This window comes from Syngnathoides biaculeatus, chromosome 6 (genome assembly GCF_019802595.1).
Source record: "Syngnathoides biaculeatus isolate LvHL_M chromosome 6, ASM1980259v1, whole genome shotgun sequence".
Classification (NCBI taxonomy): Eukaryota; Metazoa; Chordata; class Actinopteri; order Syngnathiformes; family Syngnathidae; genus Syngnathoides; species Syngnathoides biaculeatus.
This window is the reverse complement of record NC_084645.1, coordinates 9,093,603-9,237,781: the sequence shown is the minus strand read 5'-3', so window position 1 is coordinate 9,237,781 and position 144,179 is coordinate 9,093,603. Positions and strand designations below refer to the sequence as shown.

Here is a 144,179-nt window from a genome sequence, read left to right as displayed (position 1 = left end):
AAAAAGTTAGCCTTGAGCCCTCTTTAATCTCCCACGCTTGTGCGGTTGATGCCCGCATTGCATCACATGACCTATAAATTCATAGCCCTGTGCAGAATCTCTGCGTAGCTTGCCATGTTCACTTTAAAAAGTTGCTGTGTGGAGAAAGCCACGGAGATCATTTCTCATGATTGGTTTGTTTTAGTCTAGAGATGAAAGTGGACTTTCGTGAAAATTCCTGAAAATACAAATCCCGAGCACTAGGGGGGTCCGGGGGCATGCTCCCCTAGGGAAATTTTTGAACAATGGATGGCTGTGTGCATTCTGGCGATATCTGTAAACAAAATTCAGACAAAAATTGAAAGTAGAATTTCAAAGTCCTGACACAAAAAAAAAATAGGCAAAGGTTCCCCAAGGGCCAAGCCCAGATTTTTTTGCCCCCCATCCCCCTATCACTGGATAGCACAAAATCAGATTTGTCATTAAAATATGCTTAAAATATGCCAGTTTATCTCAAGACAAATGAATGAAGTGAACTATTCAGTAAAAAGACATCTAAAATTGTCCTTTTTTCCCCACATTATACATATTATAGTATAGATATAGAATATACACCAAAATATATCCTAGAATTTCTACACCGTACAGCAAAACATGATAAAAAAGATGATCTGTAGTAATTGCTATTAACGTTTAAGTCTCAAACTTGTTACATCGCGTTGTACTGATACACTCGACCAGATTGCTCACTATCTTCGATATAGATCCAGTAATACTAATAGTATAATCAGTTGCCTTTAATATTTTGAGATATACATATATATATATATATATATATATATATATATATACACATATATACACAGTTACTCACATTTGAAAAATGTACAGGTGTGGTCCGTCATACTCGCAGATAAAGTTGCGGGTGTGATTAGGGATGGCCGTAAAATAATTTACTAGATTAATATAACATCAATGTAAATTAAAAATAAAATAAAGAAATACATAACTAAAATAGAAAACTAACATTTCAAACTCAGAAATTATCATTTCCAATTTCAACTGATATTAGTAGAAAATGATATAAAACAGTATTTAAAATTTTTCATCAATTAAAATTCTTTATCTGACTAACTTTATCTGAAGAAAAGTTAAATACACTGGCCTGTCAAGGAATAAACAGGAACGGTCTACAACCCCAACGTTTTGAAAATGCTCAAAGTTTAGTTCAACATAATCTGCGTTCTTGGAAACAAGCTAGCGATACATTGTCACAAAGATTCCTGTCGGCAATCATGACATATTGTTGTGAGCGGGGGGCACGCACCACGGGACTGCCGTAAAAAGTAGAACGCGCCTTTATGTGCATGCGCTCAACGTATTGGCCACACCTGAATTAAGCGACGAGGTGGATGATAGTCTAATGTTTTTTTTTTTGTTTTTTTTTACGCCGTCACACTGCCTTGCGATCGATGCAATGAGCACCCCTGGTGTAACTGAATTTCCTTTGACATGGCTCATGATGTTGATGACTTTCGACGTAAATGCACTCGCATTACGTGAAGCAGTTCTGAACATGCGCTTTCATACATGCTCCGTACATGTTCAGTATGGTTAACTTGCATTTCCTGTTTCCGGGTGAATACCGGTTGATTTAGAGCAGCCTTGTTTAGTTAATGATTTTATGATTTTATGAAATAAACACGGAAATTAATGTCAAGACCACACAAAATATGTGACGTCTTGAGAGAATGCCAGGGGAGGGGTGTTACTCTTACTAGTGTTAGTGCCTCAACATGGCTACGCTCATGAAAGCAAAACAATGAACTCAAACGCATGTTCGTTCAATGTTGTCAACTAATATCCTGATTAATTTTAGGCAATTTTCCCTCAATTTTCCAGAGCAATTTTCATGAAAATTTAAAAATCCCACATTCTGGGTAAATCAGGAGGAATTTCATCACTGTTAGTCACATGCTGTGATGAGGTACTCACCTCCACATACCACCTATGTCGCCACCTCTTTCATTGATTTTGCACTATAATTAAAGGTATCTGGTCATATAGGTCCATTAGTTCGAGCAGACACTGCTCCACAGTCGGTCGACATTGATGTTGCTTTGTTCCTTGTTACTGAAAGGAAAGTAAAAACGGCTACAGGAAATAACCAAAAACTTCTGAGGGAACTTCACTTTGAGACATCCTAGCCAATTCTGACTGTAGCAACACCTCTAACTTGGAGAAGAATTGCAGCACATTTTCAAAACTGGAGGTTACACTCGAGTAGAAAGGCAAATTCACGTGGGATATCTGCACTGATGTCAGCTCTTTCGGTGCAAGCGCAAGTATAAAGAGGCCTTTAAGGTTTTATAGCAGACAAAAACGATTAATAACTGAAGAATTGAAATCACTGTGTAGCCATGGCACACCTTTCCAACTGGGAGATCTGATCAGCCTTTTCTATTGTTAATGGTTGCATTCCTTTTTTCTAAGTATACTTTTCAACCCTATATTAAGTTTATTTAAGATTTGACAGAGCCATTCATTCATCCATTTTCAATCCAGTTTGTCCTCATTCGAAGCTATCACTGGTGACTTTGAACAAGAGACACAGTTAGTCATGAATTGGTGGAAAATCACCTGTAGTGGGAGATTTGTCACACAGTTTACTGTCAATTTACTGTCATTCTCTTATTTCTGTGTTTGAGTCGATTAAAGTAGAGCAGTGGGACACAGTAAATCCTGTTGACATTTTCATCCTGATAAGGCGCAATATCCATCCAGCCATTTTCTTAGCAGCTTATCCTCACAAGGGTCGGTGGGAGTGCTGGGGCCTATCCCAGCTGTCATCAGGCAGGAGGCAGGGTTCACTCTGAACTGGTATACAGCCAATCGCAGGGCACATAGAGACAAACAGGCGCACTCACAATCACACCGAAGGGCAATTCAGTGTGACCAATTAATGTTGCATGTCTTTGGGATGTGGGAGGAAACCGGAGTGCCCGGAGAAAACCCACACAGGCACGGGGAGAACATGCAATCTCCACACAGGTGGGTCTGGGATTGAACCCGGGACCTCAGAACTGTGATGCCAATGCTTTCCAGCTGAGCAGACGCAATATTATTAGAATGTTAGATAAAAAGGGAGGAATTCATATGAACCAACCACTACTACTGTTCTACTGTATAGAGCTCATGCATATGAGGTCGCCATACTGCCGGTCAAAAAGAGCAGGACATTGGACCGGAGCAGAATATTCACAATGCCCGAGACTTGTTGGGCTGTTGGTTGTTACAATAGACAAGACAGATATTCAGAGAGGTCATTCTATAGAATACCAGCTGAAAAGATAATTAAATTTAATTTAATTTTGGCAATTAAAAGTGATGGATGGTGCTTAACCAAATACACGACTGTGTAGCGATCACTTCATTTCAGGTAAGAATTATTCTTCTCAATCTCAAATTTCCAAGAAGTATTTATAATGCCAAATTGGCTCATTTGAGAACAATGCGTTTAAAAAATATATATATATACCTTTGAGTGGTCTCCAACGTACACGGAAGCATGTTGCGGTCACATGTTAAACTTTGGTAAACCTCTACCCGTTGTTTTTTTTTTTAAAAAGCATTGTTCTCAAATGAGCCAACTTGGTATTATAAATACTTATTGGGAAACTCAATGGAGGAGCTGACTCACCTTTCGTCTTTTTTATTCCAATCATAGTTAATGAATCCGAGTTTCTGTACAACCTGGGGTCATTTATTTAAATATTGGTTTTTATATTGAATACTAGCTGAAAAGATCGATAGATTTCGACAACAGTTAACGTGTAGCCGAACTCACTTCCCTGTTCATGAGCCGTCTCCCCCTTAAGAACAGATCCAGCAACAAAGTATTTGTATGCGTCCAGACTTTTCTACGCTTTCAAACTCTTGCGTGTAAATTTCGACGACTTACTCACCAGATACATGTGTAGATCCAGTTGTCCAATACAAGCGGAAGCAGGTTAACAGTCCAATTGTTTATCGGTGAAAACATCGACTCCGGCATTAAATATGCATCCTCTACGCCAAGTGTCTCATTTTTCCACGTACCTTCATTTATCATCACCTTGTAAATGTTTACCGGTATCGGACAAAACTATGGGCATCGTGCTATAAAACGTATTTTCGTGTCATCTCCAACCGACTTAGCATTGACCAATGCTCTGCTTGACTGGCAGTATGGCCAGGCACGTGACGTAGGTGACATAGGTGCGCGAGCTCTATAGCGATGACAAAATAAATGAAAACTAAATGGGAACAATACCCAAAGGATTTGAACTGTATTGTTTGGAATCAGGTGGCACGGTGGCACAGCTGTAGAGCATCGGTCCAGGGTTCGATCGCAGCCCCGCCTGTGTGGAGTTTCCATGTTGTCACCATGCCTACATGGGTTTTCTTTGGGCACTCCAGTTTTCTCCCACATCTCAAAAACATGCAACATTAATTGGACACTGTAAATTGCCCATGGATGTGATTGTGACATCGGCTGTTTGTCTCTATGTGCCCTGCGATTGGGTGGCAACCATGCTACACCATGCTGCCAGTTTGAAGGCAAGTTAGCTAAAATTTAGTTTTCTTAATTTCTTTTGTCTTTTTAGTTCTCCTGTCTCATTGTACAGCGGTGTAATGAAAATAAATAGCATTCATTCATTCTTTAGACAAAAGTCAATAATGTGTATATTATTTATTCACGCAGGTATATGATGTACGTAAACATGAAATCTAAACAGATGATGTCATCTTGAGTGGTCTTCTGTATTAAACAAAAGACACTAGATGTCAAAAGTCCCTACGGGTTTTTTGTTCCGGTCAGATTACACCATTTACCTGTACTAGGAGGAAGTGCTTTTACCTGTATTGACGAATGCGTTAGTAGGTTGCCTCATAATGTACCCCATTTGGGTAGCGAGTAAAACGCCATTACTTTTATTCTTAAAGCTCCCATATGTACACCCCTCAGCAGATAATTTTATGTCTAAACCCTTGAGGATCCAGTCTCAAGCTCTTATTGCTGGCTAGTCCGAAATTAGACGAAAGCCTTCCTCAGTGAGGCCATCCATTTTTTAAACATCCCCAACCTGCCTTTTGCCTTCAAGTCTTGAATGCTCCTCATTGCTAATTCATTTCACCTACATTGGTGAAGAACATCACAATGCCTGGCTCCTCGACAATCATTTGTCACATTGTTTGGGTAAGTGCTGCGGCAACTACATTTTGTCAAGCCTGTTTAGTCAATGCCAATTTTATTCCCTTGTGGGTATTCTTGGCACCGTTCTACTTTTTGTATCTTGTCTCCACATGACACTAAGCCTACGTTCTAGACAGCTGACCTGCCAACTCGAGACTTTGTACTGTCAGACTCACATCTGGCCATAACAGTTTGAACTTTTCATTATTATTTTTTATTTAACAATAGCAACACAAACAAGAATCACATGCATTGTGCCTGGTAATTACATCCTCAAGTCCACTCATATGTTCTCTAGCTGACCTATTAATGTGAAGGCATGCTGATTTAAACGTCATGTGCAATACATTTTATACATTTGATTTTACACATCTATTTTTGCTCATTAGTATTTGTATGTATTTATACCTTATATCTATGTAAGGACTGATACAGGGGAAGATCTCCTATCTCATTATAAAATGTATCTGCAATATCAATAAATGGCATTCTTTCATTCATTCATTCATGGATACAAGTAATACACAAGTTAGTGTTGCAATAATGTAGTTCTTGGTAAACTAGATATTGAAACAATACAATAAACATTCATCAAGAATTTGAGTTTGTTATACATTTTTCAGCCTTGGGTTCCATAGTGGGTAAGTATTGGTTAATCATCCTAAATGGTGAATGTAATAAAACCTAGCTTTAGAATAAATTAAATAGATCAGTTTAGTTTAATAAATGGGTATCGATTGCACCTGTCACGTCCCATCTGAACGAGAGGTAGGACCCAAATGCAGGAACTCGGAAGACGCAAGGTAGTTCAAGAAGAGACACGTTTAATGTATGCCGAGGTCGGGGATCGAGCAGGCAGTCCGGCGCAGCAGCGGTAGTTGTGACGTCGGACGAAGACAGCAGATGAGCGGACAGGCAGGAGTCGGTACATAGGTGAACAATCAACGCAGGCAGAAGGATCAAAGGAGTCAGGCTTACAAGGTTGGTCGGAGAACATGCGAAGGTCGGTACACACAGGTTCAATCAGGGATACCGGAGCACACGAACGGGACATGAAGATCAACCGAACTGGCGGAGGACCAGTCGTCACCGTGTCCTATATATACACAGGGGATGATCCGCCCACATGAGTCGCAGGTGTGCGCCTACCAATTAGCGCAGCCGCGCAGGCACCCGCACAGCTCGTGCTGAAGCGGCTGGATCATGACAGCACCAATCCTTTGCCTTATTTACCTTTTATTGTTTGCATATGGGTGGAACAGTGGATCAGCTGGAAAGCGTTGGCCTCACAGTTCTGAGGACTTGGGTTCAATCCCGGCCTGCCTGTGTGGAGTTTGCATGTTGTTCCTGTGCTTGTGTGGGTTTTCTCAGGGCACTTTGGTTTCATCCCACATCCCAAAAACATGCAACATTAATTGGAGACTCTAAATTGCCCCTAGGTGTGATTATGTGTGCAGCTGTTTGTCTGCATGTGCCCTGCAATTGGCTGCCAACCAGTTCTGCAGTGGACTGGTTGAACAGTTACATTTATTGGAGAGAATAAAAGTTTTACATTGTTTTTGCAGTACTCTTTTACTGTCTTGCCACCATAACAATATTTGTAGAATGTAGATGTTGTGCTCATTATGTTGTTGTTTTGTTTGACATTTAAAATTAATTTTAACTTTTTAATTTTACGACAAAATTGTTTGACTGATGGTACCACATGCAAATGTGTGAAAACCTCTAAGAGAAAAACACTACCATTACTTATTGACCAAGTGGAAACAGAACCTGATCTGGTATAGAATTATTTAAATGAACGCTCATATTTGTTTGGCAAAGTTTTAAGACAGATGCCCTGATGCAGGCTTGAGACTGGCCTACAGTTTGCACTTGCTTGTGCCCCACATAGAGCTGCTTTTGTTTGGGGTATTTAACTCAATGGTACATTCCCTTGCTTGGGTGTGTCACTTGTAATTTGTTTTGGCTTTTGTTAATTTGTTTTCTGAAATGTAAAAGGGTTTTGTTTGCATTTCCAGGCCACCGTATATATGATATGGGATAATGTTCATTTCACTTGGAACTGTCTTGAAGACTTCAAATTGAAATTTGACAACTTCTACATGCAATGATTCCAACATGAATTAATACTTTTGGAGGTGATGAGATTATCACCTGTGGCTTCTTTCAGTGCTGTCATGTAAGTGAAAATGTACATTCTTATTCGGCTTGAGAGAAGTAGCAAGTTTTTTGTATATGCCTACACTGTATGTGTGATGCACAAATCGGATCTTACATTGCAGTTTGAGTTTGAGTGTGCTCATTTTAGTAGTCACACCTATAGCAGAAAAATATCATTTTGCACTTACCTCTGAAATCCCTTCCTGATGAATTTTCCTCTCCTCTGTGATTTTTAGGTCTGCCGTAAGAAGATGTTTCGCTGCACATGTTTCCCATATATCACAACTCTCATCCAGAACCATGGAAAGATAGTCAAAGTTGAAAGTTCTGTTCTTCAGATGAATCTTAATATTTACAGTGCATCTGTCATGAACCTGTAATCATTCCTGTTCTCTTGTTTGTTTGTTTTTTTCCTTCAGTTGCTGTCATGGTTGGATGTCGTAACCTGGGCACACCTGGCCTGCATTCCCATCAACTTGTATAAGCATGGAACAAACAGGGCACAGTGGGAAAATAATCCCTACTCTTTACCATTGACTTGTGCTTGTGTATCATGCTTAGTGTAATTTTCTGGTGGTTTCTCAATCAACTGTGAGAACATTTCTGTTTCTTTGTCTTTTGTTTGTCAAACTTGTGAAGATATTCTTTTGCGGTTGCTTTCTCTTAGTCTGCACTTTTTTTCTATTCTTGTGTGGATTAGATCTGGTGCTTTTGTTTGTAGCTTTGATCTCTTTTTGTGGTAGTAATGTTAGTATCTCTTGTCCTCCTTTTGCTACTTATCATTTTGTTTTTTATGCAGCTAAGTCTTTTTGTTATTTCTTCATAGCACTTACATTTGTTTGTTTTGAACTTATTTTGTTCAGTGTGTGTTCCCTGTTGAACTTTGGCAATCCACTATGTGGATGTTATTTGTTGTTGTTTTGTTAGTGTTTTTTCTCTATTTTTTTTTTACAAAATTCTATTTGTGCAACACCTACTACTTCGTGAAGATAAGAGAGGGAAATCAGTGGAAGATGGTGTTTGGGAAATTTTGAATATTACATGATACCTTTGGACTCACTAATGCATCTGTTGTGTTCCAATGTGTTATCAATGATGTACTCAAGGACATGAGAAGCAAGCTCTATTTTCTATATCAAGGTGATCTTTTCAAAAGGCCCTGTGGAACACACCCAATACATTTGCATCATCCTACACCTGTTAGAAAGCAGGTTGTATGGTAGGCAAAAAACATTAAATTTAATACTACATTCGTACAATTCTTGGGGTTAATTGTGGAGGCAGATTCAGCCAAAATCCAGGTTGTGATCAAGTGACTGACTACTACTACAAGGAAGCACTTGTACAGGATTCTTACCTTTGCCAACTTTTAGAGGCAATTCAGATGGAATTACAGTAGTATGACAGAAACTCTAATGAGGATTTCATCCACTAAAGTGCCATTCAGTTGGTCCCCAGATACCAAATGAGCCTTTCTTGGTCAAACAGTTATTCATTAGGTTACCTATTTTGACACACCCTAATCCACCATTATCATAGAGGTCGATGCAGGAGATACAGGAGTGGGGGCCATCCTGTTCCAGTGAGCAACAATCACCCAGTGTCTTCTCTCCTGCGCAGCCGTCTGACCCCACCTTAATCCATCTAAATCTATGATTTTGGTAGTTGGGAGCTGCTATCCACCGTTATATCCATGCAGGAGCGGCAGTACTGGTTGGAGGGTGCTGCTAAGCCTTTCCAGGAGATTATGGACCACACAAACCTGTTGTACATTCTTTCAGAAAAGAGACTTAATTTTCACCAACCACATTGCGTCTTCTATCTAACCTGTTTCAACTTAAAGGTCAAGTATCATCCCTATAAATATTCTAGAATAGATATTGTAATGAAAAATACATATATCAGTATTCACTTCAATGTCTATACGGAAAACTAAATATGAGCGGAGAGCGCGTCATCCTTGTGCAAAGTTGCAGAAATGTCATTTGACGACATCCAAGTGGTCGCCATATTGGCTGCATCCTCTGTCCGTGACATCACCCGGACATTCGCCATTGAAAACATGTGGTGGATCCTACTCGGGGAGACGAACATGATCCTTCTGACACCGAAGCTCTTTTCGAAGAAGAGAACATCACACAACCGAGTGAAGTTACCGGGGCAATATTACCTGATTGTTTCGACCCATATTCAGATGATATGCGATCACGGCCAAACTGCCCCGCCGTCCAATCCACTTCCGTGGCGGAGATGAGCCATCGCAGCTCATCGCAGCTGGCCAGTGTGGCTCATTTTCGACACCGAGGTGGCTTAGCACGGAGCCGAGCCGGGCTGCTTTAGGGCGTTGTTCATAGCCGCTGCAGTACGTGATGGACAACACCATCGAGCTGGGGCGCATCGTCGGCAGCGTTCTCCAGAGCCGCCGCAAGCCCGACGCACACCCTTTACCAAAGCCGTGACCGGCGGACGTCGCGCCGGTTTGGCTCATTTTCGGCGCCGAGGTGGCTTATCACGGAGCCGAGCTGGGCTGCTTTAGGGAGTTGTTCATAGCCGCTGTCCACAATGAACAACACTAAAACATTAAAACTATCTGCAGAAGGCTTAAGTTCAGAGGATGGAGTCGATTTAGATAAAGACAAGACAAACTATTTTTCTCCAGTGAAAAGGAGGAGGACTTTATCATTCCCATCGCTCCATGTTGTTCCCAAGAACAATGTACTCATGCCCCCCAGTTTCTGCCAGTGCCCCACCAGATCCCTGACTCTGAGCCAGTCGGATTCAGTTTAAAGCCGCCGACTCTCAGTCATGGGCAAGTGCCCAGTTCAGGTGTGCCATGTCAGAAACCAAAAGAGCAACAACGCATCGTTCCGCGGCTTGTGGTTTTTCAGGTGCCATTCTCCAAATCCTATGCTCCTGTTCAGGCGGTGGCGACGATGACTCAAGGCCAATTCAAGTTCCTGTCTTGGCGACGGCGAACGGTGCTCGGGCGCTTCAAATTCCTGTCCCGGTGGCGACAAGTATGCGATCGCCTTACGTTACCGTCTCAACGGTGACCGGTCCCCGGCCACCTCAAGTTCCTGTCCCAGTGGTGGCGAAGGCTCATTGGCCGCCTCAAGTACCTGTCCCGGTGGGGGAAAAAGGCTCGTCGCCCGCCACAAGTTCCTGTTTTGGCGGTGGGAAAGGCTCGTCGGCCACCTCACATTCCTGTCCTGGCGGTGGCGACAGATCATCGGCCGCCTCATGTTCCTGACCCAGCAACGATGACATTACGGTCCCCTTTGTTCCGGTGCCAGTGACAGGTATTCGGCCATCTCACATTCCTATCTAGACAGTGTCCAGTCCGCGGCCACTCCCCACTCCGTCTCGACAGCAACAGGTATATGGCCGCCTCACGTCCCTGTCCCGATGCCTACCACCCTGCAGCCTCCCCTTGCCGCTGTCTTTACGGCTGCCGAATCCCTCTCTTGCTTCAATGGTGACCGGTCCGGAGCCGTCTGAGGACCACGCCACGGTGGCAACCCTTCCCCGGCCACCTCATGACCTAGCCTTGGTGACGACCAGTCCCTGACTGCCTCACGACCTAGCCTCGGTGGCAACCGATCCAGGGCCGCTTCACGACCACGTCCTGGGAGGTCTTCGTCTGGAGCAGTCGCATTCTCCCGTCTGGTTCCTGCTTCGCTGTTGGGTTCCTCCTCGAGGACGTCCGCCCGAATCACCCCCTGGGGTTCCTGGTGCTTGGCGTCTGGGCCAACCTCCTGACCTGCCTGGCCGGACGCCTTACATTTGGTGGCCTGGATGGCCACCAGACAGACTGGGGTTGGGGGAAGTGTGCTGTTTTATTTCATAGTCAGTTTGTCATGAATGATTCATTACCTTTGACTAGCATGAATGCAAATTTTGTATTATTGCGCGCCTGCGTCCCTTGTAACTTTTTCATGATTTGTTGATGAACAAGCTTTTACATGACCTCTATATCAGTGGTCCAGTGAGGGAAAATGAATAGAAGAAAAGTGCCTTGTTAGAGTTTGTTCTCATTTTTTGGGACAGTGAAAAAGTTTACTATTAATGTTTTCCATGTCAGATAAATGGTTATCATTTTTATTTTACAGATTGTTTAAGTAAAAGAAATCCATTCCACGGTTTGCATGACATGTTTTTGGACAGAGAACTATTTCAACTATTTCAACATGTTGCATGAGTGTACCTTACTTTGATTAACAAGACGGTTATAGTGCATCAATGACATGAAAGTGTGTGGACATTATTCAAAGAAGAAAAAAAAAGGTAAAAATTAATATCTCTGCAGTAATCCTCTGTACACTGGTTTCTTATTGCAACCGACACACAACCAATAGGGAACATAGTACAGCTTATTGTGTGGAGCTGAATCGAAGTGTATGGCTTCTTAATTATGCTGATTTTTTTAACTTTGGTTATATTAAACCAGGCAAAACAAAATCCTCTGTGATTTTGAGTGGATCTACAACTGTATGAAAATACGTTATGTTTCCATGCAGATAATTCATATGCACATGGTTACCCACATTCTTCTACTTGTCTATGATGGACATACTTTATTGGCGCGCCTTCATGCTGTATTTTCTATGAAGCATTATAACCAGTGATCGCCCTGTCTATGAGTAAGCATGCTCATGCATCGGTTCATGCCTAAGCAAGGCTGTAAAACCTCCCAATGACACCAATGATGGATTTCTACACAGTGGACCTGGAAATAACACACTTTGCTGTTTTGATGTATTTAGGTTTAAGTGGTACCGGAGATTTCAACTAGGTTTAATGAGAGACAACATACAGATTTCGTACCTTTCTTGTTATGTAAGAGCGGAGGACAAAAGAGGAGGCTGGATGCAGATGGAAGATGATGCACAGTTTATTGAAGGAAAGGTAATTGAGGTAATCCTGGATATGTAGGCAGGCAGCGGCGTGGATAGTTGGCAGGCAGCAAACGGAATTGGGCGATTGGCTTGATGGCAGGAATGAGGTGGGTCCGGAACACAGGGTAGAACAAAGAGCAATGTGACACAAAGTTTATCATGGGAATGAGGAGTTGCAAGAATTACTAGAAACGTGGCCTTGGTACTACTGTGAGGATCTGCAATACTTTGGGATCGAACATTGGAAATTGGATTAAATAATAGTGGTGATGGCTGATTGAGAACAGGGGCTGTAAAAGATAGGGAGGGGGGAGAGTGAGCACAAGCATACTGCAGGGCAGTACATGATATTTCTTAGCTCATCGTCACCCAAAAAAATGTGTTTTTACATGACATTGAGCCCTTCTCTTATTGGTTAAAATAATGTAAAGCAGGTGTTTATCACGTCCCATCGGAACGAGAGGTAGGACCCAAATGCAGGAACTCGGAAGACGCAAGGTAGTTCAAGAAGAGACACGTTTATTGTATGCAGAGTTCGGGGATTGAGCAGGCAGTCCGGTGCACGGGGAAACAATGCAGGCAGAAGTGTCAAAGAGTCAGGCTAACAAGGTTGATCGGAGAACGGACGAAGGTCGGTACACACAGGTTCGATCAGGGAAACAAGAGTGCTGGAACGGGACATGAAGGTCAACGAACTGGCGGCTGACCAGTTGTCACTGGGTCCTAAATATACGGGGGATGATCAGCCCGCATGAGGCACAGGTGTGTGCCTCCCAATTAGCGCACCCGCACAGCTTGTGCTGGAGCGGCAGGATCATGACAGTGTTATGCAGACTGTGCACGACAGTACAAATAGTGAGTGACTAAAGCAGCACAAAAACACAGAACAATTGAGCAAAACTGGTGTTTGTTGAAATCGTACTTCCTATTACTACCAGGATGTAGGGGTGTCAAACTTGAGTATGTTGTGAAAACTAAAAAAACTATAGTACTATAGTTATAGTTATAGTTTACTTCAGAGGGCCTTTATGACTCTGAAGTGGCTCTTGATATAATATATTTCAGGACCTTCTCCAAATTCACAGATTGAGATATGCAGATTCACCTATTTGTGAATTATTTTGGGGAGCTTATCCCCAGTTATTGGTGGAAACCCCTGCACATCCCCTATTTTTTTTCCCTGATCCATCACTTTTTTTAAAAAAAAATCTCTTAATCATTCACAATTATTTCCCAGGGTAAGTTTCTTTTTTTCCCCAAGGCAATTATAACGAGCATCAATTTGCAGATTTTCACGGTTCACCCTCAGACCCCATCCTGTCAAGGTCAGGGCTAGTAAAGGGCGAGGAAGGCAAGGCAAGGTGTGTAGGACTCAAGTGCAGGGCAGGAGGGATGCAAGGCAGGAGTCGAGGAATCTCAAAAAGTATTTGATTTTCAAAAACAACGTAAAGTAAGTCGCCATGGTAGCGCAACTGGTTAAAGCATTGGCCTCACAGTTCTGGGGACTGGGGTTCAATTCCAAGCTCCGCCTGTGTGAGGCTTGCATGTTCTGCCCGTGCCTGTATTGTTTTATTCCTGGCACTCCAGTTTCCTCCCACGTCCCAAAATCATGGATTAATCAGAGACTCTAAATTGCCCTTAGGTGTGATTGTGAGTGCGACTGTTGTTTGTCTCTATGTGCCCTGCGATTGGCTGGCAACCAGTTCAGAGTGTACCCTGCCTCATGCCCGTTGACAGCTGAGATAGGCTCCAGCACTCCCTGCGACCCTTGTGAGGATAAGCAGCTCAGAAAATTGAAGGATTGAACTTAAAGTAACAACCAAAACACTCAACGTAGAAAAGGACGATTTAAATAAAGCTAAACTAGAAACATGACAAACTTTAAAAAAACGCATTGAGCTACAAAGCAACAAGCAACCTGCAACATGGACATTGGACGAGCAAGAATTGAAAGAAAATAAGTAGATAAATGTACAGAGCTTGATGAGACAGGAAGAAACACCTGAACAAGACACGAGTGGCTTGAGGAAGCAGATTGGGCAAAACAAGGGAGGAGGGCAAACACTAACAGGTGCACACATGACATGGAAGATGGGAAAAACAAAGCCACCCATCCCAATCAAAACTGAAAACATGACACATCCTTATGCCCTGAAAATAGTGGGGCTCTACTGTACACAACATATTGATGGATTACTAGTTAGGGAAACAACAACAGTATCAACAATAAATGCTTGCAATATCTCAACTTTATTAAAGGTCATGTATTTTGGCTATTTAGACATCCACTTAGTGTCTCTCTAACATGGGCTAGGTATAAAAGTGTCAATTTGATTTAAAAAAAAAAAAAAGTTTTTTCATAAGGGTGTCAAGAAAGGGGCCTTTGATAGCTCCGTATCTTTTAATCACTTTAGCAACTGCATTGTCTTTATTTTTACATTGCATTTTACATTGTCTAAGACCGTCCCCTTTCCTCTGATTGGCTGCCTCCATGTCGAAGACCCACTTGTGAGAGAAGAGTGTTTGCTATGTTGACACCCCTGGCTTGGGGCAGAGAGGTAGGCAGAGATCTTCGCTAGCAACGTAGATATGCCCAAACACCAATTTTTTGAGACGCTTATTGTACTGTTCTTTCTATGTGTTAATGTGCTCAGTGTAAAACACAGAATTAACAGCCTGCCAAACTCTATTCAAGAGCCAGGAGACGAGCCTTCTATAGCTCCTTTATTGAACAATTGAAGCAGAGTGAAACTGTAAACAGTGACGAGAAATATACAGCACTTAGTGAGTTGTCCATTCAGCCTGTAATGGAGATCAATAAAATGTATGAAAATACTCACCTAAAGTAACAGTGTTAACCAATTGAAAATCCTATGAACAGATGTTACAATAGGTAGGTTAACATAAAAATCCACACTAATAGCTAAACAGCCAGCCTGACATCTGACTTACAATGGTCAAAGAGTTAGAGAGAGTTAGTTTGCTAGGCTATCCACGAAATCAAAGTGAACATATTTGCATTCCCATACAACACAGACCAACATAAATATCAAAAATTGGGCTAGTGCATCACAACAAACTTATAGCCAATGCTTTCTGAAGGCTACCATACACGAAATTATGGACAATGCGATGATGAACTTCACATACGTTCGGTTGTTGGTTGGTGACACAAAGGAAGTTTGATCTTCTCTGAGAATGTACTAGGCATGAATGAATGAGTGCTGCCACCCAGAGGTCAGATGCGGGATTACACTAAAGCATTAAATTAACAAGGCTGTGACAAACGAAACCAATTAACACATGAAAACGATAATAAAATATGCAAAACAGAAGAATACTTAATGACATCTTGCAGGGCCGAACACTCCCCACCTGACATTGTGCAAATATCACTTCTCTACTTGCATTGTCATTTTTTAATGATCCTCAGTTCTCTTTGGGAAGAAGTAGAATGACCTCAGACACAGGTCTGAGGAATGTCTTGACAATGTCCTGAGTGGTTGTCCTGACCTCTATCTTCCTAACCTTCCCATCACTACTTAGGAAGGTTGAGGTGACCAGTCCCATCAGCCATGCGTTACGAGAGAGCTAGTTCAGAAGCACAACATTTCCCGTTTGCACGTTTTGATGTGCTGTAAGCCATTAGCGCCTCAGTTGGTGAGTGCTGAGATATTCATCTCTTCAGCGGGCCCAAAACTCATTAGCGAGTGCTTGGACTTGTTTCCACTGAGACTTGAAGAGATCCTTTCCTGTGAAGTCACTTGGTGGAGCTGGTAGACCTGGCTTTTGAGTTAGCAGCATAGCAGGAGTGAGCAGGAATGGAGAAAATGGATCAGAAGAGATGGGAACAAGTGGTCTTGCATTGTCGATCGCCGGCACTTCCACCAACAAAGTACAAAGCACATCATGAGTCAAAGGAGGACCTCTGGTTTGCAGAAGCATTGAGTCTAGGATTCTTCAAGACACGCCTATCATGCGTATTCAGGAACCTCCCATGTGGGAGACGTGAGGGGGATTGAATTCCCAGGTGCAGCCCTTGTCGTGTAAAAACTTTCAAGACACTCGTCTGGTGTTTCTCGTCTCTCATGCCCAACTCTCCACTTGCTCTGATGAAGTTGGTTCCTCTGTCCGATCTCAGCTGTTTTGCCGGACCTCTCACAGCAAAGAACCTGCACAGGGCATGGATGCAGCTGTCAGTGTCCATTGAGACCATGACTTCAATATGGATAGCGCTGGTACTCATGCACGTGAAAAGTACGGTCCACCGCTTGCTCTATGGAGCACCTCCTTGGGTACGCCTGGTGGCCCCAGTCCAGGGACCGAAAACATCTAGTCCCACGAAGCTGAAGGGAGGAAAAGTGCTCAGCTGCTCATCTTTTGATTCTGACATTTTTGTTCCTCCATTTTCCCTCTCATCTTACGACATGTGACACAATGATGGAGTACAGATCTTATCACCTTCTTGCCACACACTATCCACATGCCAGCTGCCCTGATTGCGCCTTCCGAGAAGTGTCGTCCCTGGTGTTTCATCTCTGTATGGTAATGACGCACAACCAGAGTTGTGACATGATTCGTCTTCGGATGAATGAGGGAATGTTTGACTTCTGGTTTGAGAGGAGAATGTCTCAGACGCCCACCGACTGTCATGATCCCATCATCCATGGAAGGGTCAAGGTTCAGAAGTGTGGTGGTTTTGGGAATCACTCCTTCCTTTTCCAGTACACTGATCTCCTTTTAATAGACGTCCTTCTGAACGGCCCTGAAGATGACCTTCTTGGCTGCTTCTAGTTCATCTGGGGTGTGTGGTCTGTCACACTGATGCCATTCTTTGTATCTGTGAGCTGAGTCCATGGAGCCTGTCTTGTGAGACCGGGCTTGATGGATTAAGAAAACAATTCAGAAGAGAGGTCCAGGTAGAGAACCACTGGAACTGTTCTGAGTCTGAGGCAGATTGTTGTTCCCTTGTTTGAGTGTGCAGGGCGGTTACCTGTGGTCTGACCTCAGCATCCAGTTCAGGGTCCACTAGTTTGAATGCCTGTAGTTCTTCAGGGTGAGGAGGCTTTCGGTTGAAAGCAGGTGCGCTTAACCAGATGGTGCTGGCCAGCTTGGATTCCGGAACTGACCGTGTTGCTAGATCAACTGGGTTCTGATCTGTAGGCACATAACGCCACTGCTGAGGAGATCTCGTCTGACGAATACGTTGGACTTGGTTATGCACGTATAAGTAGAAGCGTTTGGACTCATTGAAGATGTATACGAGGACCACCTTGCTGTCGCAGTAGAACGTTACAGCATCTGGCTTGTGGTCCAATTCCTCAAGTATCAAATCTACCATCTCAACAATGAGGACAGCTCCGCACAGTTCAAGGCGTGGGATCGTGAGTTCAGGTTGAGGAGACAGTTTCGCCTTTCCAAAGACGAATCCGACCTGACATTCTCCTTCTCCGAAGACAACTCTCAGGTAAGCCACTGCTCCTACGGCCCAGTTGGAGGCGTCGGAGAACAGGCACACCTAAGTGTACTTGGCAGTGGAGAGGGACTGTTGTGAGTAGGAGCATGGGATGTAGAGACTGCTCAGGTCCTGAAGCGATTCTTTCCATGTCTCCCAACTCCTTTTCTTGTCTTCAGGAAGCTCTGAGTCTCAATCCTGGACATTAGAAGAGAGTTCTCTCAGCAGTACTCTTCCCTGGATTGTCACCGCCATCGCGAAACCCAAGTGGTCAAAGAGATTATTGACCGTGGAGAGCACACCTTGACGAGTGAAGGGCTTGTCACCTCCTGCAGGCTTGAACGTAAAGGTGTCACTGTTAATGTCCCAGCACAGACTAAGACTTCTTTGTGTTGGCAGCGCACCATCCTTGAGAGGTCTTATAAGTCTTTTGCAAGGTCATCTGGTGGGAAGGCTTGCATCACCGTAACACTGTTTGAGGTTATCTCATGCAGCATTAGGTTTGACTTGGCGAGGAAAGCTTGGGTGTGCTTGAGGAGGTTGATGGCCTCATACTCTTTGGGGATGGATGTGAGTCCATTGTCCACATAAAAGTGTCACTCCACAAAGTGCAATGTGTCTGACTCGTACTCCTTCTCACCTTCTCTGGCAGTTTGACGGAGACCATAAATGGCCGTAGCCATAGAAGGGGCTATTGCCGAACACATGCACTCGCATCCGGTTTTCTGTTACCTCTTTTGTCAGGTCGTTGTCCTTATGGCGGAGAAACTTTAAGTAGTTCCTGTGAACGTCTCTGACAGGAAGCAGAAGAACATTTGTAGGATATATAATGCTATCACCACAAGTTCTTTGCGAGACCTGATCAGCATTCCGAGCAAGGAATTGTTCAAGTTGGAGCCAGAGAGGAGGACGCTGTTGAGGGAAAGTCCACGGTGTTGCGCACTGGAGTCAAACACCACCCGTTTCTGACCCAGTTTCTGGGGATGGTAGACTCCAAAGATGGGCAGATACCACCACTCTTCGTTCTCCTGGAGTGGGGGTGCTACCTCTGCATGCTTGTTCTCAAAAACCTTCTCCATGTAGGCAACAAACTCTTCCTTCATTTCTGGCCTCTTGTTCAGGTTATGTCACAAGGAAGAGAAGCTTGAGAGGGCTTGCTCACGGTTATTTGGAAGTTGTAGTATGGTTGTCCTAAAGGGCAGAGGGTCAACCCAGCTGTTTTGTTCATATTTGTAGGATTCTTTCTACATGATTTTGAGAAAGACCTCACGCTCCAATGACATGGCTTACTTGTTGTCATTCTCTGTCCTTTCAAAAACAGTGTGACCAAGTTCATCCTCAGTTGGCATGGGGGAGTGTTTGGGCGTGTGAGGATGAACAGGAGACTCCCCGCTGTCACTTATCCTGTCTTGCAAGGGAATGCATTTGCGCACACAGGGAAGGATTTCACGTTCTGACTCCCTGCCATAGCTTGCTCTCTCTTTCATGTTGATGTGATTCTGGCAAGGAGTGAGGTTTGATGGACATCCGTTCTGAAGGACATTTGTCTTGTAGACATTGACTGTTGTTGGACTGTGGGCATTGTCAACGCATACTTCTCCAACAATTACCCACCCTAGATCTAGGCGCTGAGCAAAACGTGCCTTGTTAGGTCCATTGATCGTTTGTCTCACTTTATGACCTCTGATCATGTCTCTCCCCAGGAACAATAAGTTTTTAACATCAGGCTCAATCTTTGGGAGGAAGGTGCCACAGACGTTAAGTGCGTGCGCAGAAGGGCAACCTCTGGTGTTGCGATTTCTGACCTGTTTCTCATTTTCTCGTTACATTCAATGAGAGGAGGAATGTCTAAACACTCACCACCACTGACTGCTTCAATCTATAATCTGACTGATTTCCTCCCAGTCATATCTTTGATGGCAGCACAGGTTCTCATTAGGTAGGGTGACAAGCTGCCTTGGAGTCCAAGCAGCTGGAAGAACTCTGACCAGCGAGGGGTTGCTCTGGTCATCAAGGACGGTATACATTTTGACAGAGCGTTCCCTCTCTCCTTGAGGATAAACCGCACCAGAGAAATCTTGGAACAGGATCATGCTGGGAGACCTGGCCCATATACCTCTGTACATGTTGAGGTTACCTCTGGATTACTCCTTTGCTGCTCTGGGGTGGTTGACTCTGGCTCCTGTGTGGCATGTGTGAGAGATGAGCTGGTGTATGGAGGTAGGGCTGTGCAGTGTTGGTTACTCTCACACTCTCTGCACTTCAGAAGCACTTGACAGTCTCTCACTGTGCGTTGAAGAGCAGCACTTGTAACATCTCTTGTGTTCTTTCAGGAATGCTTTGCGGTCTGTCAGTGGCCTTGTCCTGGAGTATCTACATTTTGTTAGAGAATGGGGCTTCTTGTGGATGTGACAGAACTTGTCGGCTCTCCCTTCTCTCTATAGCTTGACTTCTCCTCAGTTGGTGAAGACACATCTGTCTTGTGGACTCTTACTCTGGTCTTTCCGGGATCCCGTCTTGATGTAAACCTTTCGTTGCGACCATAGCAACTGCTTGACAGAATGAAACTGGGATCATTTCTCATCATGTCTTCCCGGCAGATAAACCGAGTAAAAAAAGTAGAATGGTGGAAAGCTCACTCGGTGTTCTTCTTTGAATCACGAAGTAGCAGTAATCCATTTATCCTGGAGTCCAGTGGACAGCTTCTTGACTATGGGATTGAGTCCGCGAGTAGTATCAAGATAGGAGAGCCCTGGTAAGAAACGATCTTGCTTGGCTGCATTCAGTTCAATCAGGAGGTCTCATATTTCTCAGAGCTTGTAGTTTTCTCTTGAAGACAGTATTGGAAAGTTGTCTAGCCGTTGGAAGAGGGCATTCTCTATGACCTCTGGAGCAGCATAACACTCTCTGGGTCTAGTCCAAGTCATCAGTAGAGTAGCACGAGGGTTGGAGGAATAGACAGCCTGAACTCTTCAGGAGATGAGCGTTGTATAGCTCCTTCATTGAACAATTGAAGCAGAGTCAAACTGTAAACAGTGACGAGAAATATACAGCACTTGGTGAGTTGTCCATTCAGCCTGTACTGTACATCAATAAAATGTATGAAAATACCAACCTAAACTCACAGTTTTAACCAATTGAAAATCCTATCTGTTTATGAACAGATATATAGGTAGGTTAACATAAAAATCCACACTAATAGCTAAACAGCCAGCCTAACATCTGACATGACGTGAAAGAGTAGTTAGTTAGCTAGGCTATCCATGAAATCAAAGTAAACATGTTTGCATTCTCATATAACACACACCAACATAAACATCAAAGATTGGGGTAGTGCATCACAACAAACTTACAGCCAATGCTTTCTGAAGGCTAGCATACACGAAATGATGGACAACACGACGATGAACTTCACGTGCATTCGGTTGTTGCTTGCTGACACAAAGGAAGTTCGATCTTCTCTGTAAACTACTCGGCACGAATGAATGAGTGCTGCCAACCAGAGGTCGGATGCGGAATTACACTAAAGCATTAAATTAAGAAGGCTGCATACAAATGTAACCAATTAACACGTGAAAATGATAATAAAATGTGCAAAACAGAAGAATACCTAATGACATCTTGCAAGGGCAAACATTTATCCTCACGAGAGTCGCGGAAGTGCTGGAACCTATCCCAGGTTTCTTCGGGCAGGAGATGGGGTACACCCTGAACTGGTTGCCAGCAAATTGCAGGGCACATGGAGACAGACAACAGTCACACTCACAATCACACCTAGGGGCAATTTAGAGTCTCCAATAAATTCATGTTTTGGAATGTGTGTGGAAACCAGAGTGCCCAGCGAAAATCCATTCAGGCACATACAGAACATGCAAACTCAAGGCAGGCGGGGCTGGGATTTCAACCCCGGTCCTCAGAACTTTGAGGCCAGTGCTATACAGCTGTGCCACAGTGCTGGCCGTAATACTATATGTAGCTTGAGAAATTTCAATTACCTCCTTTCGGGCAACTGCAGAAAAACGTCTGGAACTCAAGAATCTGTGGATCATTAGAATACATATTTGTCATGTTTACAGAGGCACCATAGAGACAATATTACATCCCACATACTAGAAAAAGTTGGTTTGCCAAAATAAGGCCACAAAGCTCTCAATTTACCAATCGATATACATTCATATTCTCACCTTTGGCATGAGATGTGGGTCGTGACCAAAAGAACAAGATCCCGAGTACAATTGGCCGAAATGAGTTTCCTCCGCAGAGTGTCCAGGCTCGCCCGTAGATATAGAGTGAGAAGCTCGGTCATCCGTGAGGGGCTCAGTGTCGACCCACTGCTCCTCCGCATTGAGAGGAGCCAGATGAGGTGGCTAGGGCATCTGATCTGGAGGCCTCCTGGACGCCTCCCTGGTGAGGTGTTTCAGACATGTCCCACCAGAAGGAGACCCCGAGGACAACTCAGGACACACTGGAGAGACTATGTCTCTCGGCTGGCCTGGGATCGCCTCGGGATCCCTCCGGAGGGCCAGAAGAGGTGGCTGGGGAAAGGGAACTCTGAGTATCCCTGCTGAAGCTACTTCCCCTGTGACCGGCCCGGAGAAGAGAAGAGAAAATGGATGGATGGATGGATGGATGGATGGATGGATGGATGGATGGATGGATGGATGGATGGATGGATGGATGGATGGATGGATGGATGGAAGGATTGATGGATGGATGGATGGATGGATGGATGAATAACCCTTGGAAAGTGTAGTGTGGAAATGGTGATAACGTCCATCTGAGTTTTGTGGGTGGGTACCAAGCATGATCACCTCATGCTTCATGCAGGTGCTTGAAAAATGAGTTAACTTTTCATGTGTTCAAATAGAGTATATGAATATTAGAGCAAAACATATGAGTCATTTGTCATCCAACCAATTTTAAATACATTTTTAGAGTAAGTTTTCGACTATCGCTATTTCCCATTACAAATTTTATCAACGCCAGTATTAATTTGGGAAAAGCAAATAAAACACAATAATCGCCAAGTATATAGTCACAACTAGGAATCATTTGGCCATCACAAGAGAGGTTTTTGCATTGGTAAAAGATTGAAGATGTTCAGTCATAATTACAATATCAACAAGTCATCTGCATGCGCAAATCTAGAATGTGAAAATTTGTAATGCAGTAATCCATAGACGGTATAATTTCAACAAACTAACATGAGTGGGCCGGCATGGTGGCCAACTGCTTAGATCATTGGATTCACAGTTCTTAGGACAGAGGTTCAATTCCCAGCCCCACCTGTGTTGGGTTTGTATGTACTCCCTGTGCCTGCGTGTTTTCTCCAACCACTCCAGTTTCCTCCCAGTTAGCAAAAACATGCATTGATTAAACACTGAATTGACCCTAGGTGTGATTGTGAGGGTGACTGTTGTCTGCCTTCATGTGTCCTGTGATGGACTTTTCCGACCTGTCAATCACTCGTACAATAGTAGCCAATCAGATAGCCGCATTATCTTAACCCCTGGCTTGACCCGCCCCTCTTGTCGTCATGTCCCACAAGCAATGCTGGTTATCGGTAGCGTGTGCTGTTTGGGAATCGCTGCTTTATACATTGCAGGAGAACAACTTTCACTTTGTCAGTGTATCACTGACCTACTGAATGAAGTGTGGAATATTTCATGCCAAAGAGTCGGGTTAGTGATATTAAATGCGCGATGTCATGCAAGAGAAATGTCTATTTGCCCATTTCATTACGAACCAAGTCAAATGAATACACCCACTTATAAAGACTACAATGATATTACTTGTGATCTTTCCAAGTAAAGAGTACTCACCCTGCTTTACATGCTGAGTATGATTCCACAATTTTATCCTGTTGGATTTCAAAATGACGTTTTGTGAGGCGTCAAACGTTTTTGTATTGATCTCCAATGTTTCGCTATAACTCTGCCATTGCGTCCTGCTCCGTCCAAAATCTTATTTCCGTGTACATATCCTCACCTGAAATTGTTGAAACCTCTCTGTAGAACTATCTTAAGTCTGACGCTTTTGGCAAAAAACATAACCCAGTATTAACTGGAATGTGCGATAGAGAATCCAGTTCAAACCTGTTATGTTCAGTCGCCATTTTGGAAGGTTGTGGGGCATGGCAACTGTAGCTAAGGGGGGCGGAGCTGAAGATCGCCAGTCGGAAAGGTCCATTGGGTGGCAACCAGTGCAGGATGTACCCTGCCTCCTGCCCGATAAGAGCTGGGATAGGCTTCAGTGCTCCTGCGTGCCTTGTGAGGATAAGCGGCTCAGAAAATTAATGGATGGATAACATCCATGTAATATTTTTTTCATTTTGTTTCATTTCATACAACCCTTGGGATCATGCCTCCAGCATCATTAGTGTTGTAAATATCATTTAAACTGTCAAGTTGCCCAAAGACAAATGAACACTGTATGAGGGTACTCGGCAGCCAGGACAGAGTTGTATGCACCACTTTAGTGTATTACTACAGCTATAGCAAAATAGGTTGCATTTTTCATTCACATGATCATCACGTTTCATTTAAGCCATCATTGGTTAAAAAAACAAACAAAAACCCCCAATAGATCAAGATAAACTTGTGGCACTGAGCTACATATCTACACTTATTTGAGGTTTTTTGTTTTAGCTTCACCCTCCTTGACATATTCTTTATTTTTTACATGTTATGACATTTTAGTTGGTTTTGAAACGATACATTTATGGTAATCCAAATTACAGGCTCCTCTGTGTTTCAAAATTGTACCTGAACGTAACTTTAGGTTTGACTGAGAGGTGACTCAACCGTTGACTCCACATCGGTTAAGAGTATACACCAGACTTCTGTCATGCATCTGTTTATCATGCAGTCCTCACAGATGGGCTCCATCACAGAATGCAAGACACTTCTGAACTGTTTAGTTTAACTATAGCCAGCTCAAGCTCAATTATTTAAACTTGTGCAGGTTTAGACAAACTCACTGAGGGGAAGTAAATACATTCTGACACTTGTTTTTTTTCTAAATTCTAAAAGATTGCAGACAACCTCGAAACAAAGTCAGCCAAAGTTTAGCATGGTTATTTTAATTCCCACTGATTAGAAATTAGTTGACAAATGTCAAAAAAAGAAGAAAACCACAGTGAATCCTTCCACTGAACTTACTGAAGTGCACCCCAGGCTCCACAGCAAAGATAATACTTTTGTATTTTACTATATTATAAATTTTTAGGACAAAGAACAGTGAAGGAGGCGCTGTGATGAGGCACATCTAAACAATACTTACCTGCTGGTTAGAGTACGCAAGGCCATTTCATAAATTTGGAGTTTGACACAGTATAGATCAGGAGTTCTCACACTAGCTCTCCAAGTAACACCATCTGGACCAATATTAAAACACCACAGCATAGTTGTAATACTAAAAAGTAATTGTAATATTCTACGCCACTGTGACATGCAGTGCTCAGATATAGGGAAACACAACTTCAATAATAATTCAATTAAAATGAACTACATGAAATTTAAGTAAAAGTCTACCAAAATATTGGTAAATATTTAAAACCAAATAGTTGTCTGTCTCTATGTGCCCTGCGATTGACGACCAGTTCAGGGTGTACCCCACCTCCAGCCCGAAAATAGCTGGCAGAGACTCCAGCACTCCCCCGACCCTCGTGAGGCCAAGTGACTAAAATACACGTTTATGAGGGACTGGCTAAATCGTGTGTGTGCGTGTTTCTTCCCATCCTGACCAGAGCCAGGGACAATAATACAAGATTCAATTTCCCATCACCGTAAGGATCTATTCTATCGTATCTGTTGTAAATGCTGTTCCAGGAAAAAGTGATGTAACAATATGCTTGTAACAAGTTAGAAGCACATAGCCACAGTGGCGAACAATTTAGCAGCTAATAATTGCTAGCTATCACACCACGTCAGTGAAAATTTATTAACCCAAAGAATATCGTCACCGCCAGCAAAAAAAAAAAAAAAAAGGCAAGTACCGTAAATCATTTTTGCTGGCGTTCGATGAAATATCTCAATGTCACGTCTTATTTTGTTTTGTTTGCTTTCAATTCAAGAAGTTTCGTTTGCTACATTTGTTGTTGTTGTTATTTGCAATTCCAAAAGTTTTACGTGGTTCTTTTTTGTTTGGGCACAAATGTGACTATGGAATTTGGACAGGAGCCATAGTCGGAGTTTACAAGAGGAGCTGCAAAATCACTGCGTGTACGTGTGCGTGTGTTTGTTGGGAGGAGACTCGCTCGCTGACTTTCCCTAGCAAAGGAGACAAGGGGTGTGCGCTCCCTTCTTGTCTTTCCCAGATTCGGGATCAGTCGCACCTCCTCCGAATCGCTCTCCTCCGCACCGAAGCCCGTCCACATGGAGCCATCCCCTCTTCGCCACCTTCACTGATGACTGGCTCGCTGCGTGAAAGTTTCAAAATAGAAGAAAAAAGGAGCTTCGTGACTTTTTCGTTGACTCGTTAAACGGCTAGTGTTTAGTCGCTTCTGACGTGGAGATGGCAATGTTGCTGTTGCTTTTGCAGTGTTATGTGCTGTCGAGTTTTGTGTGTCACGCGATCGCTTTCGTGGAGGAGCCATCCGGAGGTAGAGTGGACGGTTACTGCGGGCGGATCCTACGGGCACAGACCCAGGGGACCCGGCGTGATGGGCACCATGAGTTCCGCCTCAGAATGGAAGGCGACCCGGAAGCCTACCAGCCTGGCAATACCTACAGAGGTAAACGTGAGCATGTGAGCATTCAATCGCTCTGTCTGTGACGATCAAGTTCAAATAAGTGCAAGGCTTTTTTTTTCTTTTTTTTTTTGTAACTGGAGGATAACACTTCGTGCTTAATTCAATGAATTTTGATGTCTTTTTAGACTGATTTCTAGCTAGTATTCTTCTGGATTCTCCACAAATGGAGCTGGCATCGATATTGGGTTTTGGTTGGGTGTTAAAAGCTTTTGATAGCAAGGCAGAGTAGTTAACATGGGTGCCTCACGGATCTGAGGTTACATCACTTGAATGCTTAGTCTGGAGGCCCCGTAGCTCAGTGGTTAGAGCACTGGTTTGATAAACCAGGGATTGTGGGTTCATATCCCAATGCAGCCCTATGGGGGCACAAACCAGTGCAATCTGTAGGCCGGTCCCAAGCCCGGATAAATGCAGAGGGTTGCGTCAGGAAGGGCATCCGGCGTAAAAACTGTGCCAAACAAATATGAGCGTTCATCTAAAGAATCCCATACCGGATCGGTCGTGGCCCGGGTTAACAACGCCCGCCCCCGGCACTGCTAACCTGCAGGGCGTCGGTGGAAATTCAGCTACTGTGGGTCGAAGACAAAGAAGAGGAGGAAACCGGATCCAGCGTCAGAAGAAAAAAAGGAATGCACAGAGCCTACAACTGAGTGTAGGGACTTTGAATGTTGGGACTATGACAGGAAAAGCTCAGGAGTTGGTTGACATGATGATTAGGAGAAAGGTTGATATTCTGTGCATCCAAGAGAGCAGGTGGAAAGGTAGTAAGGCTAGAAGTTTGGGAGCAGGGTTTAAATTATTCTACCACGGAGTAGATGGGAAGAGAAATGGAGTAGGGGTTATTTTAAAGGAAGAGCTGGCTAAGAATGTCTTGGAGGTGAAAAGAGTATCAGATCGAGTGATGAGACTAAAATTTGAAATTGAGGGTGTTATGTATAATGTGGTTAGCGGCTATGCACCACAGGTAGGATGTGACCTAGAGTTGAAAGAGAAATTCTGGAAGGAACTAGATGAAGTAGTTCTGAGCATCCCAGACAGCGAGAGAGTTGTGATTGGTGCAGATTGTAATGGACATATTGGTAAAGGAAACAGGGGCGATGAAGAAGTGATGGGTAAGTACGGCATCCAGGAAAGGAACTTTGAAGGGCAGATGGTGGTGGACTTTGCAAAAAGGATGGAGATGGCTGTAGTGAACACTTATTTCCAAAAGAGGGAGGAACATATAGTGACCTACAAGAGCGGCGGTAGAACCACGCAGGTAGATTATATTTTGTGCAGACGATGTAATCTGAAGGAGGTTACTGACTGTAAAGTAGTGGTAGGGGAGAGTGTAGCTCGACAGCATAGGATGGTAGTATGTAGGATGATTCTGGTGGTGGGTAGGAAGATTAAGAAGACAAAGGTAGAGCAGAGAACCATGTGGTGGAAGCTGAGAAAGGAAGAATGTTGTGCGGCCTTCCGGAAAGAGGTGAGACAGGCTCTCGATGGACAACCGAAGCTCCTGGAAGACTGGACGACGACAGCCAAGATGATCAGAGAGACAGGCAGGAGAGTACTTGGTGTGTCATCTGGTAGGAAAGGGGAGAAGGAGACTTGGTGGTGGAACCCCATAATACAGGGAGTCATACAAGGAAAGAGATTAGCGAAGAAGAAGTGGGATACTGAGAGGACTGAGGAGAGGCGAAAGGAGTACATCGAGATGCGACGTAGGGCAAAGGTAGAGGTGGCAAAGGCTAAACAAGAGGCATATGAAGACATGTACACCAGGTTGGACACGAAAGAAGGAGAAAAGGATCTCTACAGGTTGGCCAGACAGAGGGATAGAGATGGGAAGGATGTGCAGCAGGTTAGGCTGATTAAGGATAGAGATGGAAATGTGTTGACTGGTGCCGGTAGTGTGCTAAATAGATGGAAAGAATACTTTGAGAAGTTGATGAATGAAGAAAATGAGAGAGAAGGAAGAGTTGAAGAGGCAAGAGTGAAGGACCAGGAAGTGGAAATGATTACTAAGGGGGAAGTCAGAAAGGCATTACAAAGGATGAAAAATGGGAAGGCAGTTGGTCCTGATGACATACCGGTAGAGGTATGGAAGCAATTTGGAGAGATGGCTGTGGAGTTTTTGGCCAACTTATTCAACAGAATACTAGCGGGCGAAAAGATGCCTGAAGAATGGAGGAAAAGTGTTCTAGTTCCCATTTTTAAGAACAAAGGGGATGTTCAGAGCTGTGGGAACTATAGAGGAATAAAGTTGATGAGCCACACAATGAAGTTATGGGAAAGAGTAGTGGAGGCTAGACTCAGGTCAGAAGTAAGTATCTGCGAGCAACAGTATGGTTTCATGCCTAGAAAGAGTACCACAGATGCATTATTTGCCTTGAGGATGCTCGTGGAAAAGTACAGAGAAGGTCAGAAGGAGCTACATTGTGTCTTTGTGGATCTAGAGAAAGCCTATGACAGAGTACCAAGAGAGGAACTGTGGTACTGCATGCGTAAGTCTGGTGTGGCAGAGAAGTATGTTAAAATAGTACAGGACATGTATGATGGCAGCAGAACAATGGTGAGGTGTGCCTTAGGTGTGACAAAGGAATTTAAGGTGGAGGTGGGACTGCATCAGGGATCAGCTCTGAGCCCCTTCCTGTTTGCAGTGGTAATGGATAGGCTGACAGATGAGGTTAGACTGGAATCCCCTTGGACCATGATGTTCGCAGATGATATTGTCATATGCAGTGAAAGCAGGGAGCATGCAGAGGAACAATTGGAAAGATGGAGACATGCACTGGAAAGGAGAGGAATGAAGATTAGCCGAAGTAAAACAGAATATATGTGCGTGAATGAGAAAAGTAGAGGGGGAAGAGTGAGGCTACAGGGAGAAGAGATAGCGAGGGTGGATGACTTCAAATACTTGGGGTCAACAATACAGAGCAATGGAGAGTGTGGTCAGGAAGTGAAGAAACGGGTCCAAGCAGGTTGGAACAGCTGGCGAAAGGTGTCTGGTGTGTTATGTGACAGAAGAGTGTCTGCTAGGATGAAGGGCAAAGTTTACAAAACAGTGGTGAGGCCGGCCATGATGTACGGATTAGAGACAGTGGCACTGAAGAAACAACAGGAATCTGAACTGGAGGTGGCAGAAATGAAGATGTTGAGGTTCTCGCTCGGAGTGACCAGGTTGGATAGGATTAGAAATGAGCTCATTAGAGGGACAGCCAAAGCTGGATGTTTTTGAGACAAGATTCGAGAGAGCAGACTTCGATGGTTTGGACATGTTCAGAGGCGAGAGAGTGAGTATATTGGTAGAAGGATGCTGAGGATGGAGCTCCCAGGCAAAAGAGCGAGAGGAAGACCAAAGAGAAGGTTTATGGATGTGGTGAGGGAAGACATGAGGGCAGTTGGGGTTAGAGAGGAAGATGCAGGAGATAGGCTAAGATGGCAATAGATGACACGCTGTGGCGACCCCTAACGGGACAAGCCGAAAGGAAAAGAAGAAGAAGAAGTGGGTTCATATCCCACTGGGGCTTCCACTCCCTGAGAAGGGTTGTGTCAGGAAGGGCATCAAGCATAAAAATAGTGCCAAACATATATGTGCGTTCATCTGAGATGACACACTGTGGTGACCCCAAGAGGGACAAGCTGAAAGAAACCTATTTACTTGAATGCTTAGTCTATCCCATTTTTATGTAAGATAGGGTGAATCAATATTTTGATTAATCAAATTTGGCACCAATTTAAAATTCCGAGTAAAAATCCCTGTTTACTGTCATATATGAAATTGTTATTTCATCACTGCCGTATTGTAATGCCATAAAACAATAGAATAATAAAGCTATTGCGCTTGCACGTGCATGTTAAATGTGTTTTAATTAATGCCCAATTCCTCATAGCCACTCACACAAACCTGTCATGCTCCTGTTGGGAGAGTTGTCTATTCAGTATTCTGAATGCTGACCTATATTCACTTCCTCACCTCTTCCTGCCAGTAAATGAACGGACACACGCAGGCACACACGATACAAGATCACTCACATTTCTGGCTCAGATTAAGCTGACTTCATGGAGTCAACCTTCAATACATCTTGCTCCAAGATGTTTTCTAATACAACTAACAGCACAAAGCGGAACTGAACAGAACCACTTATGTCTTTAATTTGCTTCTCTAGATTCAATTCAATAGTGAGAGAGAATGATCTTGCAGCATTAAGTGAGGGAGCTACAGTAAATTGAATAGTTTGTCACCTCATCTCCTTGAATAGAGTAATATTTCATGTTATTCCTGTTTTAAAATTTTGGGGTATGAAGTCTTTAACTACAAATTGTAATCCAGGAAGGATATAATCTATAAAATTATCTCAAGGTATTTTAATGTTTTATTTTATTTTGTTTTAGTCCTTTGAATATTGCAGCTTTTCTATGTAATGTAATTAGGGTCTTACTGTGGAAAATTTACTTATTTACAATTACGAGTTACCCCGTCAAAAATTTAGTGTAACTATTTCTTTCTCAAATTAATCTAATTGTAATGAATTTTGATGAAAAATTTCTGCGTGCATGTGGGTTCAAAAGCGTAACTAGTTAAAATCTCAGACAAACTAACAAACCACAAGGTGGTGCTTCACAGTAAATTTGGAAAAAAATACTTCATGTTTGAAACTATAGCAGAATGGCAAATGACCAGAGAGAGCCAATCACAAGGATCAGATTTAGAAAGAGGATGTTACATGAAAAAAAAAAATCAGAGCTATTTTTAAAATGTAATTGGAATTGTAATCATCAAAATTTCCAAAACTGCCTTTTATTTGATTACATATTTTCTCCCAGCAAGGTAATAGATTACAATTCCATATATTTTGTAATTATGTACTCCCCATCATAATATGTAATTAATTACTTCCCTGCACTATATGTAATAGGTAGTATCTTAGTTCCTTGCCAAAGCTTTCTTCGAAAACACATTCTGATCTAGCTTTAGTTATATGTTCATTCATCTCATATTTCTCTCGGATTTACAAGGTGTCCCTATTTCCATAGTGAGATTCCAACTCCCTATTTACAGTGTTCACTCTTCCACATCATGCTGATGCTGACAGGAATGCTGGTCTGCTGCCAGTGTCATTCAGGGTGATCCTGCATCATAACCCTTATGTGTCAATATAAAGCCTCTTTACTGCTCAGTGTGTCCGAGGTGTTAATACACACTCTCTGTCCTCCCTCCAGTGAACCTCTTGGCAACCAGCCCTGCATATTTCAGAGGTTTTACCCTCATTGCATTGAAGGAGGGCAGGGAGGGCACCACAGATGATGACTACACTGGCCAGTTCCAGGTGAGATACAAGAGGAACTCGCTACCATTTGAATTTTAATTTTGAATTGGATGAACTTGCATGTTTCTAGAAGTGTGGCTGAATTATATCTCTTCAGTAAAAGCCAGAATGCAAAAATCACATTGTTGTGTGGGAAGAAAGTAAAATATTTCCGAGTATATGATGCAGTTTGACTGTGAGGCAGACATGGACTTCTGCCAGACACGAGACAGATATTAGTTATTCAGGAGGATGGAAAGGGAGGAGTGGGAGATGATGATAAAGAGGAAGTTATGGTAGACAAAGAGGTAAATAGAGGGAGTTTGAGAGGGCAAAGTTCAGAGATGTGATATATTTTGCTAAGTAGCAGGGCTGCTCCCACTGAGAAGTTCAGAACCAGTGAGGAGAAAGACAGATTTCATCAATTACCTCCTGTGCAGTGTAAACAGGAACACACATCTGTGCTTGTGTTTGTACATGCTGGATGTAATCAGACTCCAAACAAGGAGAGCAAAGGGCTTCTTTTATGGTGGAAGCCACTTGTTAAAAAAAAAAAAAAACAGCCTAATTTAAGAGACAGCGCTACTCAGAGCTATCTCTTTGTCGTTATTTTGTTTGTTGTTTCAAAATCCAAAACTGTTTGGCTCCGGATGGATATATATAGTGGGTATTGTTAACGTCTGCTCTTTCTTTATTACATTAAGAGCCAATCTACTAGACTTGAAATTTGCATGCCAGTGCATGTTTGACAATAACACTGAACCTCATTCGCTAATGTGTTTTTTTTGGAAGCAAGGTTTGGCTCAGAAGAAAAGGTTTACAGTATGTAGGGCTAATTGAGGTTTCTTAATGGACATTTGGAAAAGAAGGAATCTTTAAATTGGTGCCAATATTTTTATTCATTGTTTGTCAAAAGAAAAATTACAGATTTACACATGATAGATGAGATAACTGCCACCAACAGGGTACAATTGTTGGGCAACTTGTATCCTAACTTTTGCATTTACTTCTTGCAGTTGTGGCCGCAATTAAATGTACTGTACCACTATCTCTCACTTAAGTTTCTATAGTTGGGGGAATTGGGGCATACAAGTGCAAATTTGAACAATGTCATCCTTAACAAGAATCAATGGCATCAGAATAAATTAAAATTATGGGCAATTTGGTCAGCCATGTGGCACTCAAATACCAGAAATAATGGACCAGCCTAGAAAAAATAACTTTTTGGTGGACTGAAAACTATGGATGCACCGATAACCGATGCCAGTATCACTTTTCTGTACTGATATTGTACCTCTACATTATCGATACTGAGAAACGTTTTCTGATACTGTATGCACCAATACCTCGTCATCAGCCTGTAATATAATTTCCAGATACTTCAAGAGAACAGATGACAACACGTTAAGACAATTGCAAATTGCGGTGGCGGGCAGTAACCCGGGACCACTGAGTGTCATAACCCCTGTTGCCCGTTAATCTTAAACAGGGGTGGCCAACCAGTCAGAGATCAAGAGCCACATGTTTTTTTTTTTTTTTTTTTTTTTTAAACTGTTTTACAGCAACGAGCCCCATCATACACATGAACATCACTCCCTCCTCATACATTTATCTTTGCTCAGACAGATTTACAGTATTGTAAATGTCAAACACCAACATGATAAGAACACTCAACTCTTACAGCATACCAAAATCACAGGCCAGTATTTAAAAAAAAATTGTGTGCTGTTTCTTACAGACAAAGTACCATTTCAACCAAGTCTTGTCTTGTATGTTACAACTATGCTCTAAGGCAAGACTAAAATACTCACACTATTGGAGGTCTGGGTGCAACTGTGAATCAGTAGCCATGCTAATGTCTGATATTCTCTGTTCAACAGTTTGACGGGACTGTTGAAGGTCTGATACAATCCATCCATTTTCTTAGCCGCTTATCCTCACAAGGGTCGCGGGCAATGCTGTAGCCTATCCCAGCTGTCAATGAGCAGGAGGCGGAGTACACCCTGAACTGGTTGCCAGCCAATCACAGGGCACATTGATACAAACAGCCTCACTCACAATCACACCTAGGAGCAATTTAGAGTGTCCAATTAATGTTGTAATTTTTGGGATGTGGGAGGAAACCGGAGTGCCCGGAGAAAACCCACACGGGGACGTGGAGAACATGCAAACTCCACACAGCCGGGTCTGGGATTGAACCCAGGAACTCAGAAGTGTGAGGCTGACACTTTACCAGTTGATCCACTGTTCCGCCTCGGTTTGATATCATTTGTTTCAGATTGTTGTTTTCAGGACACAAGATTTGAGCGTTGTCACCAAGGCATCTTTTAAAAAATAAATTCCCCTTCAATGTATGGCCTTTTGGCCCTTGCAATGTTTAAAGGCAGTTGGCACGATGCAAGCGTTAGTCTCTGGATGATTCATTATTTATTGTAAAAACTGCATCTGGTTTTCTGAGTGATTTTTCAAAGTGACTAACTTGTGACTGCGAAGTTCGGTCCCTTTTGGAAATTCCAGGTCAATGTTAGCTGAAGTGAAGATTTGAATCTGAAATGCATGAATGATGTCTGACACCAAAGGTAGAGAGAGGATGGCCGTTAAGATAAAAAAAAAATATGAGCTCTCCCGGTCTGGTAAAAGCGCCCTGTGTTCATCCACATATTTTCATTTAACTGTGCATGTTTCTCAGTCATTTTGAGAGCGAAGTTGTTTCTCCAAAGATCTCCATCTGACTGGAAAACTTCGAACTATTTTCATTCAATGCAGATGCCAGTTTTACGAAAATACCATGTTAACCTGTCCTGCTAAAGTTTCCTGACCGTGGTCAGTGGACGCACAGGAAACGTCATCTCCGGGTCCGACGTTGTCCTCCTCAGGGTTAACTCCTTTTTCTCATTGCACAGCTGAACTGGGTGGCAGGAACAATAATGGCACAAAGCTTGAAGATTTGCTGCTCGAATGGCTTTATTGGCTCCTTTAAACACTACTCTTCCTCGGTCACCGTCACTAAACTTTTACTCTCACACTTGCACCTGCGCGCGCTCCTTTTTATTCCTTTTTATTCTCCGCTGCACATGCCTGCACAGTCTTGTCTCACTCACACAATGACACATACACTCACACACACAGAGTTTGTTGTCACAAACGATAGTCTTAGTTTTAACAAGACCGACAGCATTCATGACATTTGTGATTTTTGAGGTGAAAATGCCCAAAAGTTCATCAACTGTCTCAGCATTCAGATCTATGGCACAGCCCCAGTCTCCATAAACTTAGCGGCAGTACTCTCATTTATGTACTTTTTCCTAATATGATAAAGGTTTTCTGAACTTTTGGAAGAATCTGTAATTCAAAAAATACACAACAATGTTCAGAAATAGCCATGTCCTTAATGTCAAGTGGGGTGTCCTGACTTTTCTACTCCAAGATCGACTTTTCAAGCTGCCAGCTTCTCGCGATCGCCGTTGGGTTGGGGGTGTTGGTGTGGGAGGGGGCTGACTTTTTTTATTTTTTTTTTAGAATGACCAATGATGAAATAGAATGACCAAGTCTCAAAGATCTACCTACCACAAAAATGCAAAACATATTTATTTTAAAGTATATTGAGGATTCTTTATGTGTAAATGTATGTTTGTGTGCCTTGCATAACCTCATGAGCCAATATTGCACAACACAACATAATTAATTATAAGCATTTTTTGGGACTATCTGAGTTCAGGTTGATGATCACTTAACACCATACGATTGAAAATGGACACCTGGGCTGTGTCACTCACATCAGCAGATTTGTCCAACTGCAGTGAGAAACACTCACAATCTGAGATGTCCTTCCACACAGCCATGCCTTAACAGCGCCATGTAACTGTACTCCTTTACAGCTGCAGAGATTTTATTGAAGTTAATATTTCCGCCTTTTTATTTTTATTTTTATTGATGAAAAATTTTAAATACTGTTTTATATCATTTTCTACTAATATCAGTTGAAATTGGAAATGATAATTTCTGAGTTTGAAATGTTAGTTTTCTATTTTAGTTATGTATTTCTTTATTTTATTTTTAATTTACATTGATGTTATATTAATCTAGTAAATTATTTTAAGGCCATCCCTAATCACACCCGCAACTTTATCTGCGAGCATGACTGACCACACCCGTACATATTTCAAACGTGAGTGACTGTATATATATATAACCTGTATGTATATATATATAACCTCTATGTATATATATATATATATATATATATATATATATATACATATTAAAGGCAACTGATTATACTATTAGTATTACTAGATCTATATCTAATATAGTGAGCAATGTGGTCGAGTGTATCAGTACATCGCGACATAACAAGTTTGAGACTTAAACGTTAATAGAAATTACTACAGAGCAACTTCTTTAACATGTTTTGCTGTACGGTGTATAAATTCTAGGATATATTTTGGTGTATATTCTATATCTATACTATAATATGTATAATGTGGGGAAAAAAGGACAATTTTAGATGTCTTTTTACTGAATAGTTCACTTCATTCATTTGTCTTGAGTTAAGATGGCATATTTTAAGCATATTTTAATGACAAATGTGATTTTGTGCTATCCAGTGATAGGGGAATGGGGGGCAAAGAAATCTGGGCTTGGCCCTTGGGGAACTTCTGCCCAATTTTCAGGACTTACTAATTTTACTTTCAATTTTTGTCTGAATTTTGTTCACAGATATTGCCAGAATGGACCACAGCCATCCATTTTTTCAAACATTTCCCGGGGGGCCATGCCCCCTGACCCCCCTAGTGCTCGGCTTTTGTATTTTCAGGAATTTTCACGAAAGTCCACTTTCATCTCTTGACTAAAACAAACCAATCATGAGAAATGATCTCTGTGGCTTTTTCCACACAGCAACTTTTTAAAGTGAACATGGCAAGCTACGCAGAGATTCTGCACAGGGCATCATGTGATGCAATGCGGGCATCAACCGCACAAGCGTGGGAGTATAAAGAGGGCTCAAGGCTAAATTTTTTGCCCCCCCAGACCACCCTCGTGCTCGCATTTGTATTTTCAGGAATTTTCACGAAAGTCCACTTTCATCTCTACATAAACAGTTTGAAAATGCCGCAACACATTGCACTACACTGGCAGATGAGGCAAACACACTTTGAAAATGACATCAGGAAAAAAATCCACCTCCCATTCTGTATGAAAGTAATATGTTTTTGTATTCTTTACTTAAGCATCCACTCATGATAAGATTTGTTAAGTGAAGGCATAAAATAGGGGGAAGTCGCCGACTAGCATGCTTTCCTATACTGTGTCGTTGTTTGCACATGTGTAGTGTGCTAAAGGTCAGAAAAATACGGCTGATGTCTTTTTTTTTTCTCTCGGCACGCCGTCAAAATCAACCAAAGTTGCCAGTCGATTGCGATCGACGCATTAAGCACCCCTGTTCTAACCAGTCCAGTCATGCCAAAATGAAAAGAATACATAATAATTTGTAAGAAAAATGGTGATGTGTTAAATACTTCTGCCACTATATTTTCCATTTCACAACACATTAAGGAAATAGCATCAATTACAGCTGTAATTATTCAAATCTTAATCGTACACTTCCGACTAAAATTTGGTTAAGACACTGTAATGATGAACCATTTAGGGACCTGAAGTGGTGTCACACATACTGTATCAATGTAGACTTCCTGGAGCCCATGCTGCCCATACTACAGTGAAGAAAATAATTAATTGAACACCCTGCTATAGTGCAAGTTCTCCCACTTAGAAATCATGGAGGTGTCTGAAATTTTAATCGTAGGTGCATGTCCACAGTGAGAGAAATAATATAAAAAAAAAAATCCAGAAATCACAATGTATGATTTTTTTAACGATTTAGTTGTGTGATACAGCTGCAAATAAGTATTTGAACACCTGAGGAAACCAATGTTAACATTTGGTACAGTAGCCTTTCTTTGCAATTACAGAGGTCAAACATTTCCTGTAGTTGTTCACCAGGTTTGCACACACTGCAGGAGGGATTTTGGCCTACTCCTCCACACAGATATTCTCTAGATCAGGCAGGTTTCTGGGCTGTCGCTGAGAAACATGGAGTGTCCGCTCCCTTCAAAGATTTTCTATTTGGTTTACGTCTGGAGACTGGCGAGGCCACGCCAGAACCTTGAGAGGCTTCTTACGGAGCCACTGCTTGGTTTTCCTGGCTGTGTGCTTCGGGTCATTGTCATCTTGAAAGACCCAGTCACGACCCATCGTCAATGCTCTGACTGAGGGAAAGAGGTTTTTCCCCAAAATCTCACAATACGTGACTGCGGTCATCATCTCCTTAATACAGTGCAGTTGTCCTGTGCAGAAAAACACCCCCAAATCATGATGCTACAACCCCCTGTTTGACCTTAGAGATGGTGTTGTAGGGATGGAACTCATCATTCGTTTCCTCCAAACGCGGTTCGTAGAATTATGACCATAAAGTAAAATTTAGGTCTCATCTGACCATAAAACTTTTTCCCATGACTTCTCTGTATCATCCAAATGGTTACTAGCAAACTCAAGAAAGGCCTTGACATGTGCTGGTTTAAGCAGGGGAACCTTCGTGCCATGCATGATTTCAAACCATGACGTTTTAGTGTTTTACCAACAGTCACCTTGGAAACTGTGGTCCCAGCTCTTTTCAGGTTCATTGACCAAGTCCTGTAATGTAGTCCTGGGCTGATTCCTCACTTTTCAAAGGATCATTGAGACCCCACGAGGTGATATCTCGCATGGGGCTCCACTCCGAATTAGATTGACCGTCATGTTTCGCTTCTTCCATTTTCTCAGGATTGCTCCAACAGTGGACCTTTTTTCTCCAAGCTGGGTGGAAATTTCTCCGTCGCCCTTTGCAGCCGTGTGGACTTGTACAATTTTTGTTTCTGGTGTCTTTGGACAGCTCTTTGGTCTTGGCCATGTTACAAGTTTGAGTCTTACTGATTGTATGGGGTAGACAGGTGTCTTTATGCAGCTAACGAACTCACACAGGTGCATATGATTCAGGATAATACATGGAGTGGAGGCAGACTTTTAAAGGGAGATTAACAGGTCTTTGAGGGTCAGAATTCTAGCCGATAGACAGGTGTTCAAATATTTATTTGCAGCTGTATCACACAAATAAATCGGTAAAAAATCATGCATTTCTTAGTGGGAGAACTTGCAATATAGCAGGGTGTTCAAATACTAATTTTCTTCACTTTAACTTCTCATACCAGGATTTGAAAGTGGATGTGTCAAAGCGAGTACAAGTGTGTCAACCCATGCAGGGGTGTTCAATGCGTCGATCATGAGGCAGTTTTGGTTGATCACGTAATCGCCTGCCCAAGAAAAAAATAAGACGTTAATCTATCGTCCATCTCGTCGGTTGATTCAGGTGTAGCCAATATGTCGATCGTGTGCTTCGATTGACTGAGAGTCTATTTGACCAATCCTGGCCTTTTGAGACATCACTGTGCATCTGCACATCAAGGCACATTCTAGCAAGCTGGGGACTTGGCCTCCTATTTACTGTATGTCTCTTGCCTTCTTCACTGCAGCTGCGGCGATGAAACACTTTTGCGCACCCAGGCCTCCGACCATCAGCATCGCAGAGGTCAGCTGCTTGAAAGTAACTCTCGGGGCAAAAAAGTTGAGGCACCCCTTATGTACTGTATATAACGTTTCGTGGATGAGGGGGTAATAAAATGACCCAGAACTGCAAGGCAGCAGTACTGAACCACTCTGGCCGCATTATGCTGCCCACACCAGAGTACTTTTGAAAATTTTTAAAATTTATAGATGTCAATGTTTATTGGCTCCTTCTTACCACACTATCCATTTGGATGTGCATAGCAAACACCTCAATCTCATGGGAGGCCGAGAATAAACAAACCGTGGGATGAGGGTGAGCAAAATGAAAGAACATACTGGCTTTGTCGTACGTTGCATACATATTAGAAAACCCATAAGGCATGTTCCATTGTACAAGAGACAGTTGCAATTCATACTTTTATGTGCATGTTGAAGTTGATTTTTGTCTTCTGGAATTAAGTGCCGCCTGAAATGTTGTGAAGTCCGTAAACTCAAAGCAGGGATCATGAACATGGTGCTCACCGAGACCAGATAGCCCCCAAAGACCACATGAATAACACATCGGTGTTTTCTAAAAATAGATAAAATACAAATAATTGCATATTTTTATTTAGTGTTTCATCGCTCATAAAATCCATCCACCCATTTTCTGAGCCACTTATCCTCACGAGAATCCCGACACTCCTGGAGTCAATCCCAGCTTTCAACCCTTACTTCAGTAATTATGTTTCACAAAGTTTATTAGAAATTACTATTTCTGACATTATCCATGCAGACAGTTCTGGTGTAAAGGATGGGCTAACAAACCTATGGTTCTATGCTCCGCTCTATGTCTGCTAGCGCTGGATTCTACTTTTGTGGATTCTAGGAATTTATGCTTTTTCTTCCACCAAAAATGACAACTGAATGGCACTCATAAATAATTTATTTAATATACTCAGTTTGTTTTAAATTATTTCTTCTTGGTTGCTATTCTTGGTTTCCAACTGAGTAAATGAGTACCTATGAATATTTATATGTTCACAAGTAGTAGTGTTGATATGTGTGTGTGTTGACATGTGTGTGTGTATGTATGTGTGTATATATATATATATATATATATATATATAATATATATATATATATATAACATGTTGACTGGTGCCAGTAGTGGGCTAAGTAGATGGAAAGAGTACTTTGAGAAGTTAATGAATGAAGAAAATGGGAGCGATGGTAGAATTGAAGAGGCAAGCGTGAATGACCAGGAAGTGGCCTTGATTAGTAAGGCAGACGTTAGAAAGGCATCGAACAGAATGAAAAAGGGAAAGATAGTAAGTCCCGATGACATACCAGTGGAGGTATAGAAGCAATTTGGTGAGGTGGCTGTGGAGGTTTTGACCAACTTATTCAATAGAATACTAGCAGGAGAGAAGATGCCAGAAGAATGGAGGAAAAGTGTGCTAGTCCCCATTTTTAAGAACAAAGGCAATGTTCAGAACTGTGGAAACTACAGAGGAATAAAGATGATAAGCCACACATTGAAGTTATGGGAAAGAGTAGTGGAGGCTAGACTCAGGACAGAAGTAAGTATCTGTGAGCAAAAGTATGGTTTCATGCCGAGAAAGGGTACCACAGAGGCACTATTTGCCTTGAGGATGCTCGTGGAAAAGTACAGAGAAGGTCAGAAGGAGCTACATTGTATCTTTGTAGACCTAGATAAAGCCTATGACAGAGTACCAAAAGAGGAACGATGGTAATGCATGCGCAAGTCCAGTTTGGAGGAGAAATATGTTAGAATAGTACAGGACATGTATGAGAGTAGCAGAACAGTGGTGAGATGTGCCATTGCTGTGTCAAAAGAATTTAAGGTAGAGGTGGGACTGCATCAGGGTTCCGCGCTCAGCCCCTTCCTGTTTGCGGTAGTAATGGATAGGCTGACAGACGAGGTTAGATTGGATTCCCCTTGGACCATGATGTTTGCAGATGATATTGTGAGCTGCAGTGAAAGCAGGGAACAGGCAGAGGAACAGTTAGAAAGATGGAGGTACGCACTGGAAAGGAGAGGAATGAAGATTAGCCGTAGTAAAACAGAACATGTGTGTGTTAATGAGAGGGGCGGAGGAGGAAGAGTGAAGCTCCAGGGGGAAGAGATAGTGAAGGTGGACGACTTCAAATACTTGGGGTCAACAATACAGAGCAATGTAGAGTGTGTTAAGGAAGTGAAGAAATGGGTCCAAGCGGGGTGGAAAAGTTGGCGGAAGGTGTCTGGTGTTCTATCTGACAAAGGAATATCCGCCAGGATGAAGGGGAACATTTATACAACAGTGGTGAGGCCGGCCATGATGTACGGATTAGAGACTGTGGCCCTGAAGAAACAACAAGAAGCAGAACTTGAGGTAGCAGAAATGAAGATGTTGAGGTTCTTGCTTGGTGTGAACAGGTTGGATAGGATTAGAAATGAGCTCATTAGAGGGACAGCCAAAGTTGGATGTTTTGGAGACAAGGTGAGAGAGAGCAGACTTCGATGGTTAGGGCATGTTCAGAGGAGAGAGAGTGAGTATGTTGGTAGAAGGGTGCTGAAGATGGAGGTGCTAGGCAAAAGAGCAAGAAGAAGACCAAAGAAAAGGTTGATGGATGTTGTGAAGGATGACATTAGGACAGTGGGTGTTAGAGAGAAGGATGCACGAGATAGGGTTAAATGGAAAAACATGACATGCTGTGGTGACCCCTAACGGGACAAGCCCATAGAAAAAGAAGAAGAAGTAGTAGTGTAAAACACCTGTGTGTTTTTCCCACACATCCTTATTCGTGTGGGACATGTGTCATATTTATCTAGGGCAGCTGTTATTGGTAAGGGAGACAAATGGAGCATTTTTAGGATCAAGTAAGAGATGAGCAGATGAATACAAATCACCAAGGGCTCTTTTATACCGGTGGATAAACAAATGTACTTATTATGAAATGGCTCATCTATGGCAAAGGTTTCACATCAAGGCAATTACGCAAGCTAAACAGAAAATAGAGGGCTCTTAGGACGAGGATGTGTTGAGTTTGTGTGGGGTTAGAAAGATGGTGAACTGATAAGAAAGACAATCACGTCCAAATGTGGTCTGAGAATCATAATTTTCTTACTAAGTACCCATAAACACGATGCTTTGGAAGTTGCATGCACTTTAAATTTTTCTACTAACAAGACATCACCAGGACAAGTTTATGCTTATTTACTACCTTCCAGTGAACAACCTTGTTGTTTGCACTGCTCTTAATTTAACTTGCATGGTTCAGATGTTTAAAGGTGAAATAAATAATACCCTGCTCTGAGTATTAAATATTATTTTGGGAGTATTGGTGTGTGGCTGCATTTTACATTCTTTGGGTTTGCCTGTTTGCCAGTGTAGTACAAGTATTTATCAACCCGTTTTACTTTTCTGAAAAAAATGACAAAATTTCAAGAATAAATTTGAACTTAACAGGATATGAAAAGTCTCCACACTCCTTTTCAAATGCCAAGTTTTGGTAAAACAAATGAGATAAACATAAATTATTTCAAAACGTTTTCCACCATTACTGTGGCATATCACATAAACAAATCAATTGAATGAAGAAAGAAATGTTATTGATAAGTTGAGTAAAAAAACAATAACACAAAAAGACATAATAAGGTGGCAGTGACATACTACTTATGTTCACCCTCGTGGTGAAAGTAAAATAAAAATAAATAAATAAATAAATGCTCTTATTTTAAGATGCAATGACTTTCCAAGTATGTGTAAATAGAAGAAAAAGTGCTGAAACCAGATGAGATTTTCTCTTTCAAGCAAGAAAGGTCTGGTCGGAAAAATGTGTTGCGAAGCCAAAGTAGAAAGTGACTTTACGTAAGGAAATATGTGGACTGAATGCAAGCTGGACTACCTCAAGCATCGCATTCCGCACAAGTCATTTCAAAGCAATTCGTATTGTACGCAGATATAAATTGAGAATCGGGATTGGGATTGGTACTTTGTTGTGGAACATCAACAGAAATGCATCTCTGCTGTCATTTTAACAAATTCACAATCACGGCAAAGTATACCAGGAAGTTGAGGTTGAGGTAGGAAGTTATGGCTTTGAATTTGTTAATTCAATCAGTCAGTGTAATGGCTCAATGAATCAATCAATTAGTTATATTAAAGTTCCACTTTGGCCCACCGTTATCATGGCTGAAAGCACAAGCTAGGTCTGTATTTTAAATAGAGGGAGAAAAATAACATTCACCATCAAACTGGGAGCATCATTCAGCTGTCAGCATGCACTGCAAAAGAATATTGTGCAAGCAATAATTCAGTTTTACATCAAGAAAAACAGATGACTGTGGATTAAAAAAATAAATATATTGAAATAAAATTGGAAGCAGGTTTTTAAATTTATAGTTGGCTTGGTTTGGTTCGCAATATTTTTTTTGTGTGGTTCAAAACAAAAGTTTGTTGACATTTTCATTGTAAGTTTTCAAAAACTTAATATTGTTCTGAGTAAAAGTGTTCTGATGGGAATGTAAATGTAATCTGATTCTTTTAATAAGCCATGCAAATTCAATGGATGACACGCATGATAAGGGACCAATCAGGGCTTTGTGTGTTTGCTTGGACATAAAAAATTAGAAGGAACATTGGTTCTAACTATCACTCAGTATGAGCACAAAACCTTCAGGCTTATGCTAAGAAGTAAACAACATAAGGAAAAGCTCAGTAGAACAGCAGAAAATTACAATATTTGGAGGTATTCAGAGGCATTTGAAATGATGGCTGCCAGGTGTCTGCATTTAGCTTGAGTTGAAATGATTGATTAATTCTGAACACAGCTACATCCCAAGTTATGATTGGGTGTGCACACTTGTACAAGCACATTATATATAGATTATTTTTACTTCTCCTCTCTCTAAGATTAAAAAAGAAATGAACGTAGACATTAAAGGTTAAGTCACTGATAGTGCTATACACCCCTGACTTGGCGCGGCCAGCTCAATGATGGTGTTGATTTGTGCCCTGCAACTGACTGGCGACCAGTTCAGGGTGTAGTCTGCCTTTTGCCTGAATCTATCTGGGATAGGCTCCAGCTCTCCTGTAACTCTTGTGAGGATAAGCGGCTTGGATAATGGATGGAAGTTAAAGGTTATATTATTCATCCTTTATCTCAGTTTATCCTCATAAGATTCGCATATTGGAACAAAAAAAATGTTTTGCAGTTGTTTATCTTCATCTCACAAAACCAAAACCTGACAACTGAACAAGTCTGGTTAAGATTTTTATTTTGATTGTACATGATTTGTCAAATTATTAAATACAGAAGGGGTAAGTGCCCAATTGTTCTTATACAAGTATGACTGCAGTTTACTATATACAAGTTAACACAACCACTAAGTAAAAAAAAAAAAAAAAATCATTAGAGATGAGAAAAATTGCACTTTCAAATCTGAGTAATTATAAAAAAAAATGTTTTTTAAGTGGTTTTATTTATTATTTAGTATGGAAAATTTTCAAAACTACATTGCCCTGTGTATAAAGTAGTTGTCCCTGATAAGGTTCTATGCTATTATTTTGAAGTTGGGCTCGTATTTCTTTAAATATTACAAACATTTAAAAAGCAAAATGCAACAGGCAAATTGAAAGGATGTTATTGGGATCATGTAACGAGTCTCTTTCCTTTGGAGGGCTGAGCTTGATGCCACCACTGCCCCATATTGACAGCATGTCAACATTCTGGTGAATAAACTTTGTCATGCCATTACGGTATTTTTTTTAAAAAAAAAGATACAATTAGTAAATTGCTCGACTCGGAGCAGACAAAGGTGTGCCTGATGATTCTTCAGGGATTGAAATTAATGTAAAGTGCTTGCAATGACTGTCTGGTTGAGTTCTTGTTTTTGAAATTTCAGAAAACAAATCAAACCCTTTAAATTCCAAAGGAAAATGGACTCATTTTCATTTTCAATTCCGGTGAAGCCATTTCGTAATGGAATTTTTTGAATAATCACGGGGCCTTGATGATGAAAAGCTCAAGTCAAGATGTCAGTGTCCCGAGGTGTTCAATAAATCTGTTACTTTTACTTGCAGCTCATCTTTGAGTTGTGAATTTACTCTGGAAAGTTAAAGCTCGTGCAATGACTTTTATTTTTTCTCCATTCTTATAAGACTGGTTTTCATTTGATTATGACCATCGTTGTGTTCACACCCCAAAACACAAGCACTCACCCTTGCGCACTATATCATTCTTATCTGTTTTCTCCTGGGATCTTGGGTTTGTGTTCAAGTCTTGTTTTGCCTCCAGCTTTGCTTCTTTGTGTGTGATGCTGTGTATGTATGCGTGTTTGCGCTAGTATTTGTACAAGGTCTGGGTTTGCTTGCGCAGGCACTCTGAATCCTCTGTGTTTACCGTCTCAACAGAGCAGGAGACTGGGAGAGAGAGATTGAGATAGACAAACCATGGACACACAGAGACATGCCAGCCTCTGCAGTGAAAACAAACACTCCTTTGCCAGTCTCCCACACCTCCTCCCTTTCTTTCTCAATCTCCTTTTCTGTCTGAGCTTCAGTCTTTCACACATGCTTACCTGACGACAAGAATCAGGATAAAAATGTTCAACAATCTAGTTTGAATTACAACAGTAATCATTCTTTGGGATAGCTTTATGGAAGTAAATATGTGCCACCAGGATTTGAATTAAAAATGCCACAGAAAAATTTCATGTTGTAAAATTGACATTCTTATTTCAAAGTGATCACATTTCCAATAGCTGTATTTCAGTTTTGTTAACAAATTTGCCATATTAAAAATCTCAACCTTTAAAATTCAAATGCAGTATTTTCAGTCTCCTGAGATTCAACTGGCAATAATTCGCTGCCTGAAATTCAACTGGCTGCAATTTTCTGTCTGAAATTCACCGTCTAACACCCACCCAATACAGTTACGATTTTTTAGTCACGTGACGTCACATACTAAGAAAGCATACCCGTATCTGCTGGGTTAAGAAGGCAGGGTGACTTCAGGTCAGAACCCAACACTGGGCAATCCAGGTACGCTTTCTTAGTATGTGACGTCACATACTTAGAAAGCGTAACTATACTCTACTCTAAATTGCCCCAAGCTGTGGTATTGAGTGCGGCTGTTTGTCTCTATCTTCTGCTTCTTCTTTTCCTTTCGGCCTGTCCTAGCTGAGACTCTTCTGTCACATAACACACCAGACACCTTCTGCCAACTGCTCCAACCTGCTTGGACCCGTTTCTTCACTTCCTTACCACACCCACCATTTCTCTGGATTGTTGACCCCAAGTATTTGAAGTCATCCACCCTTTCTATTGCTTCTCCCTGTAGCCTCACTCTTCCCCCTCCACCCTTCTCATTCAACCACATATATTCTGTTTTACTTCGGCTAATCTTCATTCCTCTCCTTTCCAGTGCATGCCTTTATCTTTCTAATTGTTCCCTCCACCTGCTCCTCGCTTTCACTAGATATCACAATATCATCTGCGAACATCATGGTCCAAGGGGATTCCAGTCTAACCTCATCTGTCAGCATATCCATTACCACAGCGAAGAGGAAGGGGCTCAGAGGTGATCCCTGATCCAATCGCACCTTCACCTTAAATTCTTCTGTTACACCTACGGAACACCTCACCACTGTTCTGCTGCCATCATACATGTCCTGTACTATTCTAACATATTTTTTCGCCACACCGGACTTGCTCATGCATTACCACAGTTCCTGTCTTGGTACTCTGTCATAGGCTTTCTCGAGGTCTACAAAGACGCAATATAGCTCCTTCTGAACTCATCTGTACGGGCATTCTCAAGGCAAATAATGCATCTGTGGTACTCTTTCTAGGCATGAAACCATACTGTTGGTCGCAGATACTTACTTCTGTCCTGAGTCTAGCCTTCCTTACTCTTTCCCATAACTTAATTTTGTCATCATCTTTATTCCTCTGTAGTTTCCACAGTTCTGAACGTCGCCTTTGTTCTTAAAAATGGGAACTAGTATACATTTCCTCCATTCTTCTGGCATCTTCTCACCCACTAATATTCTATTGAATAAATTGGTCAAAAACTCCACGGCCACCTCACCAAATTGCTTCCATACCTCCACTGCCATGCCATCCGGACCAACTGTCTTTCCATTTTTCATTCTGTTCAATGCCTTTCTAACTTCCCTCTTACTAATCATTGCCACTTGCTGGTCATTCACGCTTGTCTCTTCTACTCTTCCTTCTCTCCCATTTTCTTCATTCATTAACTTCTCAAAGCACTCTTTCCATCTACTTCGCACACTACTAGCATCAGTCAACATATTTCCATCACTATCCTTAATCATCTTTACTTGCTGCACATCCTTCCCATCTCTATCCCTCTGTCTGGCCAACCTGTAGAGATCATTTTCTCCTTCTTTTGTATCCAATCTGGTGTAAATGTTATTATATACCTCTTGTTTAGCCTTCGTCGCCTCTACCTTTGCCCTACGGCGCACCTCAATGTATTCCTTTTGCCTCTCCTCAGTCCTCTCCGTGTCCGACCCCTTCGCTAATCTCTTTCCTTGTATTTTGGGGTTCCACCACAAAGTTTCCTTCTCCCCTTTCCTACCAGGAGACGTACTCTCCTGCCTGCCCCTCTGAAAACCTTGGCAGTAGTATTCCTGACTTCTGGGATACGCCTCTCCTCAGTCCTCTCCATGTTCCACTTCTTCTTTGCTAATCTCTTTCCTTGGATGATTTCCTGTATTTTGGGGTTCCACTACCAGGTCTCCTTCTCCTCTTTCCTACCAGAAGACATCCCAAGTACTCTCCTGCCTGCCTCTCTGAATATATTGGCAGTAGTATTCTAGTCTTCTTGGAGCTCTTCCTGACAATCTAGGGCCTGTCTCACCTCTTTCTGAAAGGCCACACAACATTCTTCCTTTCTCAACTTCCATCACATGATTCTCTGTTCTACCTTTGCCTTCTTAATCTTCCTACCCGCTACCAGAGTCATCTTACACACCACCTTCCTTTGCTGTCGAGCTACACTCTCCCCCACCACTACCTCACAGTCAGTAACCTCCTTCAAATTACATTGTCTGCGCAAAATATAATCCACCTGCGTGCTTCTAACTCCGCTCTTGTAGGTCACTCTCTGTTCCTGTCTCTTCTGGAAATAAGTGTTCTCCAGTGCCAATTCCATCCTTTTTGTGAAATCCACCACCATCTGACCCTCAAAGTTCCTTTGCTGGATGCCGTGCTTACCCATCACTTCTTCATCGCCCCTGTTTCCTTAGCCAACATGTCTATTGAAATCACAACTCTCTCTTTGCCTTGGATGCACAGGACTACTTTGTTTAGTTCCTTCCAGAATTTGTCTTTCAATTCGAGGTCACATCCTACCCGTGGAGCATAGCCACTAATGACATTATACACAATACTCTCAATTACAAATTTTATCATCATCACTCGATCTGATACTTTTTTCACCTCCCGTTTATTCTTACCCAGCTCTTCCTTTAGAGTAACCCCTACTCTATTTCTCTTCCTATCTACTCCATGGTAAAATAATTTAAATCCTGCACCTAAACTTCTAACCTTACTCCCTTTCCACTTTCACTCTTGGATGCACAATATATCAACCTTTCTCCTCATCATCACTTCAACTAATTCCTGAGCTTTTCCTGTCATAGTCCCAACATTCAAAGTTCCTACACATAACTGTGTGGTCTCTGCATTTATCTTCTTCTTCTGCCAACTAAGTCGCTTTCCTCCTCTTTTTTGCCTTTGACCTACATTATCTGGATTTCTACCTACGCCTTGCAGATTAACAGTGCCGGGAGCGGGCGTGCTTAGCCCGTGCCACAACCTATCCATTATGGACTACGTTTGATGAACGCTCATATATCTTTAGCACAGTTTTACGCCGGATCCCCTTCTTGACGTAACCTTCTGCATTTATCCGGGCTTGGGACTGGCCTACAGATCGCTCAATATTGTGTTCCCCGTTGGGCTGCAGGTAGTGCATGGATTTTTACTTTAGTTATAGTTATTTTTTTTTTTTTATTATCTTAAAACATTGATGTGAGGAAAAGTATGCAGAAATAACTTTGAGAAGAAAAATATTTAAATTTTGCACTGTAGCCACTTCCATGCAGTTGTTTGAACTGTCCTCATGAAGAAGCCTTTTTTCTTTAGAAATTACTGACCCATCCATCCATCTGCCCAGACATTAATTTTCTAGACTGCTTATCCTGTTCAGTGTCATGGGGGAAGCTGGAGAGTATCCCAGCAGAGGAAGAATGGAAGTGGATTATACACCAGACACAATGCCAGTCAGTCACAAGACAATTGTGAATTGGGCATTGACCAGGAGTCGAACTCACACTAGCTGCATGGAAGTGACCATCTATCCTACCCACTTCATGGATTTAAATCTTCAATTTCTAGTTTATGAGTCACTGTGCGCTCAATTTAGAGGAAGAGAGAAAGATGGCACCCACAGGGCATAAATGAAACAGCAAAGACAAAAACAAACAGTGAGAGCAGTGAGAGCAGTATCTTTCTGATTGTCCATATTTTGTGAGCACTTTGTTTGTTTGACTTTTATGTCACGGATGATTGTCGTATACAGTAACTAGTCATTTGGAAACCCCCCCACTCCCCTGTGTCTACTCAACCCAATTCCATAAAAAGTATAGCTCTTGCACTGTTAGTGCATGTGCTAGTAAATGCATTTATAACGTAATCACAAACACTTGCCAGGTGGTCTTCCTAATTATCTTGTGTAAACGCAAAAATCAAATGTGAGGAAAGTGAAAATATCTCTAGTAATTCACAAAGGAAAGGGTCTATTTTGGGCATTGCACAGAGTAAGATCCATTTCATTAGTGGACAGAAGTATAGATACAGAAAGTAGAAGTACTCAGTAGGGGTCAGACCGAGGAAGCTGAGTATGGCTGGTCATTTGTCTCTACTTGTGGAAGTAGAGGCCAGAATACAAACAAAAGCACACACACGCATAACTACACACACAGACACAGAAACAAAACACTCTCACTTATCAAGTCACCACTTCATATCAGACATGTCACACACTTGCCAATTAGTGCATTAGTCCATGCATGTGTGACATGCAGTAAATTCCTTGTCAAACACTAATATTCCCTCTACCGTCTAAGGCGTTGGTATCTTCACTGAGCATTCATGTTTCTGTCTCTTCTCAGAAGCTTACACTGTCAACAAACAATAATTTGTCTTTCACACAAAACCTAATTCGACTCTCGGCTTACTCAGGATCATCTACTCAGAAAAAAAAGGTTAACGTTATATTTACTTGGTTTTTGAATAGCACTTCCGAGAGCCGAAATTGAAATACAGTATTATGCAAAAATACATTTTCCATAATATTTCCCCTTCATGATCACAAATATTTAAGGGGAACTAAAACAAGGTATTCTGATTAATATTATGTTTGTGTAATAAGAATTAGTCAACTCCAGGAGGACTCTATTTTTAATAAACTCATCACCAGCTGCAGACATGTTGAGACAAAACAGCTGGAGAGCTTTGCCTGCTGTATTTGAGTAAGTGTTTAATTGAAGTGGATCGGTAGGAATTCCTTTTCTTATGTCAGCATCTGAGGTAGGTGAAAAACTGCTATTGAAACCATGAGGGGCTATGAGCAGTTAACCACTAGCTTCTAACAATTTATTATACAATATTATTTAATGACACCTTAATTTATATGCCCTTTTTATGTTTATTCATTTATTTATTTATAAGCATATAAAACAAGTAATTGAGCATGATTTCAGGATGGTGTTGTGTTGACATTTGCGGCAATATGATGGCAAGCTGACATGGGATACTAAGCTCAGTGATGTGAGAAGTGTCATTATGCATCACCCAAATGGGTACGCGCCATTAGCTGGCGAGATAAGTGGATCTGTACAATGTCTACATTGTCGTTGCTGAATATTTTCCAACACTCCCTGATTTTGTTAGTGCATAAAGTGGACAGGAAGATGCTTATACAAATCACATTTTTGTGAATTTGCATATTCGGGAAAATAAAATAAAGTAAATATCAAAGAGCTACTGTGGCCAAGTAGATGCAATTTTTTAAACTGTTTTTTTTTTTAAAGAAATACTTTGTAGGTTTAAGTAAACAATATCAGCTGAAAAATGCATTCAAACAAAATAGGATAACAGAGGCGGCACAGTGATGCAGCTGTAAAGCGTTGGCCTCACTGTTCTGAGGTGCAGGGTTCAATCTTGGCCGCGCCTGTGTGGATTTTGCATGTCCTCCCCATACTTGCGTGGGTTCAGTTCAGGGTGTACCATGGCTTATGCCTGTTGACAGCTGGGATAGGCTCCAGCACTCCCACGAACCTTGTGAGGATAAGCGGCAAAGAAAAGGGACGGATAGTAAAACTAAACCCAACATTTTTGGAAATGTTGGGTTTAGTTCCCTTTTAACAGTTTCTTCATTAGCCTTTTTATCACTTCACAAGGTGCTGTTGAAATACTGTAAGAGCCATCCATCCATTTTTTTAGCTGCTTATCCTCACAAGGGTTGCGGGAGTGCTGGAGCCTATCCCAGCTGTCAATAAGCAGGAGGTTCAGCAGCAGAACTGGTTGCCAGCCAAACGCAGAGGACACAGACACAAACAGCTGCAATCAATATAACACCTTGGGGCAATTTAGAGTGTCTACATAATGTACATTTTTGTGATGTGGGAGGAAACTGGAGTACCTGGAGAAAACGCATGCAGGCACAGGGAGAACATGCAAACTCCACAGAGGGAGGGGCGGGATTTAAACCCCAGACCTCAGAATTGTGAGGCCAATGTTCTATAACTGTCAGACCATGCCGCCGGTAGGCACAACTGAACATTGCAAACCAAAAATCACAGGCATTCTACCAACTTCATTCCTCTTCCAATTAAATTGTTGAACACCGAACATACAATTCAACAGAAACATGCTGCCAATTTTCTACCTTGAGTTTGTTGTCACTTTCTGCTGGGCCAATTAGTATTATATATTATAGATCATTCACTAGGATAGTCTGACCTCTCTCCACCATCTGGGCATCTATTTTATGACCAATACTAGCCTCTCAAACTCGAGTAGCATTTGCACCACTTACACAACCGACTGTTGAGTATCTGAAAGATTTGCACAATCGGCATGGTCCCAAACTATCTCACGATTAAACTGCATGCACTCCTTGAGGTCTTGACACCCTTTGCACAATGGTTATTCTATTGGATTATCTGTCAGAGGCGTGGCCAAGCCATTGCCCTGTGCGCAGCTGCCTCTAGCAGCAGTTCTTCACCTGCAGGTCATTGTCACTAAATTGTCATAGACTGTATTTAAGCCTCGGGAGGACTGAGGAGACGCAAAAGAAGTACATTGAGATGCGACGTAGGGCAAAGGTTTAGGTGGTGAAGGCTAAACAAGAGGCATATGACATGTACACCAGGTTGGACACGAAAGAAGGAGGATCTCTACAGATTGGCCAGACAGAGGGATAAAGATAGGAAGGATGTGCAGCAGGTAAGGGTGATTAAGGATAGTGATGGAAATGTGTTGACTGGTGCCAGTAGTGTGCTAAATAGATGGAAAGAATATTTTCATAAATTGATGAATGAAGAGAGCGAGAGAAGGAAGAGTGAGAAGAGGCAAGTGTGAAGGACCAGGAATTGGTAATGATCAGTAAGGGGGAAGTTAGAAAGGCGCTTCAAAGAATAAGAAATGGAAAGGCTGTTGGTCTTGATGACATACTGTGATTGTGATGACTGTGGAGGTATGGAAAAAATTTAGAGAGGTGGCTGTAGAATTTTTTTACCAACTTATTCAGTAGCATACTAGCGGGAGAGAAGATGCCAGAAGAATGGAGGAAAAGTGTGGTAGTCCTCATTTTTAAGAAAGAGGTGATGTGCAGAGCTGTGGGAATTATAGAGGAATAAAGTTGATGAGCCACACAATGAAGGTATGGGAAAGAGAGTGGAGGCTAGACTCGGGACAGAAGTAAGTATCTGCGAGCAACAATATGGTTTCATGCCTAGAAAGAGTACAACAGATGCATTATTGACGTCACAACTGCGACGCACTCGCTGGTGACGCAGGTTCACGTGGCAGTTGGAACTGACCCGCTCCCGAGACACGCCCACGTGTCAGTTTCGACTGACTCTCTGCCTAGTCTCGTTCATGTTGCCGTGGAAACTGACCCGCCCCCTCGCCAAACTCACGCTGCAGTGGGAACGGACTCGCCACCTTGCCAAGTGCACGTCGCAGTGGGAACCGACTCGCCACCTTGCCACGTGCACGTCGCAGTGGGAACGGACTCGCCACCTCACCAAGCGCACGTAGCTGTGGAAACTGACCCGCCTCCTCACCATTCCCACGTCGAGGTTTTGGCTGTTCCGAGCAGAGCTCACGCGGCAGTTGGAACTGACCCGCTCCGGAGACACGCCCATGTGTCAGTTTTGACGGACTCTCTGCTAACTCTCGTTCACGTTGCCCTGGAAACCGATTCGCCACCGCACCATGCCCACATTGCTGTTTCAACGAATGCACTGCAAGCTCACGTGGCAGTGGGGACCGAGCCGATGCCGTCTCACGTTGCTGTCCAGGAGGTGGCGATGGCAATGGTGTCCCCGCCTTCTCACGTTCCTATCCAGGAGGAGCTGGGGAGTTCTGTGGAGCCACCCCGCAGCTGGAGAGACTTCGGGATGGCTGTGATGGTGGCGGTCATGGCTCTGGTCCTTCTCTCCATCATCCTCTTCACTCCTGAGAGCTCCCAGCCGCTTCAGGACCTGGCCTCGTGGGTGACCAATCCACGGCTGCCTCCTGATCAAGCCTCGGTAGCGACCAGTCCCTGGTCGTCTCGCAACCACGGCGTGGGAGGTTCTCGTCCGGAGCAGTTGCCTGCCTCGGCCTGGTTCCTGCTTCGTCGTTTGGTTCCTCACAGAGGTCGTCCTCCCGAATCGCCCCGTGGGGAGCCTGGTGCTTGGCGTCCGGGTCGTCCTCCTGACCTGTCCACCCGGACGCCTTGCGCTTGGTGGCCTGGATGGCCACCAGACTAGGGTTCGGGGGGGGCTCCTCCGGACCCCCCTTCCTCCCACCCCTGCCTGTGTTAATTATTGTCCGTTTCTTTCGTTTAGGCACATCTGGGAGCCGTGCCTTTGAGGGGGGGGGTACTGTCATGATCCTGCCGCTCCTGCTGTGCGGGTGTCCGTGCGGTTGCGCTGATTGGGAGGTGCACACCTGCGCCTCATGCAGCCTGATTATGCTGTGTATTTATATGACCCCGATGACGACTGGCCGGCGCCAGTTCGTTGAGCTTCATGTCCCGTTCGAGTGCTCCGGTATCCCTGATCGACAACCCGTGTGTACTGACCTTCGCCTGTTCTTCGACCAACCTTGTAAGACTGACTCCTTTGATACTTCTGCCTGCGTTGATTGTTCCCCTGTGTACCGACTCCTGCCTGCCTGCTCCCCTGCTCTCTTCGCCCGACGTCCCAACTACCGCTGCTGCACCCGACTGCCTGCTCGATCCCCGACCTCGGCATTTAATAAACGTTTCTCCTTGAACTACCTTGCATTGTCCTAGTCTTGCATTTGGGACCTACTCCCGTTCCGATCGGGACGTGACATTAGTCTGTGTGAGTATACAAACTTGTTGTAATGTATTTGCCTCTTTGCCATGACCCGCATTCCTGTGCCAATTTAGCAAAGTATCGTTAAGTCTTGTTTTTTGCCTAGTAGTTATCCGACCTCGTTTTCATATTTTTGGATCGTGGCTTTTGCCACGTGTTTTGGGGTCTGTGCCGTTTTGGATTGCGTACCTGTGTATGAGCTGTGCCTGGAATAAACCCACCTTCAATATCATGTCACTGCGTGGGAGTCCTGCATTTTGGTCCAACTCCTTGTTACATGCACGTGACAGAACGAACTGGCCATACTGGACCCAGCGGACTTATACCCGACAAACGCTGAACTTCAAGCTCAGCGGGCTGAAAAACTTGCTGCCCTTCAAGCGCAGCATGTCAAAACATTTGCTGTCTTCTTCCTCCTTTTCAAGGATCAATTGGAACAGTGGAGTTCCACGAGCAATCATTTGGCCTCGCTGGTTGCGGTTCTCGTGGACCGGTCTCAGGAGAGAGTATTAATAAACTGGCCGCTGCCTCCTGTTTTTGTTCTGGCGACGCCTGGACTGTGGTCTTCACCTCTCTCTCCTGTTTCGTAGGCGCAAGGTCTGACTGTTGCTCGTGCGCACCAGCGACGGCGTTCAACCCGTGAACGGCACTTGCTCATGTCTTGGCAGAGCTTGACCCAAGCCTCCTCTTGCTTTTGTCTTGGCGGATCCTGACCCACACCCACCTCTTGCTCAAGTCTCGGCGAAGCCTGAGCCTAGGCCCCCAACACCCAGCCGCATCTCGCTCATGTCTTGGCAGACCCTGACCCCTAGCCGCCGCTTGCTCATGTCTTGGGTGAGCCTGACCACCAGTCGTCTCTCGCTCATGCCTTGGTGGTGCTCGACCCCGAGCTGCCACTCAATCGTGCCATGGCAGTGCTTGACCCCGAGCCACCTCTCGGCCATGCCTCAGCGGTGCTCGACCATACATTGGCAGAGCTTCACCAACAGCAGCCCCCCGCCTACCCACCATGCCTTGGCGGTGCAGGAGCAGCCGCCGCCTCTCACTCATGCCTTGTCGATACAGGAGCAGCTGCTGCCTCTCAACCACACCTCAGTGGTGTTCAACCACCAGCAGCTTTTGCCTCTCGACCACGCCTCGATGGTTCTCGACCAGCAGTAGCCACCACCTTTTGCTCCTGCCTTGGCTAAGGCGGCCGACCGGAGCTGTGACAGTAAGGTGCTTGGTGCCTGTTGTGGCAGCAACCTCTGAACACGTTGGTAGACACAAACAGCGAGGGAAGCCATCAAGCTGAAGTCCTATTGGGCATTTCTGGGCTGTGGGACTCCCGAGGCAGCTGATAGGTACCAGCTGGCCAAGCGAAATGCAGCTTTGCTGATTGCGAAGGCAAAGACCTGGGCATGGGTGGAGTTTGGTGAGGCCATGGAGAACGACTTCATGATGGCTTTGGGGGAAAAATGGTCCACCATCCAGCATCTCAGCAGGGCGACCATCAACGTTGTGTATAGTGAGGATGGGGTACTGCTGACCTCGCATCAGGACGTTGTGAGTTGGTTGGGAAAATACTTTAAAGACCTCCTCAATTCCACCGACACCTCTTCCCATGAGGGAGCAGACTCTGGGTTCTCTGAGGCGGGCTCTTCTATCTCTGGGGTTGAGGTCAGCGAGGTGGCTAGAAAGCTCCTCGGTGGAAGGGGGTGGATGAGATTTGCCCAGAGTTCCTAAAGGCTCTGGATGTTGTGGTGCTGTACTCGTTGACACGCCTCTGCAACATCGGGTGGACATCGGGGACAGTGCCTCTTGATTGGCGAACAGGGGTGGTGGTCCCCCTTTTTAAGAAGTGGGACCAAGGGTGTGGTCCAATTACACGGGGATCACACTCCTCACCCTCCCTTGTAACGTCTATTCAGGGGTGCTGAAGAGGAAGGTCTATCGGGACTTGGAATGACAGATTCAGGAGAAGCAATGTAGTTCTTGTCCTGGCCCTGGAACAGCACTACACAACTCGACAGGATCCTCGAGGGTGCATGGGAGTTTCCCCAACCAGTCTACATGTGTTTTATCAACTTGGAGAAGGAGTTTGACCGTTTCTCTCCGGGAGTGCTGTGAGGGGGTCTTCGGTAATATGGTGTACCAAAGCCCCTAATAAGGGCTGTTAGGTCCCTGTAAAACCGGAGTCAGAGTTTGTTCCGCATTGCCAGCAGTAAGTTGGACTCATTTCTGGTGATAATTGGTCACTGGCAAGGCTGCCCTTTCTCCACCAATTTTGTTTCTAACTTTTATGGAAATAATTTCTAAGCACAGCTGAGGCATAGAGGTGTCCAGTTTGGTGGTCTCAGCTTTGCATCACCACTTTTTGCAGATGATGTGGTTCTGTTGGCTTCATCAACCCGTGATCACTGGAGCGGTTTGCAGCAGAGTGTTAAGCTCCTGGGATGAGAATCAGCACCTCCAAATCTGAGACCACGGTCTAAAGTTGAAAAACGCAGGGGGCTGTCTCCAGGTCGGAGATGAGATCCTGCCCCAAGTGGAGAAGTTCAAGTATCTTGGGGTCTTGTTCACGAGTGAGGGAAGGATGGAGTTGGAGATCGAGAGGCAGATCGGTGCAGGGTCTGCAGTGATGCAGACTTTGTGTTGATCCTTTGTGGTGAAGCGGGAACTAAGTCAAAAGGCAAAGCTCGCAATTTACCATTCGGTCTATGTTCCTACCCTCACCTATGGTCATGAGCTGTAGGTCGTGACCGAAAGTACAAGATCCCTGATACAAGCGGCTGAAATGAGCTTCCTCTGCAGGGTGTTTGGGTTCTCCCTTGGAGATAGGGTAAGAAACTCGGTCGTCCGAGAGGGGTTCAGTGTCAAGCTACTCTTCCTCCAGATTGAGAGGAGCCACATGAGGTGGCTGGGGCATCTGATCCAAATGTCTCCCGGACACATCCCTGGTGAGGCGTTCCGTGCACGTTCCACTGGAAAGAGACACCGGAGACGAGCCAGGACCACGCCAGAGAGATTCTCGGCCTGCCTGGGAACGCCTCGGGATCCCTTCACAAGAACTGGATGAAATGGCAGGGCTAAGGGAAGTCTGGGTATCCCTACTAAAGCTATTGCCCCCGTGACCCGACCCGGAGAAGCGGTAGAAGATGGATGGATGTATAAAATCAATATATTGTTAATGTCTCATACTTCAGTTTTTCTCAGACCCCTTGCTTTTGTTTATCTGTATTTTCAGTACTCTTCTGTGATGCTTTTCTCAGTCACTCCTCTGCTTACTTGTCCGCATTCACGCTACCCAGCTCACTTTGTCTATGTCTTCAAATGCCTTTTAGCCCCTTTTTTGTCCCTGCTTTTGACTGTCACAGCTTCAGGCTTAGTGACACAAACTAAAGCAATGGATTGAAAAGAGATGCATGGAGAGGTCAACACTGAAATCCAGCCCCATGTTTATTTTTGCCTGATTGTGTTTTTCCAGACTGCTGTATACACATTGTGCATTTGTGAATTTGCATGTGGATGTCTATGTGTTACAAATGAGGGCTGTTCGTGTGTGGGTGCATTTGGATCGTAAAAGAAGCAAAAATACAAAGGTGACAATGCTTTCAATGATAGAATACTTGCCGTCTCCTTTGGGGACATTCAGGCGTTGAGTCAGTTGGAGAATTGTAGCAACAAGGTCATAGGTTATGCGTGAATTGAAAACGAAAACAAAAAGTTCAATGATTGTGTTAGTGCTTCTGTCTGTGTGTACTTGTTTTTCCTAAAAAAAAAGGTACAAATAGAAACTCAGATAGGAGCCTCTTCAATATATAAGACCTCAATTAGCGACTCAGACATCTCTCTGGGCTTTACTAAAAGAAAGAAAAATGACTCACACAAACCATCATAAAATGGGATAACAGACTTTACATTAAAAATATTCATTCCTTACTCCCTCTGCTGTCCAGTCCCAGTAGAACTTTTGAGATCGGTGACTTGAAACAATCATATTCATTTTTATTCATGAGAATGATAAGTTGGCTTCTGGTTCAGATAAAACATGACCTTTCCATAAATGTACTTTAATTGGACAGCAGACAAAACATACAAATATGATTTTCAATAAGATAAACATTTGATGCTTGCTTTTATTTAAAAAATTGTATAAATATAGGTGGTTGCCCTGCACTTAAATTCTATTGTGTATACACAATGAACCTTCACATATTTGCAGTTCGTGTGGAAGTTGATATGTACCACGAGGATTTTAATTAAAAATGCCACTGAAAATTATATGTTGTAAAATTCACAGTGTTATTTCAAAGTGATCAGGTCAACTTAAACTTGCTTATCAGGCCAAGTATTCCTTAGCTTCGCTTGCTAACAACGAGATGCGTTTGTGATCAATTCGTTGATGTTGAGAAAACATAGAACTTGGACTCAACCTTCAACTCCGAGAGTGAGAGCGATTGTGGTTTGAATCTCTTCCATCCCCATATGCTTTAAATCGCCATATCCTTTTTTTTCCTCCACAGGTAGTATGTGATTTGTGTACCTTATGTGCTTACGGTGTTTATGTGATTGCTTTCATTTATCTTAAATTTAACATAGATTAGGTAGCATGTAAATTGTGTATCTTATGTGCAGACTTTGTTTATTTGATTGCTTCTTCTTTTTGACTATCTGCAGCCCGTTCGGCAGCACAATATTGTGCTACCTGTTGGCCGGTCCCAAGCCCGGATAAATGCAGAGGGTTGCGTCAGGAAGGGCATCCGGCGTAAAACTGTGCCTAACATATATGAGTGTTCATCATACGAATTCCATAATGGTTAGGTCGTGGCCCGGGATTCCTATGCCTGCCCCCCAGAACTGTTAATCTGCAAGGCGTAGGTAGACATTCAGATAATGTTGGTCGAAGACATAAAAGAGGAGGAAAGCGGCTTAGTCGTTAGAAGAAAAGGAATGCATAGACCATACAGCTGTGTGGAGGGACTTTAAATGTTGGGACTATGACAGGAAAAGCTTAGGAGTTAGTGGACATGAAGATTAGGAGAAAGGTTGATAATGTGCATCCAAGAGTGCAAGTGGAAAGGGAGTAAGGCTAGAAATTTAGGTACAGGGTTTAAATGATTTTATCATGGAGTAGGTGGAAAGAGAAATGGAGTAGGGGTTATTTTAAAAGAAGAGCTGGGTAAGAATGTCTTGGAGATGAAAAGAGTATCAGATCGAGTGATGATGATGAAATTTGAAATTGAGAGTATTATGTATAATGTGATTAGCAGCTATGCCCCACAAGTAGGATGTGACCTCGAGCTCAAAGAGAAATTCTGGAAGGAACTAGACGAAGTAATGCTGACCATCCCAGACAGAGAGTTGTGATTGGTGCAGATTACAATGCAGAATACAATGGACATGTAAAGTAAACGACGGCGATGAAGAAGTGATGGGTGAGTACGGCATTCAGCAGAGGAACTTTGAGGGACAGATGGTAGTGGCCTTCACAAAAAGGATGAAATTGGCAGTGGTGAACACTTATTTCCAGAACAGGCAGGAACATAGAGTGACCTACAAGAGCGGAGGTAGAAGCACGCAAGTGAATTATATTTTGTGCAGACGATGTAATCTGAAGGAGGTTACTGACTGTAAGGTAGTGGTGGGGGAGAGTGTGGCTCGATAGCATAGGATGGTGGTGTGTAGGATGACTCTGGTAGCGCGTAGGAAGATAAAGAAGACAAAGGTAGAGGAGAGAATCAGGTGATGGAAGTTGAGAAAGGAAGAATTTTGTGTGACCTATGTTGTGTGGCCTGTCAGAAAGAGGTGAGACAGGCTAGATTGTCCGGAAGAGCTCTCAGAAGACTGGAATACTACTGCCAATATATTCAGAGAAGCAGGCAAGAGAGTACTGATGTCTTCTGGTAGGAAAGAGGAAAAGGAGACCTGGTGGTGGAACCCCAAAATACAGGAAGTCATCCAAGGATTAGCGAAGAAGAAGTGGAACATGGACCTCTCCTGAGGACAGGCATAAGGAAAGGTAGAGGTGGCGAAGGCTAAACAAGAGGCATATGACGACATGTACACCAGGTTGGAAACGAAATAAGGAGAAAAGGATCTCTACAGGTTGGCCAAACAGAGGGATAGAGATCGGAAGGATGTCCAGCAAGTAAAGGTGATCAAGGACAGCGATGGAAATATGTTCACTCGTGCCAGTAGTGTGCTAAGTAGATGGAAAGAATACTTTGAGAAGTTAGTGAATGAAGAAAATGGGAGAGAAGGTAGAGTAGAAGAGGCAAACATGAATGACTGGGAAGTGGCAATGATTAGTAAGGGAGAAGTTAGAAAGGCACTGAACAGAATGAAGATTGGAAAGACAGGCATGGAGTGGAAAGGAGAGGATTAAAAATTAGCCGAAGTAAAACCGAATATATGTGCGTTAATGAGAGGGGCGGAGGAGAAAGAGTGAAGCTCCAGGGAGAAGATATAGCAAGGGTGGACAACTTCAAATACTTGGGGTCAACAATACAGAGCAATGGTGAGTGTCATAAGGAAGTGAAGAAACGGGTCTAAGAGGGATGGAACAATTGGCGGAAGGTGTCTGGTGTTCTATGTGACAGAAGAGTATCTGCTAGGATGAAGGGCAAAGTTTATAAAACAGTGGTGAGGCCGGGCATAATGTACAGATTAGAGATGGGGCTCTGAAGAAAAAACAGTAAGCAGAACTGGAGGTAACAGAAATTAAGATGCTGAACTTCTCACTTGGTGTGAACACGCTGGATGGGATTAGAAACGAGCTCATTAGAGGGACACCCAAAGTTGGATGTTTTGGAGACAAGGTCCGAGAAAGCAGACTCTGATTTTTTAGACATGTTCAGAGGCGAGAGAGTGAGTATATTGGCAGAAGGGGTGCTGAGGTTGGACCTGCTAGGCAAACCAGCGAGAGGAAGACCAAAGAAAAAGTTGATGAATGTTGTGAGGGAGGACATGAAGACAGTGGGTGTTATAGAGGAGGATGCACAAAATAAGCTTAGATGGAAAAAGATGACACGCTGTGACGACCCCTAACGGGACAAGCAGAAAAAAAAGAAGAAAATTCCAAAGTAATCACATTTTCAATAGCTGTATTCCAGTTTAACTTTTTAATGTTAACAAATTCGCCATATAAAACATTCAACCTTTAAAATCTAAACGCAATATTTTCAGTCCACTGAGATTCAACTGGGTACAAGTTGAAGACTAAGACCCAGCCAATCAGTTACGCTTTCTTAGTCAGGTAACGTCATATCCGAAGAAAGCATAACTGGATAGGCTGGGTGTTGGGTTCTGACCTGAAGTAACCCTACCTTCTTATCATTGAATTTAGACTGTGAATTTCAGGCAGCAAATTGTAGCCAGCTAATGGTTCTGGTAATAGATCTTGGCTTGAATCTCAGATGCAATTTTATCAAATTTTTCTCAAACCAGAAGTGAAGCACCATTCTGTGCTACTCAAATGCAAACTAATTTTGTGTACACCAGCGATTTCATCAAACTATTCTTCTTCTTCTTCTTTTCCTTTCGGCTTGGCCCGTTAGGGGTCGCCACAGTGTGTCATTTTTTTCCATCTAATCCTATCTCGTGCATCCTCCTCTCTAACACCCACTGTCCTCATCTCCTCCCTCACAACATCCATCAACCTTTTCTTTGCACTTCCTCTCGCTCTTTTGCCTGGCAGCTCCATCCTCAGTTCGCATCTACCAATATACTGACTCTCTTGTCTCTGAACATGTCGAAAACATCTAAGTCCGCTCTGTCGAACTTTGTCTCCAAAACATCCAACTTTGGCTGTTCCTCCAATGAGCTCATGAGAGAGTACCAATAGAGGAACTGTGGTACGGCATCTGGTGTGGCAGAGAAATATGTTAGAATAGTACAGGAGCTGTATGAGGGCGGCAGAACAATGGTGAGATGTGCCGTAGGTGTGACAGAAGAATTTAAGGTGGAGGTGGGACTGCATCAGGGATCCGCGCTGATCCCCTTCCTCTTTGCAGTCGTAATGGATAGGCTGACAGACGAGGCTGGACTGGAATCCCCTTGGACTATGATGTTCGCACATGATATTGTGATCTGCAGTGAAAGCAGAGAACAGGCGGAGGAACAATTAGAAAGATGGAGGCACACACTGGAAAGGAGAGCAATGAAGATTAGCCGAAGTAAAACAGAATATATGTGCATGAATGTGAGGGGTGGAGGAGGAGGAGTGATGGTCCAAGGAGAAGAGATAGTGAGGGTGGATGACTTCAAGTACTTGGGGTCAACAATACAGAGTAATTGAGAGCGTGGTAAAGAAGTGAAGAAACGGGTCCAAGCGGGGTGGAACAGTTGGCGGAAGGTGTCTGGTGTTCTATGTGACAGAAGAGTCCCCGCTAAATCATCATCAAAAATATTTTCCCAGCATTTGTTTTATCTTGATTTGATAATCTATGTTTTGTCATTGTTATTATTTTTGTTTCATGTTTAATTCATAATGCTTTCACTTTGGGATTTTGTCATGATTTTCCATTTTTAACCTTGAGAACATTTGAACATTATAAACAATTGCTGTGCCTTTGTAAAACACTTTACATAAATCTTGTTTATGAATGGGACTATAAAAATAAACCTTGTTATGCCTTCCCTCTAGGAGGGGGGGTGGAGTGGGGGCGTTTTTCGTTGTCTGTCTTTGTGTGCCCTGTGGTTGACTGGGTGCACTTGCCCAAAGGAGCATGAGATTGGCTCCCACTCATGTGTGACCCTGAAAAGAAAAAAAATGCTTGGGTGGATGAATGAATGGACTGGGCCTACCTTACTCTTAACAGCAACGCAGAACAGTATTAGTCTGTTTCTATTTCAATGTGTAATGCTGTGTCTAAGGTCAGTTAAAATTAATCCATTTTAATTGCAATTGCATATATATATATGTGTGTGAGTGTGTGAGTGTGTGTGTGTGTGTGTGTGTGGTGTGTGTGTGTGTGTGTGTGTGTGTGTGTGTGAGGCCCACACTGGTAAAGTAACATGAATTTTGTTGTAAGTCAGATTTCACCATTAAAGTCAGAATTTACATCAAAATACTTATAAAGCGTATAAAACGTATAAAAATAATAACATTGAAATAAAAAATGAGATGCTGTCGTTACCATACTAGTAGGTACTGCTGAGAGGTGGATGGAGAAGAAGTGGAGGCTGTGCTGACCTTTTGCGATATATGTTCCCGCATCCCTAAAACATGCATCAGTTGGAGACTCTAAATTTCCTCTTGGTGTGATTGTGAGTGTGACCGTTTGTCTCCATGTGCCCTGCGATTGGCTGGCAACCAGTTCAGGGTGTACACCGCTTCCTCCACATTGACTGCTGGGATAGGCTCCAGCACTTAGGTGACTCTTGTGAGGATAAGCGGATAAGGTATTAATACATACCTGAAATCCCCTCGTAGTTGTTTTCGAGGGGGAGTAGTGTCAAAAGCTATTCCTTTGTGTAGAAATCATCAAACACCATCTGGATGAACACTGTTAGCTGTGTTTTACTGCTGCTGTCCACGGACTCGTCACACTGGATGCTAAATTTCACCAGACACTCGTCCAGCAGATCAGCCAAGTTCCCAGACATAGCTAACACTCTTCTAACCATTGTAGTTGCCCCCTAGTGAACATAGGAGAGAATGAATCATACAAACCTAATTCTAATGAAGTTCAGGCATTGTGTTAAAATATTCAACCTATATTTAATTGAAGACAATGCAAAGACAAGATATTGAATATTCAAACTGATAAACTTTATTGTTTTCAGCAAATAATCATTAACTTTTACTTTTATGGCTGTAAGATGGTTCAAAATATCTCTGACAGGTGGCAATAATGACTGAGATAGTTGAGGAATGCTCATCAAACACCTGTTTGGAACATTGCACAGGTGAACAGGCTAATTGGGAACCGGTAGATGCTATGACAGGGATCAATGAGCTTCCCTGAATTTCTCAGTCATTCAAAAGCAAAGATGGGGTGAGTTTCACCTCTTTGGGAACAAATGCATGAGAAAATACTCCGTCATGCATTTAAGGACAATGTTCCTCAAGAGTGTGACTGTTGTTTGTCTCCATCTGCCTTGTGATTTGATCCGATCGTTCGGATAAGCGGCTCAGAAAATGGATGGATGGATGGATGGATGAATCTGGTGGAGAAATCAGTGCATTTAAGCTGCAAGGCCAAAAAACAACATTGATTGCTGGTGACCTTTGATCCCTCCAACTGCAGTGCATCAAAAACTGACATCAATGTGTAAAGGACATCACCACATGGGCTTAGGAACAGAAAGCCAATGTCAATAAATACAGTGCGGTGCTACATCCTTAAAGGGCTACTGTCATGAAATGGTTGATTTTTAGTATGTTATTAATGAAAAAACGGCAGCCAATATGGGCGCATTATTTTTTTCACCACAACACATGATTTTGACGTATACAGCTTTTTGTAATTCCCTCCTTGAAAATGCTCTCGAGGGATTTGTTTTCGAGAAGAAGCAGGAAGTGACGTAAAGGACAGAGGCGTCCCCAAGTGGACTTGTTTGTTTCCATCAGTTTTACCTCCGGGAATGTAGCTCGTTGTTCCTTCGTGTTAGCCAAAATGCCGGCTCGTTGCATTGCTGGAAATTGCTTGAAGACTCGGGAGAATGGATTTACTCTTCATAAGTTTGCGAGAGACCCGGATCGTCATGAGAAATGGATTGCACGGGTGCAGAGGACGAGAGCTTCGTGGGTTCCAAATAACAGGTAGGTGTGTATACAACTACTAAAAAAATAATAGTTTGGGGCGGACCACGTAATCGGTCTCATAACGTAACAAAAGAGCCACGTACGAAATATGTCAATGTGCCCATCGGATAGCATCAGGCTGCTGCGTCGCTTCGCCTGCGAAGGCTCCGCTTCGGGCTCGCGGACGGCGGCTCTGAAGAATCCAGCCAAGAATGCCTCACTCAGCCGCGTGCGCGCAGTAAAGCGGCCCGGCTCGACGGTGTTGTTCATCGCGTACTGTGGCGGCTATGAACAACCCCCTAAAGCAGCATGGCTCGGCTCCATCATAAACTACCACGGCACCGAAAATGAGCCACACCGGCTGAGGCGCCGCGTTCGGCGGTCATGGCTTCTGAGAAGGCTGCACGTCAGGCTTTGTGGACGGCGGCGGCTCTGAAGAACCCAGCCAAGAATCCCTCACTCAGTTACGTGCGCGCAGTAAAGCGCCCTGGGTCAACGGTGTTGTTTATCACGTACTGTGGCGGCTATGAACAACCCCCAAAAGCAGCATGGCTTGGCTCCGTCATAAGTCACACGGGCCGGCTGCGATGAGCCGCGATGGCTTATCTCCACCGCGGAAGTGGATCAGACGGGGATGCGGTTTGGCCGTGATTGCATATCATCTGAATATGGCTCGAAACAATAGTGTAATATAGCCCTGAGGTTCTCGAAACAATGGTGTAATATTGCCCCAGTAAATACACTTGTTTGTGTGGCGTTCTCCTTTTCGAAAAGAGCTTCCGTGTCACAAGGGACGTATTCGTCTCCCATAGTTAGGGTGCACTGCTTGTTTTCATCGGCAAAATGCGGGTGACGTCACGTACAGAGGATGCAGCAGATTTGGCGACAACTTGGATGTCGTAGAATGACGCTTCTGCAACTTTGCGCATGGATGACGCGCTCTCTGGTCACATTTATTTTTTTGTATAGACATTGAAGTGAATAATGTATGTATTTTTCATTACAATATCTATTTTAGAATGTTTATAGGGATGACACTTGGGGTTTAAGTGGAACATAAAATTCTACTATAGAAAGCAAAAGCCAAATATCAACAACCCCCAAAAAGGCTGCTGCCTTCTCTGGGCCTGAGTTCATCTAAGATGGACTGCCGCAAAGTATAAAATTGTTCTGTGGTCTGATGACTCCACCTTTCAAATTGTTTTTGGAAATTGTCAATTTGTTAGTGCCAATGGCATCGGTATGGCATCTGTGAAGGTACCATTAATACTGAAAGGTACATTCAGGTTTTGGAGAAACATATGCTGCCATCCAAGCAACATCTTTTCTATGGACAATGCAAAATCACATTCTGCATGTGTTACAACAGTGTGGGTTTGTAGTAAAAGAGTGCATGTACTAGACTGGCCTGCCTGAAGTGCAGACCTGTGTCCTATTCAAAATATGTGGTGCTTTTTAAAGAATGAAATACGTTAATGGAGACCACGGACTGTTGGTGTCACCACAGTTGTTCCACATATGAGACACGCAGGATTTTTTTTTACATTGGTCAAAAAAGAACTTGTCCTTTGATGAACTGTGAAAGTTATGTTTTCATTGTTTTTTCTGCCATATTTATGGAGTGTTAAAGCATCTCAACATTGTTTTGCCTGTTACCTTCCCTCCATGAATGCTACAATTTGGTCATGACCTTTGAAGTCTCCTTTTTTTTTTTAAATTGTCATTTCCAACACAAATAAAAAAAAATAAAAAAAAATGCTATCTCCGGCACAATCTTAAGTAGCACTTTTGTTTTTCTTTTTTTTTAAATTTAGAATAGCAAAAAAAAAATAAAATGTAAACATCAGACTGATGACTATTTTTAGAACAGGTGGTGCCTGCTGGCACCATGTTGTTGACCCGTGTAATTTCTATTCAAGAGACAAAGAAAGCAGAAACATTTTAAACTGCTGTCATGAATTTGATAGGGCAGAGGAAAAGTCTCATTTAACCCATGTAAAATTTAGGGTGCAGTTAAGCCTAGTAAATTGTTTTAATATAAATGGAAGTGCCTTAAAATTCTTTATGGATTCTCTACTATATCGTCATTCCTAATTTACTTCAAACATTCTTATACATTTTCTCCATGAAAAACTACTGTTCACTTTGAAAGCGATCCCAAATTAAAGGTAGCGTTTGCAATTTTGAAAAAACAAAACAAAATGTTATCTTATATAATGTTTGTTAAAACTCTATGTGACCTTATAATATATTATTATTATGATCTTTTGAACGATCCTCACATATTTAATTTTAATTGTTATTTTAAAACCTCTGCTGTCACAAGAGTAACACTTTATATCAGAGATTGGAGCAAGAGAAGGCGTGGCTGGATAGAGTGTCAGTCATTTGGCGTGTACACACATGCGGCCACACGCCAGAGCCTTGCTTTCTATACACCCAGCAACATCATTTCGACTTTTTTTTTTTCCTTTGGCTGGATTATTTAATTCTGGTTAGCAACAAAAGTAATGGAGTTGGGGGAGGAATTGGAAAGCTCTCGAGACAAAACAAAGCTAAACATATACAGTATAATGCATCTTGTCTCGTGCATGTTCACATGAGTGACCAACGTTTTGGAGACGTGAAGGAGCAGAGGGATGAGTGCATACAATAATTCTAGGAATAACACACTTCGATGCGAGATTCTGGTGGCATGGTGGAGCAACTGGTTAGCACTGGGGTTCAAAGCCCAGCCCCTCGTGTAGCATTTGCATGTTCTCCCAGAGCCTGTGTAGGTTTTCTCCGGGCACTGCAGTTTCCTCCCTCATCCTAAAAACATACATTAATTGGAGACTCCAAATTGCCCCAGGTGTGATTGTGAGTGCAACTGTTGTCTGTCTCCATGTGCCCTGCGATTGGCTGGCAACCAGTTCAGGCTGTACCCTGGGTCTGAAAATGGATGGATGGATGGATGGATGGATGATCGATTCCATTAGATTGATCATAGGAATACTGTATTTAATAAAATATGTGGTTACATTGTGCTTTTTTAGATCATTGATGAAGAAGACACACAGTTCATGACCAACTGTCCTCCTGCAGTTACTGAGAGCACACCTCGCAGACGAACCAGGATCCAAGTTTATTGGACAGCGCCACCTACTGGTAGTGGTTGTGTCATACTAAAGTAGGCTTTTTTCTCAAATTTCATTATTTTTTTCCAAAACTCTCAAACATTAGCAACCTTATGTGTTAAAATTAACTATTCAATCACAAATCTTTGCATACCCAATATATTGTTCTGCTGTCACCACCCCATTTATGAGAACATTATCACAATAGAATGTGTATCAGTTGATGGCTTTATGAGGCAGTTGTTGGTGATGCTGTACCAGGTTGACTTTACCATCCATAATGCCTTAGAGTCTCCCATTTTCCCCATTGATATAAAGAAAAAATGTATTTCAAATACAGTGATGATAGATACTTTTATCCACCTCATAGGCTACCCTTCACCTAATTCCAATCAACTTACAGAAGCTGTCATTGAATGCGCAATTGAAATCATCTCACCCACAATGATGTCTTGTCATTGTACTTTATCTTGATAACTGTGTTTTACTTTCTTTTTAAATGTGGAGCATAACTGGCATTTACACCTTTTAAGGGTGTTCTCATTTGTCCTTGCCCTTTTTGGGACCTGTATTTTCTTTTTAACGACAACCTGAAAACAGAAATAAAATATGCAGAGGACAAACTGACAAAGAACTTACCTGTACTACAGTATACTATGTATTTTTATACTTATGGAAGAACACGTAAAGTTTAGATAAGGTATATCTTTGAAGATCATCCCTTCACTGATGTGATGAAGATGAGAAAAATACGTCCTTCCATTTATTTCCTTTTCCCTACACTGGAACGTCAAAAGTTCTGTTTTTCTCGTTTCAAAATAGATGTTTTTTTCCATAGCCTGTAATTTAAAGTTCAATATTTCAGTCCCAGGTTGTCATTATCCAACCTCTCTCAGTCCACAGGCTATTTTCAACTTATCATGTTCATCAGTTTTCATTTTAGTATATAAAACTGATAGACATAGAATCTGCTGCAAGCTGCCTCTTCCCATGTCTGTTGTACATTTTCTACTCCTGTGGATTCCATTTCCTCACCTAAGTTCCCGAGAGAAATAACTTCCATGACTCTCCCGCATCTGAGTGAGATGTGCCGACATGTCTTTACTGCCCATATACCCTCCGAGCTGCTAGTTTTAATGCATCTGCTACTTTCCATTTGACAGATGGGATGCATCCATCTCAGTGTTTGTTGGCCAATAAATCTTTCTTAGCAAAACGGCACGTCTTTAAATGCAAATTCACCTCCCATTACTGTCGCTGTCCTCTACCAGCCGGAAGATGAAGATTCAATATAGCACCACCCAAAAAGTTCTATCCCACTTCCTAAAAACTTCTAAAGCTTCATTAACTTGACTGTCTCTTTAGAATTTAATCTTCCATCCTTACTTAATATTTTCCTCCATTTATCCGAAGTCAAGCCACAGAGGGGAGGAGCCTCAGTAGGAAGCCTAGACTAGACACTTCCTCCAGCATTTCTGAGGGGAACCTGAGGCATTCCCCGGCCAACTGAGAGACATAGTCTCTCTACTGTGTCCTGGGTAGTCCCCAAGGTCTGCACCTTATAGGACATGCCCAGAACACCTCACCAGAGAGGCATCTGGCAGGCATCCTAATCAGATGCTCGAGCCACCTCATCTGGCTCCTCTCAATGTAAAGCTGGTTGTCTCCTGTTCCCTTCTTCCCTCACACTTGAACAAGAGTCTAAGATAATTGAACTCCTCCACTTGGGGCAGGATCGGGGATCTCATTGATTCTCATACCAAGCGCTTCACACTCGGCTGTGAACCACTCCAATGAGAGTTGGATATCATGGCTTGATGAAACCAACATAACCACATCATCTGCAAAAAGTAGAGATGCAATACTGAGGCCACCAAACCGGACTCTCGCTATGCCTTGACTTTGCCTGGAAAATTTTCCCATAAAATAAGAAAATAGAACAGAACTGGTGACAAAGGGATGCCATGGCAGAGTCCATTCCTCACGAGTCCAACTCACTGCTGGCAAAGCAGGCCAAACTCTGGCACTGGTACAGGGGCTGAACAGGCCATATCAGAGGACCCTGCCAAGGGCGTAGAGCTGGTTCACTGTTTCATTGCTGAGATGAAAAACACAACCTGAGGTTCAACTTCCCAATGGACTTTCCTCTCTAGCAACCTTTAATAGACCTTTCCAAGGAGGCTGAGGAGTGTGATCCCCCTGTAGCTGGAACACACCCTCCGGTCCCAATTTTTAAAAAAGTGAACCCCATGGGTGAAGGGCCGGCCACCAGGTCCTCGCCTTCGAGCATCACCACCAGGCCTGGCTCGAGATGGAGCTTCATAACTTCTTCTTCTAAACTTCATAGATTTTTTTTTCTTCATGGGAAAATCTTTCAAATCCCATTAATTGTAAGCATCAAGGATGTCATTTATAAAACATCTGCACTCTGCATGGAGAGTATTTTTTTCAATAAACACCAAGGGACACATTTTCACACTGCACTGAACTTTTTTTTTTTTTTTGGGGGGGGGGGTCACAACTAAACCCAGAGAATGTGCATTTTAAATCAACACCTAACTTTTACTCATTGTGTGTTTGTTTTTGGAAAGGAGAGACTGTCTCTCCAGTCCAACAAATGTCTGAATGTGATTGTGAATGGTTGTTTATCTGTGCCCTGTGATTGGCCGACAACCAGATCAGGGTGTACCCCGCCTCTCGCCCAAAGATAGTTGGCATAGGCTCTTGCACGCCCGCAACCCTAGTGAGGGTTAGCTGTGTAGAAAATGGATGGCTGGAAGGATCAAGCTACATTTTCAGAGGAATTTTAATTTTTCATCTGAAATTTGGTCTTTTATTTCATTGCTAATCATGATTTGCATTATCTGTGACGTTATGTAGCATGTCGCTGATAGTCTGTGGTACACTCGCCTGACTTTGGTGCATGCAGTGTGGGTTTAGTTTCCACTCAGTGACATTGTGTGTATATACAGTATATACAGTGCATTGTGAAAGTATTCGGCCCCCTTGGACCTTTCAACCTTTTGCCACATTTCAGGCTTCAAACATAAAGATATAATTATTTTTTTGTGGTCAAGAATCAACAAGTGGGACACAATCGTGAAGTGGAATGAAATTTATTGGATATTTTATACTTTTTTAACAAATAAAAACTGAAAACTGGGGCGTGCAATATTATTTGGCACCTTTACTTTCAGTGCAGTAAACTCACTCCAGAGTTTCAGTGATGATCTCTGAATGATCCACTTTTGACTGATGATGATAAATAGAATCCACCTGCGTGTAATCAAGTCTCTATATAAATGCACCTGCTCTGTGATAGTCTCAGGGTTCTGTTTAAAATGAAGAGAGCATCATGAAGACCAAGGAACACACCAGGGAGGTTCGAGATACTGTTGTGGAGAAGTTTAAAGCCGGATTTGGATACAAAAAGATTTAAGATTTAATTTTCAAGGAGCACTGTGCGAGCAATCGTATTGAAATGGAAGGAGTATCAGACCACTGCAAATCTACCAAGACCCGGCCATCCATCTAAACCTTCACCTTGAGCAAGGCGAAGACTGATCAGAGATACAGCCAAGAGGCCCATAATCACTCTGGATGAACTGCAGAGATCTACAGCTGAGGTGGGAGCGTCTGTCCATAGGAAAACAATCAGTTGTACACTGCACAAATATGGCTTTTATGGAAGAGTGGCAAGAAGAAACCCATTTCTCAAAGATATCCATGAAAGGTCTGGTTTAAAGTTTGACACAAGCCACCTGGAAGACACACCAAGCATGTGGTAGAAGGTACTCTAGTCAGATGAAACCAAAATCCAACTTATTGGCCACAATGCAGAACGATATGTTTGGCATAAAAGCAACATAGCTCATCAACTTGAACACACCATCCCAGCTGTCAAACATGGCCATGAATAGAGCCAAATACAGGACCATTCTGAAAGAAAACCCGTTGGAGTCTGCAAAAGACCTCAGACTGGGACGGAGATTTATCATCCAACAGGACAATGATCCAAAACATAAAGCCAAATCTACAATGGAACGGTTCACAAATAAACGTATCCAGAATGCCCAAGTCAAAGTCCAGACCTAATTCCAATCGAGAATCTGTGGGCAGAGCTGAAGACTGCTGGTCACAAACACTTTCCATCCAACCTCACTGAGCTCGAGCTGTTTTGCAAAGAAGAATGGACAGGAATTTCAGTGTCTCAATGTTCAAAACTGAGACATTCCCCTAGCGACTTGCAGCTGTGATTGCAGTAAAAGATGGCGCTACAAAGTATTAATGCAAGGGGGCCAAATAATATTGCATACCCCACTTTTCAGGGTTTTATTTGTTAAAACAGTTTAAAACATCCAATAAATTTCGTTCCACTTCACGATTGTGTCCCACTTGTTGATTCTTGACAAAAAATATATATATATATATTTTATATCTTTATGTTTTAAGCCTGAAATGTGGCAAAAGGTTGAAAAGTTCAAGGGGGCCGAATACTTTCATAAGGCACTGGATGTCCTGTGAGTGACTGAATGCCAGTCCAGGGTTTAGTCCCCCTTTTGCCAAAAGTCAGGTGGGATAAGCTCCAGCGCCCCGTAACCCTAACCAGGATAAGCAGTGTTGAAAATGGATGGATGATATGTTGTCATTTCGATCCCAACATGGATTGAGAAGAAGACTGTTTGAATCCAGATGAAGATTTCAGAAACAATATATTTTTTCCCCTTCAAAATGATCTATCCATTTTTTAACGGCTTGTCCTCTGGGTCGTGAGTCATTTGGAGCCTTTCCGTTGTCACTTTTGGCGGAGGCAGGGTACAACCTAGACTCGTTGCCAATGATTTGCAGGAAAGAATGTACATTAACAATTAGAGTGAAAATAATAATTTGAAAGTCATTGCTTACTTGGATTAAAAAACACTTCATATTATTATTGAATTGTAAAATTCAGTGTAAAATGCAAATACTATTTAGGATAATTGACAAAAACAGCATGTCTTATAATTTTGAGGACACTATTCAAGCCAATTGGCTAATAGCTTTTCCCCAGAGCCATTAACTCCTTGAACTCAAACCACTGAAATAACAGTACTGTAATGGAGTATTATGCAATGGCACTTTTGTGCATTTATGTATTTTTAGCAATAACTGTGCCTTAATGTTTTATCTATTGTTTTTATCGATGATGTTCTTCATTTTTTATTGTACATGGCACCTTGTGGAGACCACTCATCATTTCGTTGTATGCATGGGATATAATGGCACTAAAGGCTTTTGATTTGATTGATTTGATTTAATATTATAATAAGGTCATTTATAGGTCCATAACCATGTAATTGTTCTTTAAATCATCCTTAGATTGTTGCAACTTCCACCTGTATAGAGTTGACAATAAATTTAAGAAAATGTGGTTAACACTATATATTTTCTTAACACTTAATTGTGCAAAAAAATGTGTACACATTTAAATACAATGTGTATTTCCAGTTAATCAATTTGTCCAGATGCCAGCTCCAATGTAACTGCAAACTTTCATTTTTCAAACACTTTTTTTTCCCTGGGATCACATTCGCAGTTACATAATGTTAAATATTTGGATTATTATACTGAAACAGATTTTTTTCTCCCCGCCATCATTCATATTAATCTGGTGTGACGATGGAGCTAGTAGATTTTATTCAGTCATATGTTCTAATTATCAAAGCCCTGAGCACTTCAGTGGTAACCTGACATACCAGATATGTTGCTTCAAAAATCCATCTGGGAAAGAGAATCTGTTTAGAGCAGGCAATGAAAAAGGGGACGTTTTGTTTTTCAATCCCATTACAAGTTACTGAGATCAACACTTAGATTACATTAACAATGGAGAGTTAATATCAGAGCATAAATGTTTTCGAACAGGGAAATAGTTTTGTTGTTCACTTCTGATAGCCTCCAAGGATCCAGAATGACATTAAGTTCTTTAAGCACTGTACCCCATTTACAGTACAGTTAGTGATGTCTTAAGACAATTTTTTTTAGCGCAAGGTGACCCCTGTGGTATTTCCTTTTGTTTGCATTTCTTGAAGTCTTCATTACAAACCACATTTGATAAAACCAGAATTGAAAAAGTGTAGATATCTGCAAAGGTTTAGTGATTTTGACCTTTTTTTTCTAGATCTGGAGAAACAAACTGGAATAAGATCCTACCTTACGTTTTTGACCTTGCACACTAAAATCTTTTCAAACATCTGGATATCTGAAAGATTATTTTTTTAAAAAATTTAAAGTTCTGAGGACCCAGGTTTAACCCCTCCCTGTGTGGAGTTCTCCTCGTGCTTGGATGGGTTTTCTCCCACATCACAAAAACATGAAACATTAATTGGCCAGTCTAAATTGCCCCGAGGTGTGATTGTGAGTGCGGCTGTTTGTCTCTATGTTCCCTGCGATTGGCTGGCAACCAGTTCAGGGTGTACCCCGCATCCTAGCCTTTGACAGCTGGGATCAGCAGCTTTTAAAAAACTCCATCAACTGTTGTCTCTCCTCGACTCAGTTGCTCACAGAGCACTCTTCATTTTGCAGCTTAAGGGAGGAAGTCAAATGTCAGACCATCCTCAGCTGGCTGTTGCCGTAACTCTTCAATGATCCTGTAGAACTGTCTGCCTCAAAGGAAACAGCAAGTGCTGACTCTCCCTAAAGAGATGAGAAACTTGGTGCTTGGTTTCACCGGTTTTGATTTTTTTTTTTCAATACATTCTCGATTATTTTTGTCTTTTGTTTCCTTCTTTCCTTCAATCATTATCACTCACCCTAAGATAAAAAATACATACAAAATAAGCCCATTTCAAAGTCAGACAGCTTACTTTTCAAGCGTCTGTTTTGTTAGTTATTTTGCAGTATTTGTTTTACACTTATATATACTGGCTTCATTGGCCATCTTTGATCGTGCAGTGTAGTGCGGGGAAGGAATAGCTCCCAACTGGTTGTACGACAAAATACAATGTGCAAAAAGCCGTCAAAACACAAGTTATAAACTGAAGTCAGCAATACCAGCAGGTTTGCGATTTTTTTGACCAAATATGGTGAATCATGTCCAAAATTAAACACAAGTTATTGTTCTTACCATATATTCTTGTCAAGTAAATAAAAGATGTCATGGAACATTATTTGATGGTGTTGAAAGTTTGCATACAACAGCGCAGAACCAAGACACAGTAGAGCTGTACCACTAAGCAACAACAACAACAAAAAAAGGCTTACATTACTAGATAATAAAATACTCCCACCTACCTTTCACCACTTCAAATACCCTTAAAATCAGCCTAAAATGCCATAGCAGGGGACTTGATTGCACCCTACTCAGTAGAGTAAAAGAGTTTGTGTACATTTATGTGGGAGTGGATAAACTTTTAATGCTTGTTCTATTTTCCAAACAAGATTGCCGATCACAGAGACAAAATGAAAAATTAAAACTGTCCTGTGACTTGGTGAAATTAAGAGTTTAATAATCATGCAAATTACAAAACATTTGAAGTGCCGTCAAATGGCAAATCACACTGTTGATGCACACAACGGCAGACAGACATGCATGGACAGACGCACACACACACAAATGTGGACACTCTTGAAAGAGGTTTTCTTTCATCTTTTTTATGGACTAATACCATCTCCAAAGGCTTATTGCAAGATTTTGACAATGGAAAGAATTGTCTGTGACAAGACATCTTGCAGGACTGCGGCAGGGATCCATTAGAAAATAAATACTTGAAAATAAAATCCAGCTGTTTAATTTCGATCACCTTCTGAGTTGACACATTGAATATACGTTTGCATTCCTTATATAAATAGAGTCATGCAGCATCACCGTGCATCCATCCAGATGCTTCAATGCTGCTGTCTGGAAACTACACAGACACAAAGTTATTAGTAGATCCATTAAATGTTAGGAATCTAAAAGGCGCAATTTACAGTTGAATGGATAACCGAGACTGGTTGGCTTACGGTAGCTTGTATTAAGCTATCCTAAATTTTCCTTTCCTTCCTTTCCACCTGGATTGTTCGTTCGTTTAGCCCCATTTCTTACCACTACAATCCTGTTGTTAAAAACAACACGACAATGATTTCTGAGGTCCTTGACGCTTTTAGTTGACTACATTGCTAGGACTGACAATGTGAGGAATGGTGCCAATGCCTAAGGAAGGAAATCACCTGATCACACTATGTTCACATGGGCTGTTGTTTACGTCATTCAAGCAGAGCACAATCGTCTTCATTAGACAATTTAGTTGTGTAGAGATTGTGAATAGTGACCTTAACGAAAACATTCGCACTTCTCAAAAGATTTACATATTGGCATTAGATTATGTACTGTATATCAAATGTGCGAATTTGTATAATGCAGCAGAACCTCGGAGTTTGAGCAAAATTCATTCTTTTGAGGTGTTCAAAATCCTATTTGTACAACCTCTGAATTTTTTCTTCCATAGGAAATAATAATAAATGAGTTTAATCTGTTCCCAAACTCCAAATAGTAAATTAATATTTTAATTCCTATTTATGCAGTACACCCTGTACAACCTGCCTTTAAATAACAACAATTGCGCGATGGCCTGCTTTGAAATGCTTGTCACTCCTTTGGCCATATTAGCTGCCGTTGATTACATTTTTATTCTTTAGGAAAATCAAAATCGGAGACTTAGCCATATGATACTAGCTAGCAAGAGCTGTAACAAATATGCCCCCCATTTTCATACTAAGCAATTACAGTATCTCCTTCCGTGCGTGCTCACACTACCAGCACACACTGGCTCTGATATTACTGGCTGCTTGACCTGAAGTGGGCAGAATTTTGTCGTTTGGCATTGCTCCCCTTGACTCAGCTACACATTCAACATGGCTTCAGCTTTTCTCAGGTGTTCGTACACTGAGCCATTTTTTTTACGCTGATTTTTTTGGTCGAACTCCAATTTGTACAACACGCGGAACGTTCAAACTCCAAGGTTCCACTGTACATACATGCAAATACATGCGTGCAAATGGCGAAATTTGCTGTTTTGAACACAAAATACACTATTTACGGGAATTGGATAGATATGAGGCGTTTTTACAATGCTGTCACTGTCATCATAGGCTGTTATACTCCTTGAACACCAGAAGAAAAACTTCCACCGGTTCTGCTGTTAAGGAGTAAAGCCACTTTTACTCCTTTACAAGTGTAAGTGCTGGTGACATTGAAGATTGAGTTAAACAAACAACACAACGAAGATCTTATACAACATCTTCACTTGGGCTTCCCAGGCATAGGTATTAACACTAGATGATGCAGCCTGTGTGATTGTCATGCCTCTGTGGGGGCCATGTTGGGATGATCATCATTATCATGAAGTCAATGGCGCTACTCATGTTTATCCATCCATTTTTTGAGCCACTTATCCTCACAAGAGTCACGAGAGTGCTGGAGCCAATCCCATCTATTTATGGGCAGGAGGCGGGCACATTTTGAACTGGTTGCCAGTCAATCGCAGGGCACACATAAACAAACCATTCACAGTCACATGCACATATCCAGGCAATTTAGAGTGTTCAATCAACCTACCAATGCATGGTTTTGGATGTATGAAGAAATCGAAGTACCTGGAGAAAAACGATGGCAAGATGGAGAGAACATGCAAACTCCACACAGCCTGTCCTCAGAACTGTGAGGCAGGCACTCTAACCAGTTGCTTCACTGTGCCACACTCATCTTTACATTTAGACAAACAAACAAAAAATTTCATGTATTGTAGTATTGTAGTTCTCTCTGCCCAAACATGAATATTTCAGCTTACTTATAACTTTAGAAAACACTGTGCAGTAAATACCATGTTTTGATTGTTCATGAAACTGCATTTTGTATTTCCTTGGGTTGTCTCTGAGGGATATTAAAATTGGTTTGGTGATTTGAAACCTTTGTGTGTGATATATATGCAAAAAAAAAAAACTGAAGTCAGGAGCGGGGGTGAATACTTTTTCACAGCACTGTAATCCTGTTTCGATGTAACTTGATATTCAACAAGGTTTTAACAATAATGACGTGTGGTGGGCACCCACCTCCCAAATTTCCCGTTTTTAGAATACTTACCTGGCATGCATTTGTCATCTTTTTTTTTTCACAGTAGGTCATGAAGAATCGTTCTGAAAATCCTAACCCAAATACTCCCACAGTCTGATGTTTAGGTATGAACGTGAAGGGAATTTTTAGATCTCACTTAAGGCAATGAAGGAACAATTTAGTTCACTGAGGTTTTTTTTTTTTTTTTGATCAATACTTAAGACTTGTGTCTGTCTGGATTAAGGCTGGAGAATTTAGAACACGCTGTCAAACAGCAGCTCACAGTTTGACGTGCTGTCACCGGGAGAGCGGATAGTTTGTTGACCCTTGCTGTAGTTCTTGCAGCAACAGCATGAGAAAACTGCTGGCAAGGACAACTTGTGCATAACAGTCTGGACAAAAGGAAGAGAAAAGCATTGAACTTGTATACAGTATGCTTATACAACTTCGATTGGAAAACTTATTTCTTAACGTCTGTCTTTTGACTGTTTTTGCTACCCACACATGTAGAAAGGGTTTTTTAAGAGCATATTTGGCTGAGCTCCCTTCAGCTACCAGAAGGACACGATGACCTTATAAACAGAATTTTTTGTATATGCTCATGACTGTAAGGAATATGCTCAAGGGATCACTCAGTATTGTGCACAACATTGAAGCCAAGGCAGAACTATGAAAACTTTTTCAGAGCCAAATGTTTTGGGAAAAGGAGGTGCTTTAACAAAAAAAAACTTCTCTTACTTTCCTTCCTCTTTGAAAGTCCAACTTGATTGATGTTCACATTTAATCTAGGAGTCAGGATTTTTGACAGTTTCTCCCCTGATGAGATAACATAATTTAGTGCTCTTACTCTCTAAAATTAATATGACAATATATTTGAGTGTTTTTTTGCAAATAAATATATCAAAGTATGGACTTGCATTGTTGTTAAAGTAATGTGAATAATACTTCATGGTAATATTCTGAAATTTATGGGAGCAACCTTGATTTGAATATTTTATACGTACAAGTTGGTAAGATTGTTGTAAATACATTTGCAGTGGAAGCTCAACAGAATGAATTAAAAGAGTTAGGGCCTTATCTGATATAAGTGATTGTCTATTACATTGAAACACTTTTTTTGGATGCCATATGCATCCATTACCGTACAGTACAAAATGATTGTTTTGTAGTTCTTTTTCATGGCTTAACATGCATTGTGCAGTACAAAGTTATTGTAAATCAAGACAATAGTTTCACATTTTATCCAGGCTTAACCCTAGTATGCTTGGTCATGGTGCAAGGAATTATCCATCCATCCATCTTGTTAGCCGCTCATCCTCACAAGGGTCGTGGGAGTGCTGGAGTCTATCCCAGCTGTCAAAGGGCAGGAGGAAGGGTACACCCTGAACTGCTTGCCAGCCAATCGCAGGGCACATTGAGACAAACAGACGCACTCACAATCACACCTATGGGCAATTTAGAGTGTCCAATTAATACGTTCTAAACAAAGCAAAGCAAAGCAAATTTATTTCTATAGCCAATTTCATACACGAGGTAACGCAATGTGCTTTACATGATTAAAGGCATTTGAAAAAAAAGAGATAAAACATGTAAAACAGGATGAAAACAATAAAAATGACAAACAATATTTTTAAAAAAAGACAATAAAACCGCATACAGCGCCAGTAATATGATCAAAAAGTAGATATATTCTAAAAAGCATGAGAAAAAGTTTTCAACCTGGATTTAAAAACATTCATACTTGGGGCTGCCCTCACCTCTGTTGGTGACTTATTTCATTTGTTTGCAGTATAATAGCTAAATGCTGATTTACCATGTTTGCTTTGGACTCTGCGCAGCACTATTTGACCTGAGTCAGTCAATCTCAGAGCTCTACTGGGTTTGTATTCTGTAAGCATTGCTTTCATATATTCAGGACCTAAATCATTTAATGATTTATAGACAAGTAGCAGAACTTTAAATCTATTCTAAAGCTAACTGGAAGCTAGTGGAAGGACTTTAGGATTGGAGTTATATGCTCTTACCACTTTGTTTTGGTCAGAACGCGAGCTACAGCATTCTGAATGAGCTGCAGCTGTTTAATACTCTTTTTGCAGAGTCTATTCAGAAGACCATTACAGTAGTCAAGTCTTCTACTTTTCCTTTTGGCTTGTCCCGTTAGGGGTCACCACAGCGTGTCATCTTTTTCCATCCAAGCCCATCTCCTGCATTTCCTCTCTAACACCAACTGTCCTCATGTCTTCCCTCAAAACATCCATCAACCTTCTCTTTGGTCTTCCTCTCGCTCTTTTGCCTGGCAGCTCCATCCTCAATACCCTTCCACCAATATACTCACTCTCTCGTCTCTGAACATGTCCAAACCATCGAAGTCTGCTCTCTTGAATCTTGTCTCCAAAACATCCAACTTTGGCTGTCCCTCTAATGAGCTCATTTCTAATCCTATCCAACCTGCTCACTCCGAGTGAGAACCTCAACATCTTCATTTCTGCTACCTCGAGTTCTGCTTCGTGTTGTTTCTTCACTGCCACCATCTCTAATCCGTACATCATGGCCGGGCCTCACCACTGTTTTGTAAACTTTGGCCTTCATCCTAGCAGAGACTCTTCTGTCACCTAACGCACCAGACACCTTCCGCCAGCTGTTCCCACCTCCTTGGACCCGTTTCTTCACTTCCTTGCCACACTCACCATTGCTCTGGATTGTTGACCCTAAATATTTGAAGTCCTCCACCCTCGCTATCTCTTCTCCCTGTAGCCTCACTCTTCCCCCTCCACCTTTCTCATTCACGCACATATATTCTGTTTTACTTCGGCTGATCTTCATTCCTCTCCTTTCCAGTGCATGTCTCCATCTTTCTAATTGTTCCTCTGCATGCTCCCTGCTTTCACTGCATATCACAATATCATCTGCGAACATCATGGTCCAAGGGGATTCCAGTCTAACCTCATCTGTCAGTCTATCCATTTACCACTGCAAACAGGGAGGGGCTCAGAGCTGATCCCTGATGCAGTCCCACCTCCACCTTATATTCTTCTGTCACACCTAAGGCACATCTCACCATTGTTCTGCTGCCATCGTACATGTCCTGTACTATTTTAACATACTTCTCTGCCACACCAGACTTACGCATGCAGTACCACAGTTCCTCTCTTGGTACTCTGTCATAGCCTTTCTCTAGATCCACAAAGACACAATGTAGCTCCTTCTGACCTTCTCTGTACTTTTCCACTAGCATCCTCAAGGCAAATAATGCATCTGTGGTACTCTTTCTAGGCATGAAACCATACTGTCGCTCCCAGATACTTTCTTCTGTCCTGAGTCTAGCCTCCACTACTCTTTCCCATAACCTTATTGTGTGGCTCATCAACTTTATTCCCACAGCTCTGAACATCGCCTTTGTTCTTAAAAATGGGAACGAGAACACTTTTCCTCCATTGTTCAGGCATCTTTTCGCCCGCTAGTATTCTGTTGAATAAGTTGGTCACAAACTCCACAGCCATCTCTCGAAATTGCTTCCATACCTCTACCGGTATGTCATCAGGACCAACTGCCTTTCCATTTTTCATCCTTTGTACTGCCTTTCTGACTTCCCCCTTACTAATCATTCCCACTTCCTGGTCCTTCACACTTGCCTCTTCAACTCTTCCTTCTCTCTTATTTTCTTCATTCATCAACTTCTCAAAGTATTCTTTCCATCTATTTAGCACACTACTGGCACTAGTCAACACATTTATATCTCTATCCTTAATCACCCTTACCTGCTGCACATCCTTCCCATCTCTCCCTCTGTATCGGGAACCTGTAGAGATCCTTTTCTCCTTCTTTCGTGTACAACCTGGTGTACATGTCATATGCCTCTTGTTTAGCCTTCACCACCTCTCCCTTTGCACTACGTCGCATCACAATGTATTCCTTTCGCCTCTCCTCAATCCTCTCCGTGTCCCACTTCTTTTTCGCGAATCTCTTTCCTTGTATGACTCCCTGTATTTTGGGCTTCCACCACCAGGTCTCCTTCTCCTCTTTCCTACCAGAAGACATCCGAGGTACTCTCCTGCCTGCTTCTCTGAATATATTGGCAGTAGTATTCCAGTCTTCTGGGAGCTCTTCCGGACAATCTAGCCTCTCTCACCTCTTTTTGATAGGCCACACAACATAGGTCACACAACATTCTTCCTTTCTCAACTTCCATCACCTGATTCTCTCCTCTACCTTTGTCTTCTTTATCTTCCTACGCGCTACCAGAGTTATCCTACACACCACCATCCTATGCTATCGAGCTACACTCTCCCCCACCACTACCTTACAGTCAGTAACCTCCTTCAGATTACATCGTCTGCACAAAATATAATCTACCTGCGTCCTTATAACTCCGCTCTTGTAGGTCACTATATGTTCCTCCCTCTTCTGGAAATAAGTGTTCACTACAGCCATCTCCATCCTTTTTGCAAAGTCCACCATCTGTCCCTCAAAGTTCCTTTCCTGGATGCCGTACTTACCCATCACTTCTTCATCGCCCCTGTTTCCTTTTCCAATATATCCATTACAATCTGCACCAATCACAACTCTCTCGCTCTGTCGGATGCTCAGAACTACTTCATCTAGTTCCTTCCAGAATTTCTCTTTCAACTCTAGGTCACATCCTACCTGTGGGGCATAGCCGCTAACCACATTATACACCACACCCTCAATGTCAAATTTTAGTCTCATCACTCGATCTCATACTCTTTTCACCTCCAAGACATTCTTAGCCAGCTCTTCCTTTCAAATTACCCCTACTCCATTTCTCTTACCATCTACTCCGTGGTAGAATAATTTAAACCCTGCTCCTAAACTTCTAGCCTTACTAACTTTCCACCTGCTCTCTTGGATGCACAGTATATCAACCTATCTCCTAATCATCATCTCAACCAACTTCTGAGCTTTTCCTGTCATAGTCCCAACATTCAAAGTCCATAGACTCAGTTGTAGGCTCTCTGCATTTCTCTTTTTTTTTCTGACTGTGGATCCGGTTTCCTCCTCTTCTTTGTCTTCGACCCACAGTAGCTGAATTTCCACCGACACCCTCCAGGTTAGCAGTGCCGGGGGCGGGCATTGTTAACCCGGGCCACGACCGATCGGGTATGGGATTCTTTAGATGAACGCTCATATTTGTTTGGCAGAGTTTTTACGCCGGATGCCCTTCCTGACGCAACCCTCTGCATTTATCCGGGCTTGGGACCGGCCTACAGATTGCACTGGTTTGTGCCCCCATAGGGCTGCATTACAGTAGTCAAGTCTACTTGAGATAAAAGCATGGTGCCAGCCTGCAAGGAATTAGTATGCTTTTGCAAAGACGAACGGTTTGAGAAAAAAAAATGTTACCTAAGCAAAAATAATGTTTCAGACTGCAAAGACATGTTTTGTATTTCTCAGAGTGAACACTGCCGCCATGCCTCTCTCCGTCTCTGCACTGCGTTCTAAGGCACAATACAAAATACATATAATTGTCATGACATGGCTGCCCCACATTTTAAATGGCCACAACATAGGCACAGGAGGCACATATTTTGGTCTGTGATCTAGTTTTATGTCTGTTACCAGTCAATACGTCAGTCCCATTCTCTGTCCGCATTGCGCCACAATGCCTGTAAACAGCAGTGCCCAATTCAAAGAGACAAAAGGAAACTGTTTTGTTCAGTCTGGTCGGTGTGTTTTATCCGATAACCGCTCAATCGTACTCCGTTTTATCAAGGTCCCACTCTACATATTTGTTTAATTTGCACAATTCTTGTACGATTATTGTATTAAATTGCTGTTTTAAAAATTAACTTTCTACTTTGCACTGTACTTTCCGATTATAAATGTTAAATTTGTCAAAGGAATGCGTTCTACCTCTCTAGCCCCAATTGTTAAACACAATGGATAGTGGCAGCCGGCAGGCAGATACAATATTTGCATGGTCCATGATTTATCCAGATCCTGGTTTGGTGTAATTGTCTGGAAAGCTGGAGTCAGGGTTGATTAAGAAATGTTAATTTACTTTCTTTTTCAATGTAAAAGAAAGTAAATGCATATATTGCATTTCCTTCCTGACAGTCTGAACAGCATAATAAATTTCAGTTTTATTTGTTGATTCTGCCATTAAATGACTTGATACACACAAATTGACCATTACCAACACTGAATGCATAATCGAGTCATCAATTGAAGCATAGGGATGTTCTGTATATTTCACTTTGTTTTCAATTTCATGCCTTAGCAGTCAACCCTATTGCACCATTTCGTCTGTTAGATTTACAGGAGCATTATAATGAATACCATCAATATAAGGTCTCCAGTTTCCTCCCTTATGTCCTGCCAATGTGTTTTTGGTCACTTAACAGTTTTATGTCCCTACTTGATTAAGCGCAGGCACCCAAGACCCTGTTGTCACCATACGCACACAACAAGAGTCTTATAACAAACGTTTTATGTTTAAACGCAAAATTACATCACAGATATTCGTGGAAGTAGTTTTCAAATAAAATGAAATTATAGGATTCTACAGGCCGGATGTCCGTGGCTCAAAATAGTTCAAATACAAAAAGTTGGCAGAACCTTTCCTCTGTCTTTGCCATGGCTTCAATTATTAGTGGTGACAGCATGATGTATGGTAATGTACTCTCAGCACATCCATGTTGTCGCTGGGATTCTCTATATGTAACTCACCAGGCAAAATGCTGTCTCATTCTTTTTCAAAGAGAAATACTGTAATTGTCCAAAACAGGGGTGCCCACTATTTTCTGTCCCAAGATCTACAGCACGTTTTGAGTAGCCAACCTGGGGGCGGGTGTCACAAACATGTCTCTGGTTTGATAGTGCAAAGAACTACCAGCTAGTGCTAAAATTCTGGGCTGCCGACACAGCTCAGCTTTACCTTGCATCAATGCATGAGACAATCTTGCACAACACATCTTAATTAACAATGCAAACTTGTTGTCATTACTTGAGTTTTCTTCTTTTCTTTACCTTCTTTGGTAATGCGATGGCAGACCGGCAGATGAGCAACGTGCATTTCAAAATTGTCCTTGTGAAAAAAATACTCTTCCTTCCATTCCATATGGTAGTTGTACATTTTCCTGTTCTTACTTATTCCAGCTCCCCCACTTATTTTCTATGTCCCTAAGTTTAGGTTTAGCCTCCTAAATTGGAGGCCAACTCACTAGCTAGCTAGAATGTGCCATTAAGTGCACATACACAGTGACATGTCAGAAATGGTCAGATTGGTCCAACCACTTGTTGTCAAGTGAAAAATTTCAAAGTTAGGATGAGACCGCAATGTCTACATTTTAATGACATGTAATGCACCCACACACACACTCACTCACACTTTGTAATTGACCAGTAGATCGCGATTGACATATTGGGCATACCTGAATCAAGTGACGGGATGGATGATAATGAAATCTTTTTTTTCATTGAAAGCCACTTCTTTTTATAACAGTAAATACAAAAGTGGCTAACTGTAAAACAGGGATGTACTGGACCCCAAATTCATCCCTAAAATTGAGAGGCCCCTGATATGCACGGCTGATTTATTGTTCTTCATGCTGCAAGATGGGGGGCTAAATATTAAGTAATGAGTGGTGGCAGTTATTGTAGGTCTCCCAATTTTCATGGTACAATCTAAAAGGAGTCAGATGATCAACAATCCAGGTAATTAAGGATAGCATGTTGACGTGGGATATTTAACTTAGTATACGTACATGTAAACATGTTAACGTTGCAATGCCACTGAGTCACAAGAAGACCTACTGAAACCGAGCATAAACATGTGCTGCAGCCTGCTGGGTATTTGTTGACTAGTGTATTAACCAGAATGCTAGGGCAGACCCAAATGCACGACTCGGTAAACAGGGAGGCAGTTAAAGGAAGATCTTCATTCGTTCCAAGGTCGTATGGCAGAGAGTCAGTCAGAGTTAGCAGCAGTATCAAGAGCGTGAAGCTTACGGGGTTGGTCGGAGGACAGGCGGAGGTCGGTATACAGCGGTTCAGGATCAGGAACGAGGAAGTGCGGGAACGAAGCATGGATGGCTACGATCTGGCAAAGCTGGGTCCTGGGTCCTATATATACTGGGGTTCATTATCACTGATGAGACGCAGGTGTGCAAGGGAGCTGCACCGGCAGGACTAGGACCTACTAGGACACTAGGAGACCGTACTTATATTTTGTTAAAAGACAGCTGTGTGTATTGGAAATCATATACCTGTAGTAGGGTTCTTACTTTAAAATTTACAGGTGTACGGCTACAAGGATTTTCTCAGGGTAAAAATCACACTTGCAGTTTTGGAAATACATGTTGCTTTCCAATAAAAAAAAATAAAACAAAACATTCATATATATATATAAAATTACATTTTATTCCCACATAATATTCCATGGATATGATCATTAGGGAACAAAACAAAAAATATTGGACATCAAATGTTCTATTTGGCCTAACATCTTTCCAACTAAAAATTTTCTCTCCAAAATAATTATTTTCCACCTTTTCTATGTACAACCCTCTCTCTGCAGGGCAAGCATTGTCCAGAAGAAAATCATCTATTTCCAAGATGAGGGCTCTCTTACCATCCGGCTGTGCGAGAATGGTAACGACAGCTGGCTATCATCTCCTTTCTCCTTACTCGATGCTCATATCCATGACCTCACTGGGGCTGGGCTTTAGCATGTCTCATTTTATATAATGAGAACACAGCACCTTCTGGTTTTTCTGTGGCATTTTTTAAAATGAAACCAACAGAGGCAGAGGGAAATATGTGGTGACAACATCTCCCGGGAATTCAGGTTAAAGTATTCTTTTGTGTTTTACCTCAGAGCTGCTGGTCAGGCTTCATGAAGTTTGTAAAGACAGAGTAAAATTTTTTTTTTTTAAGATGCTGCCTCTCTGTGTAAAAATGTCTGGGAATTGGACTCATCCCTGATACAAATGCTGATTGGGAGAAGTACTTTTTCTGAATAACACTTAAGTCTTAATTTCCTGGCCAAAATCCATTTGACCAAAACTCTTTTTTTGTTCGTGTTGTGTGATGGTATGAAGGTGTTTGTGATATTTATAAGAGATAATGTGAGTCCTAACCCCTTCTGTGCAGAGCGTGTTCTTGGGGAGGCAACAGCAGACCCTGCCTTTGAGTGTTGTGCTTGTGGGACAGCTAAATACAGACTCACTTTCTATGGCAACTGGTCAGAGAAAGTGCATCCCAAAGACTATCCCAGTGAGCTCAAATCTCAAGCATGCTGTCATGCATTCAGTACAGTGGTACCTCTACTTACGGAATTAATCCGATCCGAAAGTCATTTTGTAATTTTTCACAAGTAGAACTGCATTTTACATGTAAATCGCCTAATTTGTTTGATAACCTGAATTTTTCATTAGTCGAGACGTTTGTAAGTAGAGGTATTACTGTATATATGTACACATGTATCTTGCAAATAGAATATCCTTAATTTTGCCATGCCATGCCATATAATTAAGGTTTTTAGTTTTATTCAAACCATACTACATTTTATCTACCAAATATCTCACACTACCTTGTTGATATTCCACCGTGTGATATACACACATATATATATATATATATATATATATATATATATATATATTTTTTTTTTTTTTTTTTTTATGGTACTGCTGTCGAAGTACAGTATGTGGAGTTGCATATGAATTGAAGACTATTTTTGTTATGAAATAAATTTTGATATGCTTCTCAATGTATTGTACTGTCATTGGTGTAATCAAAATTTACAATGAAAAGGTTTTTTTTTTTTCATGATCTGAAGCTTGGAACGGCCCCTGATCTGTACATTAAGTCCTTCTTCAAAATTGGAAGACACAGACCACCAACATGACAGTTTTTATTTGTGAGAATTTTCTACGTATCTGTCCTACAGGACGGGCAAACCACTGGTCTGCACTGATTGGTGCATCGCACTCTAGAGGCTATGTGCTCTGGGAGTATGGAGGGTATGCCAGTGAGGGGGTCCGACAAGTTGCTGAGTTCGGCTCTCCCATCAAAATGGAAGAAGAAATTCGACAGAAGGTAGGGTTCACATTCGTCCACAACTTTTGGATTACATGTGTGCCATATTTTTTCATTTACTTCATTCAGATTTAAACTTAACTATTGTTCATTAGATTTTTATTTTCTTTGGATCTTCTAAACTCTGCAATAATAATAAAAAAGATCGTCTCAAATTGTAACCCTTTCATTAATCCACGATCATTGTTAATGATATGTTTACTGTCAAACTAATTTTTACATTAATTTAAAACCTGCACCAAATACAAACTGCAATGTCAATGAAGTTTGGACATTGAGTGAAATGTGAATAAAAACAGAATACAATGATTTGTAAATTATTTTCAACCTTTTTGAAAGATGGCACCCAACTGTGTGGTTGCATTGGTTACGTGCTCTCTAGTACTGTCGATGTTCTTGTGTTTCTCTACTGCTAACAACCCTGCAGAGACCCTTCGGGGAACCTTAAGATTCATCAGTATAATCATAGACTCAACAACAATAAATAGACTACGTGCAATTGAACTGAAGATACAGTAGGTAATATCTAACTGTCCCAAATTTAAAAGTCGACTTGAGAAATTTACAATGAACGAGAAAAGGAAACCATGCAATTAATAACTTGATTGTTTTTCTTTTGTTTGGTTTTAAGTTTAACATATTAACACATACAAAAGGCTGTACAACATATTTCTCATTAATGGTTTTACTGTACGTTGTGATGTAATAATATGCACTGCACTTATTGCACTTCAAGTTCTGTCGACTGTTAAATAGTACCTGTATTTGATATGTGGATGACTGTTCATCTATTACACAATTCATGCATTTTCAAAGGAGATTTTTGAAAAAAGAAAATAAAAAAAACTGTCATTTCTCAAGTATAATGCGTCCTGATGTATAATGCGCACCCCCAAAGTTGACCTAAAAAAATCTGGAAAACGCACCAACAATTTGCTGCTACCCATATGGTCAAAATATTAGGAATGATCTGCATTTCTATTTTGTTAGGTTTGTACTCGTTTTGTTTTTCAAAAACTGTACAACAATCATTAATAATAATCATCGTGCATGTGCTGATGTAGCAGTAATATATAACTCTGGACACGTCACAGGACATGCTTGTTTTGTTCCCCAGCCAACTAAAATAGATGCTCAATGATAGCATGACATTTAATTAATATTGTTGATAACACATATTACAGTCTTAAATGAACTTTTTTAACACTGTTAGTTGGTTAACTTAATGTTTTTTTGCATGAAATATTTGTGCATAAAACATTTGTGCATAGTGAAGTTTATTCACTACATTACATATCCTTGGTCAGGACTTCAAAAGAAGCATCTGACTCATCTCCAATCTAAAATATATATATATAATATATACTGTCGAACTCATCATTGATGACTTGGTCCAGTTCCAATGTCTCCTGCATTGCATCATGAACATCCCATCTTGCTCCCACTGCGTGTTATCGTCTGTGCCATCCATGGTGTTTATGAGGAAACATTTTTTGAATCCCAAGACTTAAGGTTTGGCAGCACAGCCTCTCGCCTTCCATTCGGCTACAATCTGTTGCAGCTTTCCTATGGCTTCAGGTGGCTATCATAACAAAGTGAGCTCAAACTCCATAGAAACGAGCATAATGGGCACATTTTTAAAAAAGCGAGCGTTTCAATTCTGTTTGCTCTCCTGTTGTTTTGAATGTACTCATTACGCTCGTACTACGCAGTTTGAGCTGACATTGTTTTAATAACGACCTGAAGCCATTGAGGTTTTTTGTTTTGGCCTGCCGCGCTGTTTCCGGGTTCCTTGCGTCAGCGATGACACATTTCTTTTAAAAGCGGCTGCACAACTTGTCATTGTTGTCGACATTTTTTGTCTTAGTTTAAGTTAAAACAAACTCATGGGCAGTCGTTTCTGTTTGCTGCAGTAGCAACAAATATGCTACGCTAGCTATCGTAAAATGCCAATCTACCGTGAGAAGGTCAGAGTTCAGGTTGGTGGTGCACATATACTATAATATATATAAATGTGTAACATAAGACATTGAATATTATATCGAAATGTATATGATTTTTTTAACCAGTCTATGTACCTGTATATGACTACAATGTGATTGTATTTTTTATTTTTCATCCATACCTAAATATAATGCGCTCTATTAACTTTTTGAGAATCAGTTTTCCTGACCACTTATCCATATTTGGATCACGACATGCTTGAGAGACTGTAATGAAGTATTTTTTGGGGGGAAAAAAAAAACAAACTATGAAGGAAATTACTTATCCGTTATAAAAACTAATTAAAACTATGTTACAGTTCGGGATGTGGGAGAGAAACAAACAGTGGAGACGAGCAAACCAAGAAAACTTAAAATGCAATAATATCCTTGTAACAGGCAAACAGGGGAAAACAGTGACTAGGTAGGGGGAATGGGGAGTTTAGGTGGTCAATTTCATGTTCAGTGGGGTTCTGGGAGAAAATCATAATGTCATCAAGACTGCGGTAGCGTTGGTCAATCCAAACAGAATTGCGAGATATTCGTAATGACGGCACAGTACCTAAAGTAGTTTTCCACTCATCTCCCTCTCAAATACAAACAAGTTGGTTACACGACACCAAGAAAACTTAGGAGATCATTGTCAACTTCCAGCCCCCACTTCATCAACGGCAAGCATGTGGAGTCTCCACGCATTCCGGTACCTCAGCATCCTCATCTCGTCTGACATCTCCTTGACAGACAACATCTCAGCAATCACCAAAAAGGCTCAGCAACAAATACACTTCTTGAGAGTCCTCAGGAAACATAACCTTAACTCCACTATGCTGCTGACCTTCTGTCGTTCGTCCATTGGGAGTTTGCTTACATACTGCATTAGCATGTGGAATGCAAATTGCACTATGGCTGACAGAGAGGGTTTACAGAGAGTAGTTTAGAAAGCTCGTAAAATCATCCGCTGCCTTCTCCCCTCTCTGTTGGGACATTAACACCGCCTGCTGTCTCGAAAACCATCTAATCTAATCTCATCAAAAATTGACCCCTAGGGGGTCTGGTTCAAATCAAGAGATCGATGGGACAGTCATATGGATGATGAGGGGATAGGACCACCGCTTGGCCTTTGCTGAAAACTTGGCCCAGGTCACGATAGCCCTATGGAACTGAGATGAGGTCAAGTTTGTCCAGTTCTGTGCCATGACTGGTATGTATGAGAGCAGATTTTAGACATAGGATGCAGTCACTCAAAAATGTACGAGTGTGGTCAGTCATGCCCACAGATATAAAGTTGCGTGTGTGATTAGATTTATGGACAGACTAGTTTAATGTTTGAATTTAGATCATGTCAAAATAAATCACAATCTCATACTTATTATATTTAGATACTGAAACATTACCTGTGTTATATCCCAGAAATGTTTTCAGTGTAACTCAGAGGTCCCCAGATTGGTTTCCCACAAGATCCGGCATAAAAACTGTGCCAAACAAATCAGAGCGTTTCATTTGAGATGTCACGCTTTGGTGACCCCTAACGTGACAAGCTGAAAGAAACTTACTTACTTACTATCTACTTTTCAAGCAGCCAGCCTCTCACGATCGACCGACGGGGGTGGCCGGGGGTGGACGGGTGCACGTGCCTTTATGTGCGTGCACTCGATGTTATTGGCCACACCTGAATCAAGCGACGAGGTGGATGATAGCCTAACATTTTAAATTTTTTGGGGGGGCACGCCGTCACACGATCAACCATAACTGCCTCACGATCGACGCATTTAGCACCCCTGGTGTAACTGAATTTCCTTTGACATGGCTCATTATGTTGATGACTTTTGACGTAAATGTGCTCGCAGTATGTGGAGCAGCTCGGAACATGCGGTTTTGCCATCACTTCCGAACTTGCTCAGTACGGTTAACTTGCATTTCCTGTTTCTAGATGAATACTGATTGTTTAGGATATGGCTTGTTTTGTTCCTAACGTTTATGAAATAAACTCGTAAATTAATGTCAAGACTGCACAAAATAAGCAACGTCTTTCAATATGTATTTTTTCTACTTGTAACAAATTTTACGCGCGTGATTTTTCGTGGTCAACTCTCCAGATTTGCGAGTGCGATGGCGCGCGAGTGTGATTGCGCTCGTCAAATGTGAGTGACTGGTATGACAAAATGTGCTCCAGGTGTGTGGTCTAGCATCTGTCCAATAAGAGTCCAGGTTGCGTAACTTAAGCCAGGGCCTAAGATGGGAGTTGAAGCTGATGTGTTGAGGAACTACTCTAATGGGTCAACATAGTTCCCCTCCCATTGATGAGCCCAAACTTTTAACAGTCACGCTGGATGAGTGCAGATAAAATAGCCACCCTTGCCACAGTACATACAAAACTTAGCGTTGTATCTCTGTCCCCTTTCCTCAAGTCTGAGCTTGATCTTTTCCATTTGCATGGTTTCAACAGTGTCGGTGACAGGCAGGTGATGTATTACCTGGATAGGTGATTGTTTTTTGCGTTGATTTTGATTTGTTGATAATAGAGTTGATTCTTATTGCAAGGTTAATAAGTTGATCAAAATTGGTAGGTTTGTCATGAAAGGCTAACTCGTCTTTGAAGGACTCGTTGAATGTGTAAATGAATATCTCCTGGATTACTTGGTCATTGGATCTACTCTCAACAGCAAGCGTACAAAACTACACAAAGAATTCCATCACACTGTGGGAACCCTGGCGAAGAGACATTAAACGTTTCGCCACCTTCCTCTCACGTCCTGCCTGGTCGCATCTCTCAATGAAGCTGGAATAGGCTGTACAGGAGAGGGTACAGGCACCAAGGGAGTGCGGGCAAGGGAGCAGAAGGTAGGGAAAATCCGGAGGCAGGCTGCTGTGTAGGCACGGAGGCAACCAAGTCTCTGGGTGAAAACAGCTGATCAGTATTTTTTTAGAACTAAGTGTGACTAGTTTTGCGAGTGAGATTTGACTGAGAGTACAGCTAATTAAAATGATCTGGCAACGAGGTGAGGTATGGGACCGGCTTAAGCACATTACTTACATTGATGAAAATGAATTGCAGGTGGTCCAACTCGTCTCTCCAGTAGTATATGTAGTCAGACAAATGAACAATGTTGCCACATTTACCTTGAAAAGTAAATTGGTTACTTTACTGATTGCTTGATCTTAAAAGTTTAACCATACCTCTTCTTCTTCTTTTCCTTTCGGCTTGTCACGTTTTAGGGTTCCATCACCAAGTCTCCTTCTCCCCATTTCCTACCAGAAGGCATGCCAAGTACTCTCTAAGTACCTTCCCAGTAGTATTCCAATCTTCCAGGAGCTCTTCGTGTCCATCAAGAGCCTGTCTCACCTCTTTCTGAAAGGCCACACAACATTCTTCCTTTCTCAACTTCCATCACCTGATTCTCTGTTCTACCTTTATCTTCTTAATCTTTCTACCCGCTACCAGAGTCATCCTACACACCACCATCCTTTTCTGTCGAGCTACACTCTCCCCCACCGCTACTTTACAATCATTAACCTCCTGCAGATTACATTGTCTGCACAAAATATAATCCACCTGCATGCTTCTACCTCTACTCTTGTCGGTCACTCTATGTTCCTGTCTCTTCTGGAAATGAATGTTCACCACTGCCAATTCCTTAACCATACCTGTTAATGTACAGTATTACAGAATGATCATCAACATGAAAAAAATAAATATGAGTGATCAGACTCAGAATCATGATTATTTTCTGAGTATTTTAGGAATTTGTCTCCGGTAGTTGGAGCCACTCTCGTATGACATACACGATGGCAACAGACATAAAGTCAATTGAGATATATTGAGACTGCAGTAACAGTCATTGAGTAATAAGGGGTACTAGTAATTGGATCATATCTAGCATATTATTAAGAAGCATGTTAAGCTTTGCTTCTTATGGACAAAAGAAAAAAACTTGCCAGCTAACTCAAAGTAACTGTAATTGCACTCACATGAAAATTAACACGTTAGATTACTTATGACACAACTGTAACAGACTTTTGGATCATCACTGCTTCTGAACACACACACACACGATTTTAAGAAAGGAGGAGTTCAGGGTGCTGAGACAGTAGCCCTGACAAACTAACTGAATCAAGACTGACTATGATGGAAAATCAAACTATTACTACTAACTAAAAAGTTCTGGTTTATTTGGATTTCTCTCTAGACCACTCTGTCTCTTTGTTTCACCCTCACTCTCTCTCTGGGCACATAAAGGTGTTTTTTTTGCCATTTGCAAGCAAACAATGGTGAGCTATCAGTATTGATTTTGCCTGTCAGTTAGGGTTTTGACAATTTTTTGCATCCATTAGGCACTGACAGGCTGTCCTAACTTAGCTGCTTCTATCTCTTCATAAATTTTAGGTACTACAAAACCATAAATATTTCGCTCTTTTTTTGTAATTGAATGAAACATCTTTATTACAGAATAGTACATTTAAAAAAATGTGTAATCTGAATAAATAGTATGAATAGAAATTTCTTTTTTGTGAGTAGTTCTTTTGCTGTCTTATTTAAAGAGAATTTCCGGCGATTTGGATGAACAATGTATCCAATAGATCATGTTATATGTACTGTATTTTGACAATTTGATGTTAATCCTGTCTCATTTAATGTTTTTTGAGAAGATTTTTATCGGCAATGACGAATTTTCATGGGCACCACCATTTTGGCAAGTCACATGACCTACGTGCGCGGATGTGAAATAATAGGCGCGACAACAAAGGCTCGCTTACGTTGGGAAACTATTGTGGCCAGCGCTGATTTCTCAGATATATCCTCATCTGATAAAGAATTAGCAGTATCGGTTGATCAGGAAAAAGGCGGGCCGGGATCGAACCTGGGTCCTCAGAACTGTGAGGCTAACGCTTTACCAACTGCTTCACCATGCCGCATACATTGTTTTATACTGGTCTATTATTTGCGATGACAGCAATGGCCTTCCTTCATGGAATAGCTTTAACACTGTTATACTTTGACATCACACAAAAAAGAACATACTCCTGCCAGATTATCACCATGTTTTAATGAGAATACAATTGAGATTTTATTTTCTCCATTTTTTTATTTCTCAAGATTTAACATTTCCCTCGACTCTTTTCATTTCTTTGGAGCATTGAAGTTCAAGCTGGGTGAAGAACTAAGTGGCTGCCGTATAGGTGGCGAGGTGATGTGGGGCAATAATGCCAATTTAGTTCAGAATCCCTATAATCCACAGGAAAAATCAGATGTAGTAATGTGTAGACAGAACCTCGATGACTCTTTCTGCACTGACGTCCAGTTTTCTAACCAAACTGAACCCTTGTTTCTTTCTGTAGGAAACACAAAATAAGCATTCCATATTAAAAAAAAAAAACTAAAAAAATATGTTTTTTTAATTTATGTTGATAGTACGGCATGGTGAGTCAGCTGGTAAAGCATTGGCTTCACAGTTCTGAGGACCTGGGTTCGATCCCGACCCCGCCTGTGTGGAGTTCTCCCTGTGCCTTCGTGGGTTTTCTCTTGGCACTCCGGTTTCCTTTCACATCCCAAAACATGCAACATTATTTCGAGACTCTAAATTTCCCCCAGGTGTGATTGTGAGTGTGACGGTTGTCCGTCTCTATGTGCCCTGCGATTGGCTGGCTACCAGTTCAGGGTGTACCCTGCCTGCCCGTTGACAGGTGGGATAGGGTCCAGCACTCCCCGTGACCCTCGTGAGGATAAGCGGCAAAGAAAATGTATGGACGGAAATAATGTTTATGTATATTATTTATTTATATTTTATTTTTAAAAAATCATCTGTACGGAGTTTTAGCTCTCCTCCTTGCTTTAAACACAATTGAAGTGATTTAAACACACTAAATCTATTAACCCCTCAGTGCTGTTTTGGCCAAATAACAATTTCACCAGATGTTGAAAATGACCCAAGTAATCACGCATACAAAGAAAGTACAGAAAACAAGGACAGAAATTAGGTTGTGCGTAATAATGTGAAATGACACAGGAAAAGATTATTGAACACAAGAAGAAAGGAAGGTGCAAAAAGTGATTAAAAACCATGTAGCAAATATGCCAAGGTACCATGCAACTGTTAAGTTTCGAAGACTGCTTTATCTTGAAGCTGTTATTGCAAACAGGTTTTTCGACAAAGTATTAAACTCGAGTTGGCATGTTCAATACTTGTTTCCTGTGTCATTTCACAGTTAATTTGTTTGTTGTATGAATTACTTATGTTGTTCCCAACATCTGGTGAAAATTTCATGTTGTTGGCGCCTTTGGAAATATATGTAGGTGGGAAAATGGTGTCGTGTTAAATACTTATTTCAGCATCTGTATATGCCCACTGATTGGCTCGTGACCAGTTCAGATTGTACCACACTTCTCGCTCAGAGACAGCTGGGATAGGTCCAGCCCGCCCCCAGCCCTTGTGAATATACCGTATTTTCTGCACTATAAGGCACACCGCATTATAAGGTGCCCCTTCAGTGAATGGCCTATTTTAAAACTGTATTCATATATAAGGTGCACTGCATTATAAGGCGCATAGAACAGATGCTACAGTAGAGGATGGGGTTATGTTACGCATCCATTAGATGGAGCTCCACCAAAGACTCAATATTGATCCATATATAAGGTGCACCGGATTATAAGGCGCACCGTCTGCTTTTGAGAAATTAAAGGCTTTTAGGTGCACCTTATAGTGCAGAAAATATGGTAAGCACTATGGAAAATGGATCGATGCATGGATAATAGTTCAAAGTTATACAGTGCTTTTCTGGACACTCAAAAACTTTTTCCAGTATAAAAAAATACAGATACAATAAAAGTAAATGGGTGCCGACCGTGTAGGAGCCAGTGTCTATGCTGTAGTCAGAACACCGAGTGTAGTAGAATTGGTGTCTGGAAAGGGGCTAATACTGGAGATGGACATCGGCCACAACTGGTGAATGGGGAAAAAAAGTGGAGTACGATAGTCTTATGTTCCCGTGTGCAGGGCTCTTGAGGTATTTTATGTTGGCCACCCACTCCTGGGAAGATCACCAATGTTCCATGTTTTCTCCTTTTGATGGCTCTCAGTGTGGCGTGTTGGATCCTGAAGCTCTACAAATAGCTTGGTAACCCTTTCCTTATTGATCAATTACTTTATCTGTTGTTAAATGTCTTAGGATCGTGGCATATTTTTTTAGCTTTTTCAGATCTTTAGGCTGACTTCATTTTTTAAAACAAGTTTCTGTTAAACTGATGTCTCATATGAACAGTTGTTGATATATTCGGCCCTGGGTGTGGTCAGTGAAAACAATTAGCTGTAGTTAATTCATGATTTAACAGAGGGGCATTTTTTCATCCAGGGACTTTGAATGTTTTTTCCTTCAATAAGCAAAATTGCTATTTAAAAGGATTTTATTTTTATTTGGGTATATATATATTTATAAACACATACACACACACACGCTCACACACATATTGTTGAGCTGGGCATCAAGCACTTAAATCTGAAGGGTACTGTCACTTGGGCTGCATCTGGATATGCTGTCACATTTCTCAGAGAGCAAGAGGTGGGTGGGAAATAAACTGTTCATCATAGCCTGGTGGTGGTGGTGCTGTCTGCGTGCGTGTATGTGTGTGCGTTTGAGCGTGTCTGCGTGTGTGTGCATGTCTGTGTGTATGTGTGTGATTTGAGACCACTTGAGAGTATCGTGTATTGAAAACATAATGGGTTTGTGAGAATGTGTATATATCGGAAAGGTAGTTAGCTAAATTTATGATTTCAACACATGCCCCACACACACACACACACATAAAATCACTCAATTCTTTAGGGGGGGCTTGTGACAGGCAGAGTCTTGCAATTGACTAATTGGCTACAGGAAGGAGACAAGTGAGCAAATCAAGTGAGAACTGAAACTGTCAGCCAGGAAAAAACTGTGGTTTTAAAGACCACCAGTTACACAACCAGGTCAAGAAAAAATGCTCTGGAATATTAGTGAAGGGGAGTAACAAGATGACACAATTTAATTACAAAATGTATGTAATTGTGTAATCCAATACATTAGTGGAAGAAACAGTAGTGTTAAATTACAATTGATTTTCAAAATTGCCATGATTACAATTTTTAGTTGGCGGCTTGGTGGTGCAGCTGGAAAGAGTTGGTCTTTCAGTTCTGAGGACCCGGGTTCATTCCCGGCCCTCCCTGTGTGGAGTTTCCATGTTCTCCCCGTACCTGCGTGGGTTTTCTCCAAGCACTCCAGTTTTCTCCCACATCTGTAAAACATGCAACATTAATTGGACACTCCAAAGTGCCCCTAAATGTGATTGTGAGTGGAGCTGTTTGTCTCTGTGTGCCCTGAGATTGGCTGGCAACGAGCTCAGCTTGTACCCTGCCTCCTACCCGATGACTGCTGCGATAGGCTCCAGCACTCCTGTGACCCTTGTGAGGGTAAGCGGCAAAAAAATGGATGATTGGATATTATCAGTGCTTTATACAATGCAGGAGAACAACTTTGACTTTGTCAGGGTATCACTGACCTGCTGAATGAAGTGTGTAATGTTTCATGCCAAAGAGTCAGGTGAGTGATACGTAAATGCCCGATGTCATGCAAGAGAAATGTTTATTTGCCCATTTGTATCACATCGGACTTTTAAGACAGAGCACTGGGTTCCATTACGAACCAGGTAAAATGAATACACCTACTCACTTATAAAGACTACAATCATGTTACTCGTGATCTTTCCAAGTAAAAAGTACTCACCCTGTGTCAGGTTCACCAATCAGACATTCATTAAACAGGACAAAAAAGGAAGCAAAGACACCAGTTCAAGTCTCGCGAGGAGAGAGGAGAGGAACTGTCTCGTACAATTCACCACTGCACTCTCTGATTATCCTCTCCTCAGCACCTCTATTTATTTAGTTTTAAGACGCCCCTTATTTACATGGATGTTACAAAAAGGAGACGACAAGGAAAACAGTTTGAAACAAAGTGTACATGTTTGTTCACGTGCGTGTGCATGTGTGGAACATTGCTGAATACATGTGTGGTCATCATTTCTTTAACAGGCAGCAGTTTTAACATTTCTGATGATTAGATGTTTTTGTTCTTGCTATCTCCTGCTAGGAGGCTGCCACGTTATCTATAGCAGAGCAAAGCATTTCTTTAGCAGATGTATGATAATTATGATCACAATTATTCCTACACCCTGCTTTACATGCGCAGTAAAATTCCACTATTTTATCCTGTTGGATTTCAATATAAAATTTTTGAGGCGTCCAATTTTTTTGCATGGATCGCCAACATTTTCCTATAACTCTCACATTGCATCCTGCTCCGTCCAAAATCTTAATTCTGTGTACATATCCTTGCATGAAATAGTTGGTACTTCTCAGTAGAACCCTCTTGGACAAGTCTGGCGCATTTGGCAAAAAACATACCCCAAGGTTACCGGGAATATGCGATATAGATTCCACTTCAATCCTGTTCTGTTCAGTCGCCATTTTGGAAGATTGTGGGATATGGCAACTGTCACTGATGGGGGCGTAGCTGAAGATCACCAGTCGTAAAGGTCCATTCCAGGTCGATGCTAGCATGGAGTGAGCTCAAGTGAAGATTTGAAGTTGTGAAATGCGATAGGCATCTGAAACAAAAGGGAGAGTGGCTGGCGGTAGCTCCCAGAAGACTGGAATACAACTGCCAAAGTTTTCAGAGAGGCACGTAGGAGAGTACTTGGGGTGCCTTCTTAGTAGGAAAGTGGAGAAGGAAACTTGGTGGTGGAACCCCAAAATACAGGAAGCCATCCAAAGAAAGGGATTAGCGAAGAATAAGTGCAACATGGAGCGGACTGAGGAGAGGCGTAAGGAATACATTGACATATGACGACATGTACACCAGGTTGGATACGAAAGAAGGAGAAAACGATCTCTAGAAATTGGGCAGACAAAGGGATAGAGATGGGAAGGATGTGAAGCAAGGAAAGGTGATTAAGGATAGCAATGGAAATATGTTGACTGGTGCCAGTAGTGTGCTAAGTACAGTGAAGAAAATATGTATTTGAACAGTCTGCTACATTGTAAGTTCTCCCACTTACAAATCGTGGAATTTACAAATTTACAAATTTTGCTCGTAGGTGCATGTCCACTGAGAAAGAGATCATCTAAAAAAAAAAAATCCAGAAATCACAATGTAGGATTTTTTTAAACCAGGTTGGACAGGATTAGAAAATGAGCTCATTGGATGGACAGCCAAAGTTTGATATTTCGGAGACAAGGTTAGAGAGAGCAGACTTCGATGGTTTGGATATGTCCAGAGGCGAGAGAGTGAATATATTGGTAGAAGGGTACTAATGATGGAACTGCCAGGCAAAAGAGCGAGAGGAAGACCAAAGTAAAGGTTGATGGATGTTGTGAGGGAGGACACAAAGACTGTGGGTGTTAGAGAGGAAATTGCACGAGACTGAAAAAGATGACACCCTGTGGCAACCCCTAATCAGGACAAGCCGAAAGGAAAAGAAGAATCAGATTCAAAAAGATAATTCAATGTCTAAATTCTAATCAGCAATTTAGAATAGGGGCAGGGATGTTGAACTTGTTTTCATGAAGGCCATATTTCACCCTCCTATGTTTACAGTACCTACTGTCTTCACTCACTAAATCTCTCACCTTTCTCTTTGGTCTTCCTCTCGTTCTATTGCCTGGCACCTCACTCCTCATCCTCCTTCTATTAATGTACTTAGTCTCTCTCCTCTGAATGTGTCCTAATCATCCAAATCTGCTCTCTAACTTTTGTCTTCAAAATGCCTCATGTGAGGCATTCTGACCATGTTTGACCAAATTTCTGGATTCGTTGATTTGCTGAAGTGGCCTCTATGTGATAAGAAAATTAAGTTCATGAGTCACCAAGTCATATTTGATTATCAGGTTCTTGACTTGGACGCAATAGCTGGACTATGTTTACTTGTAATCATTTTTTTCTGACTTTTTTTTTTTTTTATTACTGTCAGATTCCGCTTATCCGCAGGACTAATCGGGAGAAATGTCCTGACCGACTCTCCAGTTAAAGGGTTAAGCTACCCCTTTACTCCAGCCGACTCTAACGCCGTGCGTGCAGGAGGGCAGGAGCTTCTTAAGTCGATGTCGAGATGAATTCGCCTAGGTGTACTAAGTGCCTTTAGTTTTGCAGAGCCAATCCGGTATGCCCTCACTTATCAGCCCTTGTCGAGTAACCTTACAGAGTAACAGGGTGACAAAGTGATCGCTCCGCTTTACAGCAGCTTCATCTCTTATGAATCGATTGCACTTGTCATTGACCTAGTAAATTTAACAATCATTGTTAGGATCGTACGGATTTGTTTTATCTTAAACCGGAGATGATCAATGAGTGACTGATTAAAATGTAATTTTACGAGTAAATGATGTTAATGTCGTTGACGCTTAATCTTTAATCGTTTTCATAGATAGAGAAAACATCTGCTCACTGGACTAAAAAAAGCTATTTATACAGTCATAACCGGGTTTCAATTGAAATTCCAGTTCTATGAATGCAATGTTTGAAGTCAATGTGTTTTCAAGTGGTATGATTTAGAGTTCAGTCAAAATATTCTGGAATACTATGCCCAAGAAAGTAAGGTCAAAGCAACATCATCATGTGGTGACATCAACAAATCCCGCAAGTATTTGGTTAAGGAATAATAAAATAAATTGTCTTTTTTCTCTATTATGACTCCAAAACAGAAGGGATGACACTGATGACAAAGTGAAGTGGAATAATAGCCATGGAAGCAGATACAATATAGAGCGTATGCAAACATGAAAAAACATGGTACTGGTCATTTAGCCGGGCTGCTACAGCGTGCTAGCATATCTAGTCAGACATGATTTTTCCATTTATATATAAACGAAGAAGATCTTCTCCTTCAGTCAACTGCATCAGCATACAGCTCACTGCCACCGAAACATGCACCACCCAGAGAACAGTTGGAAATGTTAAGTGTGGGTACCTCTGCAAACTTTAATACTCGAACTTGAAAAAAACATGTCAGCTGTTTATTTTTGTTGGTCATGTTGGTACTCAAGATGGAATGGCTTGTGAAATCCAGTTGATTGAGTGGTTTTCACAAGCCACATCTTTAAAACTGATGAATAATGGTTCAAATCTGGATTTGGTCAGATGACTTCTCCTTGGTCTGTTTGGCCATTTGGTCGATAGTAATTGAAGGTTTGTGAACGTAGTGCCCTCTTCAACACACTGACAGCTGGTTTCCGATTTTTCAAGATGTAGGCTTTATAATAGTGGCTTGTCTTACATGATGGATTTGCCCCATTTTGATATCTCCATAGTCATGACAGTATTTATGTATTGTAACAAATACTTGATGCATTTTATTATGTGACTTCAGCATGTGTATTAACTGATGTTGCTTGAAAATTGTTCTACAGAAATTTTCTGTACAAACTATAGAAATTTGAGATCAAGCACTCTGCCACTTTCTGTTCTTCAAAACTTTCTACAGAATTTCCATTAAAACATTTTGTTGGATCAAAATTCTATAGAAAGTGACAACCGAAGTTCTGTAAAGCAAGTTGTTCCGTACAAATTCTATAGAAATTTGAGATCAAGCAGTGTGCCACTTTGTGTTCTTCAAACCTTCCTATAGAATTTCTACAGAAACATTTTGTTCGATCAAAATTCTATAGAAAGTCACAACCGAAGTTCTGTAAAGCAAGTTGTTCTGTACAAATTCTATAGAAATTTGAGATCAAGCAATGTGCCACTTTGTGTTTTTCAAACCTTCCTATAGAATTTCTACAGAAACATTTTGTTCGCTAGAAATTCCATAGAAAGTAACAGCCAAGGTTTTATAGAACAAGTTGTTCTATACAAATTCTATAGAATTCTATAGGTTTCTATAGAATTTGTATTGAAAATTTTTCACCTATAGGCGGAATTCCATCTTTTTAAATTGCATTAAAAAAATTCCAAACCAATGCAACTGCGCACTTGTCACACATTCTCCACACGCATGAAAACCGATCCAGCAGTGAACCACAGACTGACGCTTTGTTTTTTTGTTTTTTAACATGGAAGCACATGGTCTCCTGCTAGTTTACCTGACTCCCCCTCCCCCCCCTCAGGCTTTTAAAGGGGTACACTCATAATTACAAACCACTAGTGCTTTAGTTAGGAACACGGTCTTTGCAACATAGAGCAAAGAGAGTTAGACATGCTGCTTCTGTTTACTCTTGATAATAATTGTAAAAGTAAAAAAAAAAAAAGAAGTGATGTTGCTTTAGTGAATGTCAGGGTATGTGAATAATAGAAGAAAAAGAAAGTGGATGAGATTCTCTGTTTTTTGAGTAAAAAAAAAGGTCTGGTCTGAAGCCAAAGTAGAAAGTACAAGCCTGACCGAGGATGAATGCACAGACAATACAGTGCATAAATAGCCAATTCTGTATTTTAAATATAGGAGGCAACATAACATTAACCTTAAAACTGTTTGGGAGCATCATTCAGTTGTCACCATGCATTGCTGAAGATATTCTGCAAGTAATAATTCAGTTTTACACCAAGAAAAACAGGCAGGGATATCATTGTCGGTTAAAAAAATTTAAACAAAGTTGGAAGCGATCTTTAAAATTTAGTTATAGTTGGCTTGGTTTGGTGAGCAATGTATTTTTTTGTTTGTTGAAATTTTCATAGTAGTTTTGCAAAAACACAAACTCTTGAAAAAAGTTATCACCAACACAACACTTAAGATACGGTTCATATGTGAGACGGTCAACAGCGTGGATGAAACAACGCTCAAAACATGGAAATGGGTGGGAAAAGGGAAGTTGCTGGGTGAGGGTTCGATGATGTTCAACCAATCAGTTCACGGGATAAACCCACCCATGCTCTCGTTGGTCGATGTCGCACCGGGAACCAATCACGTGCCTTGTATCAACGCGACTTTCCACAATATGCTGATCTGGCTGCATATTTTAATTTAGTTTTTATTAATCAAAAACCCTCAAAGCACTGAATGAAGCCACAAAATGTGAAGCTTGACATAGTGAACGAACCCTGTTTTTGCCTTGAGTTTTGTTGATTGAGAAGAACAGAGCAGGTCAAAAGGGGCTACATTGTGTCTCTATAGATCTATACAAAGCCTTGGACACAGTACCCAGAGAGGATCTGGTACTGCATGCGGAAGTCTGGAGTGGCAGAGAAGTTTGTTAGAATAGTCCGGGATATGTATTAGGGCAGAAGAACAGTGAAGTGTGCTGTAGGTTTGAGAGAGGAGTTTATGGTTGAGGTGAGACTGCATCGTAGATGAGCCCTAATCGCCTTCCTGTTTGGAGTGCTGATGGATAGGTTGACAGATGAGGTTAGATTGGAATCCCCATTGACCATGATGTTTGCAGAAGACGTCGTGATCTGCAGTCAAAGCAGGGAGCACGTGGAGGAACAATTAGAAAGGGTGATGAATGCACTAGAAAGAAAATGAATGAATATTAGTTGATGTAAGCCTGAATATACTGTGCATAAATGAGAGAAGTGGAGGGGGAAGAGTGAGGTTACAAGGAGAAGAGATAGAAAGGGTGGAGGACTTAAAATACTTGGGGTCAGCAGTCCAGAACAATGGTGAGTGTGCCAAGAAAATTTAGAAAGCAGGTTGAAAAGGTCCAAACAGGTTGGAATGGTTGGAGGGAGTTTTCAGGTGTTTTGTGACAGAAGAGTTTCTGCTTGTATTAAGGGCAAAGTTTATAACACACTGGTGAGACCAGCCATGATATAAAGATTGTAAAATTTCACAAAAATGAATCAATTAATTAGTGTCTTAAATTAAAACAGTGTCATGACTTTTTTTACTGCCTCTCATATGTAAAAATTGTTAATTGGGCCCAATTTCATTTTCAAACACTTTAGTATTTGCTCACTTGTTTCCAGCAGGTTGGACATACTGTAAATGGGTTTCTGTGAAATTACTCTAAAGTGACTAATTTACATTGTTATGAGCTGTACACAGACTCCATTAAGGGTGCCAGAGTGGACAACAGGTGAAGACATTGCCCTCTAAGTTCTAAGGACCCAGGTTCAAATGTGGCCATTGCTGTATAGACTTTGCATATTATCCCCTTGTCCGCATAGGCTTTCTCCTTGTACTCCAGTTTCCTTCACCATCCCCAAAACATGTATGGTAGGTTAATTGAAGACTGTAAATTGCCTGTAAGTGTGAATGTGAGTCTGGATGGTTGTTTGTCTATATGTGCTCTGCAAATGCCTGGTGACAACTTTAGGGTTGCACCCCACCTCCCACCCAAAGTAAATTGGGATTGGCTCCAGCACCCCTGCAAACCTCATGAGGATAAACGGTACCAAAAATGTATGGTTGGAGGAATTGACTACTCCAGTCCAGTTAAAAGACATAATAAAAATATACAAAAATGTGAGGCCTTTCTTTTGTGACCTACCATATATAATATGTGCCTTTGTTTTGCCCATGCCTATTCTGTCTGTTTGAAGATACACACACCTAGACACAAATCAAGGTTACATTTACTGAATTTCAGTCAGTGGACAAAAAGAAGGAAGGAACTCTTTTCTTGTCCTCAACCTAACCTTTGGGAGTATATGCTCTGATAAGTCAAACCTAGCAAGAACAACACACATACACATAGCCTTTCAGAGTGGTTGAACTTTTTATAACTAATAGTTTGTTGAGTTTACTTCACCTCCCCATCTCAACCATAGTGCTGATATATGAGGTGACATTTGCTGCATGACAGTTTCTTGACACATGTCCCCATCTCTCTCCATTTGGTACTCAGAAGCCAGTTATAGTTTGTGTCCATCATTCCACTGTGTTCAGCTCACAAGGAAGGTCTGTGACAAGTTAATTACCATGTGTCTCTAAGGGAGCAGCTCAAAGTTCCGCCCCCAGTGGAACCATTATAGTATAGTAAGGCTATAGATCTGAATGGCTTCTGCACCAAGAAGATATAGTGGATTAATTTTAACTGAACCTCTAGCTATAGAGGTAGGATGACAGATGACCATCCAATGATTTAATAATCTACTGATGACACAAAATGGCTGCTGGCATTTAAACCCAATTCTAGGTACAGTGGTATCTCTACTTACAAAATTAATCCATTCCGGAAGTGTTTTGTAACGTGAATTTTTTGTAAGCAGAAGAGCATTTTATATGTAAATAGCCTCATCCCTTCCAAGTCCCCCCCTGCCCCACTCCACATTGCCAAAAATAAGCATTTAAAATACATAATGTAAAGAATAATAAAAATGTTTATTACCTTTTGAATTGGGCGACTACGCGTAGAGAATGGTGAGTGACAAGCAAAAGGCATCATGGGGGTCAGAGGAGGAGCTGTCAGTTTGACAGCTGAGAGAAAAAATTCGTACAAATGTACGCAAGCACACCACTTAATTCCACTAAGGTTTCTTGGGGCCCATTGTGAATAAAGATGAATAAACATAAATAAAACTCTCTTGAAAAGTTCTACATTTCCAAAGTGTGCTCGCTTGATTCGGTGACAGTCGAGTGTCCAAGGTAAACGCAAAGCATCATGCGTAAAGATTGATGTCCCTCCTAGACAATTGGATGCCAGGAAGATGCTACGGCGATGACCAATGGGAGAGCAACTCTATCGTGCCACACAAACCAAGATACAGGATGTTTATGTTCAGTGGAATTTGGGGGATGTGAATCCAGCACCTTGTTTTTCCTTTCATATCTTGAATTTTCCTACTACTTCATAAAATCACATGATTTTTGTTTATGTCACCATATTGCCGGTCAAACAAAGCATTGTTGAAAGTTAATTCTGTTGAGACGAAACAAAAATATGTCTTAAAGCACGACACCCAGAGTTTTGTCCGATACGATTAAACATTTAGAAGGTGATAATAAACGAAGGTACATGGAAAGATTAGAGACACTTGGGATAGCGGATCCATATTTAATGCCGAAGTCGATGTTTTTGCCAATAAGAAATTTGACTCTTAATTAATTTCCACTTGTCTTGGACAACTGGATATACACATGTATCTGGTGAATAAATCGTCAAGATTTACACAGAAGAGATCGAAAGTGCATAAAAGTCAGGACACATGCAAATACTTAATTTCTTGGATCTGTTCTCAATCAGGAATAAATCCCACATAGTGATGGACCCACTCAGATTTTTTCAATAAAAATAACAAAATTTAAATAAATGACCCCTAGTTTTACTTAAACTTGCATTCATTAACTGTAATTGGAAAAAAAATTAAGGACAGGGAGTCGTCTCTTCCGTACATGGAAGTGTATCGCTGCCACATGTTTACCTCCGTAAACCTGTCTGTGACAGACAGTTTATTATTCTTTTTAAATATACATTGTTCTGAAATGAGTTAACTTGGCGTTATAAATACTTCTTGATAATTTGAGATTGAAAAGAATAATTCCTACCTGAAATGAAATGATTACTACATAGGCGTGTGTATTTCGTTGGGCACCATCCATCTCGTTTGATTGCCAAAATCCATTGATCTTTTCCGGTCTTTTCAGCTGGTATTCTATAGAATGATCTCTTTGAAGAACTGTCTCGCCTATTGTGACAACCAACAGCACAACAGGTCTTGGGCATTGTGAAAAATCTCCTCCGGTTTAACGACTCCTGCACTGCCGAGCAGCTTTGTTTGACCGATAATATAGCGACATCTATAGTGACATATATAGTGACATCATGTGCACAATCTCTACAGGCATTTCGTCACCTGCATTTTTCATTACAAGAGATGTTCGTGAGTACCACATTAAAACTGTTCAACAGTGCCTTTTTTGTTGTTATTTTTCACATATAAGCATCTGCTTGTGGCTTATCTATCAAATTTTAAATCAGAGAGAGAAGTCATAGGAAAAAAAAACTGATCCAGGAGAGGACCTAAAAATTATGCGCTCTTACAAAAAAGCATGAGTGCATGATTAAATGAACTGTAATCAAATAGTTTCTATTTAAATTTACACCAGATTCTGAAAGATTCCGATTATATTTCAGATTTGAAATGTTTTCAGATCATTTTCCTAATCAAAGTGCTCTATACTCAGTATCTTTTAACAAAACAACAAAGAAACAAACAAAATGTATACTATAAATAATATACAAATAATCCATCCATTTCATCCATTTTCTGAGCCGCTTATCCTCACAAGGGTCATGGGAGTGCTGGAGCCTATCCCAGCTGTCAACAGGCAGGAGGCAGGGTACACCCTGAACTGGTTGCCACCCAATCACAGGACACATAGAGACAAACAGCCACACTCACACTCACCTAGGGGTAATTTAGAGTGGCCAATTAATGTTTCATGTTTTTGGGATGTGGGAGGAAACTGGAGTGCCCAGAGAAAACCCACGCAGGCACGGAGGGAACATGCAAACTCCACAGAGAGAGGGCTGGGATTGAACATAGGTGAGAACTGTGAGGCCAACGCTTTTCCAGCTGCTCCACCGTGCCGCGATACAAAAAATTAATTCACAATAACACTCCAGTTGAATGTAACTGTTGGATTTTCTTGAATGGAGTCCACATGTATTCATTAAATTACAATGAGAAGATTTGTAAAGGAACACATGTTTCACATTGTGACGGCGAGGAAGGCAGGGCAAAACATGGAGGAACCAAGTGCAGGGAAGCAGGGAGGCAAGGCAGGAGTCCTAGAGTCTCAAAAAAGTAAATTTAATTTACAACAAAAACAAACTAAATGATCGAATCATCATCAAAATCAAAATGCAAACAGTGAATAAAAAAAAACTTGCTTAAGCATTCTATACCGACGTTTTTTTTTGTCATTCCTAGAAATGAAACTTTATTACCTTCATACGTTTCATTGAGAATTGTCAACCAGGAGGTGTCCACTATATATGTGTGCGTCTTCTTCTTTTCCTTTCGGCTTGTCCCGTTAGGGGTCGCCATAGTGTGTCATCTTTTTCCATCTTGGCCTATCTTCTGCACCTTCCTCTCTAACCCCAACTGCCGTCATGTCTTCCCTCACCACATCCACAAACCTTCTCTTTGGTCTTCCTCTCATTCTTTTGCCTGGCACCTCCAACCTCAGCACCCTTCCACCAATATACTCACTCTCTCGCCTCTGAACATGTCCAAACCATCGAAGTCTGCTCTCTCGAATCTTGTCTCCAAAACATCTAACTTTGGCTGTCCCTCTAATGAGCTCATTTATAATCCTATCCAACCTGCTCACTCCAAGCGAGAACCTCAACATCTTCATTTCTGCTATCTCCAGTTCTGCTTCCTGTTGTTTCTTCAGTGCCACCGTCTCTAATCCGTACATCTTGGCCGGCCTCACCACTGTTATGTAGACTTTGCCCTTCATCCTAGCAGAGACTCTTCTGTCACATAACGCACCAGACACCTTCCGCTAGCTATTCCAACCTGCTTGGACCCGTTTCTTCACTTCATTACCACACGCATCTGTGGCACTCTTTCTAGGCATGAAACCATACTGCTGCTCGCAGATACTTCTGTCCTGAATCTAGCTTCCACTACTCTTTCCCATAACTTCATTGTGTGGCTCATCAACTTTATTCCTCTATAGTTCCCACAGCTCTGAACATCCCCTTTGTTCTTAAAAATGGGAACTAGAACACTTTTCCTCCATTCTTCAGGCATCTTTTCGCCCGCTAGTATTCTGTTGAATAAGTTGGTCAAAAACTCCACAGCCATCTCTCCAAATTGCTTCCATACCTCTACCGGTATGTCATCAGGACCAACTGCCTTTCCATTTTTCATCCTTTGTAGTGCCTTTCTGACTTCCCCTTTACTAATCATTCCCACTTCCTGGTCCTTCACACTTGCCTCTTGTACTCTTCCTTCTCTCTCATTTTCTTCATTCATCAACTTCTCAAAGTATTCTTTCCATCTATTTTGCACACTACTGGCACCAGTCAACACATTTCCATCGCTATCCTTAATCACCCTTACCTGCTGCACATCCTTCCCATCTCTATCCCTCTGTCTGGCCAACCTGTAGAGATCCTTTTCTCCTTCTTTCGTGTCCAACCTGGTGTACATGTCATATGCCTCTTGTTTAGCCTTCACCACCTCTCCCTTTGCACTACGTCGCATCTCAATGTATTCCTTTCGCCTCTCCTCAGTCCTCTCAGTGTCCCACTTCTTCTTCGCTAATCGTTTTCCTTGTATGACTCCCTGTATTTTGGGGTTCCACCACCAAGTCTCCTTCTCCCATTTCATACCAAAAGACACACCAAGTACTCTCCTGCCTGTCTCTCTGATTACCTTGGCTGTCGTAGTCCAGTCTTCCGGGAGCTTTTGCTGTCCATCGAGAGCCCGTCTCACCTCTTTCCGAAAGGTCACACAACATTCTTTCTTTCTCAGCTTCCACCACATGGTTCTCTGCTCTACCTTTGTCTTCTTAATCTTCTACCCACCACCAGAGTCATCCTATGCTGTTGAGCTACACTCTCCCCTACCACTACTATACAGTCAGTAATCTCCTTCAGATGTCATCGTCTGCACAAAATATAATCCACCTGTGTGCTTCTACCTCTTGTAGGTCACTATATGTTCCTCCCTCTTCTGGAAATAAGTGTTCACTACAGCCATCTCCATCCTATTTGTAAAGTCCACCACCATCTGTCCCTCAAAGTTCCTTTCCTGGATGCCGTACTTACCCATCACTTCTTCATCGCCTCTGTTTCCTTTCCCAATATGTCCATTATAATCTGCACCAATCACAACTCTCTCGCTTTCTGGGATGCTCAGAACTACTTCATCTAGTTCCTTCCAGAATTTCTCTTTCAACTCTTGGTCACATCCTACCTGTGCATAGCCGCTAACCACATTATACATAACGATGAAAAAAAATTGCAAAACAACATGCCACACTATGTATAAGTCAAACAAGGCATCTGCCGGAAACATAGTAATAACATAGCCTCAAAGGGAGCTATTTTGAACAGATTTAAAAGGATCCTGATGCCTAGCTGAAGTGGCAAGACAGATACAGTACATCAATAGATGCCAAGGAGCACAAACACAGAGGCTCTGTTGTCTTTGGAGACCAGACAGGCTCTCGGGGCCACAAGTAAAGACCCAAACAACAACCTCAGGTAATGGTAAGGTTCATATGGCATTAGCAGCTCCAAAATATAGATGGTGAACTGTTCAAGGATTTGAAAACAATCAGAATTATCTTAAAATGTATTCTAAAACTCACATGTAGCCAGCAAAGGGCAGCATGGACTGGTATGATGTATTTCTGTCATTGTGTAGAGCTGGGAAGGGCAGCATTTGGGATGTATTGTAGCTAGCCTACTTTACAGTGTTTAGTAATGAGTTGGGACAAATATTTTTTTGCATCTCGCATTTTTCTGAGGTGTTTTAACAAAGCACGGGATATGTCACTTCTGTCCTTCTTCCATCTTCCAATTTTCCAGCAACAAGGGAGAGATGTAGATGGTTTTGACTGGCTATGGAAATCTCCAGACTTAAACCTATTCAAGCATGTATTTTAGTTGTTGAAAAAGAGATTAAAGGGGGTAACCCCTCCAAAAAAAGAATAACTGAAAAAAAATGAGTGAAATACTCGGGAAAATACAATACAAGGGTTTGGTGTTTTCAGTGGGTCACACAAGCTTGGTGGTATCATAGCAGAGAGGATTTTTTTAAACTGATCATTTATTATTTGTTTTTATTGTTGTTGTTTTTTTTTTTAACTGATTGTTATTCACAGCATGGTGGGGCAGCTGTGAAGCGTTGCTCTCACAGTTCTGAGGTCCAGGGTTCAATTCCGGGCACTCTGGTTTCCTCCCACATCCCCAAAACATGCAACATTAATTGGACACTCTAAATTGCCCCTAGGTGTGATTGTGAGTGCAGCTGTTGTCCCTCTCCATGTGCCCTGTGATTGGCTAGGAACCAGCACTCCCGCAACCCTAGTGAAGATAAGCGGCGAAGAAAATGCATGGATGGATGGATGATTGTTATTCATACTATATTCTATTTATGTTCCAACACTTTCTCTCCTAAAATGTACTGTCTTTCCTTACAAACAATACTGTTTTCTAAGTTTGCTATGAGGTGCAATTGTAAATTTCCAGGGAATACCAGCAGTTGATGCCCAAATCGTTTCAATCTCCAGAAAAAATAAGGGGCGTGTCCTCACTCTTCTAACACTTATAGATTGCAATGTTTTCCTGGTTAAAACTAATTTTCTGTCACACACAGCAGAAACTTTCCCAGTGTATGACCTGTTAGTTTTTCTTTTCCTTTTGGCTTGTGCCATTAGGGGTCGCCAAAGCGTGTTATCTTTTTCCAGCTAAGCCTGCCTCATGCATTTTCTTCTCTAACACCCACTGTCCTCATGTCCTCCCTCACAACATCCATCAACGTTTGCTTTGGTTTTCCTCTCGCTCTTTTGCCTGGCAGCTCCATCCTCAGCACCCAGGATGTTATGGAAGTTATTTGATGAACGCTCATACATGTTTGGCACAGATTTACGCCAGATGCTCTTCCTGCCACAACCCTCTGCATTTATCTGGGCTTGGGACCAGCCTACATAAATACCTAAATAAAGTCAGCACATATGATACACAACATACATACTACTTAATCTATGTTAAAGTTCAAGTCAGATAAAAGCTATCAAATAAACACAGTCAGCACATAAGGTAGACAAATGTGAAAATATAATGGATATGATGATTCAAAGGATATGTGGATGTAAGCGATTAGGTAAGGTTGTTAGCGCGCCAGGCTAAACTTGGGCCGAGCAGCTTCCACGCAAACGACACGGCTCTTATTTGGGTACTAACATAAGACTTGTTAAATTTCCTACAAGTCCTCACGTCCCTCGTTGTACCCATTGTTTAGGTCGTACACTTTATGAAGTTAAACACGTTCGATGCTTCTTCAACAGCACGGTTTGATCTCAAACGCTACACATTGTTACCCAGCTAAGCTAAGGTGGTCTGGGCCTATAAGCAAATTTAAATTGGTTTAAGTAAGTAAGTAAGTACTAAGTACTCACGGTCCTTGGTGTATGTATACACATATATATATATATATATATATATATATATATGTATATATGTGTGTGTGTGTGTGTGTGTGTGTGTGTGTGTTTGACATGTTAGTAAACTTTAATATTAAATTAACAAATATATCAAGTATGATAGCAATGCAATTGCTCCACAAAAGAAAATGACTACATTACTGTTTTAATTGCACCATCTCCTGTTGTATTTGACACAGAGCGATATCAAAAGTGATAAGTGCAAAAAATGCTTAGCCGAATCTTTCTAAAAGAAAGAGTGACAGATGAGAAAGAATGTTGGATTGTAAAGACTTTGAACCTGTTCTATAATTTACTTGATGAACGCATGAAATGAAACACCTCTACCACGGCCAAAAGCAGTTGTTAATTGACCCCTCCGTGGATATTGCGCAATCCGCGTCACTGACCAATCAGAGGCCAGAGATCTGCATAGACCAAAGCCCGTTTTTGCTCCCGCCATTTTCTCTGACAACATTGAATGGTCCAGTATAGGTTTAGTTAGAGTTTTATCGCGTATTTGGGTTATTTAACAAAAAATATGGTTAAGAGGTGTAGTCACGGACTTTGTAATAGTGACGACAGGTATCCTGAAAGGCTAGTTGGTGGAGTTCGATTCGTACCCTTTCCAAAACCGAAGACCCAGTACGAAAAATGCCTCCGATGGATCAAACTTTGTGGAAGACCGCATCATCAACTAAATCCATCTAAAATCAACCGGAACACATATGTTTGCACAAAGGTATGCCCTATATTTGATTTTCAATACATGTCTCGTATAAATGAATTCGAAGTTCTTCGCTAGCATAACACTGCTGCGTGTGAACGATTGACACACTTATTCTTTGTTGAGCGATATTTAGCGATGATCGGACTGCACAAACGTATTGATTTCTTGCTGGCTCGCGACCGAAGCTTAACCAGACTGTGTTTGCACGAAGATATGCCCTAAATTTGATTTTTAATACACGTCTCGTATAAATGAATGAGACGTTCTCTGCTAGCATAACATTGCTACGTGTGCATGATTGAATGAAATCAGAATCATGGCGTCTCTCTCAGTTAAGAATGTATTGTATTTAGAATCTATCATATATCGTTGATTTGAATGAAATCAAAAGCATGGAGTCTGTCTCAGTTCAGAATGTATTGTATTGTATTTGCCATTTTTACTGTTTGTCTTACGTCAGCGCACGTGGCGTGACGTCACTTCAGGGGGCGTGGTTAAGTGCCCTGTACGGAGGGGTCAATTGAAGCAGTCTTATTGTCATGAATAGAGCTGTTCGTCATCAGTGATCAATATTTCTATAATTGAAGAGTTTGTTTTCAAAACGAGACATAGGGATTTTTTTCAGATTTACGAAACTCGCGCCAAAATTATCCATTTGGAGCTGGATAATTTTGGCGCGAGTTTCGTAAATCTGAAAAAAATGCCTATGTCTCGTTTTGAAAACAAACTCTTCAATTGTATGTCACAGTACTTCCTTGGGTGACTTCCACATATATCACCAACTACACCTGAAATGAGCATAATAGACTACACAGTACTTATATTATGTATGACACCCACAGATAAACACACCAAAATTACTGTGGTGCACCAATGTATGCAGCCGACTATACTCGTTCACACCATGTTCAAATATTAAACATTTGATATCATTTCAAAACTACTTATACAGTATAATTAAAGTTTCAAAAACATTTTGTCACATGTATTAATGTCTAGGGTGGCATTCGCTCAGTCTTGAAATTGAGAGTCAGAGGGCATGGGTTCTGTCAAGGTGACCTTGACCAAGGCACTGCCAGCATCCCTTTTAATGTATTTCTCACAGACAGATGTCAAATTTCATCACATTGCCTGACACCTTCACATACAGTCATTTGTATTTTCCTGTGAAGAATAGTAAGTGTCAATACTGTTGTAGGTGGCTGTGTTTGATTTCTTTGATGTAGTATCTCAGTAACAGATCTCTACCGTAGTCCAGATTTAACTGTAAAGTCCCCAAGTTCATTTTCCCTTGACAAGACAAAAGTGAGGAAGATAAGAGTGCCTCAGCGTGCAGCTGTACAAAGAGTCTCCCATTATTCCATTCTAAAAAATCAAGTAATCAACAGGAAAGTGTGGGGCTAACGAGGGGATTTAGGAAGGACTAAGCCTGTCTTTGTTTTATGACATTTTTTTCTATTAACAACAACCATATTTCTAATCAGCTGTTATACATACAACGGGCCTCAACCATATTAGATTTTCAGCCTACTTACACTTGCAGCTAGAAGTTTACAAACACTGTGCAAAAACACATGTTTAATTTTTATGTGACACTGTCAGAAATAAAATCAAACTAAACCTCTCCTGTTTCAGGTCGGTCAGGATCACTAAAGTTATTTAATTTTGTTAAATGCCACAATAGTGAAAGAGAGAATTTTACATTATTTCCTTCTATGGTCAAAACTTACATACATTATCTTAGTATGGCGCGGCATTTCTTCCATTTGAATTGCGTGACTTGAGTCAAATGATATCCTTCTACAAGCTTCTGACTGTACTCTGCTGGCATCCTGGCACATTCCTTTTTTTTATCTTTTGCATTCAAACGCACTGTTTGCTCCTGTCGGCTTCATTCATAGCGAGAGGGCCTTTCAGCCCATGTTGCTGCAGGACTTGCACAGTGGATTATGACACTTTCTTTACAGCTTCATCCAGCATCTTCACAACGTCTTTACCTTTTATTCTGCAGTAGATTTGTACCTTTTTCTGGGACACAGAGCTCGTCTTCTTCCTGAGCGGTGTGATGGCTGGACATTCCCGTGATGTTTGGATTTGTGTAGAATTGTTTTAACAGAGGAATGTGGCACCTCCAAAAATCTAGTAGTTGTACCCAAGGATGAGCCCGACATGTGGAGCTTCAAAATTCTTTCCTGGCTGATTTTTTTTTTTATTTCCCCATGATTTTAAACAAGGAAGTAGAGTGTTTGAAGTTTGGTCTTAAATAGATCCCCAGGCGTGTTTTCAATTAACTCACATGTTGTCAGTTAACCTATCAGTAGGTTCCAAACCATGACCTCTTCATCTGAGCTTCCCCATGTCTTTAAAGACATGTTACTTTTTGTGTATGTAAACCTGTAACCTCAAAGAAAATAATTTTAAAATAGAAAATAAATTCTCTCTCAAAAAGAGTCATTGATGTTGTTGTGGAACACAAACCTATCTTTGGTGCAGGCAGTGTGGAATCGATTCTTACTCATAGATGGTGTTGATATTTCCCCTGAGATTGACTGGCGACCAGTTCAGGGTGTAGACTGCCTTTTGCCCATTGTTAGCTGGTATAGGCCCTGACACTCACGTAACCCTTGTGAGGATAAGTTGCTTGGAAGATGGAGATTGAAATTCTCTCTCTCGTTTTCGCATTTAACAAAATTAAATAAAATGTTTTTGCAGTGTATGTAAATTTCTGGCTTCAATTGTATGTTTTTGTTGTTATTATTTGGAACAATGCTTTCCATTACTGTATTTTCCCTTAATTCCAAGACTCAAGACCCTTTTCAGCATTGTTGACTACTCAAAAAAATGCCTTTTATGACAATATGTACTTATATAGGACACGATGCATAATATAATCAGCCTTTTATTGGGATGCCTCTCATCAAAAGGAAATTGTTTTTGTTTAGGATGTGCGATATTTATCAGACTGATTCATCAGCCTGATAATGAAAAAAATGATGTCACACTAGTTGGTCCGATAAAGCAGTGATTCCCAAACAAGTGTGCCATGAGCACTCTTCAGGTGTGTCGTGGGAAATTATCCAATTTAAGTAATTGCTCAAAAAAATATTAATTTCCAATAAATAATGTATCTTTATTCATCTATTCAGGTGTGCTGTGGGAAATTATCCAATTTTATATTATTGCTCAAAAAATCCTTAATTTCCAATAAATAATAATAGATAGATAAATAATGTAATAATCTTCATCTATTTATGTCAGTGAGGCACAGTGACAGACAGAACAAAGAAATACAAACAACACAGTCGAGCCGGGGCGCTTTACTGTGCGCACGCGGCTGAGTGAGGAATTCTCGGCTGTGTTCTTCAGAGCCACCCCTGTCTGCAAAGCCCGACGCGCAGCCTTCGCAGAAGCCGTGACCGCCAAACACGGCACCTCGGCCGGTGCGGCTGATTTTCAGCTCCATTGTGGCATATAATGGAGCCGAACCGTGCTGCTTTAGGGGGTTGTTCATAGCCGCCACAGTACGCGATGAACAACACCGTCAAGCCGGTGTGCTTTACTGCACGCATGCGGCTGAGTGAGGCATTCTTGGGTGGGTTCTTCAGAAACGCCGCCGTCCACGAGCCCAAAGCGCAGCCTTCGCTGGCAAAGTGACGCAGCAGCCCGACGCCGTCCGACGGGCACATCGACATATTTCGTACGCGGATCTTTTGTTACGTTATGAGAGACCGATTACTTGGTCCACCCCAAACTATTGTTTTTTTAGTAGCTGTACACACATCATTCATATATTTATGTCAACGAGGCACAGTGACAGCAGAACAAAGAAATACTCTTTCATTGGATGGCAGGAATTACATACAGTAATTATTTTTGTGACATTTACTTATGTTGGTGTGCCGTGGGATTTTTCAACTATAAAGTATGTGCCTTGGGTCCATTAAGGTTAGAAATCACTGCAATACAGAGGAAAAAAACTGGACCGATAACAAGCCGTATCATTCAGTGGTGTGCAGGTCGCCAGGATCCACCAATCACGTTGCTGGTGTTGCACTGGCTCGAGACAATCATGGATATGGTTAGTGCGTTTACCTCACAGTTCTGAAGACCTGGATTCAAATCCCAGTCCGCCATTTTGGAGTTTGCATATTCTCTCTGTGTCTCTTTCTCCGGCCACTCTGGTTTCTTCCCACGTCCCCAAGTACAGTGGGGACACTAAATTGCCCTTAGATATGATTGTAACTGTGAATGCTTGTTTGTTTCTATGTGCCCTGCATTTGGTTGGTGACCAGATCAGTGCATTCCCCGCCTCCATCCCGAAGATAGCTGGTATAGTCTTTAGCACTCAAATGAGCCTTGTGAGGATAAGCGGCTCAGAAAATAGATGGATTTTATGGTGCTGCTTTTGAGAAGATGTGAAATACTCTCGTTATATATATATATATATATATATATATATAATATATATATATATATATATACCTGGTCATTACACATGATAGGGACAATTAGCAATTTTGTTTTGCTCACAAATTTGGTTTGCAAAAGAACTCATACCTCTGACTTACACATGAGTCTTTATGTCATGTGTGTCTTTGCCCCAATCTTTCATATTCATAAGCATATCTGTCTAGATGTGTGCATCTGTGAGTACATCGGTGTATTGTGGAGAGGTTGGAGTGATGTGAGGTCAGTGAACCCGCAGAGAGACACAAAGCTCGTCTGTTGACAAGATGGGTATTGGCTCAAACATGCTTAAACTGTTCAACCAGCTACTATTACACACTTTTGTTTTTATTCTCATCGCACTATATAATTCAGTTGTAATGATGCATCATTTAAATGGTTGTTCTTCTACTACCACTGTTTGGCTCAATTGGAGACATGATTTTACCTCTTATGCTGTGGAGTTTGTCAGAACAGCAGATTCTTTCTTCTTTCAGGGTGCTGTCTTGCACAATGCAGTTCATCACTGGAATGCTAAATATTACAGTGAAACATATACAACAAAATCCAATGACAATAATGTTTTTCTCAACACTTAAACCAATGGAACATTAAATGAATTTGTCATTGATTTGTCATTGAATTCAATTCTCTTTTTGGTTCTTTCTGGTTAGGGTGATGAAGTTCTGACTGTCATTAAAACCAAAGCTCAGTGGCCAGCGTGGCAGCCGCTCAACTTGTAAGTATTGCATAGTGTCACCTTCACCAGTGACAAAGTCACCTATGAGTTCATTGGAATAACTGTATAAATTAGCAGGAAATTAGCAGAAGTGGGTGATTAAACTGATTGACGGAAAGACAATAGTAAAAATTAATGTAAGATGATAGCTCTTTCAAGTAACATTAACTGTTTTCAATCAATGGTTAAAATTGGGGTGGCTCGCTGGAACAACTGGTTATTGCTTCTGTCTCTCAGTTCTCAGGGATGGGGTTCAAATCTCAGTCCCGCCTGTGTGGAGTTCACATGTGATCCCAATACCTGTGTGGGTTTTCTCCAGGTACTCCGGTTTCCTCCCACATCCCCTGTCCAAAAAAACATGCATTAATTGCCCTTAGGTCTGATTGTGAGTAGGAATGTTTTTTTTGTTTCGTTGTGCTGGCAACCACCTCAGGGTGTACCTCACCTCCTGCCCTAACATAGCTGGGATAGGCTCTAGCCTGAAAAAGTATTTGGCCCTCCTGATTTCTGATTTGTTGGATTTCGCACATAAAGGTTTCAAATCAACAAAGCAATTGTAATATCACTCCGAGACAACCTAAGGAAATATGAAATGCAGTTTTCAAGAGTGTGATGATGATTCATCCTGGAGGTGACAAATGAACCTCAAACAACATCAGACCTCCCTGGCCTCAGTTAAGTTCAGTGTTTTTAAAGCCCAAGTGTCATCCCTATAAACATTCTAAAAAAGATATTGTAATGAAAAATACATATAACATTATTCACTTCAATGTCTATACGAAAAAATAAATGTGAGCGGAGAGCGCGTCATCCATGCACAAAGTTGCAGAAGTGTCATTCTACAATATCCAAGTGGTCGCCATATTGGCTGCATCCTCTATCCGTGATGTCACCAGGACATTCGCCAATAAAAACACGCGATGCACTCAAACAATGGGAGACAAACGCGTCCCTTCTGACCGCAACCCCGTCCGATCCACTTCCGCGGCAGAGATGAGCCATCGGGGCTTATCACAGCCGGCCGGTGTGGCTTATGACGGAGCCGAGCCGTGCTGGTTTAGGGGGTTGTTCATGGACGCCACAGCACGCGATGAACAACACGGTCGAGCCGGGGCGCTTTACTGCGCGCACGCGGCTGAGTGAGGCATTCTCGGCCGGGTTATTCAGAGCCACCCCTGTCTGCAAAGCCCGACGCGCAGCCTTCGCAGAAGCCATGACCGCCAAACGCGGCTCCTCAGCTGGTGCGGCTGATTTTACGCGCCATGATGGCATATAATGGAGCCGAGCCGTGCCGCTTTAGGGGGTTGTTCATAGCCGCCGCAGTACGCAATGAAGAACACCGTTGAGCCGGGGCGCTTTACTGCACACACACGGCTGAGTGAGGCATTCTTGGCTGGGTTCTTCAGAGACGCCGCCGTCCGCGAGCCCGAAGCGCAGCCTTCGCTGGCAGAGCGACGCAGCAGCCCAATGCTGTCCGATGGGCACATCGACATATTTCGTACGCGGATCTTTTACTACGTTATGAGAGAGACCGATTACATGGTCCGCCCCAAACTATTTTTTTTTTTTTGGAGCTTTATACACACCTATCTGTTATTTGGAACCCACGAAGCTCTCGTTCTCTGCACCCGTGCAATCCATTTTTCACGACGAACTGAGTCTCTTGCAAACTTATGAAGGGTAAATCCATTCTCCCGAGTGTTCAAGCAATGTCCAGCAATGCAACGAGCCGCCATTTTGGCTAACACGAAGGAACAACGAGGTACCTTCCCGGAGGTAAAACTAATGGAAACAAACGAGTCCACTTGGGGTCACCTCTGTCCTTTACGTCACTTCCTGCTTCTTCTCAAAAACAAATCCCTCGAGAGGGTTTTCATGGCGGGAGTTACAAAAAACTATATATGTCAAAATCATGTTTTGTGGTGAAAAAAACGCATTGGCCCATATTGGCTGCCGTTTTTTTCATTAATAACATACTAAAAATCATCCATTTCATAACAGTAGCCCTTTAACTACAATAAGAAAGACACTGGAGAAAAATGACATCCATGGGACAGTTCCCAGGTAAAAACCCCTCCTGTCAGCAAATACCAAGGCTCATTTCATGTTTGCCAATGTTGCATCTGGAGGATCGTCTAGATGTTTGGAGAAACATTCTGTGGACTGACGGGTCAAAAATTGAACTTTTTGGAAGGTGTGCAGTGTGTTACATCTGCCGTAAAAATGGCACAACATTTGATAAAAAGAACATTATGCTAACAGTGAAGCATGGTGGTGGCAGTGTGATAGTCTGTGGGCTGCTTTGCTGCCTCAGGAACAGAACAACTTGTTGTGATTGATAGAACAATGAATTCTGCTGTGTATCAGAAAATCCTGAAGGAGAATGTCCGGCCATCACTTCGTGCCTTCAAAGTCAAGCGCTCTTGAATCATGCAGCAGGACAACGATTTGAAACACACCATCAAGTCCACCTCTGAATGGATCAAAAAAACGAAATTCAGGTTTTGGATTTGCCAACTCAAAGTCTGGATTTAAATCCAATTGAGAAGCTGTGGTGTGACCTTAAACTGGCAGTTCACGTTCGAAAACCCTCCAATATGGTGGAGTTGAAACAATTCTACAAAGAACAATTCTTCCAGACGATGTGAATGACTCATCACCAGTTATTGCCAACGCTCAATTTCAGTTATTGCTGCCAAGGGTGGCACAACCCACTCTTAGTTCAGGCGGCAACTACTTTTTCACAGAGGGTCAGAAAGGTTTAGATTTTTGTTGTCCTAATAAATTGAATTGCCAATTGAAAACTGCATTTTGTATTTAATTGGGTTGTCTCTGAGTGATATTAAAGTTGATTTGATGATTTGCAACCTTTGTGTGTCATAGTTGTGCAAAAAAAAAAAATCAGGAAGGAGGCGTACACTTTTTCACGGCACTGTAGGTAATTATCGGTGAAAGGACATGTATAAATTAAGAGTCTAATTAAGTTGAATTAAAAATTAAGTGTAATAATTGAAGTATAGTATTCATCCATCCATCCATCTATTTTCTTAGCCGCTTTTCCTCACAAGGATCGCGGGAGTCCTGGAGCCTATCCCAGCTGTCATCGGGCAGGAGGCAGGGTACACCCTGAACTGGTTGTCAGCCAACCACAGGGCACATAGAGACAAACAGCAGCACTCACAATCACACCTCGGGAAAATTTAGAGTGTATAGTATCTATGTTTTATTTTATTTTTTTATTTGAAAATTTCAGGCCTATTTTAAGATTGCTTGAGGAAAACTCATTATTATTATGAACTCCAGTCAGTGGAAAATTTTAACATAAGTACACTGTACAAATTAAGTCAAGACATGGGATGGTTCTTAAATGTCAACAACCACCTTGAGAACAGAGAAAAGCAATGGTTTTCAAACTAAGGTCTGCGCCTTCATAACTGGGGTATGTGTGGTTTCAGCCACTCCCTCATGGTTTATAATTTGCAGCACAACCCCAGTCTACAATTCTCTGCGCCACCCATGCCACTCTCCTCAAAATTTACAATTCTCAATTATGATTAAATCAATCCATTGTCAATGTCACCTGGACTTGTGAGCGTCGCCTTTCAGCTGGGCATGATTTCATTGTCAAGATTTCTTATCAATGGGTGTAAAAAATTTATGGGTAGAAGTAACACTTTTAGTCCTGTCTCTCTTGTCTTTTATATTTTCTCCTCATTCTTCACTAGACGAGCTGCTCCATCCGCTGAGTTCTCTGTCGACCAAACCCGCCACTTGATGTCCTTCCTGACCATGCTCGGGCCAAGTCCTGACTGGAATGTGGGGCTGTCAGGGGAGGACCTATGTACTAAGGAGTGTGGCTGGATCCAGCGGCTGGTGACAGACCTTATTCCCTGGGATGCCGGCACTGATGGGGGTGTCACATATGAAGTAAATTGATTTAATTAAAATTTAATGTGCCTTTGGTTTACTGCTTCATTGCTTTATGTTTATGTTGTGGTACCAAACCACACAGGAGCCAAATGGAAACTTGTATAACCCCAATTCCAATGAAGTCAGGACATTGTGTTAAACAAATAAAAACTGAATACATTGATTTGCAGATCATGTTCAACCTATATTTAATTGAATACACTACTAAGACAATATATTTATTTTTCAACTGATAAATGAGCGGCACAGTTTAGAGCCTTGGCCTCACAGTTCTGAGGACTAGGGTTCAAATCCCGGCCCCACTTGTGCTAGTGTGGATTTTTTCCTGGCACTCTGGTTTCCTTCCACGTCCCAAAAACATGCATTCATTGGAGACGCTAAATTGCCCCTAGCTGCTGGCAACCACTTCAGGGTGTACCCTGCCTCTTGCCCGATAAGAACTGGGATTGGCTCCAGCACGCCCACAACCCTCGTAAGGATAAGCAGCTTAGGAAATGGATGGATGGATGGATGGATGATAAATTAAGTTGTTTAGAACAAATAATTATCTTGGACTTTTATGGCTGCAACATGTTCCAAAAAAGCTAGGACAGCATCATGTTTACCACTGTTATATCTTTTTTTTTTTTTTAACAACATAAACATTTGGAAACTGAGGAAACAAAATGTTGAAGCTTTGTCTTTCTTTCCTATAGGCCAGGTCTCAATAATATGTTGAATTGTCGTGGAAAAAAAAGTTACTAGTTAATTGTAAAAAGAAAACCTTCAGTCACAGTTGAATATTGACCCATTGATTTGACTTCATCCATCATAATAATCTAATACTGTATTATGATGCTTGTTAGTAACAGTAGCACAGCTGAGTATCGAGATAAAGTCAAGATTCACATGAGTGATGGTTTTCATCACCAAGGTGAGTATAAAACTGGATGAAATGGTAAACTACAGTATATTAAATGCAGTGGCACAGCTGTAGAGAGTTGGCTTCACAGTTCTTAGGACCGGGGTTCAAATCCCAGCCCCGCCTGTGTGGAGTTTACATGTTCTCCCTGTGCCTGCGTGGGTTTTCTCCAGGAACTCCGGTTTCCTCGCACATCCCAAAACATGCAACATTAATTGGAGACTCTAAATTGCCCCCAGGTGTGATTGTGCGTGCGACTGTTGTCTGTGTCCATGTGCCCTGCGATTGGCTGGCAACCAGTCCAGGGTGTACCCCGCGTCATGCTCGATGACAGCCGGGATAGGGTCCAGGACTACCGCGATCCTTGTGAGGACAAGCGGCTTGGAAAATAGCTAGATGGATTGATATTAAATGTTGATTATTGCTCTCATAAATTACAGTAGAAGTGCTAAATCGACACACTTATTTGAATAGCCGGACACACTAGCATCGACACTTCCAATGTATGTCGTGGAAAAAACTACGCATGCTTCCATTTGGCACTGAGTCATGTCTTCTCTTCCCCGCTGTGCCGCTCCCTGCAGCTGGGAAAGGCAGTGAGCCTGACTGCTAAGCCAGCAGATGGAGCTGGAATGCAAAGTGAAGGATTTCATGAAGTGCGGGGGAAGACTAAACCATTAACACTGTTCACAACCCAAAGAATGAGTGCTCTCACTGTAAATTACAGTACAGTATATGATTGGCTTTTGACCCAAGCGATTTTGATTGGCCATTGAGGTGAACATAGACAATACTGGCTTCGCCACGTCCTGTTTTATTTAGCCAGTGGCTAGATGGCGAATGGGCAATGTGAACCCTGGGTATATACTGTATGTTTTGAATTGCTATTTTAAAGTACCGTAGTTTTTTTCCAGCATTTTTTTTCCCTATCAGTAGCTTTTGAACGTGCTTCTGTATTCTCTTCCGAAGTCAATTTGACATGGTGTGGCAATAAATTAAGGCAACTTGTTCTGCCCAGTTGTTTTCCACCAACCTTGGTTAAAAAAAAGTATATTCAGGCTGACTATCAACTTTTCTTTTATTCCTTTTTTAAATTACCTTGTTTTAACCTTCAACAAAACTTCATTTATAACACTACACAAGTAGTTAGTTGCTTTCCCTACCAGTGTGAAATTATAATACACTTATCAAACAGGTTCATTTGGACGTATCAATTGAAGACAAAAATATCCTTTGTTGAACAGGTTCTTAGGGATGGGTGACCACCTTTTCATTGTGTTTTTCTTTTTAGTCACCAAACACGCCCATTATCCCCCAGGAGAAAATTCGACCTTTAACTAGTTTGGATCACCCTCAGAGCCCTTTCTATGACCCAGAGGGCGGGGCAATTACCCCCATGGCCAGGGTAGTGGTGGAGCGTATCGCCAGGAAGGTAAACCTTTGTCTCTGTCATAACTTTGATGTAATTGCCTTTTTTTTCCCTGTTATATTCAAGCCAATCATCAGATATTGATAAACTTGAGTTATTAGTCAGAAAGACCAGTAACAGCCATGTGCATCCGAAGATTCTGTAAACTTTTTATTTGCAAACAGTCATGAGATTAATGCAATTAGATTAGTTGCCTTTACACAGAATCCTGTGTTTTCATTTGTATGCGCCATTTGAAAACAAAGTCATGTAATTTGGCTTTGGACATGTGATGAATATCTGGAGGTATTATTCATATTTAATCCCATTTTCCCTTTTTGCTTTGCCACAGGGTGAGCAGTGTAATGTGGTCCCAGACGGCATTGATGACATTGTATCAGACATTGGTCAGGAGGAAACTGAGAAAGGTGACGTACTATTAACACACAATACAACACGGTGGAGGGGATGAGACCTAACGGGCGGGTCAGAACAAGAATATGGCCGGAAACGACTGAGGCTGACTCGGCTTCCATTCGTTGGCGTGGAGGTTCTAACGGTAACTTCATTTAATATTAATTAATGAGAGGACTGGATTCCGACGCCCAACCTCAACAGTATCTTTTTTATTGTACACGACCCCACCCGACGTTACGATTTAACAAAGTATGAGCACTAAACCAAAAGTGGTATCATAAAATGAAACTATGATAACAATTTTAGCCATAACTAAGTGTATACTATTTATCCTACTCATCTAAAAAATTATATAGATGTACTTTGTAATATTTTTTGTATTAGGATCTTATTTGTCATTTTCTTTCTTTCATTCCCTTTTTTCAATGTGAGTCAGCACAAGTGGGGCTGGACCCTTGCGCCCCCTACTGACCAGACGCTCCTGGCTAAACTACTCGGACCATAAATAGTCAACATGATTCATCGTGGAAATAAAACATTTACCTCACTGCACAAACACTCCTGAAAATACTGCTCCAGTATAAAATATACTACACAATGTCGGTAATAACAAAGTTCAATGCCAAAGAGCGTATTGTTTTTCTCAATGCTATGTTTATCAGAAATGCAAAATCTATAAATAAAAACAATCTGATCCAGCACTCATTGCTTACATTTTTATGTGCTTTGACTGAAGATAGTTACAGATACGGTGTGCAGTAGTGTCATTGGCAAATATTTTTTCGGCGAGTCCAATTTCATTACTTTTGGATTTGCAAAGTATATGTTTGTTATGACGAAAAAAATTAGACATTACAGACTTGTATTGGAAAAGTAATTAATGATTAGAACATTTTAACCCCTCATAACTTTTTGCTCTATGTTGTGATGAGGCTAGCTGATACTGTTAGTCCAGAATGTGAAGCAAAAAGCAAACAGCAATAAAGACAGCAAAAGCATCGATTGTACTTGAACTTATGGATGCAAGACCTTATCCCCAAGATACCGAAATGGCCTTAGCAGAGTCAATCCATGCAGTGTTCTTGCCGCAGAGAGAATACCATACACATTCCGTCTTTGACATTACCTTTATATAATTGAAAGTTTGACATGTACATTCACAAATTTACACAAGCACTTAGTTGGATTTCTAGAAGGGACAGATCACTGTGCTAACAGCAAAACCAACACAGTTTACTTGTAACGTTTGATCTCCATATGTTTTGTCCTAGATGATACACCTGAGACTTGTATCTACTCTGGTTGGTCTCCCTGGTCGTCGTGCAGCAGTGCATCATGTGAAAAAGGAAGAAGGATGAGGCAGAGGATGCTTAAGGCCCAGCTAGACCTCAGTGTTCCGTGTCCCCACACTCAAGATTTCCAGCCTTGTATGGGCCCCGGATGCAGTATGCAGCGTGAGTACTCTGACAGAAGTGGCAAAGTTCTCCATTTAAGTACTAGTACAGAAAATAAAAACTCACTAAAATTTTATTTGATCGAAGTATTCACCGCAAGTAGTAATTTAAGTCATACAGTTGGTGAATGCCCACATTTGGATACCTTGTATTGGCTGAAATATGTGCTAGCATGGACTGAATTTAAATCATTGCTTTCAAAAGTGAATTTGAACAACAGAATTTTTATTTGTAATGTTTAGTTTGAAACATTGTGTTTGAAAAAAAAATTGAATAGTATAATTTGAAAGTGAAATTATTGGTTTAGAACTGAAATCCAGTCAATTTGAAAGTGCATCCGATTTTTTTTTATCCACAATGAATGTTCAAATGTTATATTTTCACATGAAGTTTGATAATTTCAGGTTCAGTTTGTCAAATTCAATTTCAAAATTGCTGTCAGAAACTCTGAGACTGTAAGGAATTGCAATGGTTTGGTGATACAGTGATTTCTTCTTCGGCCAATCAGTGCCTTCGTTTTTTTATTACATGACACAGGGATTCTCCGGAGAGTGAAATTGTCACGACCAGAACACGGGTTTGGACCCAAATGCATGACTCGGGAGACGTAGAAGCAGTTCGGGAAATGTATTTATTCAGTCCAGTGTCGGGGATCAGCCAGGCAGTCAACGGGAGTAGCAGTAACAAGAACAACAGGCGTAGGAGGCAGGTCAATGGGCAGGTAGGGGACGGTACAAGGGAGATCAGGAATGGAATCACAAGAGTGCAGGAACGAGGCATGAAGCGGCAATCTGGCAAAGGCCAGACCGTATGTGTGGTTAGAAATAACTGGGACGTAATTACTAGAGACGAGGCGCAGGTGTGCGCCTCCGCTGATGGCGGCAGGTGCCCGCCGCATCAGGGACCGGTACGGCAAGACAGGGAATGGCATGCACATGACAGAAATCTTCTGACCAGCTACAATATTTTAACCTTTATATTGGTTTTCCTTAACCTTTGTGGAATGCATCACATAGTCAGAAAGAGCTAAAAAGGTGCTTTAGCTATTATGCTGCAAAAAAATGGAAGAAGTTGCCAACAGAAATGATGTCAGCCCCCTGTGTGAATGTTATCAAATCCAGTGGTTCCCTATGAACTGAATGTCTATTGACGATCAGCACCATCCTGAAACAAAAGGATGCCCTCAAAGCAAGTGATGTTGCTAAAGGAGCAACCGTGTTGACCAAGCAGAGGCCACAGATCTTGGAGGAAGTTGAAAAGTTGCTTCTTATTTTTGTGATCGAGGAGCAGTTAACTGGGGATAGTATTGGCGAGGAAGCGATTTGCGCCAAAGCTAGTAATCTGTATCTTCTTCTTTTCCTTTCGGCTTGTCCCGTTAGGGGTCGCCACAGCGTGTCATCTTTTGCCATCTTAGCCTATCTCCTGCATCTTCCTCTCTAACCCCAACTGCCCTCATGTCTTCCCTCACCACATCCATAAACCTTCTCTTTGGTCTTCCTCTCGCTCTTTTGCCTGGGAGCGCCATCCTCAGCATCCTTCTACCAATATACTCACTCTCTCGCCTCTGAACATGTCCAAACCATCGAAGTCTGCTCTCTCGAATCTTGTCTCCAAAACATCCAGCTTTGGCCGTCCCTCGAATGAGCTCATTTCTAATCCTATCCAACCTGGTCACTCCGAGCGAGAACCTCAACATCTTCATTTCTGCCACCTCCAGTTCAGCTTCCTGTTGTTTCTTCAGTGCCACCGTGTCTAATCCGTACATCATGGCCGGCCTCACCACTGTTTTGTAAACTTTGCCCTTCATCCTAGCAGACACTCTTCTGTCACATAACACACCAGACACCTTTCGCCAGCTGTTCCAACCTGCTTGGACCCATTTCTTCACTTCCTGACCACACTCTCCATTGCTCTGTATTGTTGACCCCAAGTATTTGAAGTCGTCCACCCTCGCTATCTCTTCTCCCTGTAGCCTCACTCTTCCCCCTCTACTTTTCTCATTCACGCACATATATTCTGTTTTACTTCGGCTAATTTTCATTCCTCTCCTTTCCAGTGCATGTCTCCATCTTTCCAATTGTTCCTCTGCATGCTCCCTGCTTTCACTGCATATGACAATATCATCTGCGAACATCATGGTCCAAGGGGATTCCAGTCTAACCTCATCTGTCAGCCTATCCATTACCACTGCAAACAGGAAGGGGCTCAGAGCTGATCCCTGATGCAGTCCCACCTCCACCTTAAATTCCTCTGTCACACCTAAGGCACACCTCACCATTGTTCTGCTACCATCATACATGTCCTGTACTATTTTAACATACTTCTCTGCCACACCAGACTTACGCATGCAGTACCACAGTTCCTCTCTTGGTACTCTGTCATAGGCTTTCTCTAGATCCACAAAGACACAATGTAGCTCCTTCTGACCTTCTCTGTACTTTTCCACGAGCATCCTCAAGGCAAATAATGCATCTGTGGTACTCTTTCTAGGCATGAAACCATACTGTTGCTCGCAGATACTTACTTCTGTCCTGAGTCTAGCCTCCACTACTCTTTCCCATAACTTCATTGTGTGGCTCATCAACTTTATTCCTCTATAGTTCCCACAGCTCTGAACATCCCCTTTGTTCTTAAAAATGGGAACTAGAACACTTTTCCTCCATTCTTCAGGCATCTTTTCGCCCGCTAGTATTCTGTTGAATAAGTTGGTCAAAAACTCCACAGCCATCTCTCCAAATTGCTTCCATACCTCTACCGGTATGTCATCAGGACCAACTGCCTTTCCATTTTTCATCCTTTGTAGTGCCTTTCTGACTTCCCCCTTAGTAATCATTTCCACTTCCTGGTCCTTCACTCTTGCCTCTTCAACTCTTCCTTCTCTCTCATTTTCTTCATTCATCAACTTCTCAAAGTATTCTTTCCATCTATTTAGTACACTACTACCGCACCAGTCAACACATTTCCATATCTATCCTTAATCACCCTTACCTGCTGCACATCCTTCCCATCTCTATCCCTCTGTCTGGCCAACCTGTAGAGATCCTTTTCTCCTTCTTTCGTGTCCAACCTGGTGTACATGTCTTCATATGCCTCTTGTTTAGCCTTTGCCACCTCTACCTTTGCCCTATGTCGCATCTCGATGTACTCCTTTCGCCTCTCCTCAGTCCTCTCAGTATCCCACTTCTTCTTCGCTAATCTCTTTCCTTGTATGACTCCCTGTATTTTGGGGTTCCACCACCAAGTCTCCTTCTCCCCTTTCTTACCAGATGACACACCAAGTACTCTCCTGCCTGTCTCTCTGATCACCTTGGCTGTCGTCGTCCAGTCTTCCGGGAGCTTCGGTTGTCCATCGAGAGCCTGTCTCACCTCTTTCCGGAAGGCCGCACAACATTCTTCCTTTCTCAGCTTCCACCACATGGTTCTCTGCTCTACCTTTGTCTTCTTAATCTTCCTACCCACCACCAGAATCATCCTACATACTACCATCCTATGCTGTCGAGCTACACTCTCCCCCCTACCACTACTTTACAGTCAGTAACCTCCTTCAGATTACATCGTCTGCACAAAATATAATCTACCTGCGTGGTTGTACCTCCGCTCTTGTAGGTCACTATATGTTCCTCCCTCTTCTGGAAATAAGTGTTCACTACAGCCATCTCCATCCTTTTTGCAAAGTCCACCACCATCTGCCCTTCAAAGTTCCTTTCATGGATGCCGTACTTACCCATCACTTCTTCATCGCCCCTGTTTCCTTTACCAATATGTCCATTACAATCTGCACCAATCACAACTCTCTCGCTGTCTGGGATGCTCAGAACTACTTCATCTAGTTCCTTCCAGAATTTCTCTTTCAACTCTAGGTCACATCCTACCTGTGGTGCATAGCCGCTAACCACATTATACATAACACCCTCAATTTCAAATTTTAGTCTCATCACTCGATCTGATACTCTTTTCACCTCCAAGACATTCTTAGCCAGCGCTTCCTTTAAAATAACCCCTACTCCATTTCTCTTCCCATCTACTCCGTGGTAGAATAATTTAAACCCTGCTCCCAAACTTCTAGCCTTACTACCTTTCCACCTGCTCTCTTGGATGCACAGAATATCAACCTTTCTCCTAATCATCATGTCAACCAACTCCTGTGCTTTTCCTGTCATAGTCCCAACATTCAAAGTCCCTACACTCAGTTGTAGGCTCTGTGCATTCCTCTTTTTCTTCTGACGCTGGATCCGGTTTCCTCCTCTTCTTTGTCTTCGACCCACAGTAGCTGAATTTCCACCGACGCCCTGCAGGTTAGCAGTGCCGGGGGCGGGCGTTGTTAACCCGGGCCACGACCGATCCGGTATGGGATTCTTTAGATGAACGCTCATATTTGTTTGGCACAGTTTTTACGCCGGATGCCCTTCCTGACGCAACCCTCTGCATTTATCCGGGCTTGGGACCGGCCTACAGATTGCACTGGTTTGTGCCCCCATAGGGCTGCATTAAAGCTAGTAATCTGTATACAGATTTAAAAAGAAAAGACCCCAGTCAAGTTCCTGAGGGCTTTGAATTCAAAGAAAGTCGAGGATGGTTTGAAAATTTCCGCAAAAGAAGTGGGATACAGTCCGTCATTTGCCATGGGGAGGCTGCAAGTTCGGACCAGGCCGCCGCGGAAAAGTTCAAACCTGAGTTTGCCCATTTCGTCAAGGCCGAGGACTACCCTTCCCCAGCAAGTCTTCAACTATGATGAAACGGGGCTATTCTGGAAGAAAATGTCACGAAAGACCTACATCGCCCAGGAGGAAAATTCGATGCCAGGCCACAAACCTATGAAGGACAAGTTTACGCTTTTTTTATGTGGTAATCGTAGTGGTTATTGCAAGATCAAGCCGCTGCTAGTGTACCATTCTTAGAATCCCCCTGCTTTCAAGCAGAACAACATTATGACACGTACATTGCCTGTTATGTGGAGGTCCAACTCCAAAGCTTGGCTGACCTGGCAATTTTGCACCGAGTGGGTGCATGAGGTGTTTGCCCCAACTGTGAAGGCCTACTTGGAGGAGAAAAACTTTCCCTTACTTTGCCTTCTGCTTATGGACAATGCGCCTGCCCACCCTCCAGGTTTGGAGGACGACTTAACTGATGAATTTGAATTAATCAAAGTCAAGTTTCTTCCTCCTAACACCACGCCCTTGATTCTGCCCATGGACCAGCAAGTCATGGCCAATTTCAAGAAGCTCTATACAAATTTTTTGTTCCAAAGATGCTTCGAGGTGACGAGTGACACTCAGCTAACCCTTCATGATTTTTGGAAAAATCACTTCAACATTTACCACTGCATCACCATCATCGACAAAGCATGGAGGCAGGGGACACATAGGACCATGAACTCTGCATGGAAGAAATTGTGGCCCAAATGTGTTGCTGAGCGTGACTTCGAAGATCTTGCAGTTGTTGCAGGGCCTTCAACAGCTGCTGGTGGCGACATGGGGTCTCCACAGGTGTGTCAAATCATTCATGAAATCATGACAATGGGTCAAAGTCTCGGTTTGGAGATGGACACCGATGTTGTTGAGGATCTGCTGGAGGAGCATCGTGCTGAGACGGCAGAAACAAACAACATTAGATTTGTTCTTTGTGAAAAAGGGGCGAGTCACCCCCACCGAGGACATCAGAATCGGTTGTTTTGCATTGCTTCTTTCTTTTGTTCCATTAACCCTACCTCTAGTTGCAATTTTTTTTTAAATGTTACATACTTTCTGTGCAAATAAAAAAAATGTCTGTTTTTTTCCCCTTCGTTATTGCTTGTTTAAAGTTATGCTGCACTCTTGTTAATAAAAAGAAGGTTTACAAGGCTGGGGGCTGAGTCGCTACATATACGGCAATGCACTCCCGGCCTAGCATAGTCTACTAGGCTAAAACATACATTTTAAGCAAAAAATAAATATATTTCTTAAAGGATGTAATTATATTAAGTATTTAAACTACACATGTATTTCTACTAAGCAGTTTATTATCAGGAAAAGCTAAAACAAAACGCTTAAAAAAGGCTTTTTAGACTTGGAACGTATTATTTCATTTTCCATTAATTGTAATGGGAAAACGTGCTTCAGTTTTCCAACGTTTTGGTTTTCAATCAGCCTTCTGGAACGGATTGTGTTCAAGAACTAAGGCATCACTGTATATCCAAACATTGTACTCTATGCCTTGGGCTTCACTGTCCCCGAGGAGTAGTTGAGAGTAAGGTGGCATCTCGATACAGACAGCACTGTTTCAAATGACTTGAAGGGAGGAGACATGAAGAAATTGTAGTCCCTTATAGTACTCCAGCTGGTCAGAAAATTTGACTATTTGACTCGTCCCTATGTCACGTGATTAATAAACAAAGGTGCTGATTGGCCGAAGACAAGATCTGTGTATCGCCGATCGATAGCTATTCCTAACAGTCCCCAGATGTCTGTCACAGCTAATTTGAAATTAGATTTGTCGAATTGAATCTGAAATAATCGAAAGTGAATGTGAAAATATACCATTTAAATTTTCATTGTGGAAAAAAAATGCTTATATTCCCTTACAACTTTATTGTACTTCATCCAAGCTTAGAAATGCAATTTCAAATTACACTATACAGATTCAGTTTTTAAATGAAATATTTCAATACAAATTAAAATTAGGTTTTTCAAATTTTGTTTAGGAATGCAATTATTCAAGTGTAGAAATTCAAATATTCTGTAAATGACTCAAATTCAGTAACTGCTGGCACATACGAGTACTCTTATTTCAGCCCACCTTGCCTCTACAGATCTTCCACACAAGCTTTCACTTAGTAAAAATATTATCTTGTCCACTTTAGTACATCAAGATCCAAGGAAACCACACTTTCTCTGGTTTGATCCTGTCAGATTTGCAATTGATTAAATTTCCCATTAAAAAGCCTTCAATTGACCCCTCCGTAGAAATTGCGTCATCCGTGTTGCTGACCAATCAGAGGCCAGAGATCTGCATAAACCACGCCCTTTTTTTGGGACCCGCAGTTTTCTCAGACAACGTTGTATGGTCCAGTATAGCTTTTGGTAGCGTTTTATCGCGTATTTGGGTTGTTTAACAATAGATATGGTTAAGAGGTGTAGTCACGGACTTTATAATAGTGACGACAGGTATCCTGAAAGGCTAGTTGGTGGAGTTCAATTCGTACCCTTTCCAAAACCGAAGACCCAGTACGAAAAATGTCTTTGATGGATCAATCTTTGTGGAAGACCGCATCATCACCAGAATCCATCTAAAATCAACTGGAACAGAAGACCGAGTGTGAAAAATGTCTTTGATGGATCAAACTTTGTGGAAGACCGCATCATCAACTGAATCCATCAACCGGACAAGATATGTTTGCACAAAGGTAAGCCCTATATTTGATTTTCAATACATGTCTCATATAAATGAATTAGCAGTTCTTCGCTTGCATAATATAGCTACGTGTGAATGATTGTCACACTTGATCTGTGTTGAGCGATATTTTGCGATGATCTGACTGCACAAACGTGTCGCTTTGTTGCCGGCTACAGTAAACCGGACTGTGTTTGAACGAAGGTAGGCCCTAGTTTTGATTTTCAATACATGTGTCATATAAATGAATTAGCAGTTCTTCACTTGCATAACATAGCTACGTGTGAATGATTGACACACTTGATCTGTGTTGAGCGATATTTTGCGATGATCTGACTGCACAAACGTGTCGCTTTGTTGGTGGTGAGCTAAGCTAAACCGGACTATTAGTCCTAAAAGCCTTCGACGTGCACCGAGACACCAAGACTGAAAGAAGGATGTTTGAGGACACTAAAGTAGTGATTGTCGTACTCGGTCGGGACTTACGTAGGTTCGGCACTAATTCAAGAAAAATTATTGAGGGGAGCGCGTGACGTTACACAAAGAGAACGAGAGAAACAACTCGTAAATCAACCCTCGCCTTTTTTTCCTTCATACGGCGGTTCACAAACGGCTATACAGATACACATACAGATTCTGCACACGAGTGTGATAGGTAACACGAAAATAGGAAACTGTTAATGACGAATTCGTCTTTGGGTTATAATATATTATATTATGTTGCTTCTCGGTCTTCCTCTGACTCTGGAAAGATCTCCCGCTAATATCAATGGTTTCTCCGTCGATATGCATGTAAATACCATTGAAATACCCCTCGCTGAAATACTTGAAGCCCTGCTGTCTGCTTTTCAACGATATTTCACTGTTAGCTAAGAATGCGAATGAGAAATCAGCCGGTAAATCGGACGGTTTCGCTCTATCCTTTTCTTGCTGCGCCGCCAGTTTTGCTAGTTGTTTGTCTGGCGTAGGCGCACGTGGCGTGACGTCACTTCAGGAGGCGTTGTTAAGTGCCCTGTACGGAGGGGTCAATTGATATGCTGTCTAAAGCTTGGTTATTTACTGTGTCTTGTATTGGCAGGTAGACGGTACATGCGTGACTTTTGGTTTATTTTGGTTCTAAACAAAGGAATGGAGTGGAATAACAATGCTTCTACTTTAATTGTTTTCTTTACATCTTGGCTGAATTGTTTGATCTTGAAATTTAATTGGGGCCACATTTGTTTTGAGGGATTATAATAGAGTTTGAAGAAACAGATGGTACAGTGGGAATCAGTTTTTGTCTCTGTGAACGTGTGTCGTGGAGGTGACAGGATTGATTCCGGAAGTTGATTGTTCATGATGAGAATGTCAGAAAATGCATAATTAGACCTTGACAATGGTACTGCCTTAATTATTTGACAGAATAACAAAAGATGGATTAACTATTTTTTTTTTTTTATCAGCAATGTATTTCACAAGGAGGATTATCTTTTTAAAGAAAACACCATAGGATATGTACTTTGCGGTGGCATCTTGAAATAAGAAATGGATTGAGAGGCAGCATCTACTCAATTAGTACCGGTACACACAGTAGAGTGGAACCTTGATTCGACAAACTAATGGTGGGGGGCCTAAATTCAATCATCCATCCGTTTTCTGAACCACTTATCCTCACAAAGGTCATGTGAGTGCCTGGGCCTATCCCAGCTATGGCTCGCGGGGTACTACCTGAAGTGGTTGCCAGCCAATCACAGGGCACATAGAGACAAACAACAGTCACACACACAAACACTAGGGGCAATTTACAGTCTCCAATCAATGTATGTTTTTCGGATATGGGAGGAAACCGGAGTGGCTGCAGAAAACCCACGCAGGCCAGGAGAGAACATGCAAACTCCACTTAGGTGGAGCTGGGATTGAACCCCGTTCCTCATAACTGTGAGGCCAATGATCCAACCAATTGCCTCACCATGCCGCTAAATACAATCATACAGTACAAGATTGCTATGTTGTGGCATAAGACACAATCTTCTTCTTTTTCTTTTAGCTTGTATTGCTCGACACTTTTCAATAAAAATAAATAAAGGAGTGGACCAATGACAGCTAAATAAATAATTGATGAAAGTAATAGTTGTCTGCAAGTCAAATGAGGTCTCAGGAGTACAAACATTTCTCAAATTAAGACATGTTGAACCCAACGTGCAATTATCTAATACAAATTCCACTGAGCTCCAAATGAACACGAAGACTGTTGTTGCTGTGTGTGACAGATCAAGGGAACATGGTGGGATGAGCATTACAAATGTCAAATATATTCTCCACATTGGGGATTGAATGCTTTGAGTCTTGCCCTCATGTCTAAGATTTAGCTAATAGTGATGGAATATGTTTGAGCAGCTTATTTCCTCGAAAGATCCCCATGCAAATGAACTTTGAACCTCAAAGATCTGCGTATTGCATTTTCTCCTAAAAGTGAAGGGACAGTATATGGGTGTCAAGTAAGATTTTGTTTGTTTGTTTGTTTTACTGTATGTGCTTTACATTTAATAGTTACTAGTACAATGTCATTTTAATTAGCATATGTCATGGCATTCCTTTTTAAGTGTCTATCAAAAGGTTTAAAACAAGACATCCTGCAAAATATGAAAATATTTTCAAGGGTCGCGGGAGTGGTGCTGCCTATCTCAGCTGTCAACGGGAAGGAGGCATGGTACACCCTGAACTAGTTGCCAGCCCATCGGAGGGCACATAGAAACAAAAAAAAATATTCACACCTAGGCGCAATTTAGTGTCCAATTAATGTTGCATGTTTTGGGGATGTGGGAGGAAACCGGAGTGCCCGGATAAACCCACACAAGCACAGAGAGAACATGCAAACTCCACAAAGGTGGGGCCAGGATTGAAGACTTCAGAACTGTGAGGCCAACACTTTACACCTGTGCCAGCATGCCGTCCATACATATGCATTAGCAAATTTTAACATGCACTATTGAAGAGCTGAACACAAATTACTTCATTGGGCAGGAATCTGGCACATTGCTCAAAGCCAACAACTCATCCAAATGTACTTATTTTGGTCTTCAGCGAGACAACAATGTGGTATCTTTCAGTTCCTTAACTGAAAAATAAGAATAGGGGGTAATAAATGTGGAATTTACATTTGTAACATTTATATGATTGTCCTGATGTGCAGAGCCATCGGCATGCATGATGTCGGAGTGGATAAGCTGGTCGGCTTGCAGCATTTCCTGTGGGATGGGAATCAGGTCCAGAGAGCGTTATATCAAACAGTACCCAGAGGATGGATCGCTCTGCCAACTCAACACAGAGGAGATAGAGAAGTGTGTCATCAATGAGGAATGCTGTGAGTAGCAGATGTCGTTATCTCTATGTGTGCTCATTTGGTCATACAGAATTGGGTATTCTCTGTTCCTCTTATTTTCATTTCACTTATTATTGTGACTGCATATGAAAGACAAAAGTATGCACTTCTTCTTAGCAGTAGTTCTAAATCTAAATCTTTACTTCACCCTCCACTCCATATTTCATTAACAAATTGAATTTAATTGATTGATGTATATATTTTTTCTGCTGAAAACAATGAAACTTGCAGTCATTTCCAGTAATAGCAGTCCATTTTTGGAGCAATTGTTAAATAAGTCATTGCCTTTGAAAAGCCCCTTGTTTCATTGCTGAAATGGACCGCCCCTGGTCTTGGTGTGATGTCGGTGGCAGACGTTAAGATCAAGTTCACTACATACTTGGTGTGGAAAAAGGATTCTACTGTTCTATAAATTGATAGTATTTAATAATTTTACCATATTTTCCACATGACAGCTCATACCGGTTGATAAGCTGTGCCCCCTCTATGTAGTCATTGTTTTTATTCATCCTCCTCCTGTTCACTGAAACCACTAAAGTATCGGTGTTGAACAGCCTCAAAGTCTCACATATCATTTCAGTCTCTCAGTCGCTCTCAATGTCATTTTCTTCTCGAGTTACCACTGATGTTCCGCTCCGCTCCTGATGTAGCAGTCCAGCCTTTTATTCCCCTAGTGATAGTAGATTCTATTGCCCCCACGTAGGACTCAAGCCTTGCTCCACGAGTTTAAAATTCACTGGAAGAGCTTTGTATGCAGCCACTTTTTGTGAAAGATTTTTATCCATCCATCCATTTTTTGAGGCACTTATCCTCACGGGAATTGTGGAAATGCTGGAGCCTATCCCAGCTGTCATCGGGCAGGAGGCGGAGTACACCCTGAACTGGTTACCAGCCAATTGCAAGGCACACAGGCGTGAGAAAAAATAGCGAAAGCTATCTTTCATTTGTATTTACTTCCACGGGGATCCAAGGATTATGACTCAGTTACATTTGGTGTGTGGTAAAAAGCTATCCAAACAGTCCAATGGTTCCAACTAAGCTTAAACGGCATCCCCAAACAAAGCACCCATCACTACAGAACAAGAATGCAAAGTGTTTTGTTTGCCTTTGTGCACAAGCAAAGGAACAGCCAACGTTGATGAGGAAAAAACAAAGATAAACAAGAAAGCCCTTAAAACAAGCTATCACGTTGCTGAACTTGTAGCCAAATTTTAAAAGTCTTTTTTTACAGTTTCTATTGGCATAATGCTCAGCTGTCGCTATACTTTTGTCTTCACACTGCACTAAATTCAAATGTAATCTTAAAAGTGTTTGTTACGTCAAGAGTGTAAGCCTCTTGCCATGAAGTGACTTCTTGTTTGCCCTACAGCAGCCAGCAGTTGCGTGGTGACTGAGTGGGCTGAGTGGGATCCGTGCAGTGTATCCTGTGGGATGGGTATGAGAAGACGTGAGCGCATGGTTAAAATGCCTCCAATTGACGGATCAATGTGTAAAACCGAAGTGGCTGAAGTTGACAAATGCATGATGCCGGAATGCTGTGAGTTCAGAAATATTTGCTTTCTGGAGAAAAACTATCGTAGAGACCAACTTTTAGTTGATGTTCTTAGTGGTGCAATTTATCGGTTTCTATTGTGTGTCCGTGTTTACAGTTACCATCCCATGCATGTTGTCTCCATGGACTGAATGGAGCGATTGTAGCGTCACGTGTGGGCGTGGCCTACGGACGCGCCAGAGGATGCTGAAGTCGGATTCTGCAGAGTGCAATGAAGAGTTGGAGCAGACAGAGAAATGCATGCTGCCAGAGTGTTGTAAGTATTTAGCCTTTTTTAATGTAATTAAATGAATAAAACATTTAATTTTGCCTCTCAAGTCTTTTTGGGCTAACTTTTGAAAGTCCAGTGATCATGGTGCAGTTATTTTGTTTGTATATTTTAAGTTGTGCTAAATTTGTTCCTTAAAATAAACATTAATTACATCACACTCACAATTACTTCAAGATATTGCTACATAAGGTAGCTTTGAAGTTATTAAATCATGGGCTGCATTGTTTTTTGACACATGACCACTGTCATCAAACAAATGCTATTATAAACACTAATGCTTCGTTGTTCACTAGAGGTTGTTGTTGCTGGACTTGAAGACCTGGCGATTTTAATGCCCTGGTACGCTGATAAATACAACCTTAGATTCTAAAGATTAGTATGATCGCGACAGCGGCTTAATAAGCTATTCATGCCTATTTAATTTTTCTGCATTTTCTCACGAGAACTAGAAAAAAACAACAAATTTGACTGGGATTTCAAAACAGTCACAGAGGTTTTCAGTAAAAATGTTAAAAAAAAAAGTATGGAATGAATCATTTGGGTTACGTTTATACTGAAAATACTCTTTATAAGACACTATTAACTCAAACCTGTGTGCATGCGTCCATACTTGTGTGTACATATTTTCTGAACATCTTCCAGCTATTGATTGCATGGTCTCAGAGTGGTCTGAGTGGTCAGAGTGCAACAAGTCCTGCGGTAAAGGACACACCATCCGGACCCGCATGGTGAAACTGGAGCCACAGTTCGGGGGCAGCACATGTCCCGAGACCATTCAGCGGAGGAAATGCAAGATCAGGAAGTGTCGATCAAAACCGAAGGAGAGAGGTGAAGGCAAGAGGAGAAGAAGAGGTAAACAGGGAAGAGGTACAGTGTTAGAGGAACAGTCAGGTTGGTGATGACATTTCAATTCTTCTTAATCGGGCCACATGACAGCATTAGAGGTGTGTCTTGTCTGTGCTCCTCAGGGTGTGGGATTCAACCATGGAGCAGCTGGACAGACTGCACCAAATCATGTGGCGGGGGCATCCAGGAGCGTTTCATGCTGAAGAAAAAAAAAGCTAAAAGCACTCTGACGGGCAACTGCAAGGACCGCAAGGAGATACGCGCCTGTAACGTTAATCCCTGCTAGGGGGCGCTGTTGGGATATACAGGGGAGTAGTGGGTAAAAATGTTTCTATGCGTGTATTTGATATTACAAAAATTAAAGAATGTTGTTACTGCACACACGGGGCAGTGGCCAGCTGTGTGGTTAGGTTTTTGGGCTTAGTGGGGTGTCTCAAGAATAAAAAATGAGGTGAAGCCTATGGGCACCTTTAGTGGACAGGGCTGATTTTTTTTCCTTCTTCCTTTTACACTTTAAAACGACAGCGCTACATAAATATTAAAGAGTATTAGTACTCTAGCTTAGTTGTGTTTTGGTCATTTTGGCATCTCAGCCATTAAATAGAGCAACATATTAGAAACTGGGATCACAATGATTTCCAGCAGTTCTCAGCAAAATGCACATCTGCTTGATAGGAAAATGTGTCAAATTTTTAACAGCACAATATACTGTATACTTAAATAATATGTGACTATACTTTCAAATAAAAAAGAGGAAATAACTTTTTTCCCCCTCAATGCTATCAATTCCAATTAACACCAGTTTTTATTCTCTCAAATCTCTGCAAATCTGGCACTACTCAGCGCAGAGTAAAAATGTATCCTACTCATTTCATGTGATAATTGAGATTTTCTAACATGGGAAAAATTCATTTAACATAGCGTGCTTAAAATGTTTTAATAAATTATCTGCTCAACTGAAGTGAAATTAATCAACAAAAATAATAAGTTCCCTTTGACTTGTTTGAATAAAAATAGCTAATATATAAAATATTTTTTCAGCACAGTAAACCATGTCAAACATCCTGTTTTAGTAGGAACATACTTAAACAGCTGTAATATTTGACAATGATGTGAACAAAAGAGTCTGTAAAGATGAATAAATCGACTGTTTGTCTGCTATCTATACAACATGTATGAGTAGCAAATCATTACAAATGGCTACATTTAATATATACTTCAAGTGATTTTTTTTTAATGATAACATTTGCCGTATACTCTACTTGACACTATCTGCCATATCAGCTGATGTAGCATTCGAACTGCAGTTTTTCTCACTTTATTGTATGCTTTGACATTAGTTCTAACAATTCACCATAAATTGCAACGCTATATGAGTAAATCTGCTTTCATCAATCTGTGAGAGCCAACGACACCTTAAAAGTGTCTCATTTGATAAATTGTCGGGTTGTCAATTTTATTGTGTTTTAGCCTTAATTAGTCTTAGGGCTGTTGTTACTTTTTATTGTAATGTGGTATTAACATTCAGTGATATTTATCATTACCTAGGAAATGATGTCATCTTTTCCTGTTTTGATAAAGGTAACCCAAAGCTCTGATGACTGCAGCCATTTTTCTTTCTGATCATTGGGGATTTGTCAGCTTTCACACTTTTTGTTGTGTTTCAAGACTTTTTCTTTCCCTCTTTTTCCCTTTTGTGATGGTTTTGTAAAACACACACACTTGCAATAAATAAATAAAAAGTGACTGACAAAAAATTGCATTTGATGTTTTAGTTTTTTATATATGAAAACAAACCAATACTAAACAAAATAGTGAGAGAAAGCTGTGCTGTGGCCGCCCACCCCCCCAAAAAATAGATATATATGTACGTTGCCAAATATTCCGTATTCCGCACGGAGTTTAAACTATTTCTGCCAAGCCTTTTGTGTACTTACATTTTCACTCCACTAGATGGTAATGGCACAATGCAGCCCTATGGGGGCACAAACCAGTGCAATCTGTAGGCCGGTCCCAAGCCCGGATAAATGCAGAGGGTTGCGTCAGGAAGGGCATCCGGCGTAAAAACTGTGCCAAACAAATATGAGCGTTCATCTAAAGAATCCCATACCGGATCGGTCGTGGCCCGGGTTAACAACGCCCGCCCCCGCACTGCTAACCTGCAGGGCGTCGGTGGAAATTCAGCTACTGTGGGTCGAAGACAAAGAAGAGGAGGAAACCGGATCCAGCGTCAGAAGAAAAGATGAATGCACAGAGCCTACAACTGAGTGTAGGGACTTTGAATGTTGGGACTATGACAGGAAAAGCTCAGGAGTTGGTTGACATGATGATTAGGAGAAAGGTTGATATTCTGTGCATCCAAGAGAGCAGGTGGAAAGGTAGTAAGGCTAGAAGTTTGGGAGCAGGGTTTAAATTATTCTACCACGGAGTAGATGGGAAGAGAAATGGAGTAGGGGTTATTGTAAAGGAAGAGCTGGCTAAGAATGTCTTGGAGGTGAAAAGAGTATCAGATCGAGTGATGAGACTAAAATTTGAAATTGAGGGTGTTATGTATAATGTGGTTAGCGGCTATGCACCACAGGTAGGATGTGACCTAGAGTTGAAAGAGAAATTCTGGAAGGAACTAGATGAAGTAGTTCTGAGCATCCCAGACAGCGAGAGAGTTGTGATTGGTGCAGATTGTAATGGACATATTGGTAAAGGAAACAGGGGCGATGAAGAAGTGATGGGTA

The 144,179-nt window shown here is 41.7% G+C and overlaps 1 protein-coding gene and 1 long non-coding RNA gene across 5 annotated transcripts; both read left to right on the top strand.

The window, feature by feature from the left end:
• The first annotated feature begins 6,707 nt into the window (after positions 1–6,707).
• Positions 6,708–8,540, top strand: LOC133502278 (uncharacterized). Its single transcript, XR_009795424.1, has 4 exons — positions 6,708–7,141; positions 7,237–7,397; positions 7,615–7,702; positions 7,798–8,540. It is a non-coding gene; the product is annotated as an uncharacterized LOC133502278 (long non-coding RNA).
• A 16,851-nt stretch (positions 8,541–25,391) lies between these two features.
• On the top strand, positions 25,392–143,193 carry spon1b (spondin 1b). 4 transcript variants are annotated; one of them, XM_061822261.1, is made up of 17 exons: positions 25,392–25,514; positions 26,270–26,462; positions 31,689–31,795; positions 68,772–68,905; positions 87,458–87,531; positions 88,033–88,155; positions 88,832–88,980; positions 119,875–119,939; positions 123,665–123,866; positions 126,062–126,202; positions 126,531–126,606; positions 127,867–128,049; positions 138,590–138,760; positions 140,148–140,315; positions 140,428–140,586; positions 141,244–141,492; positions 141,570–143,193. In XM_061822261.1, exons 2-17 carry the CDS (start codon positions 26,417–26,419, stop codon positions 141,731–141,733), a joined length of 2,211 nt encoding a protein of 736 aa, XP_061678245.1. In that variant the 5' UTR covers positions 25,392–25,514; positions 26,270–26,416; the 3' UTR covers positions 141,734–143,193. The 4 variants fall into 4 exon arrangements, with proteins under 4 accessions (XP_061678245.1, XP_061678243.1, XP_061678244.1 ...); XM_061822259.1 differs by having other exon boundaries at positions 25,497–25,514; positions 26,046–26,462; XM_061822260.1 differs by lacking the exon at positions 25,392–25,514 and having other exon boundaries at positions 25,961–26,462; positions 141,244–141,468.
• Positions 143,194–144,179: the final 986 nt, after the last annotated feature.

Bases quoted from the DNA above. Each gene is read 5' to 3' on its own strand.
- spon1b (XM_061822259.1), top strand. From the start codon at position 26,243: ATGGCAATGTTGCTGTTGCTTTTGCAGTGTTATGTGCTGTCGAGTTTT. The intron at 68,906-87,457 runs GTAGGCTTTTTT...CTCTCTCTGCAG, and splicing joins AGTGGTTGTGTCATACTAAA to GGCAAGCATTGTCCAGAAGA. The intron at 87,532-88,032 runs GTAACGACAGCT...CCTTCTGTGCAG, and splicing joins CATCCGGCTGTGCGAGAATG to AGCGTGTTCTTGGGGAGGCA.